The following is a 143,141-nucleotide window of genomic DNA, read 5'->3' as shown; positions in this document are numbered from 1 at the left end:
TTTTCAGTCGGATTCCAAGGCAAATTTTGTCTTTCACCTACGTCTTTCTGACACCAACCCATGTCTCGCCGATGCTCGCGCCCTTGCTGGCCGGGTCATCAGCTTTTTCTGTCGTATGGAGCGAGATACGGGTAACCTGAACTCAACTGGTGCACAATCAATTCAATCATCCCGTAATAGATCCTCAAGGTTTTCGACTTTGCTAAAAAGTTAATATACTCTACTGCCATACCCGTCTTTTGTTTCCAAAGCTCATATGCGTTGAACCCTGATTAGTCTAGGCTCAAAGCAAGATTTGTTTCATTCAATGCTCACCATTGAGATAAGAATTTTTTGAACCAATTTTGTAAGCGATTAACCCCGGGATTTAAGTGATTTGTGAAAATACTGGGATTCTTCTCTACTGATCTTTGGTTACCATAAATAAATTCACCTTGTAGGATAATTTTTTTGAACGTCAAAGGCCATAATTTCGAATCATGCCTGGAGTGTATTGCATTCATTACAAAGTCCAATTACCATATTTCTTTACTAGCATTCACTTTTTTGTATGCTTTTTGCATCTTTAATATCTTCATCTGCTTTAAAATGTTGGATAATGTTATGGCTCTGCTTTTACGATGTTGCTGTAGTGTATTTAAAAATCTATGCACTTGGAAAGGCATCACATTTGAACCATTTTCTTACTTCATTATAGTAGATAACATCTCCATTATCAATTCGCCAAAGTGTTTTTTATTGGGGAATTCATGTTTATTGGCATGCAGTACAACTAAGCTTTTATGGATAACACTCATTCCCTTGGCCTCCACGTGTCTAGTTACCGAAGTAAAATTACTTCAATAATATGTGATTCATTGATATTCCATTCAGTAAAACACTAGCTTCATGCCCTTTGCTTTGCAAACGCGTTGAAATGGAGTATGGTGTGGTACCTCTTGTGGTGCAGGTGGATCAGCGATCATCTCAGTCACTGGACCGATCGAAAGTTCAGCGGCGCTATCCTTCGCCTCCACCTCCTTCCTCCTCCACGAGCACCCTTGCCTGTCCTCCTCCTCCTCCCCCTGCACGCACGACGGCCCCTACCGCTGCGGCTCGCGCGAACCTGCGCAGCCAGACCTCACCTAGTCTACTCTTTGATCGCCAAACAACCACCACCGGCGGTGGGGGCGCCAAGGTTGCCATTGTCTCTATGCGACGCTCGCCACCTCCCGTCTCCGTTCCCACTGCCCACCCCGATCCCCTTCTGGTGCAGCAACCACCGCCCCCACCAATACTTCAGCCCCTGCCCCCTTTCCACATGAGCATTTACTCCAATGATGTCTCCGAACGGCTTAGCAACTGCAAGTTGCCTCGTCATTTCATTGTTAATATTCATTAGTCGCTAAGTTTGCATGAATGCTTTCATTTTTTTTTCATGTCCTCCCAATAGAACTGAACTTGCAAGTTATAACAAGTATTTAATACATAAACAGATTCTTAAGAAAACATTTTATATGCGGTCGTACTGTAACGTTTATGCCGGTGGGAAATGCTTAACCTACGGTTCATTTTCTTAAATCTTTTGCTTGCGACTAATTCAAAACAATAGCCTTTGCAATTGTTCTATGCCTAATAACCACTTAATTGTCATTATTTATTCCCTTTTTATGATGCTGAGCGTGCCCAAACTAATCTAGTAAAGTGTGTCCAACGTGAAATAAACTGATATCCCTCAACTAAATATGTAGCCTACTACTCTTTTGTTAATGCTTGCTCTTGGTTGATACGTTATTTCTAGTTTACGTAACCTTGTATTTCAAGAAATTAGTCTTTGCTTTACAGCTGGCGGAGCTCCAACAGATCCTTGGTGTTGTAGCAGTAGTGATAGGACTGCAGCCGTCGTCAGCGTTCCCCAGTGTTCTTCCTCGTGTTGTTGGCAAGACGATTGTGAGGAGTTTGAACATGAAGAAGAGGAAGAGGACTTCTTGGAGGAGGATTGCAGCAGTGATCTGGGTTTTGACAGCTGCTACTACCCCAGTAGGCCTACTGACTCTCTTCCTTGTCTGCTGCACCCCACTTATCCTCGTCATTTCCACTCTCCTCCACCTTCCTTCCACCTCCTTCCTCGCGGCTCTGCCGTTGACCTCTCCACCGCTGGCGTAACGGAGGAATGTTCCAGCTGCTGTTGGACCGCTGATTCAGACTTTTCCAGTTCCCTCGGTGGCGGTCATGGTGGTCGGCACTCTTCGGAGGATGGGAGAGTTCCCAGCACTGGGGGATTCTGGACTTCGCCATACCCTCGGGTGCCTCCAACACGGCAGCGGAAACAACGACTTTCGTCGACTTCTTCAGCCATGCTCCTCTCTCGTCGACGATTTTCGACAACCGTAGAGAAGAAGTTGCGCTGGAGGCGTGGCGACCGTCACGGACGGCGACGCACGGTGAGCAGCAGTGGTGGCAGCAGCGGTGGCCTTCCTGTTGCAGCTGCGCCCAACGCCGCCGACGTCGTTGTTAGCACAGCACAGTCAGCGAGTGTTATCTGTGGTGGGGGAGGCGATAACTCATCCTCCTTGGCAAAGGCTTCCGACGAACTGGTTGCCTGCCCAATACACGATTGCGGCCTCGTCTGCTCTGGATGCGAAAACCTCTGTGAACATCTGAAGGAGTGCCATCTACCCGACTGTATGTTTACCATTTAGGCGTCCTAAATGCGATCCTGTTGCTGGTGTTTACATTTGTTCTACTGTGAATTTGATGGCCGTTTATACAACACTTGACTTTCGCGTTTGTTATTACATAATGTTCCCCTTTTTATCACTGTCTAACTGTTACTTAATCTCTCATTTCTACCACTGAAACTCCTGTCTTGTTCACTAATTTGGTTGCCAGTAGCTGTGCCTAAATCATTATCTTGACTAACTGGTTGCAATATATTACCTTGCGATTCTCCTATATTTATAAACCATAACTATAACTTACCGATTACAGTTTTTTTCCACATTAATCAAAAAGACATCTGTTTAGTAAAATCTCATTTTTCAAAAGGGTCATTTTTGTGTGTTCACTTTATGATTTACTTTGTCAATGAAAAATTGTAACGACTTCCCTATCCGTGCGGCTAATTATCACCATTTCTTATGACTTTTAGACTTTATCATTTTTGATCACTAATTATTCCTACTTTCACACGAGTTGCTACACTTTACTAATATTTATGAGTTCTGATATTTTTACTTAACAAGGCGGTAGCTTCTGAAACCCCAGGTTCAAGTATTCACCATCTTATTGCTTCTTTCCATAAGACTGAGGAGCTCTACTTGCTAGTTAAACTACTTCCTTTCTTCAGATTTGGATTGCCTTAAAATTTCAGTTGCGATTTTCTAGTTTATTCACACGTCTCTGGGCTCCACTTTGCATGCATATCATTTCGTGTTTTACCTGTCATCATCAGTCGTCCTATCTACCTGTTCATGGCTGTTTCGACCCAGCATTGGCGGTTTATCTGATTTTTGTGGCATGTCTGAGGTTATGCCTATTTTACGTCTTTAACCACAGGGTTGACAATGTTCGAAATTCCTTTTGGAGGTTTTCATTAAGCTCAGGCAAGATGTTTTTTGTTATTAGCGTCGTTCTGCTAGCTGGACATGCGATCTCGTCTCACTTTTTCGAGCCGACGCTTGAACCAGTTGGAGCACTTGTTATGACCAACGGTTGGGCCTCATAGGATTTGCTTTATTTTTGAGAAAAGCAGCAGTTTTAACAGTTTTCTTTTAGAGATGGACAACAGTCTTTCTCATAGAGATATTTCCACTTCCAGTTCATCATCTTTAGCGATCCATCCTTTCCCTTACCTCTTACTCTGTAGATAGATCCTTAGGTTTTCCTCTTCATTTTCCTAATCACTCATTTAACTCCAAACTCAATGCACTCATCACCGAATGTGGAAACAACGTTGTTAAATAACGACTGCCTTTGATTCCCAGCAAACGGAATGAAATTCTCACGATTGCTGTAGAAACCGAAGAAGTTCATCGTATTTGTTTGTTTCAGTATTTTGAGAAGATCCTAGAACTTATCTGTTGTCGGCACTTGTAACGCTGGTTGAGCAGCAGCGATTTATTTCCACTTGTTTAAACGCACAAGAGGGTAGAACCCTCGGATTGGGACAGCAAAACAAGTCAGACGGAGAATGGCGTTTGATACACCATTGGCGTCGTGTGGCTAGCCAGGTGAGCAACAAATCTTACCGGGAAGCCAAGTGACAGCAATTTTGACGAACGAGTTTTGTTCGGTAGCTCAAAAAGCAGGCAACAGAGGCAACCAGCTCTGACGGCCGACAACTCTTGATGGGGAGGCTGTCCGCTCAGAGCCTGTACGCCTTGTGCGCTGCGTGGGAATGACGACGGTGTCGATGTCAATGTGGCAAGAAGAGCTTATATGCATGTAAGGATGACTAATATGAAGGTGGTTTGTGTCTGGGTCATGACTATACCTTAACTGTAAAGCTATGCTTGAGTCATCCATAGTCCAGGCTGACAGGGCTGAGAGCACGTCTGAATCGTGTGTTTGGTCGTGATGTTGCATTCGCAAGACCGATTTGTGTGCATGCCTTTAAACTGTAGATGTAGTGTAATAGACTCCGTGTTTTTCTGTTTCACCTCTGGTCTCACCTTTAAAACGACAAAATTGGATAAATGAGAACATTTCTTATTTGAGAAGTATGGTGAAAGTGTACAGGTTACCAGAGTTCAAGGATCCGGGTTCGTTACCTCCTCAGAGGTCGATGGCGTCTGTTCAGTTACGTGGCTGTTGTGAACTGATCGCTTGTCACCCAAAAGGGTATGTTCAAACAAACGTAGCGCAGAATATGGGCATGACAAGGCAACAACTATTCGAAGAAGGGACTGAAAAATTAAAAGTAGAAAAAGGGGACAAATAACACAGGTACGAATAACTACATTTAGTAATTCACAGTACCCGTTTCTCCCACTTCTCATCGGTTTGTTGAGCTTGGACGAAACTCGTAAAAATGCAAATATGCAGCTTTGGTTTATGCTCACCCTTATGTTAGACGACTACTTTGCAACTCAAATTCTACCTATCCGGGGACGTAGTGCTTGTAATTAATTAACCTCTCTTCTGTACTAATCGAGGTTGACGTCCTCAGGCGACATTATGTTGTGCCTGTGACTTCGCTTCCTCTCTCTGACTGCACTTTTGCCTACCGTCGTGATTAGTTTTATCGCTTTAGCTAATGTTTTATAGGGGCAGTCATGTTACCTCCATTGTAAGAGCTTTTGCCCAGTTGTTAAAATCTAGAGCGTTAAACGAGAAGCGTCTTCACTTTTTTCACCAACACGTCTCATTCAAATCATTACTTACCAATAGAGGATCTTTCAAATTTCCATTTTTGGCCCATGGGTTACAGTCGCGTATCGTAAATACCCCGCTTCAAGTTGAAGTAAAGGGCTGTCCTTTTTATTGACGGTTCACGCACCCCATGTTCTGTCTCTTGTATCAGAAGATTAGCGTATTTTTTTTTTAATCTCAAGTGAACTGAATACTTCTCGTATGATTCCCGAGTGTTTTAATGCAATTCAATTTCTTTGATTTTCTCCCGTCATGACTTTTAAGGCAGAGCTTACATATGAGCGTCGGGAAGCTCTCTTATTCACGTTTACGTTTTTTACTCGACACGTCGCTCGATTTGATTATTACCTCCGCCTAAAATCGGTTTATTGCATGTAATGTCTCCGCATCACACCAAACTCGATATTCCAGAGCATGTTATTGAAATGTCAAATGCCATCTGGTGTATGCGCTCACGCATTTGGTTGGCTGCCAAGGTGGCGTAGCACTTACGACTGATAGGATACCGTTTCCGTGATAGTCCGCTATTGCATTTCTGCATTCCTTATTGTCACTGTCGTCTTTTGGGTGTTATTTAGAAGGATGGCGACAATCATTACCAATGTCTCTCATTCTTTTTCTCCAAGCTAATAATAATTTTACTGCCAATCCCATTAGTGATTCCCTCCCCTCCCCACTACACTATTCGGCTGCCCGAGTTTACTTGGCACATTTAAACGAACCGAGGGATGGCTTGTCCAGATTTTCACATGCTCCACTTTGGCACCAATCTATGTCAATTTCCTAACCTCTCAGATGTCGCGTTCCTATTTAAAATCACAAATTCTCCTTTGCATAATCAGAAAGTGCTTTTCAACACTGGCTATTTTGCAGCCCAGAATAAGCCTGTACGACTGATATTCGCATGCCCGGTGAAGAGCTGTCGGACATTTTGTGCCAACGAAGCCGCGTTCGAGGCGCACTTCGATGCCCACCTGGAGAGCCACATATCCGGCAAGATCGGGGACTTCTTCCGCCGCACCTCGACCGACTACGAGGGGGAGGCAGCTAAATCTAGCCAGCATCAGCGGCGCCGTCATGTGAAGTCGACTTCGTCTCTCGTGGATCTTAATATGGACGTCTTCGACAGCCTCTGTCTTCCTGTATCCCCTACAGACCAACCCATCTCCAACCGCAGTTCTGACGATCCTGACTGTTCTGTGAGCGCTTCTGCCAAATTCGGCAGTCCCTCTACATCTGTGGCTCTTCTTGATGGTATGAATTCCTCTTTTTTCTACGGTTGTTTATAGCAGTCTTGTATTTTAATGTTTCCAGGTTAAAGCCTATTCATTGACTTATGACCTATTGATGCATATATTTTACTCTTTTTTCTAACCTCACTCAAAAAATAGCTCCATATCGCGTTTAAGTGTTATTTTTTTTTGTTTTCTACTTACTTTCCCATTTCTTAATATTTTTGCCCGAAATACCAGACTCGGGAAGATTATTTTTATCTTTACTCATCAGGTCCTTAGGTTACTTCACCTTAGGTATTTTGTTCCGACTTGGGTTACAGATCTATTATGGAAGGCTACTGTGCAGTAATAGGGTATCTATCGAATTGCTGTTATCGTTATTGCTCTCAGTCGCATGAATTTTTTGCTACTTCGACTGCCGTAACTAAGTATGCTAGGCTTTTCCATAGTGTGTAGCAGTATTTGTTGTCCCCTCCTCATATTCTAACCGTTTTTTCCCCTCACATTTAGGGGAGAATTGGAGTCTTTTGCAGGCTTTGGATCTCCTTCCCGATGACGTTCTGCATGGGTTACTACAGGAAAAAACTGCTGGCGCCAGCACCAACGGTGCCTGTACAAGGCCATCCCCTTTCAGCGCCGGTGGGAGCGGCAACACCCCCACTCTCTCTAACGGTTCCTCGGGTGGCATCGGCAGTGTTCAAGATTCCAGCAGGCAGCATCTTCAGCAGCAGACTCCCATGTTTGTCTCCTGCTCTTCAGCCTCCAGCGGCGAGGTCTCCTCCCCCGTGCACTCGGAGCGCTGTCACCAGGGCTTAGGTGAGGGTAGTGTTGTGAAGCGCCAGAGGAACTCGCTCACTTGTCTCGACTTTCCAAGGGAGGGGCAGACTGGTCTCTCGCGTACTCGCTCAACACAGCTGCAATCGAAGAGGGAGACTCCGCCTCCGAATAGCCTACCTTCGGCATCGCAACTCCTCTTTGTAAGTTTACTCACCTTGTACATGCTTTTTAGGACTTCCCCTTTGGCTATTACTCAAATATTTATATCCTTCAATTATTGAGGAAAGGACCCAGCGAAATCCCTACCTGTTTCACCCGCAAGTTACGTGCCTAAATTTCATGAGTTCCCTCATGTGCTCTGTGAGCCAAATGACTTTTTTGGATCTGCCTTTTTGTTTTCGATGTCAGTATTTTGATGTTAACCCAAAAGTGTGCAAGTTTCTACGTCACCCGGTTTCTCCTGGAAGTATGGAGCCTCAACCCATGCTTCCTCGGAATTGGGCCAAGTTTACCCTAGTCGAACATTTATCATCATTTGTATTAATGGTTTAGATTTACTAATCGATCATGCTTAAAGTTGATTGGATTGGCATCTACGCTGCCTGTTGATACTTAAACCTTTTGGCTTTTACTAGAGGAGTGTCGAAGGCAACACATCTGGTAAAGTTCTTAATGCCACTAAGAACCTCTGCTGCTAAACACATTTTCTTTAAAACATCATCTTATGCTTTGTTGGCCTTTTGATCTAAATCATCACTCAATTTAGCGAACTTCCTTCCTCATTTACCCACAACAATGCTTTAGTTTGCTACCCTTTCTCAAATACGTCACACTATGCTTAAGCAGCACATATGTGTCTATTTCAATTTGGAATTATAATTTCATCACATCATAGTTCACAATACAATATTGCTAGATGTGTATCAGGTCTCCTTCAGCATATTAAGAATGCCAGCTACAGTTGGCTGATTAGCTATGTTGTAGTGAATTCTTAATAGTCCATTCCTCTGCTATTTCAGCAAAATAAGTCGGTGGCATTGCATGCTGTTTCAACAGAGGATCTCTTTCATCTCCCAGAGGCCTGGCAGCAGATGTGTCAGAAACCAGATTCTACTCGCATCAATTGGCAAGAAGGGGAAGCGGAAGGAGAAGGTGGAACGTCATTCACCTTTCCAGGAGGAAGTGAGAGGGTTCCCGCCTGTCACCTCTCCGACACTGACATGCCCCCGCTCTCCTCCTGTCTTTTACCCACCCCTACTACTCCCGCCACAGCCCCTGCCTGTCCTCATCTGCGAAGGTACACGAACCGTCTGAAGCGTCGCAGGCGTGCATTTGGTGAACGCTTCTACACATTTGACTCAAGGCTTCTCCCGCCCCAGCAGAATACCCCTTCTAATTCCTTCGAGGGCTCTCAACACAACTAGCATTGTGCATGTGCGTATGCGTCAGAATCTCACCTTCTCATCTGGTGTCTTTTCTTACTCGTAGTAGTCGCGCCCCCTACCCCCCCCCCCACTCATTCTGTATAGCTGATAGGAGGGTACAAGCCAGTTTCTGATCTCTCACTGCGTGCTGTGCTAAATGTTCCACTGTCGTACGATCACCTGTTCGCTCTCTATTGCCCCTCTTTCCCTTTGTTCAATGCATGTGTTGTATCTGCATTTTCATTTTTCATTTTAACGCCTTGTGTTTCTCTGATATAAATCTTCTATTTGTCTGAGGTTATGTTTAAACATCATGCATCTGGTCTGACTTGGTGAAACACGATGTAGTAAGCCCTCAGCCTGTTTCCTATCCACCCTAGGAAAAAAACAGCCTCACCGGAAGGCATCGGAGGTTGTATATTTAACGCATGGTGCTCCAGCGCGGATCCGCATTCACTGGGGCTATTAACCAACTCTCTCGCCTATGTTCGGTGAGGCGTTCTACCAGTGTTGGAAGAATGGCACTGTGTTAACGCAAGTACAGTGTTTTCACCGCTAGTGAGTTTTATGCGTGGTCATTAACATTAAAATTCAACTTTGCTAAGATGTGAAGGCTAAACTTAAACCCAAGAAGGAAGCTCTCTTGTGTTCGTGACCGTTGTTTGTCAAATAAACTAACTCAGTTCATTGCTTGGGTCGAAGAGCCGGCTGACGTGACGTGCTTTGATAATTTTCAGCCTTTGAATTTCGGTACAGCGTTTGTCTTTTGAGGATCGTGAAATATACTTCCTCACGAAACCAGAGTTAGGTATCGTCCAGGTCAGTCACGGGCCGTTCATGACTCGGAGATGGCTTATTTGCACATTAATTTCACTTATCGTCTATTCGCGATGAAAAAAAAATTTTGATGAGGTCGGGCGTTGAGGAAGTGCTGCGTCTAAGTAGGTTTTTAAGTCCCATCCTATTGAGCGTAAATGATTCGGTGTTCTACCTTCGGCTTCAGGTCATTTGAACAGGAAGACTAAGTAGACGGGAACGTCTCCTGTTTGAGCAGAATAGGGAAATTTACAAAATATCAGTTTGGGGGGAATCAGAGTTTATTTCCTCCCTGGGCGTCGAAGACATCTATTTATCCATTGCGTTGGCACGCAAAAGGTATATTTGGGCAAACAACTATTGCATGCGATTCGCATGGTCAATCCCAACGCTCTCTCAGAGCAGTTCTGTGTGCCTTTTCGAGCAATAAATGTTGCTAATAGTTGTGAGTTGCCTTAGCACTCATACTCAAGAACAGGTAATCTTTGCTGCACTACTTATCCATCTGTTTTAATGCCCGATACTCAAATATAAGCAAAACGGTTTTCCGGATGCCACATTTTCTCCCGAGAAATTCAATGGAGTTCAACTATGGCTAGAATTGTATTCCAAATTTTCAAAGTCAATTGACAAATAATACTAGAGGTTATCTTGACCTTATCCTGTATACCTATTATATAATTTGTTTGCTCGTGCACTGCATATCCCCACCTCCCTTTGAGAGATCAGCTTTGATCATACGGGTGTCAACAATTGTAATCTTCTTACGACGAAGTTGAGATTTACACTTCCAACCTAACATCACATATTTCACCGTAAGACCGAAGCCTTTGAAATAAGCACGATTTTCATAATTGGTGTACTTTTGCATTGTTCCTCATTTAAGGATTCATATTCCTCTGAAAACTTCCCAACGCTCATAAGTAGGGACAACCAACCTATTTAAAGCACAGTGGGTGAAAGAATTTAACTATTAGAGTGCATATTTTAGTGTTGCATAACATGTTAGCGTAGCGCTCCAAGTCATCAATGAGGGATTTTGTCATTATTGCGCGGAGGAGCTGAGGCCATAGCACGAACTTTTGCCTGTGCTACCGAGACAGAATTGTAGCGCATGGGGGCCCAAAATCCCGTGAAATTAAATACACATTTGAAATGAGGGCAGTCCACCATTTAAATACACCATAAAGGTATTACTTAGTGGCTGAAAGTCCAAATAATGAAACATTACCGAAATTGACATGAAAATTGCTCCAACTTAAACTGTGTACACTCATTTTACTAACTACTACACATTAATTACTAGGAAACGGACGAAGCCCTTACATTGATGTAGTCTCCCCAGACTTCCCTGAAGACGAAATAATACATAATACTCGGGCAGAATATATATTCAACACAGAGAAGGTGTCTGGATTACTGGCATGGCCCAAAGACCAGCCCACCCAACGTGGCACAAGAAGACTAACTCAAAAGTCGCGCCTCACCAATACTGAGGGACAAACCACCATCGAATTACATAGCCTCCCTCCTCTTTTGAGCGTCGTCCCCGGCTCTCCCACAGGTCAACCTCCCGCGTCAGCCATTACGTAGTCGGTGTTGTAAAGAAACACCCGCGGATCCTACCGTGCCAGTCACCAAATTAGCGTACAACTGAGGTGATACTTGACCTCAGCGTCACTGATGCCTCTTGGCATCGCAACTGGATCTGGAGTTTCATCTGGTTTAGGAACTTGATTCAGGACGGGGAATTGCGCTGGCCATCATACGTGTCCATAGATGGATGTAGGAACAGTGACCTAAAGGTAGATTTGTGTAAGGAAGGACGGGATTTAATAGAGGTCCATAGGGGACGGTAGAGAAAGTCTGTAACGAAACTTCCAGATGGTTCACGGCTAGTGTCGCTTCGGTTGTTGATAGCTTGCCTGCAGAACACGGGACTGGAATAGACGCCGAAGGTAGACATCAACTTCAATCCTTCTATTAGGGGTCATCACCATTCTCCCATCCGTGGTATATGTACTTCTTCCGCTCCACTAAGGTTTATCGCGCAGAAGTGGAAAATCAGGATGCATGTCCTTTAAGATCGGGTTCGCTTTCCGCTGCCGCCAATGTAGTTCCCGGACTTCCATGAAGACGAAAGAATACACAAAACTCGAGCAGAATATATATTCAACACAGAGAAGGTGTTTGGGCTACCGGCACGGCCCGAAAGCCAGCCCACCTACCAGTGTACAAGAAGGCTAATTCAAAGTACAAAAGTGGCGCCCCACCAATACCAAGGGACAAACCACCATCGTATTGCATTGAGGTCTTGATAGTCTGTTTAGCTGAGCACTTTATTCGCGGACCCTTCATTTTCCGCAGACTGCACTTCCGCTTAGCGGCATGGCCCTCAAAGCACGCCAGTAGCATCTCAGGGGCTCCGCATGATAATAGTGTATTTTCTGCCTTGTCATCGTGACTTCCTTCAACTCCAGGGGAGACTGGAGGGGGGAGACTGTGTCTGTGGCTATAATCATCAGAACAAAAACATGGTTGCAGTAAATTTGGCTTTAATGAATGACTGCTGTTTTAAAAGAGTTAAATTAGCTGAGTAAACCCATCAAAATAAGTGCATGGTAAGTAATAAGTACAATTTTTCTAAAGTTAGTCATGTTTTGTGCCCTTTGGATTTCCAAGGCAAATGGCACTTTTATTTTAAATGGGACTAGGTTTCGCGGACACTTAAGCTACGCCTTTGCACATCGCCGCGGATCCTGGTCTCCGGGCTATGTCATTGGCCCCCAGCCGCCTGCACGTCGGCAATTCATATTCTACTCTGGTATTATGGCTTCTGATATCTTCTAGAAAGATTTGTGGGGCCATACTATTTTAAACCAGTTTAGCGCTTTGTTGTCTTCGGACGTCCACACGTTATCAGGTTAAATGTTGGTCTGACTTTCTCACTCTGGTAGATTCTTGTCTTTTTAAGATGCCTGTAATAATATTTATTGCAATTCTGTATAAAAATATTTTTTTTAAAAAACATGATTGTTATCGAGTAGATTTTTGCCCTTTGGTCCTACAATCCGCCATTTATGCAGACAAAGGTTTTGTTTTCCGCAACCAATACCCCCGCGCAAATAGACGTGGTTGCATTGTCCGTTTGTCGTTCTCTCGGGCTCGGTGGTGCTCGCCCTTACATATTGGAAGCTTGGACCTGTCTCTTGCACTTTAAGCTTACCTATTGTCTTTCTCGAGTTCTTCACTGGAATCACTCTTTGAATGATGTCTGGGACCAAACAGCTGCAGGAGGGCTCTGGTGTCGAGGCTAGTGGCGAAGAATCGGCCGGGGAAATGACCTGGGAAAAGCCCGATTTTGATAGTGGAAATCCCAATTTAAAGTCCCAAAATCCTCGATTGTTGCGTAAAAGGCGCACCCATTACAATTCCATTAGCCATGCGGGTGTCAACGGTCTCACATTAGCTTCAGGGAATTCACCATCCTGTGGTGATGGTCTACTCATGAGTACTCGAGTGCCATATGGGAAAAATAGCAGGAAATCTCGCAACGGTTTCAGACAAACGCCGAAAAAGAGTTTGTTTGGGTTACTGGTTTACGAGGTTTTAGCATCGGACAAGGATGTGTGGATCCGCGTCGGTGATGAATTGGACGAACTAGAGCTCGATTGTGGCGATCCGGATTATGAATCGGAGGAAGAGGTTGTAAAATTTTCTAGCTGTATTTTGAGCTTTAGAACCCAGTTGTTATCGAAACTGTTAAAGCAGTTCTCTCTGATGAGGATTTTGAAGAATTCTTTTCCACCCTTGTCCACGAATACTATGACCACTGCAATGTGGAGGAGGTCATTGTAAGTTTTTGGGGGGTTTTTATTGCTTCCCGACCGTGTCTTTGTCCCATGTTATGGATGCTTCATCCGGGTGTTATAGGATGGTTTGAAGGATATCGCAATGACTCCGTTGCAACGCAGACGCCTGCCTGTTTTGGCTATCAATCTTGCTCTGCAACAAAAAATGGGTCATTGTGAACTGACATCCGAACTTCTGTCTGCCATGTGCGGCAAAGTGATAAGCATGTCTGGTATGCAGCAAGGCTTCCAGCTACTCCTGGACGATATGCCTGACATCGTCATTGATGTTCCCAAGGCTCCTGAGGTAAGCATCTTGTTCCTGTGATTAACTTATTTCTTTGTTTTATTGTCTTTATCCATCCCGTAGTACGTCGGTCGTTTCATCGCTCGAGCTGTTGCCGACGATATTCTGCCACCTAAGTTTGTTCAGCAGTTCAAGGAGGTGAACGCTGCGATGCCTCCGGCGGGCATTTCACCTGTGGTTGCCGACACGGCCCATCCTCCGGTCCGCATCGCGTCTCGCCGTGATAGTGCCAGTATCGCCGAGAGCGTCGGTGCAAACACACGAAGCAGCTCCGGGATCAGCTCTGGCTGCGACGGCAGTGCTCACATGACGCCTTCCGGTGATGCGCCCGTAAATTACGCTTTACAGGCAATCAATAAAGCAGAGGCACTGCTCACGCTGAGCCACGCGTACCGTCACTTGGACATCGTTTGGGGCATTCCACCCAACGAGCGAGTCACCACTATGCTGATGAAACAGATTTACTGCATACTTTTAGAGTACCTGCGCACTGGCAATTTTGAGGATGCTTTGTCATCTCTCCAGGAGCTCGACTCACCTCATTTCCATCACGAACTGGTTTATCAGGTATATTCTGGCCGCCTGTTTTTGTCGTGGTATGTGGTGGGTTAATTTAGACCACAAATTTTCATGCGTCAAGGTTCAGTTTTCTAATGTCTTAAACGAATCTAGTTCTTGGTCACCCTGCGAATGTATTTCCTTAGCGATGGGTCGACGGTTCATGCAAAGTGTTTTCTACCTATCTCTCCAAGGCGATTTTCTTGGTTTTGGCGCGCGAGGCCGACGATCATGTATCGGATCGCATGCTCGAACTGCTTGACAAACTGTGCCGCTCGGTAGTAATCAGCTTTGATCAGTTGGTGACTGGTGTAAAGAGGGTTTATGCCGAGTTGCCTGAACTACATCAGGATTTGCCTATTGTGTACGTCCTTCTTGAACGCTTCTTGCGTGCCGCCGTTGTGAAAGGTTTTTTGCCTCAAAAGCTCGCGAATGAGATGCCTGCCAAGTGAGTTGTCTATAATATTTGTTTAGTTGACGACTCTTGACTGCAATGAAACAATGCCCAGTTGTTCCCGCTCAAACCTACTTTGGGTTAATGTCTGCTCAGCTGTTGACCTTTATTAGAGCTTTTGCTTTATTAAGCCTGCTGCAATTGAGTTTGTACAAATGGCGAAATCATTCGTTTTTAGCACCATGTTGGACCGCGATGTTTGCCATGTTTGTCTGCACATTTACTGCCACATCCTACGTCTAGGTCATAGGACAGTATTTCCTCCATAAATTAGTTCCCCCACCTTTATATGCATGTATTCGCCTGTGGTATTTTTCAAGTAAGATATCTTTTAATTTTGTAGATGGCATTCAGATAGAGACGAACTTTTCGTCCACTTGCGGTGTTCACTTAGTGTTTGCTACCAGATATGATGCTTGCCATTTTTCAGTGACCGAATAACTTGACAAGGCTTCCATCGGCTCCACCATCATCCGCCATCCTTGTTGGACGAGTTAGCTCTACGCTCTCTGCTAAATTAAGCATTGCGACCGTCCACCACTTTTTAAGCGTTATCGTAACAGCTCTTGAATAACTGATGCTCTGTACAGTAGACGCGTTCTGACTAATCTGAAATCACATTTGGCGTCTTTGCAGCGTTAAAATGAAGCAGCGAAAGTCAGTAGCACTGCTTGTGTGGTTAAAGGAATCAATGCATTACCTAACGGGCGGATGTTCTGCAAATTGCCTCAGCGTTTCGTGTGCTCTATCCTAATTATTTGTATTCATACAGCTCGCGCCGTTCAATAGGGGGTCTATTTAGTGCTTCTCATTTTTTCATCTGCCCATTTTACCCAACCATTCACTAATCAATTATTCTCTTTTTTAAAGTCCACGAAAGCGATATGTTTCCGAGGGTGATGGTTTTCGCAAAGCCGCCACAACTGAGCGTGTCTAGGTGCGCGGATGCGTGTTTGGGCATTTCTGCTCATTCGTGTCATCAATCTTCTAATCTTGCACAAGTGTGTCAGCGTTTTTTTCCCAGCCCGTTCCCCCTCCCGCAGCCACCACCGCCTCAGCCAAAAATTGCTTTATCCCCCCTTGCCCCTCTGTGTTTGGTTTCTCTCCGCACCTCCTCCATGAGTGAAGTAAGGAACTCGTAGCCTAGTCAGGCGGTGTTCACTTATCATCGACTTCCCATTTTACCCTTTCCTGTTCACTGCATTCTATCACGCCCTCTATATTGAGGTTAAAAATGCTGTACCTCACCGCTTTTCACTACCCGAATGCGCGCCCATTGAACCGTTTTTAATGAAACAGGCGTATAAGTCGTGTCATTACTATCTTTCTGTTCCGTCTGTCGCAGCTTTGCCCTGTGGCTGTCCGGTATGAGTTCCGGATTCTTTCGTCTCATCAAGCTCACTTTGGCCCTTCCATCTGGCGCCGATAGGCGTTCGTGGTTAGACTTTGTGTGGCAAGGTAGTATTGAGTGCCACAGAGGTTGCTAATACCAAGGTCGGTTGGTAACGCTAAAAAGTCCCCTATTTGGTTCTGCGTCTTTGCTTGGCGTTAGGGTTCGTTTATTTCGGTGTAATGCTACCTCATTTTTCAGAAAAAAAACGGTCATTTGAGAGCTGCGGCGAGTTTACAAGTTGGGTCGTGGGCTTTTGTGTGGAACTGGTCTTACTGTCTTGTGGACCGACGGTATTATGCAGTTCAGGAAATGCCTATATTGTCTGTCATGAATAATTGCTTTGACAGCTTGCGTGGTGTTTGAAATTAAAGATATCCTCAGTTGAGGCAAATCGCCTAGGCATTTGTCGCTATTTGGAGGCATCGCCAGATAAAAATCACTAGCTCCGGTTCCTTAGGGGTACGTCATTTTGTTGGGCTCTGGGGTCTTGGAGCATCGAGGTCTCCTATGAACTAAATAGCCAACGTTTTATTGTTTAAGCTTCTATGGTCGCGACGGGCTTGTTGCCAGAAGCAAATGCAGTTAGCTTCACGCGAATTTTCTAATACTTCAGCTGGTTGAATTTTCTGTCAGGTTCTTAAGCATTTCCAGACCAGTGTTTTTACGGGGGCAGTCGTTAGGCAACCGTGAATCGATGACACCTTGCAGAAATTCAGTGCTCAGGAGGCGTGTGTTACCCATGTTTCTCTTCCGTATACCCCTTCGTGAGCGTAAGGAGCACGGCACCCAGGCGAGGTAGCAACATGAGCCACGGGTTGGTCTGGGTGGGTGCGAACACCCTCGCGCAACGCTTCAAGTACACAAAAGCATCTCTCGTGCGTGCCCACGTCAGTGGAAGCCGGTCGATAGCACAATGCGGTGTGTTTACACATTGCAGTGCAAACAACGGCAGCACGCCTTCCATTTGGTGCCACACCCATCACACGAGCACTCGTGCCCGCTCTGCGCTATCCACTCATGCTGGCACCTAACTTTACCTGCGCGTATTCGGATTGAGGGGTTTACCCCGTTGGAGGTACCAACTCAACTATAACTCTCAAAGATGCAGGTATTCTGAATCCGGTGTTAGTCGAGAAGGCATTCACACTTTTATTCAATCCCTTTTTCTGTCTAGATTGGAAACTCCAATGTTCTTTTTACGCAGTGAGTAATTGCTTCAAAGGGAATGGCCATTGTGCCACATATCCTTCTGTTACCCCTCGTATGCGGCGGTCCCTTGCCTGCTTGGAGGTTGGATGACGAACTCTGCGATGGGGTGTTTAAACACGCCTGCAAGTGTGTGAAACGGGTAGGAGGAGCCAACCATACGACGTGGTCTGCCCTCGCAGGTTAATAGGGTGGGTGATCACGTGGTTGCGACGTATGTATACCTCATGGGATCAGCACCTTGGAACACCTAGTTGTGAACAAATTTCAAGTCTACAAGGGGTGAGTGGTGAAATCTGGTACAGATGTATCGGTCATGGTATTGTACAATAATGTGCGAAATTTTCATTGCTAAGGATGTGGTTTGGCATGTACCGTGGCTACTGGGCGAAATTAGGACAGCGCTTCTTCGAGAATTTTAATTTCCATTTTTTTTGATTGTCTGTGAGCATAGATTAATCGAATAACAGTTACATTGAAGATCCGAAATGGGAAAAGTTTGGACGTGCAAAGTCCTATTTGCTATTAACTATAGTCATTTGATGAACTCCAGGTTTGGCAAAAATCACTTCCAATTTTAAACGTGTATTTTATGTATGATTATCCCGTCGACGCATTGACCTTTGAGATATGCAGGTATTAGAAGAAAACCAAACGTCACGTGACCACCATTGATGACATCGCGTGATGGCCGTATGACCTTTGCATGGGAACCATGATGGGGCGACATTGGCGACTGCCAGCTATTCAATCCCATGCGCCGGCCCGGGTCGATTGCGAACCGGACGGTCGCGGCAGAGAATTGGGCTTTGAATGGTAACTTTGTATTAAAGGCAATGCGTAGTGTTTAGCCCATTCCAAGGTATAGAGTTATCAGTCTAGGTAAAGCATAAAACTGTCGATAAATAGTCTGCGTATTCATTCGTTATCGGTAGACAAATTCGACACTCGAGGGTGAATTTTAGACCGGGGGACACCAATCTTAGTTCGCCAGGCTGAAAAATGTGGTTATACGTGGATTTACTTCAATGCCTACTTCTTTTCCTTTTTATCAGGCTCTTTTTGGAGTAGTTAAGAGCGCTTTGGCATTTGCCTTACTAATCAGAAATTTAAATGGTACACAGTAGCAAAAGCTCTTGAGACGGTTTTGGAGCCCTCGGATCTAGAATCAAAACCCAATCCGCATGTTTCCTGTTTGCACCGGTGAAGTGATTTCGTGCCCTCTTATGAACGGGATAACGTCATTTCGACAGCTGCATTGAATCTTATTAAATTTGATCATTTGTTGAAGTCTATTACATGCTACACGTTTTGCACTTTGTATGGCGATTGTATTGATGGGAATACACATTTAGGAATCGCCATGGAAGAATTTTTAGGCATATTTGGGTGGAAAATAGGCTATGAGGAAGTCATTAGGTGACCGCCAAAATAACTTTACAAAAAGTAACTGAAAAATAAGTCAGGAGATTTTGACTATCATTGCAATCGCTTCTGATGCTCACTTCGAAGTACCCGTGTCAAAATTGAAACGAATTGTGAAAGTTGAGACCTTAACATCCTACTACTGCAAGTGTTGCTTCCATATTCTCTTTGTGATCACTTCAATGATTTGATGAAACAGTCGCCGTTGCCTTTTATTGGCTATCGTTAGCTACGATCTACGTCCAGATTTCTAAATTAAATTTATGTATCCCAAATGGCAAAGTATTGTATTCTCCATCAGAAACTGGCAAGGATGATAGTTTTCCATGTGGGTGAAAGCTAAGTTTATTTTTCCATTTATAATGTTACCCACTTACATCAATTGAAAACGCATAAGCGTAAAGTTGTAGGTGAGTTAATTATTCCTTCTTTTGAGTAAAACTAATGCATTAAAAGCTCTCCCTTTTTGAGATACTCTAAGAAAATATCGTTGATGTGTAATTGGGTCTTGCTTATTGTCACTCAATAAAAGTGAAAGGTGCTCTTGAGAGATTCAACGACTTATGTTAGAGAAAAGGTTGGAAAAGTAAATCAATGGGGGCTGATTTGGGGTGCTAGTGCAGTTGAAGTCTGGCTTTATTAATTTATTTCAACCTCAATGCGCTTAATATTATTTAAGTGAATGAGGAAAAAATAGTGAGCTTAGTCGGATGTAGCTGCGGAGAAAGTGAAGGCTTGACCACTCGGGGACCAGTCTTTGCTCCATTTATGGAAGAACCAACTACCTCGTAGAATTGCTTACTTTCGTATAGGCGTGAGTCCAGCTGAGCTGGCGTAAAAAATAATGCGATTCTACAGGAACTGCATCGCTTTATCGAGTACCATATCATTGTGCAATTATCGTTAATGTCCTACTTGTTGACTTTTAATTTACTAGAAAAGGCTATAGAGTTACTTTGCTACTTATCCGATGCAGACTGGACAAATTCTGGAAGAGTTATGAGGAGAGACTGAAAAATCGGTTTCTGTCTATCTATTCCAGATTGGTGACTCAGACGGCCCTTAAATGTGGCGGAGCTCGCAAAAGTTCATTACACTTTGGGTCATTCAGGCATGAGGAGGGGGAGAGCTCGTTTTCTCGCTAAATGCGCGAGGTAACGGTGTAAACGAGACGGAACTGAAGAATGACGTGGCAGTGTCTTTTTTGTCGTTCACTTAAACACGTCGCTCGGTCCCTGGGTGCCACCTCGACTTGGCTTGGCTAGCAGAGACCATTGTACTTTTATTGGCTGATTATTTTGCAGTTCTCTAAACTAATGACTAAACGATGTGGCTTTGTTACCCTACCCTACACGAAAAATTAGTTGAAAAGACTAAAACAATATAAAAGTTGACACGGGTATGTCACACTCAAGGGAATGGGATGCCGATGTCTAGAAAGCAAGGCATTCAGAGATGGAGTTTCTGGGAGGAAGTTCATACTATTATCGGCTCAAACAATGGGATAACGAAGGCACCGAACGTTCGGATGATGAGTGTTCACAACGGGGAGCATGAGGATTACATACTGTGAAACACACCAGAAGGGATAGGCCGATTGGAAGTTAGTTAAAAGCTAGTGACAGTTTGATAGGCACAATACAACAACATTGCTACTCACAATCTGTGAAGACATTAGACATCGTGAATGGGCAATAACTTAGAAGTATCCTAGAGACTATTGATGTAAGAGCAAAAATTTAGTTGCGGAATCAAGAAACTGTTAAACTGCCATAGATCCTGATGTGTCTCTGTCTCTTCTAGATGAAGTATAGGGACGACTTCTAGCAAGCCTGTTAAATGGGTTATTTCCGTCTCGTTTATAGATGGGTGTGCGATAGCGTTTACGCTGCAAACCTTCACACCAACACCCGGACTGAATTTCGTCGCATTATATGCAACACATTGGCTAGCGAGTGGGATGTTGTTCCTAAATTCCCATGTACCAAATTTTGCCAACCTTATTAATTCTAACCCATAAATTGCATACATTGAGGTCGTCAAAATCATACGCAACAGACCCAAATTTGAATTTCTACTAATGCTACATTTTGACTTTAATTTCATAGCTTACAAGTTAAAAGCAAGCTATATGCAAACTACAGTTGTAGTGCATAAACAGTTTTACTTCAGTTAACTCCGCTTTGAGGAACTCTGACAAATAAATGTAGCGCTGATGATGTCGGAGGCGCCTTTGTACAGTGCTCTGCAAAGGCTTGTGAGCCGGGCGGCCACTGAAGAGGGATTTAGACCACGCTTAAAGCCCCGTGTGGGGTCATGTGATCCCAGTGCAACAACTAGTGTCTTCAAGGTCATCCCACCACATTGGTGAGCTCGTAGCTGCGCGTGCGCGCACCCCCCAGGCACATTTTTGGCGAGAGAGCGTAAGGCCTCGGTCGTCTGCTTCCACGGCGCCGTAGTGGGAGCAGGCTGAACTGCTCATGCGCGCCTAAGGTCCTATAAACAGCCCGCCTTGTCCGAAGGTATCCGGAAGCCTGCAACAACTTTTGTTTACAGTGTTAATTAATCGCATCTAACACTTAGCATAGTCATGCTTTATCATTGTATGATCACTATAAAACCCGGCTACTGTCGTGCAGTAAATGCTACTTCCATTTGGAGACTGTTAATTCATTTTTAAGTTTGCCGTGCCCTCCCGTAGCCTATTTTCGTGCCTCTACGTGGGACGATTGGATTCGTTGTCGTGACTATGGCGTCTGAAAGGTATTTTCACGTTTGCATCCTAAAACGGTGTCATTTACTACCAAGAAAATACGTTCAAACAATGGAAGCGGAGTTAAAATTTAAATCCGATCTCTTGATGAGGTAGCAGATTCGACTTCGCATGATGATTTTTGCATCAATTCGATACGCATTCACAGTGAAGAACTTTTCAGAACGAACATCCCGCCACATCGGTTACTACTTCAGCTAGTGTTCTCATCAGATCGACATGTATATCTCAGCCTACAAAAAGTTGGATCTTAGAATGGTGCGATTTGAAACTTTCACAACCTCTCCAGACTGAGGTGCGACAATGGCAGCTACACCTTTCTTCTCATCAACTGGTCCACGGCCACGCAGCGATGTGGGACTTGGTGCTTTGCCTATGCATACCTAAATTGGTGGAGTCTACTTAGCAGTAAGCGTTATAAGCCCCCCAAAACTGGGTTCTGTGAACTCTCCGGAAAAGCAAGCTTAAGGCATGTAAACTAAGCATAGAACGGTGTCGTGCACTGATCTCTCGAAAACTGCCGATAGTTTAAGGATAGCTAACATTGTAAGTAGCCTACGGACGCATGCGGAATCAAGTCCGGTATTTCCGAAGATACGTGTGACAAATTAGCTATGGGGTCTTTTGGCGCAATAAATCACGGTGAGGAAATAACGTGAACGAGGAGGGGGGATGAATTTGCTACTAGTTCAAAAAATAATTAGGATGAAAACCATATTTTCTTCAAAATAACAGGGAGAAAGCTATATCGTCTAGTCTGATCAGCGAATGCGATTGTCAGGAGGGTGGCTCGCCAACAAATCGTACTTCGCTTAGGCTAGATGGGCGGAGACATCAGTGCGGCGACCAAGTCCTTACAAAAATTTGGTCGCAGGCTATACATGACGTGCTAGACTCAGTGATTCGTGATTTTGATGCCGCGTTTTTTTATTAGTGCGTCACTTTTTCCTGTATTAGCCGTGAGGGCATACCGAAAGTAGTTTACAAAATTTGCATTACCATCTGCAGAAATATGGGTCATTTTCTCGATCGTGCTTAAACTTGCTTTTGTGTTTTGGAACACCGGCCTCGAAGGCTGCTTTTGTCTGCATCACTATCAGCCACCACTTGTTAACACAAAGTATGCACCAAATAATGCTCCGGCAATACTTTTCAGAACATGCATACCGAATCGAAGAGTAGAAAAAATTAGTGTTTAGGGCAGTGCCTTTTTAAAAGACAAACAAATGTGTAAATGAATTTGAGCCATGGTGACAGCCAAACGGAGACTGGCGTCAAAGCGGGATATCCCAAACTTGACAATGATTAAGCGAACACATCTTCGCTTGAAGGCTTCCATTTCGTATGGACAGATAAACTAAAAGGCTTTAAAATAACGGAAACGTATTTGTTGAAAGAGCCCATTAGTACGTTCCAATTAGTCTGAATGTAGGCGCACTTCTTTGAAACCTCAATAAAGTGGAGTTGTAATGGCTCGCATTACGTCTAATTCTAAGCACCTACTGTTGAAGCATTTTACTTGCATACCGAGAAATCGTAGCCTTGTGTTAGTTAAAAACTAACTCAAATTAGCAATAGAATAGGCGATTCATTGAGAGCAAGAAATTCCAATATGATTCTAAGCTTCCACTTATTGAACTGTTGGAACTCAAGAGTGGAGGATAATTAGCATTCTAATGTGTTACGCTCCAACTCGTCAGTTTAAGACATTATTTGGAACATTGCCGAAGAGCAAACAATGGACGATTAGCTATTTATAAACGCATGGACTAAACTAATAAAGCATACTTTTGTAGGATGATCAGAATAGGTATAAGGCATAGAAGTTGAAACGCGTATTCGTTCTTCATTGTCAAATATTTCATGGACAAAATTTGTGCAGCTGAGCAGAAATTAGTGGAGGCAGATCGCTCGTCCACATGACTGAGGGGGTTAGGGCTACTGCAAATACCCAAGCCGAACGTGGTCACCCACAACACGAACAAACCGGGACCCTGTACCGTACATTATGGTGAGCTTGCGTACTTTTCAGGTACAGAAAGAGAGCACAGCAGTGAAAATTTTTTTATGGTCGGCTTCAAAACGGCATAGACATACATACATGCATTTTGGGCTAAAGTTCATTACGCTATCAGAGGCTACGGTATAGCTGAACACAACCCTAAACGCTTTGTCATTTGGAGTTCTTTTGTCGAAGAAACAGTACGCATTAAGGATAGCGAAGTTGGTAGTGCACTACCGCTAGGAGAGGAACGACGTTTTGTACTGGTGGAGATATATTTTCTTGAACCATCATTTTTAGCTTTTGCGATTGCTAAAGGAAGTCGAATTAAAATATGCAGCAAAACCCCCACCTCAACCTTGTATTATACACCATTTCCTGCTTGGGACCCATGAACATCGCTGACACAACCATTTAAACACACCCCGGGGTCGTCTCTGCAAGTAATTTCTTCTCACTCTTGCCCCGTTGCAATTATGACCCCCAGTTGTGGTGCTGCATGGAGGTCTCGGTCTATCAGGGAATTTGATGGTCCCCTCACCATATCAATCACAAGTGATTGGTTCATCTCTAAGTTATGTGAATTCTATAATTGTGCAAATTAACATCTGATCAGGAACCAAACCATTAACATCTGCTTCTTAACTCGAAAGTAGGCAAAATGCCGACTTTAGATAAACGCTATTAACGGAAGTCAGACAACGATGTTGACTAAGCCATTAATGAATAAATCGGCCCATTGCAATGGATATAGGCGGTCGTCCCCAATGTTGTCATTATTAGATTTTGCTCAAACCTAATTTGCGTTTTGCAAAGCAAACACTTGCGATTGCTGATAAAAATGCAGATGCTGGTTCGGTGTTCACTCTTGGTGGGCGCGTTGCTCATATTTTCAGATTTTGGAGTTTTACATCATGCAACCTGTGAATTAAAGTGGAATGACCTGCAACCATAAGACTGGATTATGAATCACTGTTCGATGTAAAAGCGCGATTGCACTAGTGAGTTGCAAAAATGTCTTGAAATTTCTAAAGCTAAAAACGAGGCAACTAGTGTAATACGACAGTGGTTTATCCCTCGGTTCTGGTGAGGCGCCACTTTTGTGCTTTGAAGTAGCCCCCTTGTACCTCACTGGGTGGGCTGGCCTTTGGGCCATGCCAATAGCCCAGACACCTTCTCCGTGCTGAATATATGTATTCTGCCCGAGTATTGCGTTTTCTTTCGTCTTCAGGGAGTCTCGGGACGCTACAACTAGACATTAGAGTTTATCTGTTATCATTATTGGTAAGCGTAATGGAAACTAGCTGCCTAAGCTTAAAAATTTGTAAGTGAAATAAATGAGACATCAGACGCATAAAATGAAAAAGTTTACAAAAGAAAACGCCAAATCTAATAAATGCATAGAAGCCATGTATAATCAAACATCTGAAAACGTTTTTACTAAATAAGATAAAATAGTCTAAGCGATTAAAAGTGACACAGTAAGAATTTCTGCATTTCAGAGGAAGTAGTGTAGCGTCCCAGGACTCCCTGAAGACGAAAGAAGACACAATACTCGGGCAGAATATATATATTCAGCACGGAGAAGGTGTCTGGGCTATTGGCATGGCCCAAAAGGCCAGCCCACCCAGCGAGGTACAAGGGGGCTAATTCGAAGTACAAAAGTGGCGCCTCACCAGAACCGAGGGATAAACCACTATCGTATTACAGTAGGCTTTAAAAACCCACTAAAAGAGGATGACAACACTGTAACACTTTCTCGCTGAAAAGGAAGGAATTACAGCAGGTCAACCTACGCCCTCATCGTCAAATTTTTGAACGGATAAAGATGCATGTCAATTAATATTGTAATCTACAACGACTAAAAGGTAAAATAGCCCTTAAGAGGCAAATCCCTCGAGCATTGCTTTTATTCCTACGGATTATTATGTGCTTGCGAAGTGGATAACTTAATTAGATTGCTAAAAATACTTTCATATTTTAACAATGAACTAAATCAGATGAAAATTTTGCCACATTCCAGCTGCGCATTAAAATAGCGAGCTTTACCAATATGCCATCTCAAGTCAGTCCAAAATGATGCAGTCAAGAAATTCATCCTGAGCGGTACTACCTATTTTTTAATACAGTTAAACTTAATACACCGAAATGTTAGGGATTTTTCGTGATTGGTGATAATTAAGTGCATAGTGCTAACAAATGGATGAAATGCACATATCAGTACTTGTTTAAACTTGTTTCCATGATATTTAAGGATCGGATACCATGACGCAAAGCATCCAGCCAATTCGAGTGCATAAAACTTTTCGAACTTAATCACCATGCTTCGTTCCTTTTCATATTATTTTATTTAAGGAAAGTGCCCTTCCAAACAATCATATTTTTTGAATTCCTTCTTGATGTTTGCTCCCAGAGAAGAATAAAAGATACAATATTGGCACTACTTTTAGTGCTTTTGAACTCCTAGGTGGCTACTGCACCTTAGTTTTATTGTTTTTTTCCTAACTAATTTTCTTTTTACTTTTCATGGGGCATGTTATACGTTAAAAAGCTAGGCGGATTTGAAAAAATAGGATTGATTATTGAGATGTTTTGGGTAAACGTTTGAAAAGCAATCAGCGCTTTCTAAATGCACATGAAGAGACCTTTGGGCACATGTGATCTTTCCCCTTGTCAGTAATTTGAAATGGAATACAGTGTGGATCCTGAATTGGTTAAAAACGAAATTGCGAAAAATTTACCAAAGAATTTCTTTGAAAATAAGCCAAAGAAAAACACTGAGTCATCACAAAAAGACAAAGCAAGTAATCAGCTGAAGACAACCAGTGCTTTAGGTCTTAAAGCCATATGTTAGACCCGATGCCACGGATGTGTATATAATGGACCCGGAAACTGAGGTATGTAAAGCTACTCTGTTTATTTAGTAGGTCGGATTCGAAGAACTAAGAAAAAAAGTGGATCTTAGTGCCTTAATGGTAGAAGGGCTGGGAGTTAAAGGGAATATACCAGAGGATGAGTTGATCGATTTCCAGGACGACGTCGCGCCATCTGGTGAATTCATTGCTGAAAACTTCAAACATGTTCATAAATTATCACTTCTAAAGAACCTTAAATTTGACTATGTAGAGCTTGGTAATGGGCTTCGTTGTAATCAAAGGCTTTCAGATAAGTTTATCAAATCTGATAATCCAAAATCTGGTGACGCTGATTCATTTTTCGGGACAGTAGTGCATGATATAGGTAAATCGAAACCCAGGAAATCGCTAATTTTTTTAAAGTGTGTATAAAGACCTTATCAAAATCCACCCAAATCTCGCTCCTAAAAACTCCAAAGCATCATCCAAAGTCGGACGAAGGCAGGACAACATCTAATGTCTTTGATGCTAAGAGACTACACAATGGTGAATTTTCGGAAGGTAGTGAACTCTCATTTTCCCAGTTTACTGTCTTTAAAAGAATGTTATACGCGCTTTAAGGTAAGTCCTAAGAAAATGCCTTCGAATCCGCTGGTGGCCGAGCATCATACCGACTCTCTCCAACTTCATTCGTATGCAGTCCGTTGTAGATGTGAGTTCTATGGTTTTAGAAATGAAAATGGAGAGGATGTACATTCGCATGATAAAAATGCGGAAAATAGTTTACCAAAAACTAAAGTGGAAGATGAAATAATCAGTTTAATGTTAAACGACAATGCGGCGTTAGACAAAGTGATTGGAGACGCAAAGCTTGCAAACGGGGTCAACGACCAACCTTCAATAAAAGGGAGTAGAAGTACGACCTCTTCTTCAAATAAGTTAAATGAGTAAGTGGTTGCACTTCCATGAAAATTATAATTCACAGAAGAGTCTTTTTTTATGAAGGGATAAAAGGGAATGTAAAAGCCCACATTGGATCGGCATCCCCCCGCCATTTCTTCCTTCACTATTTCATGAGGTCAGTTAACAAATTTATTGCATGAACTAAATATGAATTAATAATGAAACTTGCATACCTTTTAACAGAGAGAAAAAATTGATTTAAAACTTCAAAAAAATTGCACACAAATTATTTACTTCTATTTAGGATACCTCTATCACCAAAGCAATACGATTTACACCCATGTTATCCCACTATGCTGCCCTGGGGTCTTTATATCTCATCACAATAGAGCTCAATGCAAGCTTAGTACCTACCGTCATCACGTCAGATGTTGAAGACCTCCAAATAGCAGAATCAAGGGTCTATGGATTCGAAAACCGGAAATGCGTTTCCAAGACTACATGTAGTAAAAACCATCTCTCGCTTTCCTATGCTGCCATACTTGGCTGGCTACTGAGTAATGTCGTTGATATAGCGGATGATTTTGCTGAAAAGATTGGATTTCAGACCATGGCCTCTTTGCAGCACAAATACAGCTCTGAAGTGTCAAAGAGTATTTCCACCACTAAAAAGGTTAGCGTCACCCTTACTACCCTCATTATGCTGAAAGAACAGTACAATCTCTCTGAACTGCAGGAATGGGTGACAAACACCTCCGTCAACCAGGTAAGTTGATACAGTTTGGAGCGTATTTGTGATGTGATTGGTTGAACACTATACATGTAAGCCCTTTTATTGAAAGGTGGTTGAGTGCCACTCGATTTTAGTTTTCTATATACATAGTTCAACATTCAAAAGAGTTACAAATAATTCTTGTTTAATTAAAAGCTGATTGATGGAGTGAGTCACTACCAAGACCTATGGAATCCGAATAACATCCCATATTGTTCAAGTGACCACTCACTGGATTCCTATGTGAATATCCGACTTTTCAATTGGCCTCATAACCACGATTCGAATCAACTCGAATCTGCCTTTAGTGAGGCAGTTGGAATGCCAGGCATTTTCTGGAGCATCCATGATCCTGGCACACGAGATCCAGTAATCCAAGACTCATGGACTCCGACAAGCGATTTGATAAACTCAGCTGCGCAAGACCTCTCCGATGATGTTCCAATGGAGCTTGATGGTGAGATTTATCAAGGCCAACCGGAGAGCACTCTTATTACGTTCGATCTACCGAAAAATGCTATGAGAGAAAAGAGGAATGATTATTTCATTCAGATATTCAGTTTGCTGGCAGGACTCCAAGTACGAGGTTTACACTTGGCCGGATCGCGACTAGGATGGATAGAGGATAATCAGCCAGTGCTCGCCTTTTTAGCCCATGGGCCTAGAGTACGTTCTATCGTAAGGGAGGTGTATCTCAAGCTAACACAGCCAAGCAATAGCAGCGTACAAGCATTTGTACCAGATATGAAACCAACCATAAAGGCAGGTTGCCTACACATCCTTTCCAGTGGAATAAGAGGGCTGGATAGGGGGGAGCTAGTAAGCATCCTTTTTTGGAAATACTTCATTCCATAAATATCATGAAATTTTATGGATGGAATATTATCAAATCTAAGACACTTGAATTTACAAACTATATGTAGAAATTAAAGTAGATTGTTTATTTAGATTTGAAATCAACTACAGTTAATGAAGGATGTGCATAAGGTAGAAACAGTAATATCAGCAATAAAAGATGGAAAAAATTGGAATACTTGAAAAGACAAAACGTAGCATAATTGACAAGAAAGAATGCACAAGTCAGTAATCGCATAAATTATTCCTTTTAGACCAGATGGTTTGGGCCTCGTTTTGACAAACAGATGCCCTATTCACAGTTGCGATCGCTTGAAATGAATCCAAAATCCTGGCTAATATCAAACATTTTCACTGACATAATCCTTCTAGTTTCCACCGAAATTGAAAGTGTTGGATGGATCATCAGCATTGCATTTAACAAACTTGGATACCGTCTTATCGGTCTATCTGCTAATCAAACTCCACATCAGCTACAGAGGGATATCAACGCAAATATGATGGATGTATTGAGTAAACGTTTTGGAGGAGCACATTTGGACAAGCTAGTGAAGTTCATTAGCATACCTTTCACACTCCTCATCTTGCGACGACCAGATGCACTCCGATTTTCGGCAAGCCTACTGGCTGACCTATATAACCAGTATAAATGGTTGAGATTTTCAGATTCACCTTCAAGTAAATAAAATGGTACATTTTTATGCCATGCTTCTTAAGCTGTATTGTCTAGAAATCCTGCATCTATTGAGGAATTGTTCTTTGTTACTGACTATTCCAAGGGCCTAATGGATGCTCTAGACATATCGTACACTCACACGGTTGGTTATGCTAAATTTTTAGGCCTTTCATAATCAGTTTATTGAATTGTTTTACCTGCTGCATAGCAGAACCCGTGATTAATACAATTTTTAGCATTTACTCATTACTACTTCAGCTCCCTGAACTGCAAGTAGAAGGGCAATTTCCCCAAGTTGATCTTCCAGGTGAAATGTCCGGGCCTTCAGATTGTCCTTCATTCACTTTCCTCGTTCTGCTCCCTATCATGACATTGGATCAGCTGTCAAACATTGAGTACTACTGTAATACGATGTGCACCCCAGAAGATGAAAAGGTTAGTCTGGAGGTGCACCAGACACTGCGATTCGCCCGTCTCCTTGAACACCTCCTCGGTACACCGCATGTCCCGGCGGGCCGGCTAAGGGCGCAGTGTATCGCCGCTAAGTGGATCATGACGTACGATCTCAGTGATAGGCATTGGAGCCTATTTAAACGCATGACTGGCGGTCGAGACCTCGCAAGGTTTCTTCCTAAACACACCCCATTTACGTGCCAAGGAACCGCTATTATGCTGGTGCACGGTGCTTTCCTCAAGAGGAGAATTAACAGGGCTAAAAGTGACCTGCATTCTAGTCTCTTACACACGGAGAACACCACCCTTGTTCCCGCGTGAGCGCTAGCATTTGAGTGCAATGGAAGTACAACTGTGTTCGGTTATCTTTTAATAATTTTATTAACTTGGTTTGTTGGCAACGTTCTTTGAACCCAAGGAAGTCAATCTGGATAGTTCTGCTCTTCTTCGAGATGGATTCGATTTGCCCACTGAAAAAACTATTTTGTAAGTCCAAAAACTTGGTTAATTTGAATTTATGGTACAGGGAGACCTGTCGGATACAGACCAGCTTGATTCATGCCTAATTTAACCACAAAAAATTTCTAAATTTGGTAATTTAACTTACCTAGAAAAGAGCCCAGCTTCCAAGTGATCCATGCAAAACTTACGGCAATCATCAAGACGGGACGCTCTTGTGAGGTAGTAGACGTTGAATTTGGCAGCCCTCTTCCCGTATCCCCAAATACGTACTTGAGCAAGCTGGCGGCTTTGAACAATGTACTTTACAATTGTGGTAGGTTTCAACTTTTGGATTTATCCAAATCCATTCAGGAAAAGTCAAACACCCATCCTCTATTTTAGTCTTTAGAATTTCCGAAATGGTCACAAGAAGCTCGGGAAAGATTATTCTGCGACTTCAAAGAGTTAATGCTATACAATGGCTTACATTTCTTCGAGAAGACCACCATCAATCGTTGAAATTTTTGGATGAAGAAGCCTTTGAGCTCTCCCGAGTCTTAAAGAATTTGAATGTCAAAATCACACCTCACTCTTCTATTCCAATAAATGTTAGTTCCTGCTATTACTTGGCTAATCGCAATTTCGGCAGTGTGTTTAAGTAATTTCTTCATCAAGCCATACGTGCTTTCAACAATCTAAATGATTCCTTTATTGAAGAGTTTGTTCCTGCCCCATTCTTACTAGTTATAGCAATTAGTGCTCAAAGAAAATGAATATATTAATACTTCTCCATGCAAACTTAAGTTAGTTGAACAAATCGAAGTATATAAAGTGCATGCTTAATCCTTAAACGATGAGAAAAAAGCATGAAAAGCAGGGGTTCCCAACTCCATGAGAATACATATCCGTATTGCAGATGGGCTGGGTGCTTGCTATGTAAGTCAGGGCTGTTTGATACTCCTGGAGGAAAATCCGCTTATAACCTAGAATTATTAGTACAAATGCTCTGCGAATTTCCCAATCCACATTTGTAATTTTAAATTAATGTTTGGACGACTTATCAAGGGAAATGACATAAAACTGAGGCGAGTCAAAATGGACGCGGGATCGGGGTGTTCCGAGTTTCCAGAAGCAAAGGAAACCATTCAACTCTAATTAACGACATGGAGATGATAGTTCTGCATGACACAGACGCAATTTTCTTGCCGCCACAGGAGACCGAAAGTGATTTGTCACTTGACTTGTCAACTGCTCGTTTTGCACGAATGGGCGAATCAAGAAGAATCCAGGGGCCTGGTCCTCTGGCAATGGTATTGCATTTTGTGGAACATCACAGGTTTGTTCACACATAACCCTAGATGTCTCACCTTTATTTGTTTTAGCTTGGTATGCTATGCCTTATATTTATGGTCTTTTCTTTCCAGATTCCAAATGGTAGCTGCCAGAATGGGCTATCTTGGCCTACCCGAACTGAAAAGCCTTCAATCAGCAGATATCGTAAACTTTGCTGGTGAAAAGTACGTCATGCCACTTGCTCTTCACTAAAATATGCATTTCTTAGTGCCCATGAAGTTTGTGTTCCATTTTAGGTGCCCGATGATGGGCAAAACCTGCTCATTCTAATCCACAATGTCCCAGAACAACCATCTTTGCATGATCATATGCGGTACACTATTCATTGTGCAATTGTCAGTTGGAAATGAACCTGATGTTGGAATGGAAGTAGTAATGAATAAATTTGTCTAGGAAGGGAATTATGGCTTCTAACCACTAGGTTCATAATTTTTGATGGTGGCTCCTGTTGGTACGCAATAATGCATAATAGGTTGCTTTTATTGAGGTGCCAGAGATCCCTTGCATCTTGTGCCCAGTGCGTTTTACGCTAGTTCATGACTTTTTAAGCTCCCCAGTTGATTTAAACGCCTTTCACGTCGTTTCATATTTCAGGATGGATACCAACTGGAATGGCATATTGAGTGCGTTCACGAAGGACATATACATGTCAGCAAAGAGATTTGAGGTAACTAATAATGAAGTGGCACATTTTTGAAGGCATTATTGATAAGAGGACACCATTGTAGGATTTTTGGATATGAGATATAGCTTCTTGGAGGATAACACTGGATTAGCACCCTTTCAAACCGAATCACATTTTTCATGCATTTACCTGTTATAGGCCATGAAGGCAGCCTGGATAATGAAGGACTATCTGCTGCCAGGCTATGTGGGTGCCTTCGTTGAAGGAGACGTTTTGTAAAATTCTTCCACTCGTGATTCACCTCGTTCAGAATTTCCGAAATAAATTCCAGTAAGAATATTCTATACATGTACTTTAATGTATTAATAAAACTTGTTTGGATGCTTTTGGCAAGATTACGGACAACTCAGACATGCACATACAGTTGGTGCCTTAAACGGATGGAAAGCGCTCGATCTTCGGGGAGTAAGGTATGAGCACGGCACAGTGCATAAATTCGGTGCAGTGCGCACTGCAACTAATCCAGTTGCAAATCACTATCCTTTAAAACTGAAATGAGGGTGCTAAAATGCTAAAGCACTGAAAAGAACACCAACCCAAACTATAGGCGGGAAATTTAAAATCGACTAATGAACAGCCGCAAATGAAAAGCAACTGAGCGTCCAACAAGTATGAGAAACAGTAGACACTGTTGCGGGAAGTTAATGTAACACCTGATCTCCCTAGTGAGGCAAATGACAGTGTCGGTGGTAAAGAAGAGGTGAGATCACAATACATACCACTTGCAGCTGTACGACCCATTTAGGTTAATGATAAGTGAAAACAAGTATAGATATGATGTGATGCACGCTATATCCTATCTGCGTCCCACACATATTGATACAATAAAAGTGAGTTGCAGTTCTCAGTAGTTCCCGGTTAATATAAAGAATGTAATGCCTGACACCCATTCCATCCGAAAAGGAACAAGTGACAGAGAGGTGAGACGCAAAGGTGGACAGGGAAGGAAGGGCTCTATTGAAGTGTCGCATCCACGCAAAACTCGATTGCATTGATTGCCTCACTAAGCAAACGGAGAACCTCCTGCAAGCGCGCGATGATGCAAGTTGCTCGAAATTGCCGGGTCCAACCAGCGGTGTAGGTAAACTTGTCGCGGGAATAAAAATTTACGCACAGAACAAGGTCCGCTCCATCCACGAAAATGTGCATTGAATTTTCGGGTGGTTGGGGTGGATAGAAACACATCTATAGGAAAGACGGGAGATGAAAAGTGAGTCCACCACAGAGCACCAGGAAAAAGATGAACTGAAAATACTTACAACATGGTCACGATTTCAGGATATCAGGCCAAAAAAGAGACACGATAGCATCCAAATTCAGGGAACATAAAATTTTAACTCAACTTCATGGAATTCGAAGTTAAGCGCAAAGATCATAGGTAGTGGTAATTTATAAGAAGCCTAACTCACACGAGCGTTAGATTTTTCAAATCCAGGCACTGTCCTATTGGGAGATGGATTGAGTAGAGAGTTGAGGGCGCATTGCAAAAACGTCCACAAAGCGTGAAAAGATGTCTCGTCGCAGACGGAGAGAGCACGGCAGATGTTATTCCAACAGTCCTGAATCTGTTGCAGCTTGAATGGTATTCCATAACCTTCACGGATGTATACTGCAAAGTTTTGACCCGAAGGTCGTGTGATCTTGATAGCTGCATCAAAGATGGTGTCACCTGAGATGCTCAGTACGGCGGTCAAAGCGGTGCACGCGGAGGCCAAAGTATGATTTTCAGTCTCGGCCTGAGTCAAGAGATCCTTGCACCGCTTGAGGCAATGCTCGATGTCCTTACATATCCTGGACACCTAGCAAGGGAATATTTGCTTGTGACAGCTAAACCCCAGACAAGGCGAATGCATACGCTTCAGTGCGAGCATAACACCGGGGCCCATGACCGTGGTTCCACAATTAGTAACGAAAATACAAAATGACCCCCCACGCAGAATATGCGCAGCCATTATTTCAACTCCCACTGGCTATCAGCAGATATAACTTTTAGGACTCTCAAATTGTATCAACTAGTATCCCTATAAGGGTCAATGGTACCCTAAACGGTGACAGACTTCAGTGAAACCAAATCGCGGTTAGAACCACCTGCACAAAACACGGAGTCAGTTAAGTGAGAAAATGGTACAAATTAACTGTAACACGATAAAATTTTATTAGCACAGAGAACTGAACAAGCAATAGGATCAGGGGTGCCAGAGGCATAGAAAAGTGTATAACGATAACTGTACAAACGGATGGAGTGAAACTAAAAGAATATAAAATCGCAACAGGAGCGCACATAATGAGTTGACACTTCATTATTCCTCTGTGTCGACGTATTTTGACAGGTCAAAGGTGAGAACGCGACTGACAAGGCAGTTATTCTCCTGAAAATTATGAAATAAACAACATTAAAAAGTTATAAATAATGAAATGAAAACGTTCGCATTCGATGTTACGAGGAGCACTCTGTGCCTTTAGTGGGGTAACGGAAGCAGCATATTAATTTTGATAAAACATGAGCTTGTACATCAAATAAAGCAGAAGAATGATAGGTTAATATTAAACACTTATGCAATCGAGTAATGTTACACTATTTTGATGCATGTACTATTGGGGCACATTAACATTCCAATGGGAATTAAGAAAAAAATTCCTTAGTAGAACTGGTTAAATATAAAGTTGGCTATATGAACAGGGACAATTAAATGACACGAGTCACGTATACATTGGGATTTACTGCTTAATGAAGGCTAGGTCATATGGATAGAAAAAAATACCGTATCAGGATAGATGCCGACGAGGGAATCTGCTCGGGAATAGAATTCCTCCTTCAATGAGATGACAATGACCTGTGCACGGGTGCGCGAGTACTCACGGATGAAGGAGGCCACCTTCCCAATATTGGTGTTATCCAAAGCGGCATCGATTTCATCGAGAACGAAGAAGGGGGAGGGGTTGTACTGGTGCATCGCGAAGGAGAGGGCTAGGGCAGCGATGGTCTTCTCGCCACCAGACAGGGAGTCCATTTGCTGGAACCGTTTGCCCGGAGCCACACACTGAAACTGCAATTCTTCCAGATAGGGCTCCTCCGCATTTGTAGGCAACAGACTCGCCTGAAAGGAAGACCACCTCAAATTCAGAGTTCCTCTTCTTATATACACGGTAAGTTTCATGTACGAGCATTTTTATAGAGAAGTGGTGAATAAGAGAAAAGCCGCAAGCAAATATGCTACTATTTATCAGTCCATTTCTCAAAGAATTTCTCAACCTCGGAGTGGAAAACAATATAGAAGAGGAAGTAGTTTATACATCACGCACAGTGGTAGGAAAAAGCAATAAAGACTTTATACCATTCTTTAAGAGTAATATGAGGAGCTAACTAAAAACGAGATTTCAAGAAAACAAAAGAGCGTACACCAACTTAATTACAGCTGCAATGTAGGTAAATAGAGCTCATAAAAAGGAAGACTGAGTAAAATAAAGCGTCGAAGCAAGCATAAGGACAAAAAAGGTGCATTTGATATAGTTGCTAAGGCCCTACCTGAGCACCAGGATTGCGCGAGAGGGCTTTGTACAGAGGATCAATGTTATCGGCGATAGAGAGGAAGCATTTCATAAAAGCATTGCATCGAAGACGGCGAATCCTTTCAAACTGGGCACGGGCCTTCTTCGCCTTGCGCCGAGTCTCCTCAAACTCAGCCTCGGTAGAGCGAAGTCGCTGTTCCACATTGCCCAACTTCGCGCCCGCCTTCAAATTCGGTGCCTGAAATCGCGAGAGCTCGCTCTGCATCCGATCAACCTCCGCTTGCATTTCGTCTACCCTAACGGGGTACAACAATTTGGTCCTCAAAACAATTCTCGAAAAATCAACAAACAAATGCAAATACTAACGAGGAAGCAGACTTATCGGTAATTAAGTGAAATGGCACAATCCGAATGACAATTGCTGAATCAACTCTAGTCAGGTATCGGATGACATTCACTGTAAATGGTAAAGCATTCCCCTTTCTGCTTGCATATCGAACAGTAGCAACTAATGAAATTAAAAGTACTTCAAAAATTGAAAAAAATTCCACGGATCCTAGAGAATCAAACGCTAGTTTAGCTAACAAAGCGCAGACTTACTTTCTACTAACTTCTTTGTCGTCAGCTATCATGCGAAGAGGTTTCTCCAGTTGCTTGTAGTCTAGTGGTAGACGAGCTTCCATAACGTAGAGTCGCATCATCTCTTCTGAGTTGAGATCTGCACCCTCACTTTCAGCTGACAACTGGCTTTCCAGCTCCGGCATTGAGCTTGCGCCCGGCTTCAAAGGCAGCTGTAGATCTTCCATCTAAACCACAGATCAGAAAAGCCCCTAGTGACATTGAAAGGCTTTGTAGATACCAGCGCCCTGGGTGTGGCAAACACCGACATACCTTGGCCGATTGAAGCAATGAGTGACGCTCGGAGCGTTTGGCTTCCAACCGCGTCTCAATTTGACTTGTCTCCTTCTGTAGCTTCTGGATTTCTCGTTTTCGCGAAACCAAACGTCGACTGAGCTCCGCCAACTCACCATCCAAACGCTCACATTTGCGTTGATACTCGCTTAATTGAAATTCAAAATTGCCCTTATGGATTTCTTCTGCCTCCATCTCCTCCTTTAGGCGCTTCTCTTGCTTCTTACAACGCTCCATCTCTTGACGCTCGCTCACCACCGCTTCCTCCCAACGACGCACCGCAGCTATAACAGAGCACTATGACCTTAAACATGGAAACAAGGGAAGCCAAAGGCTAGCTGTAGGGTAAAAGATCTGAGGAAACTCCTACTGACGATGGTGTACCAAAAATTATGATGTGAATATCAGCTGAAAGCTCATTTAATTCAAAGATTTAGAATGAATTCACGGAGCAAGACATCTGAAACAAGTTTGATGGCACGAATAAAGTCACTAGTTGAGCATGAAAATGCAGATATGCTATAATGCAATCTCAAAAACGCTACCTTGAGTATCACGAGACTTCTCATATTCTAGCTGATTGTTGATGCGTTGAAGTTGATTGGTAAACTCCATACGTTTTCGGTCGCGTTCGCGGGCAATACGCAGCTCACGATCTTCATATTCACTGGAAAGTAAGCGGTGTGTGATAAAAACAAAACTAAGGTGCTCTTGCAAATAAAATCCCATAAGTAGGAATCTAAATGTCAAACGAGATCTTATCGAATTTGAGTGACGAACAAAATAGCTGAATGGCACCAATTAATAAAGACCTCTCTCACCGGATATTTTCCACACCGATACTGACACAAAAATCATGCAATACGGTGTCTTCAACGTTATCCATTTTTGCCTTTTCAGCGTTAATTGAGATCTGAAGTTCCTGCATTTTTGTCTGACACATACTGAGCCGTTCCTTAAGCAAAGACAACCATAGGTATCACGAAATCGAAGCACAAAACCGATGAATTCGACGAGAACGTACATTGACCTCCTCCAGATTGACTTTCAAATTGTTTACTTCCTCTTCGTTTCCACTAAGGATTTTTTCTTCCTACAAACAAATATCTTTGTAGCGGGTGAGTTTCTCTTACAAAACTCAAATTGCAAATTAACTCCAAAATCAGCAAGACTGATGATGCCCTAATTGGTAGTCGACTAAAATGTGAATATCTGATAAAGGTCAAATATGCCCAATCTTATCTAGAAAAGTGACCCAAAAAATCAAAGTAGCATGGGGTTGTGCATTTTACACCAACACGTTACATGTGACCGAGAATAACTCACAGTGCCTTCCTTATCTTTTTGTGTGTATTTGAGCCTTTTTTCAAGACCATTGATTTGTGACTGCAGAGTGCGGAGCTCGGCCTCTTTACGCTTCCGTTTCAGCTGTTCCTTCAATTCGACCTGCAGTGCGTCGCGACGCGCCATCAAAGAACTGATTTGTTTTTCGTCCCAACGCTTAGCCCTCGCCTTCAAGTCGCTGAGGAGCAAAGCAGAAGGCAAACTTATCAGTTTACTGAATATTCGACGGATTTTGATGTCTAGATAGTTGCTTAAACACTTCTCACCACCGACAGATTCAAACGAAGCCACGTCACATCTTTCAGGTTTCTAAACGAGATCGAAAAAGATCAAACTTGCCTTGCACCACCCGAAATGATGCCCGATCGTTGGAAGAGGGTTCCGTCCAGAGAAACGGTCTACCCAAAAGCGGTGAAAAATTAAGACTGAAGCGAAACAGACCCTGAGGACTTTATCGAAGCAATTTTAGCAGAAGTGATGACAGGAATTTAGATTTTTAAAACATCGGGACTCATTCAGCAAAAAATAGCTTAAGACGGTTTAATCACCTTTTTACGATCACCCATATTGTAGGCGACGTAACGAGCGTGCTCGACAGTGTCACAGACAAGAGCGTTGCCACAAGCGAACTGCAGAGCTTTCTTTGCAATCACAGGATCGCAATTGATAACATCAATCACTAGGTGGACATTCGGCGGCTCATTTATTTCACTAATGAAGTGAGGGTAAAAACGGTATTCATTAAGAGGCAAAGCAAAAATTATTGTCCACGGACCATTAAATAAACTAAAATGACATCCAATACTTGAGCAGATAAAAACTAAAGCAATTCATATTTGTGTATGTGATATAAAAGCGATTTAAGCAAGAAATTCTTACCGCAGTTTTTCATCAACTGGCTTAACATCAAGGAAGTCAAGAGGGAGAAATGTTTCCGGCTCAATGCGTTGATCCTTCATGTACTGAATACAGTCTTTCGCCGTTTTTTCACTGTCACACACGATGCTGTCCATGTGTTTGCCAAGAACTTTGGTGATGGCGATTTGGTAACGCTTGTGCGACGGTTCACACATCTCCAGCAGACGACCTTGCTGAAAGAACATTAAATCAGAGAATCATTAAAAAAAGCAAGTCTATCATTTTCAAGAACCATTTAAAACAATAAATTTGCAGAATTCAGGAAATAGACAACCATCAAATCCAATGGAAGTGTTGCTGACTCACTACGCCAGGAAAAAGTCGCTTGAGGTTCTCGATTAGTTCCTGCTTTTTAACCGCTCGAGAGGATTCGTGGCGTTCTACCTTGGCCTCGCCCAACTGGCAAATCACTGTCTCCAACTCCGCGTTGATTTCATCCATTCGCCTCGTTGCGCTTTCAACTTCCTCTCTAATCGTCTTCTCTGCCTCTGAGAGCTCCGTTATGGAGCGATGGCTAGTTCTGTGAAGTTGTGATGAATAAAGAGTTAAAATGGTTTGAAGTTAGGGAAAATATACATTTAAAATATTATACGTACTCAATGAACTCAACGAGCCTCTGAAGACGTCTTTGATTGTCAATAAGCTCCGTCTGCTTTAAACGAAGAGAATTTTCAATTTCTTCCTTCCGCCTCTCAAGACCATCGAAGAGATCCTTTTGCTCATCATATTCCCGCCTGAGGGCGTCGAGTTGGGCCGAAAGATCTGAGGTATGTTCCGCCGCTTTCTGTTTTAGCCTGTGATACTCGGCCAACTGCATAAAACAGATACAGTGACACGAACATTGAGATGATATAGATGCACACAGCATATAAGCTTACTTGTGAATCCTCCAGTTCAAGAGAACGACCCTGCTCCTTGCTCTTTTTATTCTGTTGATGCTCATAATCTTCTTTAAGAGCTAAGATTCGAGAATACTCGGCTTCCAGCTGATCCATTTCCTGACGATGGCTACTGTGCTGTTGACGAGCATTCTCCAAAGCCTTTCTTTATTTCCAATAACAAAATTGGCGTATTTACTGTAACACTTACTTTGATTCTTTATGCTTGTCGCTAACATGACGCAGCATCTGTGAAACTTTAATATACTCAGGCTTTCTCTTGGAAACCTTTTGGTCCTAAAATTATTGGAAAACATCCGAAGTAAAAAAATTACAAAACACAACAAAAAGGGGTTACGTACACATTTTTTAATTTCTTGTTCTAAGCCTGCCTGATCACGATGAAGTTTGCCCAATTCCCGACGCTTATCACGAATCTCTTCCTCTATTTGTTGTCTCTGTGTATTCTCCTGCTCAATTATTTCTTCTCGCTGTTGTAAATCTTCTCGTATGCGTTTGATATCCACATCGTTATAATATAACCGGAAGAGTTGCAACTCCGTTCGTTTGGACAGCTAAAAGGACTAATTGTTTACCCAGAGAAAAAAAAGCAGCGCTAATGACGAGCATGTTTTACCCATTTATGATGTAGCTTCTTGTACTTCTCTGCCTCATCGATTTCTATACGAGCCTCTTTACGTTCTGCTACAATATTTTTCTTTTTATTAAGGTTGAATGTGGCCTCTTCTTCCAACTTCTGCATTTCAGCCTTCGACCTGTCATATTCCTCTTTATATTCTGCTGATCGACTGATTTCTTCGAACATTTGACAACGCTCACGAGCATTTTTCATGGCAATGCTCTCAACGGCTCCTTGAAAAATCAAGAAGTTTTTGACCTTCATAAAAATCCGTATTTTTTCGAGAGCTTCCGCGTACTCTTCTACTTTTACAGGCTATCTAAATGAGAAAAGTAATAATTGCGGCCCACAGTCCCATTGATGCGGTACTCTGAGGTATTACCGCTGATGTATCGACTAAAGCGTTTGTCAACACCATCGGGCATCTGGTAAACCGCGGTGACACTAGCAGTTTTTGCGACGGGCTTTCCCACGACCGACCCATGTATAAGATCCTACGAACTAGATCCAGGTTCGCTTTGCTTACACTTAGCTTCGTAACCCTTAGGTGCCGTGTCCGTTCACCAAGTACAAAGCTGATAGCGTCCATAAGATTTGATTTACCTTAAATGTGAGCCCATAAATTCTAATTACCGGAACCATTTGGGCCTATGACTGCAGTAAAAGCACTAAATGGACCAATCACTTGTCTGCCTTTATAAGACTTGTAATTTTCAAGTTCGATATATTTAAGATGACCACAATTGTCAATCATAGTGGCCTCCAAAAGTGCGCATGCATGCGGAATTCATTAAAACAAAAGGTTTTAAATCAGGCATTTTAGCTCTAAAACAGACTAACTTATTAATTTTTAATTGTCAATTTCTAGGTATTTTGTTTAACAAAGGTCAGTTATTATGGTGGTATGATCTTCGACGTACTATTACTCTCGCCCAATCGTTTGTGCCCGCCGTGAAGTATAAGCTCAACGGCAGATCAGCGTTTTCGTCCATTATGCGCGTTTGCTTCCGCGGTTTTATACTGTTTGTTATCGGGGTCCTATTTTACTATATTTTCGGACTTATTCAAGGGTTTCGGAGTGGGATTTTCAATGACAAATTCAGCCAGTGTTTGTTGAGCACCAGTTTCGGTATTCCTTTGTGCTGTGGTCTTCTCTCAGGTAGGTTTCTTCTTGTTTTTACGTTACTTCTTAGTTGCTTGTGGTCTCACATCGCCTCGTCTTTACCATAACCTGAAAATTCCAAACGCTTATGAACCAGAATGGTCATCGATCATGCGCTGCGTCATATTTTTTATGGGCATAAGTCATGCATCCGCCAAACTTGATATCATATCTATTTCACAGTTGCTTTTGACAAGCTTCTGTTTTGCTATTGGTATATGGTGGATTTTCGATCGTTCCGTCAGTGGTATTCTTACCGGATTCCTGATGTCGCTGTTGGGTACCGGTATTTGTCTGGTGCTTGGGGACCAAACCATCAGGTAGGCTTTGATTGCTCTGACATTACGCTTGTTAGGTCCATTGATCCACTTCTCACATCTTGGCTACCGTGCATTTTCTTTTCCGGCGGTATTACTACCTCACTTGTCGGTCGGCAACTTGCGAAATTGGACGGGTTTGATTCGTTCAAGCTTAAGGCTGAATGACTCATCTATCAGCGCCGCGGACCGACTTCAACCTGCATTTACATATGTATTTCGACTGCTTGTTGTCTTATTGCGATCGGCCAGTATGTCTCATGATTCTGGCAAAACTTTGCTACCACTTTATGAAGCACTCTGATTTTACGAACATTTGTTTCCTTGCTCCCTCTTCCCTTTTTTTTGGAGTCCATATCCATTCCTTCCGCCTTGTAAACTACTGTATTTTGATTCTATTTTCATGATATAAGAATGTGAATAGGGAGTCATCTCCTGCCTGCTTTGCAACACTTGCACCGCTGGCTGGGCGCCTATCTAGTGTGCATCATGCATTGGCTGCTGCAAATTACCCTGACAGATACAGTGTCCCAATCCGCCTGGCATATCGATTCCAGCGTCTAAAACGTGTGGCCTTTTATGTTATCTAGTTCCTACATGCCTACAATGCTATCTGTCGTATTCAGATTTCAGCGGGAGTTCGCACGTCTCTTTTCTCGTTTAATTTTCCTAAAACATTGCGCTTCTTTCGTGTTATTCATAACGGTTCACTTTGCGCGTAAACCCTTTAGCGTTAGTCAATGCAACTTCAGCGCATCACGCAGTTTTAGCTAATCAGCTGATTGTGGCTACTCCGATCGTGAGTCTCTTAATCGGTGATTCTGGTTACCTTACTGTCGGTCTGCGTGGTATGCGTTGCCAAATTCCTACTTCCTAAGCGTTGATTGTGCAGGATGAGGTGTGCGTTTCAACACTTTGGTGGCGTTCATGCGTTTAACCTCGTGATTGGTGAGGCCGTGCTTCTGTGGTCAGGAAGTCTTACATATTTACTCTAAAGCGAGAATAGCTCAAGATTCATATCTATAATAGACGACGATGAAATTTTCGCCAGACAATAAAAGGTCCACAGCTGAGCTGTCAGTCTAGGTTTCTCAGGATGTAATTTTGGTCAGATTTTTCCATAATAAAGTCGTTGTAAAAGGCACTTCTTGACTAGGTGGATAACTGTGCAGGCCTCAATTTGGGTCTTTAATTGACTATTGCTAATCAACTTTCTCAGCTACATTGTTCGTTAGACAAAAATGACTTCACCTAAAGGGACGTCCAACGCTACCCAGAAACTTAAATTGAATGCCACAAACACAAAAATCGCGCATGAAAAGAATTTCTATAGAATTATGATCACGTTATGTATAGGTGAACCAAACCGATAAGTTAGCTCCTGGCTTCTAATGTAGTGAACTCCCCACTCGAAGGGGGACGCACTTTTCTGGTCGTTACGCTTTTGCATACTGATAGCTGGGAACACTATCTTTTCAGAAGAGCCTATTCATGTCCATGATTCTGCAGTCTCATCGCTCATCGCTACGAGTATTACTTCTGATGCAGAAGTGCAATTAAACTACTGCAAATGCGTTGCACAATGAGGTACTTCAATTACAGCTCTATTCGGAGCGTAAATATAGTCCAACTACGCCACTAGTCCTGCGTGTTTGAGAGAAACCTGTTACACCCAGGTATACTGAAACAGTTTCAATAATAATTTTGGCCCCACAGTCGTTCTCTTCTTTGGTCATTGTTTACGTGAGACGTTTTGGTAAGGTCTAGCAGTCCGCTCGCATTCTCTGAAGCTAAATTTGTGCGAAGAGCATTACCTTTAGCAGTAACAACGTGTCAACATCACTTAACCTCCAGTGGCCTACTACAGGAGCGCCAATCAACGTATCTTGTGATATCTTGCATCATGTTTTTAAAGGAGCAGATCGAGTGTTTGAATATCGACGCGAACAAAGTGTAATTAGGGTTTGAATCGCTAGCTGCTTTAAAGGCCGCTGGTAATGAACTACGAAAATGAAGCAAATGAGCACAAGTATTGTCCTTCATAAAAGCCGTCAGCTTTAAAAAAACAGATGGAGCGCATGCATACTAGTGTAGGATAAGCCAAAGTACGATTGCATGCTTTCTAGTAGATGCAAATGTTAATGTAGTCCTATTGTGCATTCGTCGCGTTCCTTGTCTCTGATCATAGAGAGTAAACGAATTTCAAGCACATTATACAAATAGGGTTCTTTAAATCTTTAGTGTTCCTAGCTCGGATAGGCTGGGGGACTGCAGGCGGGGCCCCAGAAGTACAAAACGGCTAAAGATGGAAGAGCCAACATAAGCAAATGTGCAGTTAATTGCCTCGAAACCCTTCGGCGTTTGCCCATGTCTCTAGGTCCTAATTCAGAGGATTCGCAACGGAAAAGAAGAATCCAAATAAGTATCAGCTACCCATTTAAAAAATGTTCATTATTCAGGCATAAAATACACTTTTAATTAGAAGAAATACTATGCTGTTTGGGAACAGCTTGAATATCTTGGGGTGACTGTAGTTCTGTGGTAACTGTTTAATAATAACTGATAGGTAAGGATTTTCCTGATACACACCAAATGCATTCGCAAATTAATGAGTAGTGCAGAAGTAAACCCAGCTCCGATGGTGTGGCGTATAGCCTAGGCCTAAGAACTCACGATGAACCAGCTCAATTTGTCACAGTCTATTTAGTCAGTGATACTAGTCTTTCCAGATTTTCTCAATAAGCCATAGCTTGAGAGGAAAAGGCACGAAGCATAAACATCCTATCTATCGCCATAGTCAAATAAGGCTGATGAAGCGAAACCAAAATGAGTGCGTATGCACTCGTTGACGACCTTACTCGACATCATCAGCTGATGTTGGTATTTTCACCTAATTTACTGCGTTTTCCTGTGTTTATGCGCAAAGTTGCCATTACGTACACAGTCCTTGTAGGTATTTCGTGGTATAAAAATTTGCATTGAAGAAAAGGTGGACCTTTTGCAGCCATAATTTGGAAATTCCAATTTAAGCTACGGGGGATCCGAAATTAAGCGGCCTTGAAGGGGCTGAGAGCGATTTGTATTGGCACATGGGTGCACGGGTCATGGCTGAGATGGCGAGAGTATGCCGTGACGTTCACCAGTGCCGCGTGCTTGGCACGCGCATACATGCACTCGTGGGTGCATCCGCACCTTGGATGTCAGCTGGGTGCGTGTGTGTGAGCGCGAGTTGGTTTACAAAAATGCGTCACATTGACGTGCACATGTGCACTTCACGGGGGCAAGGTGTGGCCTGTCACTCTTTCCCCAGGACGAACTGTTAATGGCTTGGTTCAAGGTCGCATTCTACCGATAAAAGCGCTCTCGAAAGTCCCACTAAACTCAACCACGCTTTAAACGCACTGCCTCTAACCCACCACGGCGGACGCAGTTAACACAACTATGTTTATATTTTTACCACCGTATTTAATCTTTGGGATTTTACTCTTCTGCAAGGAACAATAAATAGCTATAAAGGAAAAAGCGGAAAAAATGGGGAATTTGTCGACAAACACAATTCGCATCAACATAAGCGAACAACTCATCGTTATAAATGCATGTTCCCAAACAAAGCACCACTAAAACAATTCCCAAAACGTGGATGCTACTGGATTATGGTGATAGAAACTGTCAGTGCAAAGGCAGGTGGGCTAAAAGGCATTCCAATTTATGTAAAAATAACAATAAGTAGACCAGTAGACATTCCCACAGACGACTCTTAAGAAGGTAACGTGCGCCCGCTGTGACATGGTATAAGTTGGCAACGATAATACAACGCAGTCAACCGATGAGATCCTATGAGAAAGTAGGGCTTTTGCAGCCTATCAATGGCTTTATTCGCCTTCCTGCCATCATCATCATCACCATCACTATCATTATCGTCATCATCAAAGGAACATAGATATCACAGCAAAAGACACCACTAAAGGGCTGAGCTTACATCACTCGGCTTTCGTCCCAACAATCTCCAAAAAGCGTTTGAAGACGTGCTCCGATCTCCATGTCGCATTTACAGTTCAAGCGCTCATTCAGCACATTTGAACGTAGTAGTCACGACTAGAACTCGACCCCTCGTTAACATACAGCCGCATATCCACAAAACAAGCCAAAAGCACTTTTTCCTGGGCGCAGGCCCCCCTCCTCTCTGACATAAGTCCGCAATGGAAGTCACCAACCGTGATTACACAAATGCAGGAAACCTATCCAACTCTGGAATTTTGTTGCTGGTTTATACAAATAGTAATAATAAAATATGGTGATGTGTTTTAGTGCAATTATGATTTTACAAAACATGGTACCCATATAACATAAGTAAACACAATGAAAGACATAGCTTTATTAAGAAATTGATTCGTGCCAAGGTATTTATTAACGATTTTAAGATGAAAACGAGCAACGCCAGCTCACTTCGCAGCCACTTTTTTCTGCCAGGCAACCAATAACTTCGACATGTCGCGTGTCTAAGCAAAAAGAGCGAAATCATTATAAGGGTCTGTAAAATCGATTTGCGACTTAATGGAAAAATTGCATAAAGCTAAATAAAACAGGCTTAGTACAGGGATATTTTGGCCATAGACAAACTAAGTGACACTTCGAGTGAGCACTGACAAACTGACAATGAGAACTGATAAACCCATCATCATCGGCAGAAAGCACACCAATCAATGCGAAACAGAATGCGCTTAAGATAATGCGGGTGCCAAAAATATAGCCTGCTTATAAGACCAATTTCGCATATGTACATTTGCACGTGCAAAAGGGGCGCTATCGTCAAATAAGGACTCTTAATTTCAAAATCATATAAAGGGGTGATGTTGTAGCGATATTGCACGCGGCAGCAAGTAGCCTGAATGCCCTTTTACTGGTAACTAGGGCGAAAATAAATTCAGACAACGTTGATCAAGACGGCAGGCAACAGACGTAGCTTGTGCACGAGGGCATTGTAGTGCGTAGTGAGTAAGCATCTTGTGAACGGAGACGTGAAATCTGCGGCCACTTATAGAAGCCCTCAAGCTCAGTACAGTGATGAGGCGCTCAGTCGCGGTCTATTCAAATGACTGGCTGTACGTCCGTCAGTGACAATTCGGGCCGTGGCGGTTCCTAATACACAGCACAGTAGTCGTTGCTGTGATGATTCGCACGTGAAAACCTAACTCTGGATGATCGATGTACAACCTACAGGGAAAGTACACAAGAAGCGATTCTTCCTGTGGAAAGGTGAAAACGGTCATCCACGAATATTCACAAATTTTGAAGTTTGTGGACGTCGAGTGTCGAGACAGGCAATCCGTTCTAGGATTATTGTGCAGCGCTGACACCCTTTCCTATCAAAACTGCTTTCCAAGTATTAGTTAAACGACAAATACGTAAATGAAGCGGAAGACCATGATGGAGAAATAATGCCACTTTCACCCACTGAAGCTTGCTTTTCTTCTATAAATCCCAAAATTTTGCTCGTACATAACGACAAGTACGCAGATTTATAATGAAAAGCTCCAAACTAACCGTATTCGCATAGGTCTCAAGAAGCCGACTGCTTTCATCTATGAAATCAGATGCTTGCACTTCCTGCTCCACATGCTTTTGTTGGATAGTCGCGAATTTCGCCTTCAAACTTGACAGGTCTGAAAGTCAAAATCCAATCTCCTAACACAATTAAAATAACACTAATAACACTAATAACAATAACACTAAAAATAACAAAATAACACTAACGAATAGAAAACTGCGCCAAATTATAAGTGCTCCTACTCAAACAGATAGAATTTCCTGTGAATAACTAACTATAACTCAGTAAGCAGAACCTATTATAATTCTGGTGAACGAAAAAGGCACTGCGGATGTCAAATTCAGTTTTAAAATAATGTCATACCATGAAGCAAGGGACTTCTTAGTGTGATTTCGCCTCAAGTGGAAAAACATACTTTGACACGTCGATGCACTGGCCTGCCCGACAAAGTATTTTGCAGGGATCGATGGGTAAAACAAGCCCTGTACTATAAATTTGTTTTATGCGTCACTAAATTCGGTTTACATGAATTAAGCGATAAAAACCTCGGAGTAAAAGCCATACACAGTACCGACGATGACGAATAACCGGATGAGCCAAAAAAACGGTTTAAGATGTTAGTAGGAGTCAAAAGGCTCTTGTAAACAAACATTTTTACACGATATCAATTCTACATCCCTACGCGCAGATGAAAATGATTCCACTTTTATTTATCAAACAATCAGAGCAGAAAATCTAAGTAAAAAGCATTGTACTGGTTCAATAGAGGATGAAAGGATACATTAAAAGCAAACGATGATGGGCTAATTCAAGTACTAAAGCAAAAAAATCAGATAATAGCTGCCGTTGGTTAACAAGCACTTTGATAGGCGATAATGAGGAATTTGAAAGCATGGGCACAAATACAGAATAAAAATATAAAGAATAAATTGAGCAACGGAACAACAATCCTGATCTATCTTGTAAAGTGTGGGCTGGAAATTAAAAGTAACATCTCTAGGAGCTTAATAGATTCACCATAGATATATGAAAGTGGTGGCTTAATTCAAGAGATCAAATACACTGTCCACACACCTAATTTAATAGTTCATATAGAAACCAAATCATTGTTACTGCAAAGAAAAAGTCGTCCGCATAAAACAATTTTTTGTGGTAAATCAGTGCCACCAAAATAAATTCCAGAAATAAAGGGGGAGCCAGGCAACATTGAATACCAGGAATTAATACGAATCAAGCGCAATAAATGACAGATATAGTTAATTACTTACCCGAATAGGCAGGATGATTGAGTACAGACTTTAGGGATTGGAGAGCCTCCAAGGCCCGGGCAGTTTGCAGCATTTCAGCCTCAACTAGAAAAGGCATGCAACTTAAAAGCATAGTAGACAAGAATAATCAATTGCTAGATGCAGTAATTTTATAACAGGCAAAATGTGTTAAATTTTTTTCGTAAAGTAGGCAAGCATGGAACGACACAATCGTGCTTCCTATTAACGGAGTATGAAGGGTCGATTGGATAAAAGTTAAACACGGACAGTAAGGCGTGATATGAACTTACATTCATTAAATCATCAAAGTGCTTATCTCTCGCACTACAGGCGGAAAAGCAACACGTAAACTGCGTTCCTTATTTACTACAAAGCCACGAAACATTATACCCAGGGATACGTTTTGTGCTGACGCAAAGGATTGACACCCACGAAAACAATTTTGTGAAGGTACTAGCTTCGGGCGGCCAAACAATATAACGATAAACTTACGCGAGAGAATGATCCTGATTTTGGCTGCATTGGCCACTGTTTGATCGTCCAGAAAATTAGGATCCATGTACTTGCGCAATTCGCTGCCTGAAAAGATTAGGTTATTAAAGAATTGCATGTATTTGAACCTACACGAATGGGTAAATGTAGACAACGCGGCCACACAAATAGAAGCATAGGCAAATAGTAAGAATGGGATTTACAGATACAACTAAGGACAAAGCGTTTATGTTTGTGCGAGAGGAAAAATATGAACACCCAGTGTTGTACATAGTTTGCATGCTGCAATAGACTGGAATTCCATCTTAAGCATTCGTAAGCCATAATGGAAAAGAGGAAAAAACAAACACTGAATAATCCAATAATAAACTCTAATCGAATGCGGTAGATTATGCTACTGAAAAGTTATTAAGAGGCTCACTTCTCTCCAAAATCTCCTTAATTTTCGGGTATTTCTCCGCCAGTGATAGTTGCTTTTGGGCATCGGCTATCAAATCCGATACGGTCTATTGCGAAAAGATCAAGTATTAATAATAAAGCTCAAGCAAAAGTAGTCGAAACAAATTGGTATACCAAGATATTCCCCATTACTTTCTTATTTAAGTGAGGCTACAAACGAAAACAAGACAGCACCGCAAATATACTAGCCTATTCAGAGATAGGTCACATAGTAACCGCCGTTATCATATATTGATGAGAAAGCATAAAAATGACTTGATTTAAGGTTACCTGATTGGATGATGTTTGAAGGGGCATAGCTGAGGCTCCAAGGATCAGGCGCTCCAACTCATATATGCGACTCTCAAGAAGATCAAGGTTCATCTAAAACTACATAGCGTCACCATCAGTAATAATGGGCAATGTTGCAAAAGAAGGAACAGTTGTAATTAATGGCTATATTTATATAGCAGTGCTACGTTGCGAATGGTGAAGACTAAGGCTTGTTGCTTGGTTGAGGATTGCGCAGAGATTGTTTCTTTGCCCCGAGATCAACGAAGGAATATTGTGAGAAACCATAGTATTCTTGAACCTTGTAGGGAGAAGATTCTGTTGCAGCAGCTAGCGGTTGAGAAGACCTCAACACGACGTTTGACGTGGGCTTCGCTGGGACATTCGTTTGATGTTGGAGGTTTCGGATGAGATGGATCCTGTGGCCTTTTACTCTGCCAAACCGACACAGTGCCTAAGAAATGCCATATTTAAAAATATGCATACCTGAAAGAGCGGGTTTAGAGCCTGTGTGCACATACGCCAACTGGAGGAGAAAGGGTAGATTTTAACAATCAACTAAGAAGTCAACGGAGTGGATAAAATAAAATAAAGAAATCATAAAACCAAAATTTTATTAGGTACTTTGTACAGATACAAGTCACTAATTTAAAGGATTCAAGTCGATTCATTATAAATACGATGGCAACACAGGTTTTCCCCATACCTCTGGTACCCATGGTTTATTTGGAAGGCGCAATCGATTCAACTTTTGGCATATTGACTAACATATCTCCTAACAGTACGTTTAAAGGATTCTGGGTCACGGATGTATTCTTCGGCGGCATTCGTATTTAGTGCGTCGTTGAAGTCACAAAGATCAGAAAATAATGATTCCAAGCCCCATATCACATCGGATAACTTCCTAGTGGGAGCCCAGCCAGAAGAATCGAGTGAACTTGGTCTTAGAAGACTAAGACAAATCCTTCCCTCCTCATCAATATTTGGATGCCAGATTCTGGTAGTACACTTTACGATTGGAGGGACGTGATTGTAACCTTCAGGGACAGTAAACTCAAAATGAAAGTGACCCTTTGCCCAAAATCCATCTACTGGAGAGATAATTATTTCAAATTCGTGGAGCTTATCGGGGTCGGGATAACGCAGACGGCAGTGTTGTGATAAATTGGATTTTAGGTCTGTGAGCTCCTGTGCTAGGAGTCTATCACGGATGGAAGCATTTCTTATAGAGGGTGAGGAAACTGAATCTGGTTCATTCGAAATTTGGCCCTGCTGCCTTTGACGAATTTTGTCAGCCAAACGAAGCATACTTACTAAAACTACCGGCTTCTATTGGAGGAAGGAAAAACAAAAATAGTAGATGGAAACATAAAAAGCCGCCTTTCTTAATAAGCCATTAATCACCAACATTTCGCTATAGACCGATAAATTTTCCAGCCATAAAATGTTAGTTTAATATTCTTGATAGGTCCTTCATTTTAAGGCTTCAGTTATTGGATTGAGGCATATTTTCATAGAACTAGATGTCACTCTAAGTGTAAGTCAAAGCCTTAAAAATTTATCTTTTATTGTAGCTTTGATGTAACTTTTCATTTCAACTCTTGTAAAATGAATATTCATATGACGTCTTATTTGGGAATAAGCATATGTTCATTAAAAGACAAGCACCTAATTGTAGCGTCCCGGGACTCCCTGAAGACGAAAGAAGACACAATACTCGGGCAGAATATATATACTCAGCACAAAGAAGGTGTCTGGGCTATTGGCATGGCCCAAAAGGCCAGCCCACCTAGCGAGGTACAAGGGGGCTAATTCGAAGTACAAAAAGTGGCGCCTCACCAGAACCGAGGGATAAACCACTATCGTATTACATAATATCTAATCAAGGGTTTCTTTAAAAAATTATTTCGGTAATGTCCGCAACCATTCTTGATTGCTTCCTTCATTTATGAATGTATGTAATTCTCTTACTGTTATGATGGAGTGCGAAATCATAAACTGGATTTGAGTAATTTCACACGCCCTAAGCAAACTAAATACCATTGCGAATGTGGCAGTGTTTATTAGCACCTCTACAATTGCAAGGCAACTAGTGTTTAATGGTGAAGAAAATTTAAGGAAAGTCCAAGAGCACAAGAAGTCATGATGGGGATTCGGGGTTCTTAAGAAAAGAAACATAAAGAGCAAATGACAAGCAGATAACGCGTTGCTGTAATTGCGAAATTCTAGGCATTTCTAAAATAGTAAATGCCAATGTTTTGATGTTATCTTACGAACTTACTAGTCTCAAAACAATCGTCAAAGCATTTATAGGTGGAAAACACAAGGGGCCTTCTTATAGTAGTAAATTTTATTTCAGGCAGAAGGTAGAGCTGTATTTAAGATTTACTATCAATATTGTACAATTTTTGTGGTAACAGCTAAGCTATCTGTCCAGATCCTCTAAAGCAAATCAGCAATTTTCCACCGAAAACTGTAGCCTCCTGCGAAAATTGGCATTTTGATCCCTTTGCAGCCTCATGTGTCATTCGAGAAACGACAACCATGATGACAGTATTTGTCGAGTTAATTAGTACCATTGTATAATTATAAGAATGTGACTCATATAGCTGTTTAAGAGCAATTATCTAGATTAAATTAACTACTCAATTTCGCTGCATTAGGGGAACGGAACTCTTGAGCGATTTGTACAATCAACCCATGTTCCCAGCTTTTTTATGCCATTAGAATTTTACAAACGGCCGATTATACAGCGTCTTTTTAAATCCTAAAATTTAGTGTATATTTAACTAGGATACTTTAATGACTTTCCCTGCTGAAAAGTTTATGTGAGCCTTGGTTTGCGAGGCGCGACTTCCAAAGCACCTTGCTTTTCACATACCTGTACACGTGAACGGATGGCGAAGAGCAAGAATCACAGCACGCATCATCAAAGTACGTTTGTTAGTTTCATACGTAGCTTCGTAAAATAGATAGGAAAAATCACCGTAACGGTATTTACAGGCCTCCCAAACAGCGGTTCCCCTCTCTAAAAGGCGTAAGTTTGTCGTTGACCGCCCATCGTTTTTTTAGGTTGATCCAAAGTTTTTGAGGAATATGCGTTTTGCAAAAAAACACAACAAGAAGACGGTCAAAGTTTCCAAGCAGTGAATAACAAACATTTCCAGAGGCTTTTGTTGATTTTGTTTCTGATGTTTCATTGTTGGATGGTGCACGTTTCGGCTCTGAAATTGTTTTGGGGTTGCTAACCTGGGTCAAAGTTTCTTTTGCTAAGCTTATAGTGTCTAGTTTGAGGTGCTAGTTCAGTGGTTGACGGCGTTTGCGGTCTGTGGAACACGCGGTGGCGTCTTATAGCTATGACGGGTCGCATCGTATGCCCCCGGTCTCCACCGCATCCCCCTCTTTCTCGGCTGCGGCTTAGGGAATGCGAGTCTTGCAGCATCTGCTCTTTCGTCTTAGGCGTGGATGATTGCTCTTAGTGTCAGGGTCTTGGGACCGCTGGTGCTCTGAGTAACGGCAATCGGCGATTATGTTTTGCGGGTTGTCGTCGTGTTCAGTGTTGGTGGGGTGGGTGGTGATGGTTACTAGGGTCTATTGGGGGATGGTCGTCGGCGCGTGCGGCTCCGGTCGCCCACTCGGGGTTGTTCCGGTGCGGGTCCAATGGTGCTGGGGCGAGGTCTCGGTTGGGGGGGGGGGGGGCTCGATACTGTGTCTGTCGCATGATCTCGGGAGGGGCTGCGCAAGCCCTAGCTGGTGTGGTTTGCGTGACCGACTATGGGTCCTCCAAGTAGAGGGCTTTTAACTGAGATCGCGAGCGGTGGTGGGTGTGGTCGGGGCCTGTGGGGTCGGGTTGGCGCCTATACTAGGGGGTACTAGGGCACTTTGTGAGGATTGGTGCGGGTGTTACCTGACATTCCGAATGATGGCTCGGCTCTTTTCGTGTGATAGGCTCAGAAGAGCGTATTAGCTTAGCAAATAGTACCGGGGGGTGTGAATTCTGGGGTAACAGGTTGCAGTCGACACGCTCTGGTATTGGCGGGGAGGCCAGCTGGTATTAATAGAAATGACTAAAATCCAGCTTCCCTCGGTAGTTCCTACGATAGGCCCCGAGGTTTAGGATCCAAACACGGAAAGTCTCGGAATTCAAGTGTTTCCGGCCAATTATGTGCAATACTTAGTTCCGTTAGACCGCGTAAGAGCTCGTGAACGCAAAGAAGCATTCCCAGTAATCTGGAGCTGGTTTCAGGGAGCTGTGGAGATTTTGGAACAGGGTAGGATTTGCGCTTTCAGTAATTTTGTTTGAGATAACAACTTGCCAAGGGAGTTGGTTACCTAACGTCTCCGACAAAAATTTGCTTTGACCTTAAAAGTGTCGACTACAGCGTCAGTATCGTCAACTTGGAGTTGAGTGGAATCGACCTTTCAACTGAACTGTTGTTTTTGTGTGATCTATTTAACTCATCATTGCCAAAATCTGTATAGCGGACGGGCCTCGCTCCGACTTTCGGTAGATAATGTCTCGAACAGGAGGCTGTAAATCATTTGCCATCCGAACACCATATTTTCCCCACCGTGATTGCAGCTTTAGCGGGGGGCTTGCTAGAAGCTAAAACTCCTCTTTAGCGTATCGGAACGGAACTTAAATTTAGAATCTGGCACAACTGATATTCAAAGCTTGGCTCACATTAATGTGAGCCGGAACATTAACATAAAGTACAGGTAAAGTTAGGTCTTATCAGCGCCAACTTGAAACATTTTTAATCGGGAACGAAATTCACGTGTATTTACAAGACGCTGTGTGTAAGGAGTCGGTTCCTTATCTTATTTGCCGACAGAAGCACAAGTCGCTTAGATGAAACGGCTAAAATGATTTGAAGGATCAAACAGTTAAGTAGGCGAATGGACCAGTCATACCTACAGAAGTTGGATATTTTCCAGATTTTACGACACAAGAACAGAAAGTAAAATGTGCTGCAGAATCTGGTACTCACGGGCTAAAGCAGCATAGAAAGCAGTCCAAGTTCTGAGTACATGTGCTAAGTTAGCTCTTCTTAACGAAATAAGATACCGTGCTACTTGCACGGACGCTCTGTTTTGCTCTGATTTTCGTTTTTTTTGACAATTCAACCTCCGGCGCAAGATCTACTTGAGCTAGAGCCTGCTACAAAGTTTTTAACAGTGATTTTAACTGAAACAAACCAAAATATTTTCATTTTTGGATTAAACGGAGGGAACTATTAAGTAATGCAATGACAAACCCTACCCATGATCGCAAGAAAAGCAAAAAGAGATACCATCAGGATGTGAAAAACGATCCTCAAATGCGAGTCCGAAGAATAGCTTTATTCTAACAAATGTTGTATTTCAGATAAAAGACATAAATTGTGCCATTTTGATACAAATACAAACCCACAGAAACATAATTAGGTTGTGTTCTCATGGCAAGACGATATATTTTGCAACAAATAAACGCATTATTCCTACAGATGTTCCTTTTTTCCTGTAAACGATATTCACAAAAAAAGCAGATATCTGGAAGATAGTAATCATAATGACAGGCTTAACTTTGGGGAAGACTAGCCTAGCATTTGCCACCCGTCTCCGTAAGAGGCCCCGAGGACCCCATATTTCCTGACATTGAGTTGCATACTTATAACTGTGGGAAGTGTCATGGAATGAAGTAAAAAATGAACTTCAGGCTCATTGAGGATTTTACAGACATTTAAATACGAAGTTTGGATAAAGGCTGCCTAAAGATGCAAATGAACTTAACTAGTGTTCGTAGACGATTGCTCAATGGGTCCTATTGTTTAAGTGTCACAGGCGCAGTTTGAAAAGATGATTGGGGTGGAAGTCTGTGAATGCATGGAAGTGTTCAAACCGACTGATTTAACTCATTATAACTGCAAGAAGACCGTCTGGTTGGTCAAGTCAAATCGGATTACACTAAGATTTGCGATTAAACAAAGTAATGGAAACAACAAGAAGGAAGTCTCAGTTATTTACACTTTGTGGAAAACAAATCCATTTATGCTTTTTTGTTAGGTTTACTACAAATTCGACACCCTGATTATGGAACTATGCAAATATTGTCTAACATTTTGAGGCAGATTATTGAATAAAAGCGGCAAAAGTAGGTTTCGCGTCACAACTCACCTATTCACCTGTACAATCACCAGTGCAGTCGCATAGAAAAGCAATTTGCGGGCCTACAACTTTAGGGACATGGGTCATCTTCATTTCCTTATTTATGTCCAAAACAATCGTTCTGCATGACGCTGACTAGAAAAAAGCAAATATTGGACTTATTCAGTCTCCTAGTCGCTCTTATTAAAAAATGATATACAAAATGTCATAAGTTGCGCTTCAGAAAGTAAGACGACTACTTTATCCCTAAACCAGCGTCTGTGTATATGAAAACTAATAATTTACCTTTTTAAATAGTGGCCAGTAGACAGTAAAGCCGGTTCTTGAAGCTTTTACTTTTGGAAAATATACGTTTTAACGTCAATTCAATAATTCAGGCCTCAGAGTGAGTGACTAATGTGCGATGGGTAATGTCACGCATTTTATAGCCACACACCAATTTTCTGAATTATACTATCTCAGTGTACTGGTACTGCATAAGCCAAGTACCACATAAGGAAGTTCTCATAGACATAAGATCACAAATTTATAAGTGCACTCAGTGCAATAATGCAATCAGGTTGTCAACATCACAAATGACACGACGAAGGAAATAGGAGTATAATGAAAGACCCTGAGGAACAGGTGTGTCTGAAGTGGATGCGTAGATTAGAGCTTAATTTGGAAGGGTCGGCTAATGGTGGAGATTAGAGGCGAAGGTAAGGGGGACATGAATATGGGCGGGCTCGCAATCGCTGACGTGGCTCGCGCCGCCCCGCGTCCAGCCCTGCCTCGCCAGTGGTGACTTTGATGGAAAGTTTAGATATGTCCTACCAAAACACTGACATTCGTGAATATAAAAGTTGGCAAAAATGATTTAAATAAAACCGCGCGTATTGGCAAGCCCTTTGCTTACATGAACTAATCGAACGAATGAGGGTTCTGGAGAAATACGAATGTCTATTTCCACTGACTCTATCCAATTCTTCGTTTGCATCTGGAACCACGGGTAATTAACACTCCTGATCGCTATTGGTGATTGTTTTAGTAATGCATAATAATTTAATAAATTGGAGACAGCTGGTATTACTCACATTTAAAACTGGTGAAATTAGGCACCACAATTCAATATCGTCAAAAAAACTTGGATAGGTTATTCACGAATGACTAAATGGAATAGAGAGTGGTAGTTAGCATCGAGAAATTTGAAAACTCTGCCTGCAAATGAGTTAATGTAGCAATTTTGAACCGCCACTAACAACATCGGAATTGAACATTCAATTTTAATGGCAAAAAGTGCTCAGACTTGTAAGTATCTGAGGTAAAATGCATGGAGAGCCTTTCAAAATTTCCAAATACAGTTAGCTTTTGCTGACAATAGGGAAGGTTAATAACCTAATTTTACACTAAGGAAGAGAGGAATTGTAGCACTCTGTAACCAAATTATTATCATAAAGTTTATTGCTCCACAAAACTACATTTAGTTAAAACGCAATGCACTACAATTTTAGTGCTGCTTGAATGCACTTTCATAACTCAGCGCTTCTGTTTCGCTCATCTTTTTGACTGGCTAAGCAGCATTTACTCAAAACAGTTGTTTCAGGCTCCAGTCCATTGCTTTTATTTGCATGAATGGCTAACTCGGGTCTGTTAGAATGAAGCGAGTAAACCCTTTACAAGATTGTCATCAATCCCTTATTTTGGCTGGAACTGAGGCGTGCACCTGCATAGCCCTTCGTTACGTCAATAGCTGCATACGATTAGGTTGGGTATTAACTTTATTTGGCTACGTCTCCTGATTAATGAGGAATTTATCGAACTGCAAAAAATTAAAAGTGCTCAAATAAAATGAACGATTTTTCATGTGTCCAAATGTTACGTTTTGCATACCAACACCTTCCACATTCCACCCTCTAGCCTCAACTTTGCTGCCATTTTTTGTGTTTTAAAGCAAGTTTTTCACCAATAAGGTGGAATATTTCTTTTGCAAATCCGTTTTGTAGTAAAGTGGCACCTTTTAAGGGAAATTCAAGTTTAATTTTGCTAAACACTTGAGCAACAGAGTATAAATGGGCTATTATAGATAGCTTTAAGGAGAAAATATTGTGCTTACGATTGTCCAAGCCCTGACATTGAATTTGCAAGCCGTTAGTTGTTGTGGATAATTCGCGTTTGACTTAAACCGTGATGAATAATACACGAAAATTATGCGTTAGTAGACATTGAGAACCGCGCATTGAATGCCGACATTTAAGGCCGAGCAGATGAAAGAAATTGTAAGACTAAGGCTTAAATTGACACGGCAGCGACAGTCGGACCGTAGCATAAATATGGCCATTAGAGCCAAATTCAGCCGCTTATGTTCCATAATTTGACCTTGCTTTCATGAAAGCGATGGGCCGTCGGATATGTTAACCGAACAAAGGGCGTCTCCCTAGTGTGAAACGAACATTGACTGCAATGGAAGAGGGTAAAAATGTGGAAGGGAGTTCACCCAATTTATTGGTTCAGGCCCCCAATTAACAAACCCGATCATTATTGGCAGAGTTTACCGTGCAGCGATTAAAAAGACAGGACTTTCGGGATTCGTGAACACAATCAAACACATGTAAAAATAAGAGTTGACATCAATTGTTAATGCACGCTTATTTTATGTCCAAAAAAAATTAAGAATGCAACAGGAAGCAGCTTGATCTTTCATTCCCAGAATCTCATACGCATTTGACACACTGAGGATTGCCGGTCTTTTTCTCTCACCGGTTCCGGAAATAAGCGTAGTGCTGAAGGGAGACATTATTCAAAGCCGCATTCTACGCTTTTAATTGGTCTTAGATCACATTTGCTTATGTACTTAAGCCCCGTTCATTCTGTTGTTGGTCACTGAATGGGAGTGAATATAAACATAGATTGATTAACAGCCTGAATCATGATGAAATGCGGAAAGAACACGGCTAAAGTGAAAGTTGAAAATGTCATATACGCCAGAAGTATAGGGAAATTGATTACTTCTTGATAAAGATAGGGATATGTCTTAACCCCATGAGGATTTCGTGGCCTCAAATCATTCAGGGAATGGGGAGTGGTGTCATGACGTCCAAGAAAATGATTCACAGCTGATTTAATAAATTTGAAAAGCGAATAAAGCGAACCTTTCCGTTGGAGGAAAAAAATATGCACCCACTTAACAAATGCAGATATAAATGCTTATGGACTGGTAGAACTTTAAAAGAAACGGCACTGCCTAACTTCATTAAATATATCGGTAGTAGATTTCCTAGTGATCCCCATGCTAACTAAACAAATTAATTTAAAATAAAACGTTGGATTTGGAAAACACTTAAGTTAGGGAAGTTTAAAATTGGTAAAGTATCAGGTCTAATTCGGCAACATTCACTAATAAAAATATAATTGCTGGCAACAACTGTTCGCGTAATAAAAGGCGCTTACAAAGAGTTATTTGATAAGAATAGTTGTGTTCGATGTGTACTACTAACGGCAGATAATCTCGCAAAACCTTGAATTGCATGTATGTAATTTTTATCCTTTTAGTCACCTGCTATTTGAACGCATAACACCTTAAAACGTATTTAATCATAAATGTTGCATTGAATTCCACCACCCGGTTTTGACACCAAACATGTCATCCAGTGGGGAAAGTAAAGGCGAGTTGGTTGGGGTGTTCGAGTGTAATTGCTGCAGCATAAATGCTCAAAGACAAGGAACACAATAAACGCCGGAATTTTTCTAGGCTGCTAATTTTTGGCAATTTTTTGCCTCCGCGCAACATGTGGAATACTTTCAAATTTAATGGTGCATATCATTTACTATTTGGGATAATACAGACAGATTCAAAGTGTAAATGCAAAGGTAATTTAAATCACCCTCATACCAGATAAGAGTGTGATTCAATTCGCATTTCGTGTGGCCAATGCGATCGTACGAGAGGTACAAGGCAGTTTGTACACATGACACGTATTGGCATAGCAAATGGTGTAAGCCCGGTCGGCCAAAAGCATTAAAATGACATTGGCAGTTATGAATTGATAAAACGAGACGCAACTCCACAGTTTGGGCCAGTAAGAAGCAATGGGAAAATGGAAGGGAGTAATTAAACACACAAATAAGGTGATTCCCATAGCACCATATCGAAAAGGGGTGTATGAATAATTGAGCTATGCAAAAATAAGTTTTTATTTTACGATTATAAAGAAAACGTAAGGAGGGTTCGAACTTGAAACGCAATCAAGTTGCCAATCAGTCGTCCCAAAATTCAGTAAAGCTCTATCTTTGTAGTCAATCCTCAAATGTGTGTTCCCTTTTAACTCCGCTAAGCGCCTTCACAATTTATGATACTTGAACAGTGAAGCATGGTGGCATCGCGTGCCCGTGTGAAACAGCTCAATGACGCTCCTCACCTTCGTGTGTACTAAAAAAATAGCTAATGAAATATTGAAGCAAAGCAAGGTCATACCTTTGGGAAATGGGAGCAGCTATTTCGCATTTAAACTCCTGAAATGGAACTAAAATGTTGAACCAATTTTATTAGAGATTAGTGCTTCCATAAGATTACCGCCTATTAATTTTGGCCCAGCACAATCCAACATTAGCGCTAAATGATGGCAGTTAGCATTCATAATTCCTCTGCTGCTGACAAGTTTTTTAGTTTTTGAACTAACGATAGTTTATCTTTGTGAAATTGTGCGCGGAAGAAGTCAAGACAATGCCCTCAGTCAAAGTTAGCCCATATTTTATAAGGTGAAAATCATTGCGATTCATGTCACAAAGGTTGACTGGATTATTCATACCACAGAATGCATTCCATGATCTATGTTAGGATTGAGTCTGGGCAAGAGTACTCTAGGCTTTAGGCTCTAGGGTTCATTGGTCATAACAGGACAAGGACGCCTATTAGCAGTCCAAAGCGAGATACAAAGTAGAATGTATGACCACAGTTGGTGCTTAGTCTTCGATTAAGAAAAACAAAGCGTGAATTACAATGGTGTTATTGTGGAAGGTAGAGCATATTTTCCTAGCCTAACGCTGTGCTCGGAATCCAAATGCCAGTTTAATTTTTTGGGGCAAGAAAGTACGGAGTTCATCAAAGCTAACAAAACAGATAAATCGCACACATGTAAAGCATTCTTGAACAAAAATGCAATTTTCACAAATTGGTAAATGTCGCCAATTAATTTGGATGCCACAAGTTGATCCATTAAACTTTGTAAATTATGAAATCAACACGATAAAGTGTTGATAAAACTGTATTTGACATGATATGAGTATGACGTGATCCCCAAAGATTCTGCCTTAAACGTAAGTGAGTGTGATTTTGATTGGATAAAATTACAATTAGCACTCACTACACATTTATGTACGAATGTCTTTACTGTGCATTAATTGGAATTAGTTTAATCTCTGTCGCTAAGGTGACGTTGAACCATTCCCAATTTTTATCCAAAATGGCGGCTTAGAGCGGAATGACAAGCACGTCTTCTTCACACGAAGTTTTTGCGTATACCTTGATGACGATTGGTAAAATCTAGGATTCAGAGTGGCAACTGTATTTGCAGTGATATTTCCAACAATAAAAACGCTCCCGGTGATTCAGAACCTCTTGGTAAACATGAACATTATTGTAATGTGCCATCTAAGGCCTATCCGATGGTACCGCAGCCAGACGCAGGTCAAACAGGTGACTCGCTGGTGGTGGACGCGCTATGGACTGAATAGATGTTATATGGTAAATGGTGACATGTTAAAAACGCTAGGCGATATTGCATGCTTTTAGCTCTGATATGGTGAAATTTGCATTCATAATTGAAAAAGACACTTATTTATGACTGCTTAATACCTTTAACTCTCCTAGTTGTAGCAAGCGCTACCTTGTCTAGATCAGTTAATTGTTAAATCATTTTACTGGGAAAAGCCGGAAACACTCAACCTAATTCTTTAATAAAGTGTAAGTTTATTCGCAAACTCCATTGAAACAATGACTGCGTAATCTAACTGGAGCTTTTATGTTTTATTTGAGATTATAAGGTTAAAACTACCCGTTCTACTAGTTTTGGCAAATTTTTGAAAACTAATATTTTTAAATCGTGGCAATCAAGGGTTAAATATAAATGTGCTACCATCGGAAGCTTGATAATTTCCAAGTTACGAATTTTTTCCATTTTATATATAATATGTGCTTTTGTTCTTGGACAAATTCATTGCTTTTAACAGGCAACATTTCACCAAAGGCGCTCCTGAGGCTCCAAAAGTAGTTGCATTTAAAGATAGTCGCAAACTCATAGAGTGGTGAAAAAATAAGCCATTTGGATACCTCTAGAATTTTGTCCTGGCTACTCAAATCCGGTTCATTTTCAGCGACTGAATGGTTTTGGAGAAATAAGTGTGCCTGAATGATACGACACAAGAAAGTTGGTATAATATGCCTAGAAAAGATTTTTATAATGTGGAAGCCATCGTCCTCAGCATGGCGGCAAAAGGACGGTTCATTTTTACAATAATCGCTGCAGCAATCGCTTGCAGGCGAGGTCACCCTGCTAATGTAGTGAGGCGAATATATAAAAGACTTGTCTTGCAATTAAGTTTTTTTTTTTTACTTCATGACTTCTAAAAATGCCATAGAATACCTTATCGACATTGGTTGGAAAGTCATGAAGTTGAAAAGGGCCTTAACTGCACACCAACTCTTAAGTGAGGCGCAAAGGAAAAGTCAAATCACTTAGTCGTGTCCAAGTGCACTTTCGCAAGCAGTCAATGGGAGTCTTCACTAAATCCCTCAAACTTGGCTTCTACTGTCTACGAAAGGTAAACTAAACGGTAAAAGTTGAGACAGGAGATTTTTTTGCACTGCGGTCGGTATTGCACTCTCCACTTCTTGTTTCGCGCCCTAAAAACATGAGTGCAGAAGGTTGGCTCACTTACTCAAATACGCAATTCTCCATTAAAAAAGTGCAATTCTTGCCCAAGTATGTGAAATGGAGTTCTCTCATGAGTCGCATTTGAGCAGGAACTCATAGTATTTTGCTTCCAACTACAGAGTAAATTGGGTCCAAGACGACCGCGGTGTGCAACCGAAGCACGTAACTGTTAAATAAAAGGCAGTCATTCCACCATGTAATTGCTTATAACAATAAATAATTAAGTGACTTACTTTAAGCGACAGAAAGCAAAAGCATATTATCTAAAATGGAGACATCAAATTTCGAAGTCGTTGGGTCAAGTAAGTGGATGAAAACCATACTGAATTTTGACAGAACAAATTATGATCATGACGAAATGGTTGTCAACGTCCATTTTGGCAAAAGGCGTCGCACATATCTCGCCCCTTGGTATAATGTAGAAAATCGAGGTGTTTCAAACTACTAAAATGCAAAATAAGACGACTGTGAATTTAGTGCGAGGCAGAATATTCTCATTATCCCAAAAAAGTAATTTAAACATCGGAATGAGGTCACTTCAAAAGGGCCTTAGCAACGTAAGTCCCCATTAAGCAAAGTATGTGCGCATTTAACCGAAAGCTATTAAACTTGGTCGTTTGGGATTTTCAACAGCAGGACACATCTTCTATTGATAGAAGTGACGTTGATCTGGATGCAAAACAGATTTTTCCATCCTCAATCCTCTCTTTGCATGATTGCAATGGTCTCCACTAGATCACGAGGTACCATGCAAAGTCATATGCCACTCATTTGTCGGAACCATAATAGTTGATATGTCCATCTACTGTGGCATGTATTATGTAAACACAAATAAATTGTGTCAGAAAAGAATAGTTTTAAATCATCTTAATACCTCACGAATTGTGCCAAAACTCCTATAGTGTATGCGGAAATGCTTAATCTAAAACCTAATACTTGGTTTTACTCTGCGCCCGAAGTTTCTGACTGTTGCTTAAGGACATAGTATTAATGAGTTTTACCCAGAAAGTCATAAGAAAGTGTTCGTTTTCCATTTGACATTCTTACGAGCAAATTATAAGTTTCATCAAGCAGGTTGGCCAAAACTTATTCGAATGTGGTCACTTTGGATCAGTTAAATAGGACGTATAAAAATAAGCTAGGAATGTGTCGGAAAGACAATGCGTATTTGGACTATAGATTTGTGCCGATTGATACTTAAAAAGATCTCTTGCCTCAAAGCTTGGCGAAGGCAAGAAAAACCAATCTAGAAGTTGCAGTCCATTGGGTAGAAACCAACCAATCCCGGAATTTCGATGGACCAGCCAAAAACCGCGTCACTAGTCAGTATGTGCCCGTGGTTATTGGGATAAAACAAACCCACCGCGACAGACACTTGATTTGTGCGAACAAAAATCAAAGTAATTTGGGATTAACTCCGAAATCCTGATGCATATAATGGAATTAACGCCAAATTACGTGGAAGTATAGAAACATAGTCCTGGATATATGCTCAGTCGTAAGTTACCTTGCTTCTAAGCTTTACATTAATTTTATGCATTGCTAGGTTCATAACATAAAAATAGCAAAAAGAGGTTTTATAAATCAATCCGCGTCTATAATGTAATATATTCAAATGCGTATTGGTATAATGCATAGCGAAATTGAATTGGTTTTAAATATTCCCCCTGAAATCCAAACAGGAGTCCGCCCAGGGAAACATTACGCTAAATAGCTGAGCACTTCGAAATGCAAAAAAGTCCAGCATGTTGCACAAACCAAAAAAGCCTTGACATAAAAGTATTTTATAGGGCAATTACTGGAATATTTCGCTGAAAGTGCAACGCGGAATTTCACTGGCAGATTCAGTCGAAACTATTTTAAATGCTTTTAGAACCGAGCATCATTGTACAAAATTTATTGCGAGAAGAATATAGTAAATTTTCATATGTGGATCTGGTACTTTGTCAAAAAAATCGTTTTGCTTTAGACCTCGAAATCGCAATTTCAATTTGATTTGCAGTGGAAACTTTAAATTACACGAGGCAGTTCCAAATCATGGAGAGACTAGTGAATGCAACTTGCCATGGCCTTTGGAGCCTTGATGCCAAAGCACCCCTCTGCATCGTTCGACTATGCGGGATTCAGGAGCGTTTGCCTTACTAGCACAAAACACTACATGAATGATGGCTACTAAATAACGTTCATAATGGGCGTTGACTGATAACTGGTACCTCGTAACGACAATGGTTGTCGCTTAGTCCATTACTTGGTATTCTTTTCATTAGACTAAACAAATCACTCCTGCTCTGGTATATACTATAAATACATTAATGGCAAAAACATTTCATCATGCAATATATGTAAATCTCTGTATCAGTACAGCGTTTCAAAATATTGGAAAATTCTATCCAGAAGCATTTATCTGGTTATTGCCTTTATGCCCATACTACTAAGTTTGATGTATGAAGTAGCGAAGAAACTTGTGAGGATTTAGCATTGGTACTTTGCATTCATAATCAACATGGAAAGTAAGATGCGACATGTTTAAGTATAATCAAACAACTCCTCGGAGATAATATGAGCGTATTTACCTTTATATCAAAGAAGACCGGTGGCATTAATAATGTTTGTCCCTAACGGTAACAGATTTGCTTCGCATGCTCATTCCGCCAGATAATCGTTGATTTGCATGCATGAAATAAAAGTGGCGAAAAATACTTTCGCGTGTAAACCTACGCAGCAGTGAACCTCGTAATGTACGCAGTAAGATCAAGGTGAACTAAATGTCAGGAGCTATTAGTGTTGTATAGCATAAGAATTACATATGATTCTTTGTTTGTGCAGATGAAATTTGAATTCTGAAATGTTTTCCCAAAGGTGAGGTGGTCGCCCAGATTAATGTAGCGTGGGAGAGTTAAGGGCAAATGTGATGTTATGCCCTTAGTTTAAGTAGTAGTGGAAAACAAAAGTGTCTGACTCCAAAACACCCCTGAATGTGTTTGGACTTACTTTATTTGTATAAAAAAGAGAGTGGTCAAGTTAATTTTCGACTTGCGAATTCTTGCGGCTGCAATATCGGTACACTACGAACAGTGGTTAGCAGTTGCCAACACTAGTGGCTTCGTTCGGGTTGGAGATCTAGTGTAATCACAGTACGCAGTACAGCACAATGCTTGCTAAAAATTTATGCGTTAGCATTAGTTAAAAAGGCACACAAAGTGAATATTTTCCGAAAATCACAAAAGGTGCTTTTAAAGACAAGTGCTGGCGGTTCCTTTTAACGTACTCATTATTGCCCAAAGAGCTTCTTTAGAGCCGTCACTGATAAATCCATCATGCCATTTACCTTCTCAAATAGAAAACTATCCTAAATTTTCAAAAGTTCAATAGTTGTGCCCTTAAGTTCTCGTTGGAGGGCGAATTTGAAAAGCGGTAAGTGTTAGAAAACAGCCCAATTCCACATGCGCCAATGAAAATTCTTTTAAGTTTTTACAAAACACGCGACTTTTATAACCGGAATATTTATTCGACAGTCAAAAATCCACTTCCTGAGTTCCTAATTACTGATAAAGATTACTTTGGTCTTTTTCTCAATTTGAAACGTTGTTAGAGAAGATGGTTCGAAATTTACTTGGCGTAAGTGACTTTGTATCCTAACACAAGTAAAAAGGGGGCATAAAAAGAGGCAGCTCTTTACTCAAATTGCAAAAATCATTGGATTCTTCGCATAATTAAGATGCCATTCAAACATAAATCAACATTTTCAGGCCTACTAATAGCGGACCTGATGTCAAAATTTCATGGTAATGCACTAGGCACACTTCCGGTTCCTGAGAAATATTCCATACCCACAGCATAGCACATTACAGAAGGCGTAATTTGAAAAATGTTATGGTTATGAAAGACTTAACAGCTCTAGCACATGCACATACACCAGGAAAGGATTATAATAAGTAAGTTATAAACAATAAAGGCACAAATTCTGCTTAGATTCCGGCTTTTTGAGTCCTTTTAACTAACCTTATGGAACACCATGTACGCCTTTTGCAGGAGATCATACTATGGACTAAGTGTCATGACCTAACTCAATTTTATCACACCATTCATTTGATCTCACAATACACTCCATCCATGTATATTTGTATCTATACAATTATATACATATGTGTCCGAAACTACAAATCCATTTTATGCAAACCGAATAAGCAGTAGAAGTGCCTTTGGCCGAATTTATCACGAAAGGCAAACACCCAAAGTCTAACTTAACCATTTTTCACAAACGCAAGCTTTCGATTTTCGAAAGTCCTAATGCTCTATGCAATATGCACGTATATTATATCAATCTGTTGACGACGCTTATCACATTATTAAAACAGCTTAAAAATTTTTGAAATAAAATATTCCACTGACAGTCAGAGGATCTGAAATTGGGTCACTTTTTAGCCTTTCTGATTAAATTTTAACATGATTAGATGTTTTGCATAAAAAGTAATTTTGGACGAGAGGTAGTAACCGCTATAACCGTCCACTTTTTACAGCGAAAATGCAAAACCACACGTCTGCCGCGTCTGCCTACATTCGTCCTGGAACACCCGGCGATGTAGTCAACCTCTGCATCGGTGGGCGCCTGTTCATCACACGGCGGGCGACACTCTACCGCCTCCCGGACAGTCGTCTCTACATGATCGCGACACAGGGCGAGGAGGCTGCTCGGGCCGCCTCACAGAAACACGAATACCGCTCCCAACTGTCCTCAGACAGCCAGTACACCGGTGAATACACTGTTGGCGGTGCTACATTGCTTCCGAACCCTGTCGCCTCCTCTCTATTTGGCAACAAGGATTTGATATCAGCCGCAGCTGTCTGCAAAAACCAACTCTACAATACATCTCCAACCGAGAGTCACTCCACCCGCACGATGGATAATAACCACTCGTATCCTGGCACCCTTTTACAGGATAAAGCAAGCGTTGCTCCGCAGCCCGTGTACTTCTTTGATCGGGACCCCGAAATCTTCCGATTTGTGCTGGACTATTACCGCACTGGAGAGCTTCATCTGCCGACAAACATTTGCGGTCCATTTGTTAGGAAGGAGCTGATTTTCTGGGGTATCGACGAGTCTCTGATCGATCCCTGTTGCATGCCTGCCTACATGCGGTACGATGAGGAGAAGAGGACCAAGAAAACACTTTTTCGAGATTGTTTTGAGGATATTGATTCTATGCAAAATCTGGTCAAGTTTTCCCGTGGGTGGAAAAAATGGCGATACAGAATGTGGCTCTTTATGGATCACCCTACGTCATCATTTGCTGCTCAGGTAGGTCTTATATGCTATAAAATAAAAATTTATACTAAATGGAAAGGAATGAGCTAGGCACTAAATAAAAAATTGGAAATTTACGAATATTTCAGAGTCGCTCAATCTCTGATCATATTCTATAATGGTTTTTAATCGCCTATTTTAAAATCAAATGCAATACTTAACCAATTAAAACCTCCAATTGAAAAATACTTATAAGATCAAGTTAGCAGCTTCCTGCATAGTTTCGAACTTTGAAGCTTGCTCACAACCCGAAATCCTATTTTGCGATATTTGCTCAAAGCTTTCGATTTCTGCAAACGTCTTTAGAAAGCAAATTTCATCCTCAGTAAACTCTAGCTTCTATAGCTTTATTTTCATAAGATCAATAGGTTTTCAGCCTCTGTCCTCCTGTGTACCTGAAAAGTACAAAGTAGTCTTGACGATGTAAACTGGAATATCTGTTCCATGACATTTTACGTAGAGATCTTCTTTCACGCAGTTGAGCCTTTACATGGCAGCTTTATTTTTCATGCAAAAATATGGAAGTCTGTTATCCAAATTCAGAGATCAATTTTATAAGAGTGGATTTGCGTACCATCTATTGTTTGTGTCGCGTAGACTGGGAAGGCGACAGTGAATCTATGAATTTTTTTCAGTTAGCTATCTCCAAACAAATATCCAGAGTTCTGCATTAAAATTTGTAAATATTCTAAGGGGTCAGGAGGCTATAAAATTTCATAAAACATCCATGTTTTTCCATTTTGAAAGGAAATCAAAATTATGCGTTCAATAAACAGAACGGGAGTTTTTATGCAAATAGCACTCTCCTTCAATCTTTTTATCATCATGGCTTTGGCAGTTGAAATAGAACCAAATTAACAAACAATTTTAATGGCTAGTAAGAGTCTTCCTAATTAACCAGAAATGATTATTTACTGAAAGGTAAAACACGTCTCTGCTGAAAAAGGATGAAGAGCACTTGAAACAGCAATTTTTTGGAAATCAGGAAGCCAACTCTGGGTAGGAAAGTGAGCTAAAATAAAATCCTGCTGTAGTTGCGATTTGTGTTTAAGCTTTCAGTAGTTATTAAAATTGTGAAAATGATTTTTGGCATGCAGCTCTTCGGCACCTTTGCCCGTAATTTCTACTCACGTAGTAGTCTTTGGTTATGGCCTGTGTAATTGGCGATGTGATTGCTATTGGCGGAACTGCCTTGGAGGTAACGGGCATTTTATCTTTCAAAATGCATGCGCTTCGCGATTGCACCGTCTGACATCCACCCTCGCGGCCTTCGATTTTTAAAGTTCTGTTGGTGGCCAATCGTGTGCGTCAAGTGGCCGAGACCCTTGTTTGCGTCACTTAACCTGCAATCTGCAGCAGCGAATGAGATGCTCTTGTGTGCAGCGCCTCCATAGGCGGAAAGCAAGGCACATATTATCATAAAGTAACTATGTAAGCTTAAGAAAACATGGAATGTGTATCAAAACTCTGCTCCACTAAGCCAAAAATAATCCCCTCCAAACCTCGGCTAATTATTCCCCAGTCAAGCCGCTTATTCCACTGCATGACTGGTCGATGTTAGCCTAAAATTTCGGGGAAGGTGGGACGTCTCCTATGCTGACATCGGACATGTTCAACACAAGGTTGCCATAAAAATACTAATTAATTTTATTACTCCTCTGAAGTGTGCCTAGGACTTCGAACAAATGCCAAGCAGCTTGGACTACTTTTTAAGGAATGCAAAAACCGAGCACAGATAAACTGAAAAGCCGTTTATTAACTCACAAACAACAAATCTCTGATAACAGATAAGTTGATCAACACCGCGCTAATTAAAATCATAACATATATAGACGTTAATCTTCATTCCACTTTTTCTAAAATCATGTGCTTAAATTATCATAAACTTGAGTTATTCTGTGTTTTAAGGAATTATTGCGAGATTCCAAGTCAAAATGGATATCCGCAATTACCAAAAGCTTTTGACAATCTTTTCTTAAGAAGAAGTAAGTTAATGGATGTCTCCGACTTCCCCAAAGCTGCACAATTAATTTAAAACAAAGTTATCAAATCTGATCTGATTAAAGGCATAGTATTTAAAGGAAAGATCAGCGAGTGAACTTAGGAGCCAAAAGGAAAAAGGCAGATTTCAACAAATTCGCCAGGGAATTTTGCATACTAAACTTGAGCATTTACTATGCTTCCTGTCATTTTGCAGGCAGCAACAGTTTCCCTCGAATCTTTGCTTAACTAAAACAAGACTAATGTACTATTTGGGTACTAGCCTTGTTCTCAACTTGATGGAAAGCTCATTCTGCCTCACGGATATTTGACAGATGGCCTTTTGAAGTACAGATTTGTGAAGTCTTCCCATTGCAACACCACTTGCTTAAGGCTTTTGGGAACACTCATGACATTTGCATTTGAATGTTCTTTCATTGATTAGTCAACTGACATTTATAGTAGCCAAAATTTCTCCGCATTAATTGTGTTTTCCCTATTTTTTAATACAAAAATATTGGGAGCAAGTAACTAAGATGTTACGATGATTTAAGACAGGCACCTGAACCAACTATTTGTTATGGTTAATAAACTTTTACATTGTGTTTTGTCAATGTTATGTTCATTCTTACCAATCTTATATTAGTTCCCCATAGTTTGACAAGTGAACGATTACTATCAGCTTTAGGACTGCCCAAGCTCTAAAGTTTAAAAGGCTTAATCATTGTTTTCAACTCTTCTGAAGGCGACGTTTGTTTTGTTAAGGCTATGCATTGCCACATGGAGTGTTTAACTCCTTATTTGAGGTATGTGACCTTGGCGTTTAATGCTTGTGGTGGTTTATTTTCGTGCAAACGACGCACTTTCTGAGTGAATGGAATGCAAAGCTCGGTTAAAAAGGTGGCTAGTAGTAGGGCGCATTCAACCAAACTCGTATTATTTTTGACAAGCGTTCTTGAAATGGAAGTGGGCGCACCACATAGCGGTGCGTTTCGCATTATCGTTTGATTGTGCCACACCTCAGTGCACACGCAATCGCTGCTCTGGCATCGGTATGCTCCGGCCATCACCTGTACTCATGCCATCGGGTGCCAGTTTCGGACCAAAGAGCAGACTTTACTTTTGACTATTGTGGGAATGGGAACTGAGGCAGCAGTCGCCTAACTCTATTGTGGGATGAAATTCCATCTTTTAATCCACTTTCACAGCACGTTTGGACGTTTAGCCTATAATTCAGGCAGCTCATCAAGTTGCAAATCTGATTTTCGAACAAAGTGATTAACCACACATCATTTATGCGAACACAAATTATGCATTTGTTCAGAATTTAATCCTTTTGTCCTTGTAATGAAAGCAAAAGATGCTAATGTACGAAACTACACATTTATTTCGTGGAGCCTTAAATGGTAATGGTAGAGCCGTTTGATGTCATTGACAAAATCCTTTATCGACAACCGAAATGAAGGTAATGTAAATGCATGGAAAACTGTAGATAACCCTTAATTCGCCTAGACCTAAGTCAATCCGAATATTTCGCTTTCGGGTAGCCATAATAATTCCTTAAAAGCTTAAGAATTGAGAAAAATCCAGTAATACATTTCTAAATTGAAATTGACTTTCTCATTTTCGGCAGCACTGAGCATTTCGTAATGTAATAGCGGGACAATTTACGTGGTAAAGTCAAATCAGTTCCTCAGTACCGTTTGTCTATGTTTATGAAAGAAGCCATTACCAAAACCCTTAACTTGGAAGTGCTTTGTTCGATTTTAACACTGGTAAATATGAAGGAGTTGAGATTTATGGGAAGCGGGAAGCATATTAGAATGAAAATGGGCGTTTGGTAGAAATTACTAGTTGCCTCGACTTGATGCCGCTCAGCAATGATAGTCCTTTAATAGCCGCTTAGTTAACTACATCCGAAATTCTTATACTTTTGCAAGCCTACCTTTGAGCTAGGCTTCTGATGTAGCCGAGAGAGATTAATTATTAACGTTAACGTGTCTGAAAACGTGTTGGTGGGGCTAGGATGTTCCGCCTTATTATTTTCGACGATAAGAGACTAATAAAACACTAAGTTTGCCTAACATAACAGTGGTGCTACACAAGAACTAGTAAAAATGCAAATGATGGACTCAAATTGGCTATCTTACCTATTCTTTCCTTGGCTCCTAGTTAAATCACGTTTCAGTTGAAATGATTTTACAAACTATTCATTCCCCCCTATTAAACCAAATTTAAATCCCTTTGTCTTTCACGAATAAATTATTTAGCAAGATAGTGAATGTCAAACTTGGAATGCAATTCTCACCCAATTTCTCTCATTACCAAGAATGGCCTGCAGAAAGACAAAATTTTTCATTAACCATTGTTGAGATGCGATGCGCAAATAACCACCACATTTCATATCCATGTGAGATTTGTTTAGCTTGAAACATTTGCTGCAACATCGCTTGACTAATATAATGCATAAATTTTGCAACTATGGTAGGTTAAATGGAAATATCTAACGTTGCTTTGTCACACAAAGCAAAAATAAACTCAGGGGATCCAAAAAGGTAGGTAACGCAATTTTCTGATAAAAACCTAAATAGCCACTTTAGTTTAATGAAACCCGCTTATTTGGCAAGAACTTGTGCGAGTCTTCTACTAAGATGATATAATCGCAGCCATGCGAATATATCAACCCATTATCTTTTAAAGTAATAGATTTGGATTAACCAACAAAATGACTTTCACGGGTCAAGTCATGGTTGAGGTGCATTACTGTTGAGAGAAAGTTGTCAGCGGCAGTAGAGGAACTAGTGTGATTGTGGTGATTTTGTCTGCTTCTCCATTTCTGGGGTAAAGGATGATGCTAAAAATATTAGATGAGATAAATAAATAGCAATTACTTAAAGGACCGAAAATGACACTTTACGAATTGCGGTCAAGCGCCACTCCTTTTACCCTCCTGTGGCCAATATGTTGTAGGTGAGTTAGCAGTTCCCAGTTGATGGTAGTGCGCAATTTATGGCAAGAAAGTGAATGCACATTCAGGTAAAGTTAATATGTGAAACTAATCTAAAGGTCAACTTTATTTACAGAAGGTGGCTATTCTTCACAAAAGACAGTTCTGGATTTAAAAGTGTAAATCCAACTGGCATCGTTCTTTTAATGTTGCCTAATTATCATGGTAACTAGAAGCTCTAAAATCGTAAATCCATACCTCACGGAAACCACCTTCACTATATTACAATGGGGGTTGGTCCGACAAAACGGTAGGTGTTCTTTACTTTTTTACCTAATGTAAGGCGAATCGGCACGTTCAACTTGTCTAAAACAAAGTCTCACGTCATTGGTCGCGAGCATTAACGCGTGTCATAATATGCCAATCAAGAGGTTGTAATTTCCCCGGAGCGAAATTAATAATCCAAAACCCCGGGGCTCAAATAAAAAAACTCAACGACAGAATTTTCACTCAAATACTTTCATTAAAGTAGCGTGTAGTTTTAAATGCAGTGAAATAAAATTTGCTAATAAATATTACTGAAGTAAAATTTGAGCACCTTCAATAATTTTTGAGGATATTGAACAAATCACTTTGCCTAGTTCATTACTTTTGAGGAGCGTTATTAACAAAAACATAAACCTGATAAACACTTTCTGCCTTCCATCCACTTCAATGTCATCGAGTAACTTGAAATCGCGAATAGTCCGGAGTGACTTAGCTAAGTAGCGCTGTATGAAGAAAAAATGCTTTCTAAAGACAAATACTGTGATTTTTTTACACAAATTCCGAAATAATTTCTACTTGCTATATGCAATGGTGTTCAGATTTTCTGGCAATCCGAATACACAAGCTGTTACTGATATTTAATGCACTTTATACTATGCACTTTCTACTAATTACCTCTCCAAAAATTATATAAAATCTTCAGTGTAATTCATTTTTTGTTAGAGCTTTAATTAATGTAGGTAAATTTACGCGATGTGTAGTAAGCTTGTCTTCCTTCGAATAACTCGGAACTGTTTCCGCTGTGCCTAATAAATTACTTATGAACCCCAATAATTTTGGGCCAACTTTAGTGCTTGAATCAGGCTCGTTGTCACGATGGTGCATTGGTAATTTTGCTCTGTGACTTTGATCGCCTATCCTCTACATTCAATAACCCTAAGTGAAAAATTAATTCCGAAATTTACTCAATAGGTTTGCAGTGACTTATCTTAGGGAAACTCTTTTTTCCTAGTAAATTATCCAAGGTACTTTAATCGTCCTTAATGCGCATTTTTTACCAAAGCAAAAGCTGTCGTATGCAAAATTGCTGCAACGTATCTGTACTGTCCATGCAATATCATCCCCCCAAACCGGACTTCTTAGCCTGGGTAGAAAAATACGTGAAGTCGTTTGGTGCTGCGTGCTGGCAACAGCGCACAAAGCATGCACATGTATAGCAGGGACAAATCGTTGCAAATAATGAAGTAGTGCAATGATGTTTTCACGTATTCAAACGCAAATGTTCTGTGTTTCAACTTCAAAAGGAGTATAGGTATTTCACATAGTAACACCTTACGTTTATTAAATGTTCTAATAATTCAACACGAAGAACGATAACTTTGGAGGTGTTTAGCTACGTATTTTAGGTTTAAATGGGCGAATATTGCGGAGAATTCTCGTCGCTGTGTTCATAGTGGCTTATTAGACACTCACTTGGTGATAGCTGATTCTGCTACCATGTAGGCTCGAAGTTCAATCATTTCAGTTTATTTTATTGTGAATATCATCACAATAACTTTTCTTCAAAATAGTAGCATCAAGTAGCTAAGTTTGGGATTAAAGCCAAAGGAAGTCCTTCGAACAACAATGATCCCACATAAAGCATCCTAAATAAGAACTTTAGGTACATCTTTTTGCAATCGTATTTGTTCTCTGAAGTTACATACTGTGCATTAGATAAGTGACTTTTACTAAATGATTTTTGTACGAATGGCATAAAGGTTTACATTTTCAGTACATCAGGAAAGGGAGCGAATTTGAGCGCTTACCTGGAAGTCCTGTACTCGAACAAACGCCATTTTTCTAAGTAAATATCTTAGACCTCACAATCCCAAGCAACTGTTTTAGTAGAAAGTAAGTAATTCAGTTTATTAAAAATTTAACAACATGGTTTGGCGCGCTGACAAAAAAACCCCAAAACAACTCCAAGTCCAAAGTGGATGAAATTTTTTCACTCGTGTGCAACACCTTCACACCGCGCGCTGATTGGCCACCTCAAATTCTGCGCGTACTCTCGCTGAGCATCACGTGACCTGGAGAGCCCTTAGGGGTGGGAGCAACTACCGCACCACAGTGTCACTGGCCCTGCCTGTGTTGCGCGATACTAAAAAATTAGATGAATAATGTACACCAATTCTCCTTATTACTGTCGGAAACCGAACGTAAATTTTTGTGCAATTTAGCAATGGACCGCTACGGAGGCAAAAAGAAGTCCAGTACTTCCTCTACAATAAATTTTGCAGAATAACATTTGGCCTGGTATATACGTGGTAGTGATTATCATTGGGAAAAATGGAAATATTATTAAATACCAATCTACTTAAAGTGGTGTCATCATTTCTCATACCTCTTCCTCGATGGCGTAAATAACTGACTATTTATTGTAGCAAACCGATGTTACGTAAAGGTAGGATCCAGTAAATACTTGTTTGTTTATTGCCCATTTTTAAGAGAACCAGGATGGACACTTTTTCCCCAACAGCAATGATAAATCTGAGTCATTCAGTAAATTACCTTTTAATAATCCAGCATACATATTGAAATAAAAAGCTCAAGTTTCTTATGCCAATTACATAATTAGAGATGTTTGAAAACCAAAGTCGGTGGTTAAGTGTGATTGCACAGTTTTGATAAAAGAATATGAATGACTGCATATATGAGATATTTGGAAGATAGTACATACTTTAGTAGATCAAATTGTTATGCAATAAATAATTTATTTATATGCCAAGGGACTGGAAAAGTAAAAAATCACGTGACACGACTGCTTTTATTCATAGATTTGCGATTATTTACAAAATGACCATGTACTAAAATAAAAACCTGAAGTAAACTATCAAGCAGTAATATAGCATATGTTCTGGCTTTAAAAACAAGCTGAAGTGTTAACCATATTACCCGTTTCCGAAAAATCTGCTAACTGTTTGAACAAACCTTTTACCAGAATTTTGTTAAATAGATATGTGAACACCAAACGGCGTAGCCTTTTCAGAGATTTCAAACTTGAGTTAGCAATGGTGCAGTCCAGAATAGACGAGACGCACAAGTACATAAAACCCCTCTTTTTACCAAATTTAGCATGAAAACCGTCGACACTTGAAGCAAATCGTTTGAAGCAAATCGCCACCCCTAAACCCCCCAAACTGCCTCGCGAAACTTGTAATGACTCCGTAAGAGGATAAGTGGAGTAAAGGCATCTTTAGTTTTTTTGGGAGGTTTTAAATTACTCAACCATTAAGTAGGAAGAAATTTTATTTATGATAAAATCGATTGAAGAGACTGCAGTTGATATATGTTTAGCAACAGCACAATCAGAAAACCATTTTGTTAGCAAATTCTTACGTAAAGGCAAAAGAGTAATGACGTAAGTTAACTGTCACAAGGTTGTCGATTTCACACATTTTTAAATGCACACAGCAAGTAAGAACAGAGCCTACGTAAAACTTCAATAACAAAATAATAATGGGGCGAAATTATTCCCTTTGCCCATTCGTACTTGACAACTTCATTTCGTCTCCTTAAGCAGTAGGACAGCCAAGCACTGAACATCTCCCCTTCGCCACCCGATCGGATTCTCGTCTTTATTATATTTGGGAAATATGCATATTTCTTTATTTTTTTGGATGCCTACATATGGAGAGTTATCCATAATTAAAGGAGAACGTCCTTGATGGTAGACAATTGAAGCCAATAGCATTGATATCCTCCCCTTACAACAAAAAGAGCAATGCGATTATACTTGTTTATTATTAACACTTCATTAAGCAATCATAAGAGTTTAACCCCAACTCCAAAGAGCTAATTTGAAATCTTATTGAAATACATTGCAATTATATGAAGCATTATTGCAGTTGTTGAGTGAATCCCAAATTAAGGAGCATAACTGCTGTACAACACTCCCCATAGTGAATTAAGCGATTTTCGCACATTTGGGGCAATTTCCAAGTGCGTTAAAACCTACCTATCTGAGTTACGCACCGTGCCGACTGAGGTAGTACTAAAACTGTAACACCTTGGTGTTAGCAACGCGGTGGTAACGTCACCCTACCAGATGAAATCTGTAAGGGATTGACGATTTGGAAGCACCTTATTCATTCAATTGGCGTCTCTGAGTATCTATCATAAAATTTTGCTTGCATTTAAAAGATAGTTTCTCGTTTTCGGTCTGCTGTAAGCGTTTTATGAATCAGTGAAGTATTTTGCCTGGTAGTTAATTGGCCACATTATAACCCTGCCTACAAAAGCCAAGATCGTTCCTGCTACTAACTTCAGCATCAGATAAACAGACAATGAATCAAGTAGTCCAGTGGACGGTTTCGGTCACAACAAGAAAAGTCTTAAACAAAGCGAAAAGCCTAAAACAACATTCGCTTCTGTGTTCAATGCAATTAATGGAAAGAGTCCTATGTGGTGCTACCTTTACTAGTAGCTTAGGGATTTGACCGATTGTTTTTTTTTTACTTAAAATTACATAAATATTTAGAGTTGAGCAGTGTTGTCTAATTCAAATCCATAAAGTATGCAACTTAGGACATATTGAAAATGAATACGTGCAGTCATCACTTACTTCAGTCGTATGAACAGGTGCCTTTAACTGCAACATTTGAGTAATGACCCGTATGAAGTAGTGAAAGAGAGTGATGCGAAGCGTTTACCCATACGGTGTGGGGTAGATTCACTGATTATTCAGCTGAATTGAAATTCGCGAGTTTTATGATGTACTTTAAAAGCACACCAAGGGTTACCCCAGATTTCTCTCCAGATGATTATGCCCAGTTTAAAAGTTATCCACTCACAAAATTATTTCCAGCGACCTTCTTTGATTTCCGAAGACTGAATTAGCCAGGCACTCAAAAAATGAATGAAAAATCTCCTTTTTATGAGCAGAATGTATAAGCCCCTTGTCAAATTTTCCTAATTAGTTAAAGCTATGAATAATTAAATAACTCATTTACAAGTGGTCCATATCACCCTGTCATTTTACACAGCAGTAAGCAAGGACGTTCTAGAGCAGTACAATCACAGGGGGCAAAAATACTTTTTTAAAAAAGCCTGCCCTTCTCGCTCTCTTGCAGTCCGTACCTGCAACAATCCTTCCAGTAGATAAGGAATTCGGTGTGCATTCAAGTATCAACTGGTGGAAAACTTGAAGAACATTGGAAAAAGCAATTAACCTAATCCCCTTACTAAAGATTGTTTTAAACAGAGCTACTGAAGTTTCGTAATGAATGTGCCTAATATCATGGATATTAAAAGAAATGAAATGGAAAACGATGCTTGAAATTTCCTACAATCGAGCTACTAGAACTTAAGATAGTTAAATTTAAATGAATTGCATATTAGTTTGTGTATAATTACACGGAAACGAAATCACAAGGATCTCATGCAAGCAAACTGTCCCCTTGCCTTGTATTATAAAATGAATTGCTACTTAAATTAAGCCACATAGTTTTGTTTGTAATTTCTCATCCCGTCTAATGGCATTAGTGCTTACAGTTAGATAATTCATCCATCCATGCAATTTACTTGATATAATGGCCATGTTATACAACTAGCACAATACACATCTGATTTTTATACGTTGATAACTTATTACAACGGTCACAATAATGTATCGTGAAAAAGCAGGCAACTGAACATTTATTCAGGAAAATCTGGTGTGGTCGTCTTGGATACACTTCTGAGCTAAGTAATTTCAGTGATTTTTAGCCAATCGCCATTCTTCCATCAATTGGAATCCTAATTCTAACGCAAATTCTGAATTGCGTAAATTCAAATTTCTAAAATATCTGGATTATGTAAAAAATGACTCCCCTTACACCAACTGAAATGGAAGAATAGCAAGTCCATCCGAACCCCAGGTTACGTATTCTTCAGTAACACAAAAATATTTATGCCATTCTGAACAGACTAAAATTGTTTCAAAGCAACTAAGTAAAACCTTTCATAAGGGAAGGTGGAGTGTCCTTTAGTGTAACTTTTGACCATGTCCTTGAAAGATTACGGCCGGACCTTATCCCCAAACACTTAAACTGGGATCGCATGGCCCAAAAACATACAATATATACTTGTAAAATGATTTTAACAGCACACAATATGGCCTTATATTTGGAAATGTTATCAAATTTGTGATTTCTATTTATCTTTTCTGAAAAGCTTTTGTAGTGGGCTTCAGGTGGGCATTCAGTGAGTCTGTTTAACTTGTTCAAGTCATTTTAACTTCTGCAACGGTTTCTTACATTTAACACTTTATAGTCAAGGTTTTAAGTTCGTCCCTTCTAACGTTTTAGATATGGGCGTCATTCCTGTTGATACTCATGATAGCCTCGATCCTCTGCTTTTGCTTTTCTACATCGTCGATTTTTCGGCGATCTGCCTGGGCTGCAAAGAACTTTCAAGCAAAGTACTCAGGTCTCTTGAACATCTCGAACCTTCTCGACGATCCCCTAGAAATCTGTGACGACTCGTCGCGAATTACGAATTCGAAAGTGCAGAAGGACTGCTTCACTGAACCGGCGTCAGGTCTTGTGATTCTCGACATGGCTTTGAATGTCGTTCTTACAACAGAATTCCTTTTAAAGGTCTTATTGGCGCCAGACAAGCATAAATTTCTCACTTCAATCGTTTCCATAATCGATATGGTCAATCTTTTCACTTACTGGATCTACATCAGTGTTTTTTATTTTACCTACTACCACAAAAAACAAAGTGCTGCTTCATTTGATCCGACCAAAATGATGGACAGACCTCCAAACAACTTGTGGCTTTTGAATATACTCTCGATGACCCAAATCATGCGAATCTTGAGGATTTTTAAAGTTTCGAAGATATCCCGCGGTCTTCGAGTCCTAATGTTGACTGTGAAGAAATCAATCCCCGAACTGATGCTCTTGGCATTTCTTCTGATGAACGGAATGTTCATGTTCTCCTGCATGATTTATATGGCCGAGTACAGTGTAAATGACACTTTTGCGGATATTCCAGAGGCATTTTGGTGGTCCATCATAACTCTCACAACCGTGGGCTACGGTGACACTTATCCGAAAGGCACAGCGGGCTACATTGTCGGCTCAATGGCCGCCATATCGGGATGCATTGTTACCGGTCTGGCTATTCCCATCATCGGAAACAACTTCAATACCTACTATATGTACATGAAGAACCAACTAAAGGAGGATAAGTATTTAAAGGAATTACGAAGAGATATTAATTCTGTTGGTGGAAACAACATTATGAAAGGCTTGGGTGGATTTGCAGAAAAGACGGGCATTCCAATGCTCCATAGAAAATACAGACAATTTCGCGGTGATAAGCAATACCCCGTTAGCAATCGCATAGCTAATACAACCGCAGCAAAACGAGAAGAGGGCCATCGTAAAACAAAACCTATGCTCTCTCCAACAAGAAAGAAGAATTTTCCCTTTAGTGAAACTTCTGACAATTTAAAGATGAGTCTACTTATGAGTTCAGGAAGTAGGTCAGCCGGAGGTGAACCCAGTAATCTTGGAGACAATACACGAACAACCACACTAGAGCGTGTATCCCTCGGCGACTCGGCAGACCATAGACAAAGCATTGGCATGCACTCCGATCCCATTGCTGATCGTCGAACAAGCATGCTTCATCCTTTGGCCACCGATGGATTGTTAAACTTGATTCCTTCCTCTGAGATACATACCTCCGGCAGTTTGATACGACCAGAGTGGGAAGAGCCCAGTGAAATGGAATTGGAAGAAATTCGATGCATACACGCGGCGTTGAGGAACCGAGGTCCAAACAATGCGGACCGGGAGAGTTTCAGTAGTGATATCGACCCGCATCCGAGCGGAATGTCTTTCTCCGGTTTCACCGCAAGTCTCAATGAGCAACACAACGACAGTTCCTTCTATGCTACAGCAGATTTCTGCAAGCTCAGTCCCCTAGCAGATAATACTGGTCTGAAACGCAACTATGTATGATAACAGTGATTTGCGCCTGTAGTGCCTGCCACTCTTATCTGTAGATGATGAGGAAAAACCGGTGGCAATATTACCTCTGTCCCTTCTTTCTCCCTTTATAGCGCCTTTTCAAGCATAGAGAGGATTTCGTGGTGGATCTTATTCATTCCCTACTTTTTTTCTAAGCGGTGTACAATAAAAACAACCGTGTGTCTTCCCACGCAGATACGCACGCATACATGCAAGCTGTGAATGAAGGACAGGTCTTGAAATTATTGCGTAATCCAAAGACTCATACTTGTCTAACGCTTTCTTTGATTTAAAGTTATGCTCTAATTTGACCACGTCACAGTGACGACTTGATTGTCGTAGTAATGCTGTAGGACTACTGAAATTCCATTTACAAGTAACAAAGGTTCCACTTCTAGTTTAGCCAAATTATTAGCCATTAAAAAGAATTGAAGTAATATCATCAGAAAAATAGTTCATACGAATGTTTACTAAGCCCCCATTGTCATCGAAGTGGTGGATGCGCAGTTTACAAAGGCGTATGATGAGAATTTTGCCCACTTGTCGAAACACTGTTCACTATTGCAACACACTTTTCACTTTGTTTCAATCCAACTTTATTTTCAACTATTATGGATGCAGTGAGACCAGAAAAAGGCACTATTTTGCGCACAAAAGACATCGGCGATACACATCAGGATCAACCAGGTCTGTCAGTCATCAAACAGCATGTACTAAATAAGGAATTTTATTATCACAACCAAATGCTCGTTCTGTGCTTCATTCTATTGGCTAAACAAACATTCGCACATGATTCTTTGTTGCTTAGTTCCCACCGTGTCTATGCTGCAATCATCTTGCTACTTTGACCAAATGCCAGCAATTTTGATTTGTAGCTATTGAGAGAGTTATGGATCCTATTTTAGATAAAAATGCACTGAAAACTGCATTAAATGCCTTATCATTTCATACATTGAAATGATTACTTGGAAATTCATAACCCATAATCCCACCTAAAAGCACAAATTAGGGCTTAACCATAAAATTAGCTAACTTTCATTCCTTTGGTGAACGATCCCTTTTTACTTAACCAGTGCTTGGATTGGTTCTACCTATTGATAATGGAATGGTTAAAAATTTGCAATTTTAAGTCATCGCTACCACGTCAATTTGTTTTGATTGTGATAATTAATGAAACATGATTGAAGCCTATATCTTTTTTCAAGGGAGAGCCTTTTGGTTTAGGTATTTTAGCGCACTTGGGTCTCACACACAAATAACTCGATATCGCAAACACTAGCAGCTTAGAGGGATTGAATGCATAAATCATGCATACATCTCCAGATTTGCACTTTACTAAGGATCCTGAAGTTCACCAATCAGCGGGCAGTTTAATGTGAAAACATCGGCTACTTTAATTCATTCTGCACTATTTTTTTTTGAACAAATGTTTAAATTATTAGCATAAAATAAAGTAGGGAAATACCTAAATTAAATGTTGCATGAACCAGCAAAGTTAATTAAATTTTTGCTCCATTCACTTCCTAGAAAAGTTTAATTTGTCAAAGAAGTCGATAAATAAATGAAGACTGATTTAAAAGATTTTTGATAATGTGCAAGAGTTTCCCGTCCAACCTTATTTGAGTATAACCTTTTGCAGAATAGCGTTTGTTTACTCCCTATTCTACAAGCATCTACTTGACAACGCCTGCCATTCAACTTGATTTTGACAACGGTCGAAGGTAGACCTCTGTGGCGCCATTGCAACCCCGATTTTCCATACTTACAAAAAAGCCACTTATTCATCTACTTGGTAAGTTATTTCACTTGCGTAACACTGCTGAGTTGGTGTAAAATGATGAACCTAAATGGGTGTCGCAGCTACGAATGTCGTACCAGTTTTTATCACAAAGAGGGGTCATCTTGCATTCACGTTAATCTATTAAGTTTTAGGTGAACAGAGCACTGGGACAAATAAAAGCCTTTCCAGATGCGGCTTGCCTTTTGCGCTTCTTATCGGAAACATCCCATTTGTTTTTATGGTTCCCCGATTTTCAAAAAAAAGAAAAGACAGAATGCATACAATATTGAGGATCTGTTAAAGGACATAAGTAGATATAATTCATTTTTGGCTTAGAGGGGTACATCATCAGATGCGGCTTTGGGCAGTACAGGTCTTTGACTTTTTACCGCACCTATAAACCTTAAAGGCTGGTAAAATCGCCATCAGGAACTTATCTGGCATTTAAGTAGATGGATATGTTCCAATTGAACATTCGAAAAAGTTTATCTTTTTCACCCAAAAAAGTCTACACAATCAGTTTCACTACCGCCACACTTTCCTTTGAAGTCTACCTACTAATTCAATCTTTAAACGCAAATGATATTACGCGCGGGAGGCACTTTTTAGTACACGAATCTGCCTATCAGAGTAATCACTAAAGAATGCTGCAAGGGGTAAGCTCTAGAAATACGTCTCACATTCCCCTAGATACTTCGTGTTTCAATTGCGAAACACACGTCAATTGAGGATTCCTGCCATCATATTACCGCCGAACGTGCTTAAAGCATATTTGCTACTTGTCTTTTAGCCGAATCCTTTTGCATGAAGCTTAGATGTTCCATTGGTCCTCTTTGGTAATGTTGTTTTGTCGATAAAAGTTAAACTTCGAAGGCATAAGGGTTTTGATTTTTGGTCCATTTCGATTGATGGAGTGAATCGCATTAAATTTTGTATAAATTGTAGGAATTACATACTGGAAAATGTGAAATGTTGCAGCAACTTCTACGGCTTGTTTTTTTTTGCAGAGCAGAAAGGGGAAAATATCCTTGTCAGCCTAACTGATTTATTTGCTTTTAATACCTGCTTAAAATGGACACATGAATTAATTAGTTTAAATAACCACATTTCACTTTCTCAACTGAATGAGAAGCAATATTCCAAAGCATTAATGATGTAGCACTGAATATACTTCCGATGTTACTTTTAAATGCAGTGAATTGCGAATTGTGAACAAAAAACGTGATTTGGAATGTTACATCAAGCAATAGGAAGTGTTTCCAAATATTTTGTATAAGGCGTCAGTATTGGTGAGCGAAACATTTTTCCCCTTTGTCGAATAGCGATGCGGTCTAATCTAGAGCACGTCCATGTGATCAGACCACGATCTGCCTAATTGTAGCATTCCATTTTAGCTTCTGACAAACAACCAAAATTAGCATTTGTTGCATGACGGGTCGTACTGAGTAACTGCAAGTTTTAATCACATTGAGACTGCATGCTTTGCTGGTCACATAATACCCACCGTTCAATTTCTGGCCACGTAATTAGCGACCCACAACAGACGGAGTTCTAAAATTAGTCTGCTTTAAAAGACTGTGTACCGCTATCGCTGATTGAGGTAAAATGTGAACAATTCACTGCCGAAGGACCTGAATTTAAAGCATTACGTATATTTGTGCCCTATTTGGGACTCGAGAAGGAAACCACTTCAAGTTATATTCAGTGTAATTAGTCAAAGCCAAAATGTGTGCTTAAAGTGCTTTAAGGCACTTCAACTTTTTCTGTCAAAAAATGACCCTAGTTACATCAAGCTACAGTTGATAGCAAAACCTGCTATTCCGAACGGTGATAAAATGAAAAATTCTTTCTTAGCGCTAAACACAACAAAGATTTACTATTTAACATGGTGAGTTTTTTAAAAACCATACAAAAGAAACTCAACATGTTTAAAATTCATTATAAAGCATACCTTAGCTCTTCCCGTGCATAAATTTACACAATGGATCATGTAGTAAAAGGAACCTGTCATACATGGACGAGCGATTGTCAAGCGTAAACTAAAGTGGAGCTTGAAATGCTGCCTTGATGCGTCCATTCACCAAGTGCCCATACTTTTTGTTATTTCGTGCACAGTCGAGATCAGTGGGTTAATTCATGTATGTAATGACGACCAGTACTTTTTTTAAATCAAACATATTTCCACATTGTCTATCGAACAATTTCAGCTTTAGTTCAAATACATCAAGCTTTATCTATATGTGTTTAGGATTATTGCGCCTTCGCTTATGTATGACCCACCAATTAGATCTAAAAGAAGTGTTTCCCCACCTCAGTGTTACTAAAAAAATGAGCCTTCAGAAAAGCACTTGCCTAAACTTAATTTTATGGATTAGAGGGAGATAGAGAGAAAAGGAAGGCTCTGCCGCACTCAGTCGTTTTGATCGTGATTGTGGTAAGAATGGGAGAGATTGAAAAAAAAAACGGAAAGGGATTTACGTTAAGGTAAACAGGGAAATAGGCATTGTCTCAAAGATGATTAGGCACCTAAACTACAAAATTAATCTGTCCAAATTTGACAAAAAACAAATTTATACGAATGGGTTGTAAAACTAAGCCTTTTTAATGAACTAAATAAGCTGTAAATGGGAGACTCACTAATAAAGACGGTATTTTCTCTAAACTACGTGAATAAACCTACTTATTCATGCAATTCTACTTTATCTGAGTGCTATGAAACTTTGATTATCTTGTCTTTCATGCATATTTATTTCCCGTGACAAAACTTAGTACTGTTGGATTTTGAGCATTGCCATAGAGACCGGTGTGACTGATTGAAACCGGAAGTAACCTTTGTTGTACCTGTTCACTTTCCTGTAGCTGCAATATGACGATTTTACTCGTAAGCTGGTCTTCAGATCATTGTGTTCCCTTTCGTCCTGTAAATTGAATGATACTTTTAAAGTAATACCAGGTTGTGTCCTCACCTAAACCTTGGCATTTAAAAAAGAATTCGCAGACTACAGACAAAGGCCAAAATTTTCGAATGACGCTGATTGGGGAAAGGGCAGTGTGTGCACGAATGCGAAAAGTCCCTTTGAAAAATGCTGCTCGACTGTAATATCTTATTAATTTCATTGAAGCTTTCATCGCGGCTCAACACAAATACTCGAATAAAAAGTTCTTTTTTCCTTATCTTCTCTTTTGAAGGCAAATGAACGTGCGAAACCTATTATTTCACGAAAAAAATATTGAATATGCAAAATACCGTAATGCTTTAGAACCAGCATTACAACACATTCCATTATTTACTTCTTGGACAAACTTGTATTCCTCCTTGATTCACGAAAGCATAATTAAACTCCATGTACACGCTTCGTATCCACCAAAAAATGCTTTGTTCTCATCGGGAATTACTGGTTAGGGGGTATTTGTCAAATTCATAGTATCTATATTACGAATGTATAAAAAAATGCATAAAATAAAATACAAGCTTACTATTTCCATCAGAAAATTAACCCAGTCCTTTCACACTGTGATTGCAAATTCTTTTTTTTAAGCATTGAGTTAGTGGGGTCCTGCTGGACGAGACCAAAGCAAATTAATGAGAGATAAAGGGCCTCCGCTTGGGTGCATGTGTGAGTGCAGGATTGTCAGCAGTCGCAAATGACACCTACAAATCCACAGCTACTTTTCTCGATGTTGCCCGGGCGCCCCGCAGGAACGCTCAATGATCGCATGTGCGCATGAGTGCTTTGAGGGAGGGCTCGAGGGCAAACCCACCGCTTTCATACCTCCTGCACACTCCCCGTCAGTACGTAGGCAGAACCGCTCAGGGCTGCAAGCCTCCAATCCCCAAGCTCATCTCGATTTTCATTTAATAGTTGCTAAACATCGCCCTCTATTCTTACCTTCATAAATTCCTTCAAATATTTCCTTTTCCAAAACTTTTTTTGATTTCCTTTTTAGATATGTTTTCCGAAGGCATCTTACCTTAACAAGCAATAACAATGGAGTATTTAATCCCTGTTCTACATATTCTATATTGTTTATTTTATATCAGTTGAGGTTTGATGTATTGTTTGGCTTTGAAGGTTTCTTAATTTTTAGTTTGTGTTGTTAACAAGGTGTTGATGCTATCTCATCACTTAGTTGCATACGAGTTTGCAGTGCAAAACCTCAATTCATTCCTTAAATCTAGCTAAAAATAATTTCGTATAAACTAAGTAATTAAAGTCTAATGTCATATTATCATGTACACTTCGAATTTGCATAATTGTGCCATGCAACGATAACAGGAGGCAGAGAATACTGACTTTGGCCGAGCAATAATTCGGGAGAAGATCTTGAGAGGGCTCGAAAGTTATAAATAAAAAACAACTGAATATGTTGGTAAAAACGCCCGATTATTACCTATTAAAATAAGGTGTATGGATCAGTCAATTTACTACATTTAGACAAAGACTTAAAATGGCAGAAACTAAGAGTTGTATTTTAACCATATTTGGATACGCTATTTAGGCACTGATTAATTTCTAAGATAATAAAACTTTATTTTGAGAATCAGTAATAAGAAGCTCGTCTCATTAAAACACATCTACTGTCCGACTGGTCTTAGTCGTATTCACAGGCATGACAACGCCTTCCACCCCACCTTATATCCAGGTTCTTTGGGTTTTCTCCCTTCCTCAGAGCTCTACCTCTGCTAGTCGCTGCGCAGCTATGAGACGCCTCATTGCTTTGCCACTCCTTTTGACACCTAATTTTTGAATTAGAACGGCTTTGTACGTCTTCTTAATGGGCTTACCAACCGATCTAAATGTTTGTGCAAACATTAGGTCAACTTCATTGTGTCACGCAGAAGTCTCCAACCGTGAAAACGATGTCCATTACTGCGTGTTTTCATAGGAGTGCTACTAAAATTTGTAAGTAGAAGTTATTTATTTAACACTAACTTGTCATCTGTTAATGCCTAGTGGTTGAAGTGGAAACAGGACTCTTGAGTCCCACTTTTAAGGTTTAATCAGGCATTTTATAAAGTTCTCATAGCTGCAGCTTGTTGAATTCTCCCCTCAGGTAATTACCAATGATGAATGCCTTGTTGAAGTGATGTAGTTGGTAAAAAACATTACAGTAGTGCCAAAACTGATAGTTAGCTTACCATCTTGTAATTAAACACGTAGGGCATAGTTTGAGAAGTTTGCAAGTTTTAACACTAATTGAAGAAGTCAAAGGTGCAGACATGTACACAAGTGATAGCAAAACGAGAGCATTTATGGTTTTCAAGTGCACTGTGAATTCCCAAAATATTTTACTAAATAGTTCCCTTTAGGTATTTTCATGAAGCCTTGTGGATAAAAGGATTAAAAATTATGAAACTTAATTGTAAAAAATATACTAATGATTGCACGCCTAATGTTTCCTACCATTTAATCATGATTTAATTCATCAAGGCATCCATTGCCTTCATCCGATGCGTTCATGTGATGATGAGTTGGTTCGGCTTTTCAATGCAAATTCATTCGAAGCTGTAGCGACTGTTGACAAACCGGTGTAATTTAAGCACACCCGGAGAATGCTGAAATGGTTTTGCATCCATTTCGTATTTTTGTGCAATACAAGAGATACTTGCACCTTACCCCTCGCAAATTTGTTAAGACAACTTCAAAAGAAAGAGATCGAAAATTTGTTCTTCAAAAAAGGTTTGGAAAAATCACCCTATTTCTATTTAACAAAATTCAAAATAGATTTGATTGACTTAGAACACCATGCTGATGACAGCCGAAACCTAGATATGCTTGTTTCAGATGAGAACTTAAATAAACGAATTCAAATAGCGTATTTTATACTTTAAAATAGGGATGTACCCAACTATCATCTTTTGCTTGTACCTCTTTTAACTCTAAAATCGCCTATCGAAGGCAAACGGGCAAACTCACAAACGCTTACGTAAGTTTCTCTCTTGATACGAAGAAAATGTGATAGTGACCATTCTTGAAATAGGGCAGCAATTTAATTTGATGCAAAAACGGCTCCACCACACACGACGTTTGATGTGGTTCAATTATTCAAAGCGCTGACTGCTACATTTGGCTGCATGAGGAACGCAGTCCAACATAGATATGCCAAATACCTCCTATGAAGGGAAAATAAAGAAGATGCCGCTTCCTTTGTTGGTATCTAAAGCCTACAATTGTGCTGTTTTTGCCTACATTAGGATGTAGTGATAAATGTTTTCGTTGGCACTTCCTCTACTTTGCCGCAATTTTGCAGTATATTAGTACTTTTGAATTTTTACATACTACCTTACCCTAACTCGGAGACTCGACGAGCATTATCGATATAATCTTCCTTATCTGGCATTTCGTATTCGTTATCCATCTATCCATGATTGCGTGAGTTAATCAGAGTCAAGGAAAGCTGCACTACCAGCAACCGTAAACTGAATGAATATGAGTTCAAGTACTCACCACTTGAAATGCCGAAATAGCATAATATTTTTTTGTAAGCACAAAAAGGAAAAATTTATAACTTGCGGCTCACAAGGAGCCTAAGCAACATGCTCATATTAACGATTAAAGGCGGAAATCTCTAGCAGGACAGGAGAGGGCATCCAAAATAAATGTGAGCCCCTTCTAAAAATTTGTAGTCTAGAATGCCATCTTTCAAACATCACTTATAGATTTGCATTGATGAGAAGCCGTGTTGAACTATTTAACCTTTTCTAACTACCATTTAGGTACTTTGTATTAGGATAAAGCAACTGTGGCAGCCATTCTTCGCCTCAACAAAAATTGCATTCCAATAAGGTTTGGCAATATGTGCAATTCACTTTCGATGGTCCGATGATTCCAAGCCTCCCAAACAACCATAATGTGCACGCTGAAACAATATATACTATTGTTGGGCTAATTTGGGCTGCAAAATTACATTGTGATGTGGTTTGTGTGGACGAGTATGATAACAAAATCATATTCGTTTACGTGATGCCAAACTTGCGTTATTAAATAAATAAAGGTTTTAAGGTAAGTTATTGTGAAAATGCCCAACGAAATGGTGAGACTTCATTTTAACACTCTACTTCAAATAATTCTATCGATAGGAGATGGTCGGAATTTGGTCATATTTTCGGTCTCATGAAGTGACATCTCGTCCACTCATTCGGGATTTTTTTGTTTATCATTTCATCAAGCTAAACAACGTGATTTCCCCCACCATAAAAACGGCCTCATGAACGCTACTTGCGATTCGTCGATTTCTTCTTAGTGTCGGTCAGTTTACTCCAAGTTCGATGTAACCCAAGTATGACTAGGCCTAGAGAGGGTAAAAGTGATAACCTGAGCGAGGATACTTATTTTGTCACCGAAGGACAGCCATATTCTTGTAATTTGAGGGCTAACATTGAAGCCCGATGCCCAAATTTCTAGGGGTTTTGCGCATGAAATTGTATTCCAAGTTGTTCCTCCTTCATTGAATACTTGATGTGATTTATATGTGCTTGAAGGTTGTCAACTTTGTAAGTCCTTCAAGAATACATCCCACAGTTGAACCAAATAATGCTCGATTAGAAAAAAAAGTGGTTTGACCAAAAAGTATTTTATTGAACTAGTTATTTAGGTTAGATGCCAGAATATGATAGTTGTCGTTCTGGAGGTATCCGCTGCCACATATAAAAGGGATGAAATTGTGATTTGGCCAGGAAGTGCGAATGATTCATCAATTTATTATACATTACAAAATTTATTCCCCAAGCGAAGAATGATCAAAATGCTCTGACTCTGAAACTTATTCATTAAAAGTCTAAAACAATATTTGTCATTTTTAGCTATCGTTAGCATGATTAAGTCCAAGACTACATGTCCCAACTTCTGCATTTGAAGTCGCTTACTAACTAGGGGTAAAAGCGAGATCGCCGGCTTTTTGAACTGAAACCCCCATAAAAGTAAATTCGCCGATAATTAACATCCAACCACTCAGCGTTGCACATTAAAAGCTTCTCATATTGCACATTAGAATATATAGGATCATATGAAGTATAAGTTAAACATGAGTGAATTCACTGAAAAAGTGCCATTAGGTCAATTCTTGAGGGTAAATGAAAATACACGACAGAAGCGTGGGGAAAATACAAAATGACGATCGAAATGCCCACGTGATTGAGGCCTCTTCATCATTGAGATAGCGTTTGAATTCGATTACACTTCATGGGATTACTTTCAACCTGCATCTCTAAAATGATGCAACATAATAAGCAGGAATGGGATGCAAAAAAAGGAACAAAATAAATCAGTTCTCGGGACAGCATCCGTAAAAAGGACAAATTGCACCTGCATTAATTTTTAAAAGCACCATGCATATTGCACACTTATCTCCATTGTAAAACCAGGTTAATATTTATTTAGCTTAAGTAGAATTCTAACCATCTCTACGCAATAAGTCTTCCGTTATTTCGAGCGTTAAAAACCAATTGCTTATCGTCAACTTAGTAAAGCCACATTTTCTTAAGGATTGGCAGAAGTAAGAGAGGTAACATGGGACAATTCCACACGAGAAGTTCGGCACGCAATCCAACCAGCTAACGGCATCCCGTGAAGATCACGTGATCACGTCCACTAAACAAATTTGCTACTTACATCAAAAGCGGTCCAGCAAACAGCTAAATTGGCCAACGTAAAGGAAACATACATAGGCTCAGCCTGCTCGTTCCCCTTCAGATGCTGAATTTCTTCCCAAACAAGAACCTTAAGACGCTCCTTTGGAAGATCGTCTGCTTCGTGTGTAAACGGATGGGGACATGTCGGCTTTAAAGGTAAAAGTAAACAAGTAATTAACAGTCCATTTAGCCTGGACAGTGTTATCAGTTCCCCCAGCCTTTCAAAACATATGGTTTTGTAAAAAACGTGAGCTTCTCACAGCAAAGATTTGTATTTTACACAATACAAGCATGGTCAAAGGCAGACACCGTGGGCGGGGAAAATTAATCAATTTGCTGAAAAGCTATACTCCATTAGGGGTAGACCGAAACACGAAGCATGCGAAAGAAGCGACCCAATCGGAAGTACGTGCGACCAAAGAATTGAATATACACATATGAAGGCGAAAACGCATACAGTTAGATAAATAGTGTATTCAGGTAAGAAGGCCTCTTACCTTTCATAGCCTTAAATCCGTCTACCAAGTTCACAGAAAATGGTTACACTTGCTTCAGTTATTTTTGTAAGGTTTAAGAACGCATTATAATGAAAGTACAACAATTGTTGGCGTTGGCAACTCTTCATACGACAATGCTGAAATCCTGGGCATAAAAGGCACATGCGCTTAAACAAAGCACAAGTTAAGCAGTTTATTACTAGCACCCTTAGCTACTTCAAAATCCACTCAATAAAATAGCGTCGAATGTATGAAACTTTCGCAGAAAAAGTGCATGTTTTGCGCTGGTGAAACAATCAAAAATAATAACTTAGTTCCAGATCAGTATATTCAGAGAATGGCTAGTTTGTAGGAATTTTTACGTGAGAACAATTCTTACAGACGAGAGAGGGTCTTGATGAAAGCAACTTTAAACTTTGGGTTACGTTTCTAAAAGCTTATTCGTTTTTTCAGACAACGCACCTCGTCAGATGGATCGTAGTATTGTGCCAGGTAAGGATGGGCAAGTGCTTCTTCCACCGTTATTCGACGCGAGGGAGCGAAACAAAGCAAACGATCAAGCAGATCCAACCCTGGAAATAAAAAATCAGTATTCTAATTTATCTTAGCCAATAGATACCGGAAGTGCCACGACAAAATCGGGACGTAATAAAAACTACAGTAATGTCTTGTGCAATTTATAAGTTGAAAAATAATGCCACGCAAGCGCCAACGTGTTTACACATTGATTAGAGGGCTTGCATTCAAAGGCTCGAACATCTTGTAATATTTTTTTTTCATGTGGAAAATTCAAATGTATTTCTCACCATCAAACAGGGCGAAAATTGCTTTCATTCAGGCCATCGCGAATCGTTAAATAGGTGCAGCCTATCAAAACGGTCACCACTGTGAAAGAGATACCCAATTGATAGATATCAACATAAAAAATTACATTTACAGTGACAATCTCCATGCCATTCCAAATTTTACTACGAACTTCTCCCTCAATTTTTGTCGGATCGAACCTCTCTCCCTTAGGTTAGCACCTTTTCTTCTTAATAAAATGACACCGCACCACCGCAATGAAGTCTCGAAAGCATGGAAAGGTATCACAACTGCTGCTGTCCTTCTAAATCCAATTGGAACAGTTGCTATAAATATGAGTAGAATGGCCACAAAAGTAAGGAAGACCAATATTCGAACCCTTTTAAAAAAAGGAGCTGCACACGAATTGCCATAATCTACTTGACACGCCCATTGTTTAACATAAACAAATCAACAAAGAGCATAGTCCATGTCACTTGTTTTGCAGAAGCTAGCATTAATTAATAGCAAAAGCAATTCATACGTTGGAAAGCATAATAGTTGGCGAAATTTTAAGCGGAAATGCAGGAAGGAAAATGACGAACACAGATTTACTCAATGGCTCGGCCAGGGTTAAATCATTATACGTACCCTTTGGGTCTGCAAATGGGAAGAGTTGCTGCCAGGGTATTTTTTTCCGTTTTGGCAACTGCTCTAGGTACGTTCTAGCCTAAAAAAATAACAAATCATAAAGCAAACTTTCAACGATTTGATGAAATGGACATAGAACTACGTTGGTACGGCGACAATTTCAGCAGATTAGCTGCGGGCCTAGACCATCTCATGCAATGCAACCCAAATTGCGCCTACGGATGAAAACACTTCATGACGCAGTTCCCAAAAACCACAAATCCCATAAGGTTTAAAACCTCAAGTGAACTTCAACCACCTTTCTTTGCACTCCAGGCATTTCTGTCTCTCAAACATCGCAGTTAGCTTGTATCCTTCCAGCCTTGATAGCAATTCAACTCAACCACATTCCCACCGTAACCGCACTTAAGTTACAAGTTGGAAATTGAAGAAATTTTTTTACCTTCAAAGTGTAAGGTTTCTTGGTCATTCCTGACTATTACTCGATCAAGAAACTCAGAATAACCTGCCCAAACATTAACGCAACATTCGAACAACATAAATCTTCCCATATTTACTGAATCGAACAGTATTTCAGACTGCTTGCTATCTATGAAGATAGGAAGTTAGGCTCACCCTTAACGCGAGATTTCTCATTTCCGAAATCCCTCACAGGGAAAATAGTAGTTTGAAAACCATATATATTTAGAGACCAATCTTCCCACATTTTTTGCAAAAAAAGCGCAATTAAATTACCTATGATTATAATAATCCCATGAAGTTCCTATATTTAAACCTTGAAAATAGACAGCTTACGGAATGGTTTTGATCAACGGAAATGTCATTTTACGGACTCGAAACCACGCTAAGTCAAACTGGGTGACACAAACATCTGATTCACAAAAGCATGTTAAGTTACATTTGGCTTTTGACTGTCCATCCTTCCACAGTTCTGTACGGTATACTTTCTCAGCGTTTAAATGAACCCCACGGGGTGTGAATTGAGACTCCTAGTTTGTGTTTTTTAGATACCATTATTAGCATTTAAAGCTCCAAATGTGGCTTATTATTAATAGTGATATGAGGAAAGAAGCAACTCATGTTCATATGAAAAGATGAGTTGGAAAACACGGGAAAATACCTAACTTTATCTGTGATTAGGTATGCCAGATTGGCATGGATTTCGAAAGAAAAGAACAGAGATATGCTATAACACAAGCGAAGTTTCATTTCCAAGCACTCAAATACATAGTGGAAACAAGCTAGAGACCGAGCCATAGCCCAGATGTAGGCTAGCACTTAAATTCCGTTTTCCTCCAGTGGAATTTGATTACTTATTATTATTTCAAAAGTACCATCATGTGCATTCCTTAGTTAAAATAGTTCGGCTTTACTCTCTCCTTAAAAACCAATTCATTTTCTACAGAAATAATAAAATTATCAATTTTTCCCCTTTCCTCATGAGCATCACGTGATGAACACTCACACTTGTTTAACTGCTCTGGTAACAAATTTCGCAGACCTTTTAGTGACTCCAGCATTGGATATTAGCGGCGACTCTGAGTTTTACGAGTCAAATACTTTCGGTGTTCATTACCTAGGCGTATTTACGGAGGCGAATTATGCATCCACATGGCGTCATCAAACTATGCTCCCGCGTTTTCTGGTGTCTATTTCACTGTTCTTTAATATCGCAAAAAACCTCAACAGTTATGAAACGAACAAACCATTTGTTTCTCGGATAAAAACTGCATGCAGTTGTAGACTCGTTATGTACATGGAAAGATAGAGCCAAACCAATAGCCCGACTTGAATGTAGTGGTGACAAAATTACGGCCATTAAAGTGCACATAAGCAGAGGCAAGCCATACGGAATTTAGAGAATACCAAATAACCAACGCATGAATGGATTAGAGCATCTGATCTCCTTATAAAAGAGGTGACTTTTCTAGACAAACTGAGTACCTCTCATTCTCATCAAGATTAAATGCAAGATTGAGTTGGTTATCTCAAAGCAGTTGATGACGGTTACCACAATTAGCACCGCCTTCGTTCACAGCTATGCCATCACCTACGGAAACGTCTGCTTGGGAGGATTTTTCGAATTTTATTTTTGATTTCCATGGTTTAGCAGTTTGCTACCATATTCAAGTAAATTGGTTTTCAAACAACGCTAGGACTTTATCAAAGATTACTCTAGAGAGCGTGGGAAAATGGTTTGTCTAGTTTACCGAAGCAATTAAAGAAAACGGAGACTGGGACACTGGTTCCAGGATTGGCGTTCCTTACGTTTCGTGGAAGACATCCAATTTGAAGCATGTGATCTATTTCTATTGCTTTCGTGTCTTAGCAGCCTAATTATGACTTGTTAAAGGTTATTCTAGTAGCCAACCTATGAAACAAGAGTATTTTATTAGTATAAAGGGTATGTTTTTCGCCATAACTTCGTTCCAAAATGCCAGTTTCACAAGCAACTTCAAGGTTATACTGTAACCGTTAAACTCAAGAAAGTGACTTTAAGTTTGACCCACCTTTGTGTTACTTATGGAGTTGATGTCCTCTTGGTGAGGCGAACCAAGAACCTCAAGAATCATCTTCAACTGGTCAATATCTAGAATTGTGGTAAGGTGCATTACACAACCTCATTTCTCCTTTGCTCCTACTGAACTTACTTCAGAAGAAACGAGGACTTCGCTCTCTCGCACAGGGACAACAGTAGTGAATCAAGTTACCATTAAGCTTTAAACATTTCATCTGAGTCTAGACTTTCCTTCGTAATTTTATTTGTATAAACACAAGAACTCTCACACCTAATAACACCTTCGGAGTAAAATATAATCAAAGTTCAGCACTGTTACGAAGCATCTGTTTTATTGCGAAAAAGGAGGAAACTAGAAATCAAATCAAATTATAAATCAATTTGGAGATTATTAGGGACTCTACTCTACTTCCCCGTGATAGCCGCATATAAGGTGATATGAATAAATAAGAAACCCAAGTTTCATATCTATATAGTGCCTTAAAAATGGCAAATATTTGTGCTAGGTGCATGACTTTTAAAATTCACCTAATGCATTACAACTACCTTATAATGGGAATCTCACAAAGGAGCTTGTAGTACACCAAATATTGCATACCTTGACTGGAGGAAAAAATGCACCTATGGTAGTTCAAATGCACAAGATATGCCTAAAGGAATAAAAGGATACAATGTTTCCCCGGAAAAAGAACGCGGTTGCTATACATCTCGGCTAGGATGCAACCGATGGACCAGAGGTCGATGGCTTTGGTGTAGACTTTCGATGTGAGCATAATTTCTGGCGCACGGTACCAGCGAGTGGCCACGTACTCAGTCAGCAATCCAGCCTGATCGCATTGGGGATCGGCAATTCGTGCGAGCCCAAAATCACATATCTTGAATAACAACGTTTAGAAAGAAGTCATTACACGACGCACCTACGCTATAGTCAAAACTAACTACCACAGGAAACTACTGTAGACCTACTCAAGGGTGTATTTTAGGAGGGAATCAGGGACCTTAGCCATCATTATACGTCAGTTAAGGTCGGAATTAGGATATGTTTATATACAAAAGCAAAAAGGGCTCAAAACAATCTGACACGAAGGGGACGGTAAAAGAAAGCTCAAAGGTAAAATCAACTTGTTTTTGTTTTATAAATGAGGCTGCTGATTCCAAACATTTCGTATGCATTGAACCTGTAATTAGTTTGAGCATTCGCATCGCACACCTAAAATTTTATTAATTCAATACCAAATTTGAGTGTAGCTACTCACCAATATATGCTACATAGGTGTGAATTCAAGGCAATAAACCTACCCGCAAATCACACATTCGATTCAAAAGTATATTACTTGGCTTCAAATCTCGGTGCAAAACGTTCGCGGAATGTATGTACTTCAAGCCTAAAGTAAACTCAAAAAAGATCAAGTTACCTCGAAGCATTTGGTAAAGGAAGTAACAGGTGTGCTCGCGACTCAACTGCTGTACTTTTAAAAACTTATAAAGATCAGTTTCCATGTATTTTTCCACAATGTAACTAGAAATCACAAGAAAAGTGCCCTTACACTTCCTTCATGTCCTCAAAATTTGACGTTGTAAAAACATCGTACAGTGGAATAATCTAAGAAATACCAGAAAAACAAATTAAAACATACGTTCTCGTGGTCTAAACGACTAAGGATTCGAATCTCCCGATAGGTACGTTGACAATATGTTTGGTGCTCAAATGGTGTGATTCTCTTAATGGCAACCCTCTCATTGCGCTGATGATCAAATGCAGAACTGCGAAACTGGGGTTGTTCCTACAAGATTGGCTTACATAACCATTCCATAAGCGCCTTCACCAATGTAACTAAGATTTGTAAAACGCGGACCAATGTCGAACACCTGGCCCTTGATCGTATATGGATCAGAAATATCACCACTCATTATTGGTTGAATTAGAATAGCCAAGTTTATCAAGGTTACTTAGTCCAAAGGAATGACAATGTTGACAGCGTAATCAGCTCGAGGTCACCGCATAAGTAAAGGCACAATTGTTTAGTGAAATAAAACAATTTGCCTTAGTAATAGAGTGCGGCACAACTATAATAATTAGGCAGCTGACCGACCTAAATAGCCAATTAACAAATTAGATAAATTGTAGAAAATACAGTACGGCCTGCGTAATAAGAAGGCTCTCTTAAATAAAGGAACACAATATACAAACACAGGCAATAAGCCTTTAAGATTTTTGAAAACTTTTTTAATAGTTAATTATAATTTTAAGCGAGGCAACTCTGTCCATTAAAGTCAAGTTGGTGGGTCTATTTTTCGGCCCTGTGGTCGGGAAATTCGAGTGGAATACAGCTCACATCTAAGTAGTATGGGAAGGATTCACAAATATTTATAGCCCATAAAACGTTAGTGTCTGTTTTGACTTCAAGACTGGTTAATGTAAGCCAATCGCTGTTCAACTAAAGCTGATTTAAAAGTAAGGCGTTTGCTATTTAACATTCAGTTATAGTAAAAAGACTGCTTATGTGCTCCACTGTTGCACCTTCGACGGGTAAACTAGCCTTCGGGGCGTGCCTGAAGCTTCAGGCCCTACTATGTGCCAAATACATGCATAATTGGCCTGGATACTGTGCCTTCTTTTGTCTCTGACAAAGGCTAGATCACTACGCTATGCATAATGCTTACTTTTGTGCGAAGTTTTCACACAACAAAATCTATTTTTATGTCTGTAATTTTGGAGCTAAAGAAACACCAAGTTAGCACAACTTGTCAACCAAAAGGTAGAATGGTAGGTAAAGGCTCTTTGTTCATTAGTCCTTACTAATGTGCCTGAGGAATCGAGATTAATGAGGAGTCAGAGTCTGTTTCCTCTTCAGGTGTCAATGACCTCCACTCTGCCATGAGAATAACAAATGCTTGTCTTTTTTAACTGGATTATTGTATTTAAATAAAACCGCCTCAAATACACTGCTTGCGAAGTGCAAAATGCAGGAGGACTTCGATTTTTTACTATTTATGTCACTTAGGGTTTCCCCTGAAAAACAGATACATAATGTAATATCTTATACTTATAGTGCATAAGCTTGTAACCAAAATTAGGGTAGTAAGACTAAGGCTCGTCAGAATATCTGAAACCTATGTGTTATTCACTTACTTTTCACGGTTTTTATCAACCTTAACTTCTACTTCTGCCAGTACGTTGCTTGAGCTTAGTGTTTCCAATTGCATTTAACTTTAGTTTTAGAATGCCTTTTTCGCTTAAGCGTTTTCTTAGTACATCTTGTAGTTATACATGCCTTTCACTTCTACCCAGCTTGTTTAACTTGTTCAACTTGGGTATTTTTCATCATAGTCTTATGAAATCAAGAAAATGAATGTCTATCTGTTGGTCAGTCGCGCTGCTAGCCTTTGCTGATGATTGCAGACTAAACGGTAAATGATTTGGCTAAATTTTTTGGTAATCATTTGGCGGCCAAAGCGCGCTATACCTCTTTTATGGTGCTAATTTTTGTCATTTAACAATATTGTTGCTTGCATCTGTAACGTGCGTACACGTTCGTCGTCTTTTTGTCGTATTTTTTTGGGGAATACCATAACTTTTTAAAGAAGCCCTCACGGTTGGTGAGTTTCCTCGGATTCTCGAGAAAATATCAGAACTGTCAGTACGTAGCTAGCATTGCGTTTTGACTGTCAACTCATTTTCTGTATTTGGGATTAATCTTGACGAGGTCTTGCGTTTTGCAAATACATTTGCGACTAGCAAGCTTTGTTCTTGGTACATCGATTTACCATCACTTGTCCTATTTTCATAAACCGGAAGCTTTTTGTCATTGGGGTCATTCCCACTAGTGTAAAACGGCTTTAAGGTACTGTACTACGCACTTCAGAAGTTTGTATTTATTTTAAAGTGCTAAAAATAGTGAGAATAGCCCATTTTGCCCCTACTGTCTGTGATGAAAAATCAAATTTTCACCCCATTCAATTACCTCTGTTCTAAATTAGTTTCCCGATAATGATTCTATGCTTTTTGTGCTTTTAGCATTTATAACTGTGTAAATATTCGTTTTTTTTTGAGCATTATTTCCGACTAGAATCACTTTTTGAATTGATCAATTGAACAGTAGTCCTTTCGAACTGATTTATCTATTCAATGGCCAATCAAACCCATATTCCTTCCGAACTCTAATTTCGCCTGTGTCTTGTTTCACCTCGTGGTCATGGTTAATAATTCTGCACTGATGTTTTTTGTTGAAAAGGGCCGTTCCTGCGAACGGTTTCTTATATTTCTTCATTGTTGAAATCTGGCACCCAGGCCTCATTATGCATCTTTTAGCGAAGTCCAATGTCCTCAGATATAGCTAAGAGACAACGTACTGTGCCATCGACCAAGGCTTACGACTTTGTTTGGCGAAGACCGGTCCCCACTGCGCTTCGAGAAGGCTCTTACTTCGACCGCTATGAGGAGGTGCGTTTTTTTGTGCGTCGCTCCATCACTTTCTCCACCTTAAACCCTAGTTCTTCGACTTTGGTCAGCTCATTTACATGAAATGGTGTAAAACTGCTTCTTTCTATTGGTCATTATCGTATGTTAATTTTTACCGCTTTGACTTATGCGTCACCAGACTCGGGTTTTTCCACATGCGCACTGGGCTGTGCCATAGTTCGCACCAGTTCCACTCTACTCTCCCCCGTCTATGTAAACGAGTCGAGTGGTAGGGTGTTTGACTTGCTTTCATTCCACACGATTGCGGTGGGCAGAGTTCTGACCCCGGTGTTCCTTTATGCTAATTGTGTACGGGGTCACGCTCGCTTGACCTCTCATTCCTTTCAACTCTTTGATCTCCATTCTTTTAAGCAATAACGGTTAAGTTCCTCTTTAGACAGTCGTTTTGATGAATCGTTTGTATTGTTTGTGGTCCTGTAAGGTGTCGTGCCATATTATTACAAAGAGATGGGGTGATAGAATTGCTCTTGCCTTATTTTGTGTCTACTATGTTCTCCATTCACAGGTCCTTATGCTAAGCCGAATTTATGCATATGAGTTTTTATTTGAAGGATTATACTCTTCTTCGTCTGGACTTTTGTTTGATAGCCTCACTAAACTTTACCGCCCTGTTTGTGAAGAGGTCAGAAGTTCTAACGTGAACGATTAAGCATATCAATGGGCTACCGACTACCTACATCATCGTGATGACGATTGATCGGCTTTAATGTGATTGCTAAAGTTGAAGTCTTACCTGTGAAGCTTAACTGAAATATGGTGAGTATTTCATCGATTCGGTGCAATTATTCGCCGCCTATTTTGAAGGTGTTATTTTTCAATTTATTTTCTTAAGTATATGACAGTTCTATATTACAAAGATAAATAATCTTGTTATTCGACTGGATTTGATCCATACTTCATCCATCCTTGACTAAATGGTTCTGCTTCCTTAGTTCATCAGGGAATTGAGCATTTGAACACTCCATGTACCTGTACTGGTAGCATCTTTCTGACCTCATTGTGAATACATTGGAAACTATGTTAGACTGGTCAGAGGTGATCTGCTCCAGATTCTTATCGTCACTGTCAAATTACTCCCTAAATTCTGACTTTCGGTTTAACGGTAGTTTTAGGTCTGTAGGACCTGTTTTGCATCGGCACTTTTGCTGTTTACGTTGATGATTGTGTCTGGTTTATCTTGGTATTGATTCATGGGGTGTGGAACAACTTCAGTAGGTGTGTCCAGAAAGGCGGTAATCACCCAAAGCGTGTTTGATTCTTTGGCATCCAAGATTATGCGAACGTTGAGCCTCGTGTTTATCTGGATGACGTTCGCTATGCACACAATTACTCTTTTAGTCCTAAGGCTAACTGACCCGAAATCACTTTAAACTGGGGTCCTCCTATAATGACATTTTGCCCCAACAACACTCTCCTCATGGGTATGTCGACAGTAGTATCCCCAGTTAAACGCCTTAACCTTCGTCTCTCATTAGCTGTGCTTTTATTGTCATTGCGCATACAACACAGTGGTCTTTATACGTGAAGGAATTGAATGAATGACAAATGAATGTCGGGATATGTATTAACATACGTGTAGCTTGACGCCGCTATTGTGCCTAGTGGTGTATATATATATATATATATGTAGAAGCCCGTGGAAGTCGGGACTGGAATGCACAGCAGGCGAATAAGAGAGGGATCAGGTTTTGTTCCATATCAGCTCTTATATGTAGTTTCCCTTCTCCTCCTCTACCAGTCCGCCGCATGCCTTTGCATCGGAGCTTCCGTTGGTGTGTGAGCACACGCTCTCTCGTCAGGGAGCAACCTGACACGCTCATGGCGGTGTCACTCCCACTTTCACAACTGGCTGCTGTGTGCTCTGGCTTCTTCCTCAATTTAGTCCCCTTTTTCCCTTTCTTGCGCTTTGGTTTACACCAAAGCCGTGTCAGGGTGCATGTTTTTTTCCAAACCCGAAAGGGGTCTCTTATTTCTTCAGCATATTCCGTACTTTGGTCTCTTTTTCATAGATGTTTAACTATTGACTCCTCATAAGGTGTTCGGGCCATCAAGATTGCCTTTATCATAGGAATTCGATTGCCACAACGCGGCTTAACTGAGCATTTAATTATCCCGATGAGATGTTACGAGTTTCAAAATCAGAATAAGTGTGCATCTCATTCGTCATATAACCCTTTTTGACATGTATTTGGCTATGATTTCATCCACATACCCAGGAGTTCACTTTCCATTCGTCGTAGTCGTTTATAAAGTGGCGTAATTACTTCCGGTGACCGAACCAAATGAGCTCTTTTCACCATGGATTGCCATTTTCTTCCAGTATAATCTAACGCTTTGCATTCAAGTGTTCTTTGGTAACACTTATGACTGTTCAATAGATCAGCCAGAGTTTGTAGCTCTCGGCTCTAGTTCCAAAGTCTTTTCCGTTCATATACTCCCTATGGTTGTTATCCTTTCACACAAATTTTGAGGTTTGAACACTTCGCGGTTTTATCTTCTACTCGAACTGCCTTTGAGTTTCAATTCTCTCTCAGATTCGCTTTTTCTCTGCCAACAATTAAGCTATTACGGAATAGCCTTTCCTTCAAAAACATTTTGGTCGCGGTCGTTTTCTCGTTTTTTGTTCGTACTGAAGCGCTTTGGGATGCATTTTACTTCATATGCATCATTGTGAAACCTTTATTGGGACAGAGGAGACTAAATCCATTGTTGTCAACTTTTTCTCGCTCAGTTCCTTGTTTCAGTTTAATTACACTTTGATTGGACATCTTAGCGTTTTCTGGATTAAGCGGTTTTTGAGTATGAGGCCTACTGAGCCACGTTTGTCAGCAATCATATTTTCCGTTTTAGTGGTACTTTTATGCTTTGGTGCAGTACCGTTGTAGCCAATAATAGCCATTGCATAAAATAGACGCTTGATTGACATCTTCTGCAGACATCTGTCTCCATAATGATTTTCGAAATTTCATCGTTCTTTAAACCGTCTTTTTTTTCATTCAACATCTCATGCATGCCTTTGGTTTACTTTGTTTGGTCGTTAAAAAAATTGTGCAGACCAACAATGCCTAGCATGTAGTGATAGCTTCAATTGTTGTTATACTGATGCATCTCCTTTCGTTTGCAATCTTTCGGAGTCAATTCATATACCTTATGTCCTTTCCCAGTCAGCTTTTCCATTTTCAACCTCGTTTCCGACTTGCTCTTATTGTCTTCAGTGTATTGTCTGACTTTCAGGAAACCGGAGCATTGGAGCTCGGTTGCTTCTTGCGTGTGGATGAAGATGGTTTCTTCCTGTTCTGGAAAAGTGAAACTAATGTAAGTCGTTTCCTTCTACAGGAAGAGTCTAAAACCATTTGCATTAATTGCTAGGCTAATGACAGCTTCTATGATTGACTGAGGTCGCTTACAGTTTGTATTCGGTGTAGAGCTGAGATTTCATAGTCAAGTCCCCTATGGATGGCTAAATCGTCCCTGCCTTTAGAAGCATTTGGATGACCTTGAGAACCCAAATGTCCCACATTCCCTCTGCATGCGTATGACCAATGCTTCGAGTTTTTCAATTATTATTGGTTCATTGTTACCCTTTCGCAGTGGTTTAAACACGGTTACGACCTCTTTACGTGACATTGACCCCACTTGGCTAGTGTTTGAAATGAAAAAAAATTATTTATATTGGCTATTAAGTAAGGGTAGAACTTTTCTGTCAGACAAGTGTCAAAACCTTCATCGGTGAAAAATTGGTGTCGCTGACATTTCCCGTTTTGGCGAAGGCACGGAGTTCTTCGTTTACATCACATGAAGCCAATTTCTCTGTTAGCAACAAATTATTTGTTGTTTGATTTTGAATGAATTCCGTTTGCATAGTACCCTATTAGTGCTTGTGTTCCAGTTACTAATTTTTATGACGGTATTCTGTGGAATTTCATTTACTCCGGTGTTTTCAGGCCATGCCGATGCCGTTATGGGTATTTGAAAAGACAAAATGTCTTTAAACAGTTCTCAAAGTTTTATTGCAATATCTCATCCATTATTATTTTAAAATCCGTATGGTTAAATGCAGCTTCTACCAACTTTTCAAATTTACGTTCCGGATTTTTTTTTAAATTCATTTTTTTAGGAGGGTCAGGTTCTAGAGCTTTCGCAGGTCAGCGATGTCCGACAAGGCACAAAACCCAAGGTATACCGGCTCTATTAATTTTTTGTTTGAGAATCGGTTTCGCAGACTCCGTTTTGAAATTAATTCGAAATTTGTAACAGCAAAATTCGAGTGTTTTGCAGCTTCCTTTGGGTTGCATTTCCTTTCTCACCCACAAGCACTTGTGGTTTGCATTTTCTGATCATCGCTTTTACATCTGCTTTAGTCTTTTCTTTCTTCACCCACACGCTACATCCTTAATCTCTCTCACTTCAAAAATGTCCTCAGCATTGTAAAGCCCAGTTCGCTTGAATTGTTTGCCGTTTCACTAAGCCTTTGTGCTTTGCATTTGAATTGGCGTCCCCGCAGTCTTGGTGATCTCTAAAATACACTTGCCCCCATGAATAGGCGATGGCTTCTTAGGCTATTACCGCGGACTCCGAGCATACACTTTGTGGATGCCTTTGAAGACGTTTTTGCTGCTCCCAATTGACTAACGAAGTTACCTATCCATAGTGGTTATGCTTGTGTGAAGCGTAAACTTTGTTATGCCATAAATTCCACCAAAATTAAACTTTAACGGAGGTGTTGGAGTTGGTTTGTGCACTTTCAACACCTTGTTGTGCTATTTCGATCACCACTTCACATTTAAGCGGGGGCATCAATGCACAACATATAATGCGTTTAACTTTTTCAGCGGGATCCATTGCAGCGTTTCTTCCGCCTCATGCTTTGGTGTTATTTTGCGCATCGACTATACTGAGTTCTCTGAACGTCCTTGCTCTTCAATTTACTACAGCTTTTACAGATTCTATCCCGAAAGTGTTTTTTTCTTTCACTCCTTGTAATCGTTAAGTCGTGGGTCTTGTTTTCTTTCCCTTATTGCTTTTGAATTCTTATCGACTATCTCTAGTGCCTCATTCATTTACAGAACGCTGAATGATAGATGCACTATTTCTTTATCCGGACAAGATTGGTATGTGTGATGTCCACTTAGCGAAAGCGCTATATCAGATTACATCGTGTGATGGTACTGGGCGCTACTTTGACACATTCGCTCCCTGTGACGTGTGAACTACACGAATAAACTTTTGTACAGAGGCCCGATCACATGCTCGAACTTATGGCGGTGTCCTGGAGCATGCAGTCATCCGTTAATAGAATTTGGTAGGCCTCTGGGAGTGTGCGTATCTTGCACAGTGTGATCTCTCTATCGTATTTTAGTTCCCATGGCCACGTTCCTAACAAAGATAAAGTATGCGTAGACACCTCCTACTAGAAGTTAACTACCCTTTTTGTCTGTTTTGTGTCACCTTCCTAATTCTGTGCTTGGGTACTAAACCATATTTGTCATTTAGTATATAGCACCTATACATCAGGCGGACTATTGTTCTAGAATAGATTTGATCTATATCATACTATTAATCTGCTTACCTTTTCGACCAATTGAACCCCATGAAAAATATTTTGCAGGATGAAAAACTACTGGGAGTTTTAATGGAGCGAATGCCCTCGGGTGGGAAGAACTTGGACGAGCGCATCGTGACAGTTTGCAGTGGACTAGATTTGGTAAACATCTCCTATACCAACTTCGTGGCCGCCTCAGCAGAAGTTGCCTCGGTGAGTCTCGTGTTCTTTGTCGCCAACACGACTTTAATGTTCAAAATAACCCCATAAGTCAGTCTTATTGTCTATAAGATCATTACTGCATAGTTACTGTACCATGAGTTGACCACTGAATACTGTATGCTTTAAGCGAAGAATTTCCGTTCCTAAGTTATTCATCCTGGTATTGGTATTTACATTTAGACATGCTGTACTCACTAGATCCATTTCTGCACGATTCAGAAATAAATCATACCAAAAGGATGAGGAATGTTGCCTGATAATTCTGATTTCCTGTTAATGCCTCATCAGTGAACCAGTCACACATATATCGTATAAACCTATAATCAGCAAGTCGTACATTCGGAAAACACTATAAGTTCCATAGTTCGGCTCTTTTACAAATGAATGTTAATTATCTTTTTATTTATTTCATTAATCTCCCCCAGATGAAAGTCATCTTATCATTTATTGTAGCTATGGATCCAGTCTGTGCGAGGTCTCACGCATAATACTAAAGCTCAAAATGTTTGTCCAATGACACAATTGCGGAAACAGTAAGTTATCCTCGCCATCTGTGTTAAATCCAGTAAATTTCTTCGTGGTTTTACCTCTCAGCGGGAGGCTATAACAACAGCCCCAAGCGTCAAATGCTTAATAATTTATAACTTATGAATTGAAGGAAACAACTTTGACTTTTAATCTCTAATTGGGTGTTAGGTTCAATGGCTCTTTCATGCCTATGCAAATGTCTTAGCATTTGCTGACGCGCTTTGCTGGCGCGTGCTGGGAGCCAAGCATCGGATGCTTTCATAGAATACTAATTTTTACTGCACTGAAAATGCGATTTAATTCTCCCCTTTCCCAAATGAATTCAATTTTACTCCAATCATCCACTCACGTGAGTGTAGTGTAAACTTTATTTCCCAAAATCCATCATTATTGTTCCAAGCTTACGTCTTGTAATGGTATGAAAGCAGTGAGTGCTTTCATGCCAATCAAATTGACAAATCCACTTTAATTCAGTCACAAATCTTCGTAGGTAAGCCACTTTAGCATAACTAGCCTATTTATTTTCAAACTTCTTCCGTTGTTTTGCTATGTTAGGGTTCAGTATTTTTATTTTGGATTGAATATTTTGCGATAATTTCGGCCCTTTACACTTTATTCGGTGTTTCAGAAAGTATTTTGCCTTTACTGTCTACTATCTGCCTCCCGTACTCATACTCTGTGACTGCAAACTTGGTAAATTGCATGTAATGATGCTCATCTAAACTACTTATTTTTGCCTAATTGGGCTTTTTTCGAAAGTCGATTCTGCCCTCGGCGTTTTCCGCACTCATTTCCAGCTTTTTCCATCATGTGCTTTGCACTTTTACGTGTTTTTATTACAATACTGCTGCTAACCTTCTATTATTGTATTTTTGTGCCTGGATTTCCACGTTTGCCCATTTAATGGGGTTGCTATTGGCAAATATTCTACGCGACTAAGTTAATTCTGCCCTGCTCCGTTACTTTAAAGTAGTTTATTCAGTTGGTCTAATTGTGAAGGATCGTTGTTTAAATTTTTCTTCGAAAAAGTAGTACTGACCCACGGTGGATGTTTACTCCGGCAGTTTTCCCTCTTCCAAACGATCAGTTGGCATTGCTTTCCCGTTTGCAGCTGGTTGCGGATAACACTGACGGTGAATCCTCGTGGCAAAATCCCCGTTAGAGTGGTGACCAAGACCTTCGCCTCCGGTCGCAACGAACGCATAATCTTCCAGAGTCTTAAGGATCTCGGTCTCCCTTCGGGAAAGGTAGTTCCCTTGCGCCTTTGCTTCATTTACGATTTTTCAATTAGTAGAACAAGGAATTCGCCAGAATCATTTTCACTCTATGGCAAGTGTGAGTGAGACTCAGGTCACTTGCTCCATGATCATTAATGGTGAAACAGGTGACCTTTGTTTACGGATCACTTGAGCCTAGGACTTTCAAGTTTTAATCATCAAGTTGACCGTTTTACTAAATAATGGATTTTAAAAAATGAAGTACTTTTTTATCCGGCTTGTTTGCAGTCGGTTCTTAATCTGCATTCATGACTGCTTAACTTGTCTAATTTGTAATCTTGTTTTAAGTTAAATGAACTCAATTAGTTGGCTGGCTGCATAGTCCTTACGCCGATAGTCAAAAAGATGTTGCTCAAGATTTTTGTGCGCGCTTGATGATATCGGGCTTCATCATCAAATTGTAAGCGCTTATGTTGGTTTTGCTTAATTTGACTTTAGAAACAATATCTCCTCATTGTAAATCTTGATTGCCATTATAGATTAAGGCTTTTTTTGCCTAGAATGATGAAGTAGAGCCCTCGGACTTCACGTTCGAACGGTTCTACGAATTGTATCATAAAATCTGTCCCCGAACTGACATTGAGGAGCTGTTCAAATCACTGTAAGTTGTAAACACAAAAATCAGTTTTAGTCTTTTGTCGTGTATATTCCTCTTTGTCTAAATTAGCGCACTGTGATACTGTAGATGTTGTTTTGTGTTTTTCATGCTAAATTCTGGATTTTGTAATGCTTCCTCTGGCTTTATGTCTTTTTTACTGTCCTTCGTATACTACATTCCCTTTTTTCACTAAGAATTTCTATCCCCACAAAGCAGTGTTTTGTAGTGTTTAATTCATTTCATTTCGTAACTTATTTATTTGGCTTGTACAGAGCAAAAATGAAAAATTGGGTGCTTTTGCTAGACTCGTATGCGATTCGAGTCCACCCTTCAGCGTACCGCTGTGATTTATTATGTAATTCGAAGGCGTCTTTGGAGGCTGAATAGTTCATTTCAACGACTTGTTTTTCCTCTACTTCAGATCTCATGGCAGGGACACAATTACTGCCGACAAAATGATAGAGTTTTTGAATGAGGTATGGTAAATAGACCCATCCACTGCACTTTTGTCCTGTGTAACTCCACCATTTCAACATTATTCTGTAGCTGTCCTTATTTCAAAATTCGGCTATGCATTTAGGCTAAACCCGGTCATTATTTCTGAACCTTCAAAAGGCGATTCAATTCTGCCTGCTTCTTTCGAACGGCAGAATGCATCAAATAGCTATATACAGTGATTTATACGAGGAAAATACTATATAATTTATGCGTCCTCCCCTTCTGAAAGCATTTTTGTCGCCTGTTAACTTTTCCTACATTTACCAGGTTCAACGTGATCCTCGTTTAAACGAGATTCTTTATCCCTACGCAAATCGCCACACGATCCGATATATTCAGGAGACATATGATTCACGAGACAAAAGTAACAGTTCTGGTATGTCTGATGGAATTTCGGTTTAAATTTATTATGATTAATGGCCATTTCAGCGTGTTCCCTTGAAGGTTTAGTTTTTTTTCATCATCATTATAGTAGCTTTGTGGCTTAGAATAGGTTCAACTTTTGCAAGTAAGCCATATGCTTGATTTTGTTTCTTAAATTCATTTTTAAATGCTTTTAGTTTGCAACATTATGTGGTTTTATTTTATTCTTTATATTATCTTTTGTATTAGCTCGCTTCCTTTTAGCACCTTTTGCTTTCGAATCTACTTGATTGATGTGGTCACAGCTATGCCATCTTTGAATGAAACATTAAAAGTTTACGTTCTTGTGTAATTGTGAAATGATTTATTTTGCACTTTACCATAGATTAACGAAGCAAATGTTATGCATTGTGAATTATTATCTGTTTCATCAGTCTCATAAAGATAATTTTTAAACTATCTGTTGAATTCTAGTCATCAAATCAGATGCTCCAACCGTCTTAGTGGAAAATCCATTATGCGAGATCCTGAAAACCTATTAATACGTCCCATTAAAATTGTCCGAATTAAAACGCGGTTGTTTTTCTCAATTCCTTCGACCCCTTCCAGGATGATTACTTTACCCTCATAACTATGACAAACGATAACTCATTCCCATAGTCATTGTTTTTTTGAATTTGTAGACACTGTGAGTCTGAAAGGCTTCTATCGCTATCTGATGTCGGATGACAATGCCCCAGTTTTTCTCGATCGACTAGATATATATCAGGATATGGACCAACCGTTGTGCCACTACTACATCAATTCCTCGCACAACACCTATCTCATTGGTAGACAATTCGGTGGCAAGTCGTCGGTCGAGATCTATCGACAAGTACTTCTTGCTGGGTGTCGGTATGTCGCAACATTTTCTAACTTTTTATTTTACGCTTCAGGTAATTAGATGGGTGTAAATCGGTCAATTTTTTAATCCTTAGTGGCTCGCCTTGTCGGCAATTACAGTAATTGCGTAATTTTGTTGGCCGATTCTATGCGTTTGCTTTTTTACTTCAAAATTACTGCAGTTCTGCTCCATTCATCATATATGGACGCTTTTTGCATGGCTTTGTGAGCTGAGCTTATTATTGGGCTTATCGGCGTTATATTCATAGACTTGGTTCTAGATCGTCTTTCAAAATTACAGATTTTTTAAACCCAATGTTTTTATCATTTTTTGTCTCAATATTGTTAGTAAACCGTTACTCTCCACATGTCTTAAATATTTGTACACTTAGTATCTTCACATCCTTCCCGGAGATGCTTGATTGTTTTCGGAATGAGCTATTGTTTCCTACATTTGCTTTGGGTCGTCTGAATATCTATGAAATACATGGGGGCCTGTATATGTGTGCACATACACTCATTCTCCCTTCCTTTCGGGACGCTGCATCCTCACTCTTAGAATAGCTCCATATAGTCTTTCGAGTACACACGTCAGATAAGTGAATTTCGACTTCTTTTACTAAATTATTTAATATTCGGTGTACCGGAAGCTTAGTTGTCGTGCACCACCTCGAATGCACTCCCGCGTCATGAATTTTTTTTACCTGTTTGGAATGATTGTTTTCAAAACTAGATATTATTCCCCATTCAGATTCTTATATCGCTTCGTTACGTGTTTACCTAGTATCCCTTTCTCACAGGTGTATCGAACTTGACTGTTGGGACGGCAAGGGGGAGGATCAAGAACCTATCATCACTCATGGAAAAGCTATGTGTTCTGACATTCTTTTTAAGGTAAGCGCTTTAATGTTTTTCACCAAATGTTCCAATTAAAAGTGAAGTGTAGAACAAAATCATTTTATCCACTATCATAAAAATGAACGTTTAGATTATCAACTCGAGGATTGCTAGCTTATTATTCCACTGGGGTAGTTGGATGCTTATGCAAAAGTACTAGCTTAATTTCTCATCCTATCAGAGAACTAGAAACAATGTGCATTAGTACCAAAAGAAATCAAGCCCCCATTCCTTTTTTCATTGTATCGCACTGACTATTTTACTTGTATGCCAATTTTGTGCAATTTCAATGGAGTTACCGTTAACTTTGAACATTTAGGATGTGATATATGCCGTCCGGGACACAGCTTTTGTGACTTCAGAATATCCTCTCATTATGTCTTTCGAAAATCATTGCAGGTACGCTAACAAAATTTCTTTCGCCTACGCGTTTGATTGTGGCCATTTTTTCAAACCCGAGTAAATATTGCGCTCACGATTGTTTGGATGCTAAGGTCACGTGTTTTGTGTGTCTCCTACGCCTCGACAATTATTGTGCAATGTTACATTTCACCTCACCTGCTACATTCCAGTCCCATACTATCCAAGCATTGTTGAGCAACAACACGTACTTTGCCACACACATGTAGATGAAGACTCAGTGTCGCGTTTCTCTGGCTCTGAAACGCTCGCTTTAATAAAACATAATATCGGTGGTTTTCCACGGATAACCAACAGCACGCAAACATCCGGTCAATAGCAACATTGATTTAATAAATATTAATGAAGTGATCGTGAAAAATTGTTTTTTAACCTATTATTGCCATTTTCAATTTTACATAATTACACGTTCCACAATTGGAATGAAACATGCTATTTTGCTTCCTACATTCAGGCACTCGAGTTCAATTTTCTACACTTAAAATTGAGTTTTAATTTATCTAATGACGATCTCTAAATTTTTTGTTGTTTTGTAGCAAACACCAACAATACAAGTTGGCGAAGTACTGCGAAGACATCCTAGGTGACATGCTGCTGACAAAGCCACTTGACAAACATCCCGTACGTTTCCTGCTCTATCACTTCTCCCTCTCTCATATGTATCAACCTAATTATGGTATCCTTCTTGGTCTTTTGCCTGTTCGTTGAGAGGTAGAAATAAGTCGGGTTCCTAGTCTGAAATTGAGTCATCATTACGTTGCATGTGAATCTTGCCTAATGAACGCGTACATTCTTGCGCATTTAACCTATTTAATTGTTTGAGCAATTACTATTGAAATATTGTCCGTGCCTATGTTTTATGTATTGTACTAGTGTAAAGCAATAAATTCTTCTATTTCAACTTTGCTACTTCTAAATTCACGTTAGTAGAACTGTTGATTTTTCATACTTTTTGCCAATGGATCAGTCTATCGTTTTGTCTTCTCTCTGTTTCCGAATGTAAACTTCAGTATCTTTCCAATTCGTAGCTTGAACCTGGTGTTCCCCTCCCATCCCCTGAGAAACTCAAAAGGAAAATTCTCATCAAGAATAAGCGCCTGGACCCTGATGTCGAAAAGCGTAGGTTGTTCACTTTCTCGGCATTGACAACTACCAAGATTGCATCACCATCTCTATATCTGTTTTAGTTGGTCTAATCTTTGAGGCCTATATTGACTTGAATGCTTAGTAGTTTTAGATGAGAAAAGGTGTTTTACCGTGACACACACTTTTCCGCATTTATTCTGCTGTAAATCCCGGATTTATTAGTTAACGCTAAGTTAATTATGCTTATAAATCACTAGTTGCGAAATTCCTATTTAAAATCCTCTCATATATACAGATTAACGCCTTGTAGGTCTACATTTTGCTAGTATTTGTAAACGCCTATGCCGGCCATTTATTCTAATCCTCGTGCAGCGAAGGTGACCATTGTTCCGGTCGTTAATAATTGCGATGATCCATTGACCTTTTAGACCAACTGGAATTGTTCATAAAAGGTCAAGCCGATCCTGTGCAAGAAGAAGATGATGTGGCAGAAGATCCCGATCCCCTTGGCTCCACTGATTGTGACGTCAGCCCCATAAACGGTACGTGTTTATTGTCGCTATCCCACCTTTTTGTACTTTCTGAATGCTTTAATGTATTTGAAGCTTTTTCAATGTCATTATAGTCTAAAGGATACTGGCTGAAAACCACAATAATTTCTCCGGTTCAGAAATTTAGTCATTGTTTCGTTCACTTTCCTATCCAATAAAGTTTAATCTGGTATCACTAATGGCATCTTTCATTGTCATTTTAAACTTTTTTTTAAAATTCTTAAGGTTGACTTTGATTTAACCCTCATTTGGCTAAAAAATGGCTTCCGATGTCTTTGATTTTTGTTCTGGTTTCTGCCTAGGTGATATAGATCCTCATCCGGAAACCAAAATACGGCCCGGCTCGGGCCAAATCAACGCCCTCTCTACTAGCAGTGCTTTTTCTTCCTCTCTGATGGGCAAGCTCTCCGAAACTGAAATGAAGCGATTAATAATGAAAAAGGTAGCTCTTGTTATTCTATTTCTTCCCCTTATTGAAAGTCAAACCTTGCTAAAGGTATGGCTCGCTTAGATCTGTTGCGATTATTTGTCAAGACAAAGCGGGGCTCATAAGGGTTAGCACTTTTACCACTTTTGCATATTTTATATCGCATTTTGGTTTTGCTGATTTTTATGCTAAAAATTGCTTTGATATCCCACCTGGTTGATAAACGTTTAACTGAATTTTCTGTCTCATGTCTAACTTTCTATCTATTCTTCCCTACCTTCGCCGCAATTTTTTGCGTGATGTTCACTTCGGATCAACAGGAAGAGGTTCGTATTTATTCATTGCGCAATCTCTTAATTCGTTTTTCCCGTCTAGTCAATTTTACTTTCAAGATAGTAGTTTCTTTTATTGGCCAAAGTCTCACGGTAAAATCAAATACATGAGACTAGTTATTCCATTTACATTCTTTTGTAAAACTGTTTCTCTTGAAGTACTTTGAGCTGTTCTGGCAATGTGATGCTTGGCCACTATCAATACGCTTGATACTATGCACGCCGTTTTTTGACTTCATTCTAAAGTTCATATATTCCACGAAAAGCATATGGCGAACTTGAACCAACGCCTTGTCGCCTTACGAAAAAAGCGTTTTTTAAACAACTGTATGTTTTTTGATGACAATGCTGTAAACGTTCTGCTTTTGACTAATGTCTGGTGAGATTTTTTTCTGACCTCTTTGAAAGTTTCTCTGGCCTGCGTTGAAATATCTTTCCGTCGCCCGTGGATTTTTTTCCAAGCTAAAGAATGTGTTTAATTTCTAGGACACTTAATCAAAGGCTCCGCTTGTTTTTTCTCCGACAGTTTTCTTTTTGTCGTTGGCATCATAATTCCTCCTGGTCGCTTTAATTCACGCCTCTCATTAGTACAAACACGTTGATAGGGTCCTTAGAATTGATATGAATTTAATCACAATGTTGACTACTTTTTTGCATTTAATATTAGATTAAAATTTCTTAGTCTCGAAACAAACCTGACTTAAGTGACTTATTTGTGAATTCTCCGATACACTTATTGTGTATGCGGAGCAGCCTGAGATTTGTAATCCACATGTTTGCCAATCACTTGTGCGGTTGCTTTCCGTCGATTTGCGTTTTCCCCTCCTCTACTGCAGGGTACTCTAACTGCAGAAGAAGAGCAGGCCATGCTGGCCCAGTACCATTACACAGGTGCGACGAAGACAATTCATCCCCTTCTCTCCTCTATGGTCAATTATGCCCAACCGGTCAAGTTTCAAGGCTTTGACATCGCTGAAGGTCAGTCTCGGTTTAGTGCACCTCATTTCAATCCGAATTAGAAGTGTTCTGGAAATACTTGTTATTTTGACAAATTCATATACGCAATAGGCCTAGTGACTGCATAGATTACATGTAATCATTGGATTAGAAACACAACTTAATCTATAAAGTTTCTATCTCCTCTTTTAGTGTTCACTAGTATTTTCGCTAGCTAGATCAGTTTTAATTTTCGATTATATTTTGTCTCGTTGATAAAAGCTTTAATGTAGATTTCTTTTCCCTTCCACCCTCTGTGTTGTTTGCCTGGTCCTGTGCCAAATTGCATGTTGTGCTTTGCATTAATGCATATCCATGCGTGGATCATTGTGCGGTGCATATGTAGATGAGAACATCCACTATCACATGTCCTCCTTTAGCGAGACGGTGGCTTTGGGTTTGATGAAAAATGAGGCCATCGAATTCGTAAAGTATCCTTTTCTTCTTCGAGGTCTGCGTGAGAATGCCTGTGAAGCATGCTCCCCTCCTCAGCGTCTTGGATTAATGCTTAATGTTCTTTCCTTTTCCCTATCCCTTTGCACATGTTGTTTGAGCAAAACGACTGTCTTTCCAAATGTCGTCTTTCAATGAGAACACTGCTCTTGGTCTCATCAAGCGGAGTTGCACGGAATTCGTTTGGTATCTTTTTTGTGTGTTTTATTTTATCTTGTTTCTACTTTGCATGAAGGACCTTTGTTATGCGGTTCTTTGTTTACGCTACATGCTTGCGTGCATCCTTGAAGTCCTTTTCAATACGCCACTTCGTTGTAATACCCTGCCTGGTACTATTAGTATTAGTATTGTTATTTACTTAGTTTTGGACAGATTTGTTATCTTGCTTTCGTGTACACTTAATGCTTGTAAATAATATGTTTGATATCACTTTTATTAATGGTTAGATGTGCCATTTAACCCTTATGTGGTCTTAGCGTAGCAAATTCACAAATCACCATTTAACATATTTGCTATCCAGCTTCTTTATAGTGTTTTATGTTAATTCCTTAACCGATGAAAATAGTTACAACAAGCGTCAGATGAGTCGCATTTACCCACGTGGGAACCGTGTTGAGTCCAGCAACTACATGCCTCAGGTAATATGGTCGTTGAAAGCTTGCTATAAAGTACTTGACTTATTAACGGAACCAGCTTAGAGGTTTCCTGCTGGGTGTGTTCTCGAGTGGTATTATCACTGGCAGTTATCCCAAAACCTGTAGTTACAATTCAACAAATTGGTGGTTGGTCATTATCATCCTTTTGTGTCAAGTTTTTTCCCGCATTTCTAATTTTTAACTAGCTTTTAGAGTGGACTTATAGCCTTGCTTTTTTTGCACTGTGCTTTCCTCGTGCACTTTGTTGCGAGTTGGCTGCCTCTTCATCTCATTTAAAATTACTGTTTTCATTATCGACACATTCCATGAAGCAAAGTAACTGATAGTTGGCTAATTTTTCGGAATTTCTAGATTTTTTGGAATGCAGGATGTCAAATGGTCGCGCTCAACTTTCAAACGCCCGATCTTGCCATGCAACTGAATCAAGGAAAGTTTGAATACAATGGCAATTGCGGGTAAGTTTAAAACCTATGTTTATCTCATTTTTGCACCAAACGTACGCGTCTCAGCCACCCAACCTCACTTTTGGTTTTATTGGTGCTACTGATATCATAGTTTAGGGCGGATGAAATTCGGCAATACCCCATGTTTTGTCTGTGCTTCGCTGTGTAAAGGCTACTGACATCTTATCGTCTTAAAACATTTCTTGCTCAAATCCAGTAGTTTAGATTGGTCGAAGGTTTGCTGCTTTACCTGAACTACTATGCTCAGGATTTATAAAATGTAGTTCTTTGTAAACATATAAATAATTCGTTTAAAAAATGGGTATAGAATTTCCATTTTGGATGAATTTCCTTGCCCTAAAGCTTACTCATGCCAATAACTGTTGAACCAGTTTCAAAAATAAATACGCACTGCATAAAATGGGAAATGTGTTAGCCAAAGCAGGCCTTTTAATGACGAGTCTAATTTTTCTTTCACTTTTGTTAATGTAGCAGTTAATTTATCATCATCCTTTTTCGTTTTATGGGAGCGTAAGTTTTTTACGGTGGACATTTCCCCTACCTTCATTTAAATGCCTATTTCAAGTTATTTCCTTTAACTATTACGCGTATTCTATTCACTTATTGCAAATGCGTGCTTTGATTATTTGAGGTATCTATTGAAACCAGAGTTCATGAGGCGTCCGGAGCGCCAGTTTGACCCCTTTTCGGAGTCCCCAATGGACGGTGTGATTGCGGCGACTTGCGAGGTGCGAATAATCTCGGGCCAATTCCTCTCCGATCGCAAAGTGGGCACCTACGTTGAGGTGGACATGTACGGTCTGCCCACGGACACTATTCGCAAGGAGTTCCGCACCCGTGTGGTACCCAACAATGGCCTCAACCCCGTCTACGGCGAAGATGCTGTCTTCGTCTTTAGAAAAGTGTGTAACCTATTCATCTCTTCGCTCCCTTCCTTAATCTCTTTTGGCACCTCATCGTGCAATTACCTCATTTGCTTCCATCGCATAGATCTCTACTTGGTTCATGAAGTTTGTGGGCGCAAAATATCGTGATTTTGTGCAATTATTTCGTGCACGCAGTACCTTCATTCGCTTCTTACGGTTGGCTGGGTAATACGCGCCTCCTGACCTTAGTGTGTTATTCCCAGTTTTCATATGGTGTTAATTGTTAAGTCTAGCCCATAATTTGCATTTATTATGGCGCTTGGTCTTCACCACTTTCGGCTGTTACTTGGGAAACTCCTTTTTGCCATTTTAGGGAGGTGTGTAATCGTCCCAAATGAACTTATAAATGATTTTTCCCGAACTATTGCTAAACCTTACCGCAAACTGAGGTATCTAATTTGGTCTGTAGAAGACCATTGAATATTAGGAAATTTAGCTGTGGCAGCCACCAGACGCTTCTGCGGTCACTGTTCCTTCTGTCTGCGCTGCCAGATGTCGGCGCGTTATGATGCCTATCTGTGTGTTCGATTCACCTTTTGACAGTGGCCTAAATTATGGTGGCGGTGTACTCGCGAAGAATCTGGCGACTATGCTGCGATGATTGGTCTATCTATTTTTAGTCAGACATGCATGAAAGCATCCTATGGATTAATAAAAGTAGACGCTCTCTGAAATTACAAATTTAGTGCTTACTTTACTGGTTTTGCAGAGCAACGGTTCTGTAAATTTTCTTTGTTCATTTTCCCTATGGAGGATAGCTTTCTTAGGGTAGCTAAATGCACGTATAGGTTCCATTGCTGACTTGCTTAATTTATTCCAACTTATCACTTCATTATGTTTATTCCTGTGCTTTTGTCTATTTTAAAATACCTATAAGTATGCGTTCGATATAACCAGATAATCGCAAACCCGTTTTTAATTGAGAAGGAATTACAATAGGATTGACAGTTTACTATGGAGTTCATTGCCATTTCCCTGTTTTTTTATCAAAGTTTATGAGGGTGGATTACTCAAACCAGGATGGTGTTTTGAATCAATCAATAATTGGTTAAAGAATTTGGATATCCATAAAAAGACCCCATTTTATTCAATAAGGAAGATTTGAAATCAAACTGATTTACTCTACTATTTCCATTTGTATTACCGGCACTGCTTGAATTGACGAATGATCGAATTAACTCGTTTTGAATACTCCTAACGTAACGGTTGTTACACACTCGGGCATTTCAGGTGGTACTTCCGGACCTGGCGGTACTGCGCTTTGCGGTTTACGAGGACACCGGCAAGTTGATTGGCCAGCGTGTACTACCACTTGATGGCTTGCAGTCGGGCTATCGGCACATCTCTCTTCGAACTGAGGGCAACTTCCCTCTGTCCTTGCCTACTCTTTTTTGCCGTGTCTCCTTGACCACCTACGTTCCCGAAGGCCTTAACGATCTTGTTGATGCCCTCTCTGATCCCCGAGCCTTCTTGAGCAAAGAGGAACAACGCATGAAACAGGTCATTTGTGCTTCCATTATGTCTTTTCATATCCTTTCCTGTTAATGCCAAACTGGTAGGCATTTTCTCATATCCACAGAGGAAAATGTCTATTGCACTAGACTTTTAACACCGTTAACAATTACCCTAAATAGATTATGAGCATTGCATTGGATTACTGAAGTACTTTGGTCATCTGATATCTGTTACTACGTGCCTCGTTTCATTATGAGTTATCAGAATGTCAGTCGTTACCTTTGGGTTCTGCCCTTTAAACCTGCATCTGATTGTTCACTATGCTACTGTTGTTCAGCTTGCGAGTATGGGCATCGATTCCTCTGAGATTGATGAGGTATCCTCATCCTCAACGAAACTGACCTCTATGCTGAAGCAGCGGCCAGTGGGCAGCGGCCCCACTTTGAGCAGCACGACGTCGGGGGTGCCAACAGGTAGTGCGGGTTGTGCTAGCGCAGGCGGCGGTGGTGGTGGAGGTAGTAGCAGTAGTGGTGCGGGAGTTGGATCGGCTTCGGGACTGTGCCTATCTTGCCTCGGTCCCTCTGGCGACCCTCATCGATTGACCCCTGCCTCTGTTACTGGGGTCGCAGCCTCCACCGCCTACGGCTCTGGTACCGCTTGCATCGCTGTTTCCACACCTGGACCCTCCGGAAACAGTACTAAAAAGGAGGATAAGAAAGGTTTGTCACGTCTCGTAACCTTTATTTCGATTTTTCTCACTTCTTACTGCGCTCGTTTTCTTTCACCTACTCTGAAACAGAAGATCCCAAGTTCCCATCAATTTCCTTGGCAATGCTCCGAAGTGACAAGAACTACCGGAGACTAGTGAAGAAGCAAGCTAAAGAATTGGAGAGTCTTCAGCGAAGGCACGAAAAGGAAGCGGCTGCGATGCTTCGAGCGCACTCACTCCTCACCGACAAACTGAATGCCTCCCATGCCAAGGCCATTGCTTCCTCCACCTCGAGTCTACGTAGCACTCCCCAAAAGTACCTCCTTTTTGTTTCTGTTCTGTGGCAATAAGGTTTGTTGTCTTTATGTATTTCTCTGGCTTGGTGATTGTCGTGTTAATGCTTTTCTCTCAGCTACCTGCTGCGAGGCTTAAACCGGAGTCGGTTGGCTTCGCTGCCCACAAAGCTGTAAGTTGATAGCACCTGGCTTCCCGTCTCTCTATGTGTATGCACCACTTATAAATCTCCCTCCCCACCTCAATCTTGCATAATTTCGAAGATCACCGCCATTTACTGGGTGGTCAGTAGTTACCAAGCCAATTGTTTTCGGACATTTCCTATTCCTCTTGGATGATCTTGGCATTCGTAGAGTTGTTTTGTTTTATTTAAATCGAACTTTGCCCTTTTGGTGACTGTGCAGGAGTCAATCTATGTGCTTTTGGTGCTACATTTGAAAAAAAACCGAGAACTGAAATGCTAGCTCTGTTGTTTGCTCATTGATACCTAAGTTTTTTTAGTTGTTTCACATCATATGTATTTGCATCTACATTGGCTATTCATTTATAAAAAATATGTAACTGTGTTTCTTGAATCGCTAGAGTGAACGGAGTGGGAACACCCTTGAAGGAGGCGCACATCGCACAAATGAACGATCTGGTACGTCAACAAACCGACGAGTGGAGCAAACTTAAGTGCACTCAAATGAGCGAAATTCACACCCTCGTCCTCACATTCATAGATTCTCGAAAGGATCTCCTCTTAAAGGTACTAGCCTTTTTTACAATCCACCGAAAGCTTAATTTCTCGAGACATGCTTTCGTTCTCACACATAGTCTCAGTTTCGCGACTGCAAGAAATTCCTCAACGTTACATTTTTATGCCATCGCAGGCAGGACTCCAGTCAGGTGTGCCAAGCATTGTAAAAACGACAATTTATTCATCTTTGTTGACAAAACTCACTAATCCTTTTGAAAGTCTTGTACATTGAGATACACCTTTTGTCTTGCTGACCCTTCCCTTTCTAGATACTGCTTTCCCAAAAGCTTTTGGTAGCACTCATGAGTAAGCATCGTAAATGTTTCGGTTAAATCGTCCTTTTAATTGGCCATTAGCCGTAAGTATAATCCTTCGTTTGATATTATTTTATCTGCCTCATCTGAAAGCGAAGCGCCTTTAGGGATTGCATTGCATAATTAAGTGTTCATACTAAAGAAATCAGATCTCAGTAGATGGTGACGCCGTTCACCATTATTGAGTAAATGTGTTTATTTAAAGTGCTACTGCGTCCCAACCCACTGCATAAAATTGTCCACTCTCATCCCTGTTTAGATTCTCCGCGATACGCACGATGAGCAGAAGCGTTTGCTGAAACAGATCCAGGAACGCGAGAACAAGGACATGAAAGCACAACAGATCAAGATCTCCCTCGACTCCAACCGTAACGTTATGAACGATCCCAAGTTAAAGAACAAGGCGGAGCGTGACCGTCGGATTCGCGAGCTAAAGGACTACAACACCAAGCGCTTTATCGACCAGCGGAAGGCGCAGGCTCAGCGTAACGATCGTCAGGCACAGGATCTCCTTCGCCGCCACGAGGAGGAGGAGCAGGGTGTCATTGCTGGTGTCAATCGAGTTCGTTGTTTTGCTCTTAAGCGTTCCTTCTTCCTTTATTGTTAACGCCAATATTACCAGCTTTAAAATATTTGAAATGGAATTGATTCAGTGTAATATTCCATTGCCTGCAGTTCCTTTCTAGAAATCGGGCTCGAAATCATTCTCTTGCTCATTTTATGCACAATTTATAGGTTCTACTTGCTACATCAGAACCCAATGTCTTCTTTCGAAGGGCAAATTTCCAATCTTATCGATTCTAGCGCACCTAACTTTGCCTCTGTTGGGCTATTGTCAGAAAGTCGGTTTTCCGTGTTTGAACTCTGCGCGGTACTTAAAAGTTTTAGTAGAAAGACAATAACCGATTTTCTAATCTTGTAGGAACGCGACGAACTCATTCGCAATTATCGAGAGGAATTGTTGGCCAGCAAGCGTGCGACAATGATTTAGATGCGTCACGAAATGGTTTTTCACGAAAGCATTCTCTTCTGTGCTTAAACATGCGCATGCAGGCTGAGTCCTCGCCACCACCCTTACTCCCTTTCCAGGGTACTGTCTGTGATCCTCCCCACTCACCCACATTTCCACAATTGAAACACCTGGCTTCTACTCTTCTTCTATCTTCCTCGACCTATCATTGCTTTCTGCTACCTCCCAACTGCGCAGTGACTGATGCCTCCGCTTGAGGTTTTGTAAATCCTGCACCCAGTGGTGATGACCTCTCCCTCTATATCTTTCTTGTAATCAGATCACTGTCTCCTGCACACGTATGTGCGGGTCATTTTTCCACGATCTTCGCCGTACTGCTGTTGTCGTCGTCGTTCATGTTGTTGAAGGAGAAGCGCAAGAAGGGGTTTTTACTCAGGATATGTTCCATCACCTCATGCCTTTGTCATCTTACAATTGGTTTGTAGGTTGGTCAGTTGGCTTGCTTCCGTCCCGGGTGTTATTTTGTGTATTTTCTGGCGCGTTCTCTCTGTCCGTATAATGTACACCAACACCCAGTTTGTCTTTGTGCTATATTTTGCTTCTCCCGTCCGCGTACACACACCTACATCCAGTCACCTGGATAGCAGATTTCCTGTCTTGTTCCACCACCCCACCTGATTAATCCGATATCACTGTTGTTTGTTTAAGTTATAGTTACCTTACTTGCGCCAGTCATATCCTCCATCTCCATTTCTTTTTTACTTGCAACTGTAGCTCTCAGCGGTGGGAGATGGAAGAGGACAGCTTCTTTTATCCTCTGCTTATGTGCTCTCACTGGTGTACATACATAAAAAATGCTCTTTATTCAAAATTCGCTCTTCTCTCCTTGGAATGGGTCTTCACTACTTTTATCATGACATCATTCGCTTTTCAAAGTTGTACTTTGGGGGAGAATGGGCTCTTTGTCACGATTCGTCCATCTTAATCATGCCTTTAAGATTTCATATTATGCGCTCTACAATTAAACACAATTCATTTTATGCTCCAGTTTTTATTAAAAGTTGATTTTACTAACAAACGTGCTTTGATCACTGTATTGTCTAGGCCTGTTGGTACAGCAATTTTGCTGGAAAGAAAGGGAGGAGTTTTGCACAGATATTTTTTACAATGCTAAGGGATTCCAATTCTTGTGGGAATGCGATCATCGTGTCCCGGCCAGCGCCCTCTCTGGCGGACGTGTTGACGCACCCCCTTACATTCCGTGTAGTGGAAAACACGTTAACACGCTCATCGTTCCCCATACGCAGCGTGGATTCACGACTTCTAGTTATCTGTACGCTTTGTGCCCTTTGCTTTTTTGCAAACTGTGCTACTGATTCTGTCTTGATACCTATGAGTGATCGTGCCACTGATGCTGGCACCGAATCAACTGGCTGCCCTTATCAATTTTGAAGCACAATATATACCGCTTTGCTACTCACCAATTAGTGATTGATTTCATTTCGTGTATTGTTGATACAAGGACTGGTATGAGCGAGCTGTACCTGCTTGCTCTTCCGTAGTGAGGATGGCTGAAATCGCTCTGCATCCGAGTACCGCAGTGAATTCATTGTAGTCGAGGAGCTAAATAATGGAGACACTCGTTAGTGAGTCTGTACCGACTCACAAATTGGAATTTACGAAAATCAAATAACAGGTTCTTTGTGAGCCGTGCTTAACGAATTTCGGGAAAAGTCTTCCTTAGTAAATTAAATGTTAGTCGAATGCTTTTCAAGGGTGTGATTGCGTAGTTCATACTTTTTGAAGTAACTGTAACAGTTATCATCGAAGGGCATCTCCATTTGCTTTCCACCCTAATAAAGTTTCCACTGTGTCCTCTTCGACCAACGCAGCTATCAGTTAGCGATCGTCATCTTGCATTTTCGGGTCACTTTGTCCCAATTCGATATTATTCGATGCTGACGGATTCTAGTCGTATCAGCAATATCTTTATGATAATTTTCATGTACTTTCAAAGAGGACAATTGCTACCTTCTTCTCCTTAAATGTTATTGTCGAAGTAAATTTAGATGTGGTGGGAAAATCGATAAAATTCTAGTGGATTTGGTCGGTGTTCTGAGCATTTCTCATTGCTTACGTGATGCACAAGGCGATTTCGTTTTGTTCTACGGTGTTCGTTGTGATGTCAAGCACTCCAAGTTCCTTTTATTCAGTTGCTCTGTGGATTGCCAATACGCTGGGCTATATTGAGAGTAGCAGCTCGAATTGGCACTCTGGATACTTTTCATTAGTAAATCATAAATATATTTTGGTGTTCGTAGAATAGTCGCAGGGATTCTACATTAACAGCACGACACCCCGTGTCCCTCCTACAAAAATTAGTACTTTGTGATCTTTAAGTATTTCCGATTGCCATAACAAGCTATTATCTTCACGAAATTTTTATCCAAGAAACTGCAAAATCTCTCTTGAAGTCTTACTTCAGCAGAAATAAATTAGCTATATGAATGTATTAGTTTCAAACTGTTTGCTTTGAGAAACCATTATATAGTACCCCTTGGCCATATATGTTATTAAGATCTAGTAGGAAATTACACGCTTATGAAACTAGTTTAATTTTAGATATCTTTGTTCATGGAACGTATTGGCATGGCCTCATGGGAGTGACTTGGTTTCGTCCTTTCCCTCCCTTCTCTTTCCTCCTCCCCTGGCCTGGAAGTGTGGCAGGTTAAGTCAACGCGTCAGCCAATAGAAAGGCGTGAACGGCATTTAGCGCGCGCGATCAGCCTATCAGCCAATGTGAAAGAACAGTTTCCGACACACTATGGAAAATGCACTTCGCGTTTCTCATATCATTTACCAGCATCAGATAACCATCCTTGGCAAGAATAAGTTATCTGAATACTTTATGGGCTGGGGATTATGCTCCCGTCCCAATCAAAACACTGCCAATCCCACCCGAAAGGCAGGGGATCTACCAACCGCACATTTACAATGAATCCAGCGGTCATACTCATATACCTTCTCTCCTTCACGTCGTCTGTGGAAGCAAATATTACCTTTGGAAGTTACAAGAACCCCGAATACTGGTGGTGAGTTGCATTTCTTATGATTCCCAAGCAAGTTCAAGTGAAAATCCACTGCAGTTTATTGGAATTTCGAATTACCATAGTTACTGATGGCTTGAGTGATGGATTTTTTCGACTTTCAGTATTACCTTTAAAATGCTCATAGTGTCCCCACAATAGTCCACGTATTTATTTCTAATGTTATTGGTCCAAATCGTTAAAGTAACTGTATAGGAAAGTGAAACTGGTTAAAGAAAGGCAGCAGAAATGCTTTGAAATGTTGCCAAATTTGAAAGTTTCATATACTTATTTAATAATCTTATCTATAATGCTAATTTAAGTACTGCTTTTAAAGGCGCCAACCAATGTAGTGGCTATATTAAGAAAAAGGTGTGGCATGATTTAGACAAGTCAGGTCCGACTTTTCAATAGGCCCAGGACATGTCCATTTACAGTGGCCGCCCTGTCCTTAATCGGCTCTGGCCCTGGGTCCATTTAGCCCAGTAAAATTGGAGCCTTCATCTTCATAATTGTTGATAGACCACAGAGAGCAGATAGAGCTCCCTTTATAACACCTCAAAGTGCTATGGTGGCTTTTAAAACAAATTCAAGGTTTATTTCTCATTTTTATCATTTCTGTCTAAGTACTTAATTACATGCACAAAGACACCGTGTTCCACTTGGGTATAAAATCATCAGTGTTACTAACCTAATGTTACTGAATCTAATGAGAGTAAACAGGTATGTATGTGAAAAAAACAAAACCCCAAATATTATTTTATTTCACTATTTAAGCAAATATTTAAGAGAATCCGAACTCGACGCCTTGCCTCCAGGATCAATATCACCATTGTCGGTGCTACACTAATCATCGTATTTGTCGATGTAATTTGCTCAATTTTCCAAAATGTTTTGGTAAGAGGTGTATGCGACTGAGAGCTTTTTGATTGTTTCATATTAGCCGTGAGTCAACCCCAATTTCCACTGGGTTGACAAGGTTGTTTGTTGAGGTGGAGGAAGCAGGTGTATTTATAAGGGAGTGCTGCGTGAGTACGTTTTCCACACTATGTGCTTGTGATGGCCTCGCATGTGAGTGGACCACGCTCACTTCAGACGGATGTGTCCGTGCTGAGCCTCGTCATTCACATGCTTCCTCCTCGAACTCAGCAGTTTGGGTCAGGTTGACCAGCCAGCTGGCCGGTGTGGTGGATCCTGGCGCTGGCACGAGTCTGATCGATCCACACATTCACGTCCCCATTCACTCCTCCGCATATTCGTAGCCCGGCCTTCGACTGCAGGAGTTCGATCAACAAGGGGAACTTAAGTCCAGTCTGAAATTTAAAAAGCCCCTTTCAATTGAAAGACTTATTTATTTTTCTTTAATAGTAAGTCCGTGTTCACTTTTTTCGAAGAAAAGGCGGGTTCTTAATGAACATGTTTAGATGTATAGTAATGGATTTAATGAAGCTGCATTCTTTTTTGAAAGACTGTTTAGTAAAGGCGATTTTACATAAAAAACGATGATTTTTAACTAATTTTAATTATTGTTTGATTTTTTTCTTTTTAAAGTGATTAATAAGGTTCGCATTAGCAAATAAAGCACCTACTTTGTTTCACAGCCCAATGTTATTTGTACTCCGTACACAGCTATAATCACCTTCGGGGGAACTTCCAACAAATTATGCCAACGAATTAAGTCTCATTTTACAGGCCTTGAAACGGTCATTTTCGAGAGATTCGTCATTTTTTAAGCGAAAGTTACGATTAATGCACCTTTAAGTTCAACCGCATCGACTGCAGTGAATTCCTTTAAATATGCGGAGGTGAACTCCAACTGCAGTTTGAGTTTTCATGACCACATTGGCGCCAATGAGGCCATTTTTAAGTTAAACGTGTCTAACTGCTATCATTTGCGCAACACCAGGCAGTTTTGTCTGCTCAACCGTCACATCACCGACTATAGCCAGCAGTGATGCGGTTACTGGGGCTCAACTGCGGAAAAGCAGCCCTCACGAGCCATTGCTCGCAAGGCTAAGTCTGTAGTAATTGAATTTTGAGTGCGTAGGGTCCTTTTCTGGTGCTCGGTCTACTGGTGCCTGGTTGTAATGGTCCGACAGTGGGGTCACGTGCTGCACGCCCAAGATGCAGTTTGTGCCAAAATTTTTTTCTGAATTGACTAGATTTACTAACTCAAGTCATAGATCCAATTTCCAGAAGAAGAATTTTAGTGGATGGCAGATATTCTTCTTTTTAAATTTACTCATATCCTGGCAAACCGGCTATCATCCACTAAGCTGAGATCGATGACACTCTCCACAATGATAACTGCAGATGCTTTTTGATATTCTTGAAATCATCTCAAATCTTTAATGCTGGTAAGAACTGTATGCGAAGTTATTTTCACATCCAAGACCACTACCTAATTGCCTCGAAATTAACATTACAGTCATTTTGGAGTTGTTCCCGAACACTAACGTTTAGACTACTTTTGAAGTTAACATTTCAATTCGAACGAACTCAATTGACGCAAAAGCCCAGCAACAATTTTGCTTTCCTGATATAAAACCTGTGATTTGATGATTGAGAACGTTTATTGTTGTTAGCGTGGCGCACGATGACTTCTGTTATATCTCCTCTCCTAACCTCATCTCAGTCCCAGAACCTCAATTTCTAACAAGTGAGTAGTCTTGAGTTTCATTGTGTATATCCGTGATGGGAAAACTGCATCCACCACCACAATTGCCCCAGAAACCACGAGTGTCAAGTGAGAAGTTGGTAAGTTGCCTCCGATTGTTCACAGCACGTCACCTAGCTCTCCCATGGTAGCGCGGTTAATTAAGCGCTCTGCAGCCTGATAGAATACCGCAGATATTTACATATTTCGACTTGCCGTGATTTAAGGAATTCGCTTTCCAGATATTCTTCATTACTAAGGAAATGAGTATCCCCTCCCTCTATGCACATCCCGCTCAGCTCCACATCCGGCTAGATCACATTGAATGTTACATAATGTTCAGCACACCTGAGGTTCGATTAAATTACTACTTTTTAGCGCCTTTTGGAATTATACGAGTTTGGACACATTGAGAAAACCCTGTTAGGTAAATCATGTCCTTTGAGTTACTTCAGTAGGAAACTGGCCTGAGTTGCTAGGTCATCTTTTCCTTCACCGACCGCATAATGACTAGTTAACTATGTCGAAGGTTTGGTGTTGAGAAGCACAACAATTCAGAGAATATCGACCACAGATTTGCCTCGATAACAGATACCTGACGGAGGCGAAGGCATCGTCTGTTGCCAGGGCTAGCGTTGAGAATCAAGCTGTGGGGATAGAGGGTGCTGAGTGAGTTACGATACTGATGATGATGGTGCTAGACCGACCCGTCTTTCGGCGTCGACTCACTGGCATTTCGGTTGTTGGGCTGGAAGGGGGGAGGGCGTAGGGGTGATGGTAGTGCGCCGAATTGCAAATGTCCCTGCCGGAGTCTAGCACCTCTCACACACACATACTTTATTTATATATTGCAAAAGAGGGCAGGGAGAGGGCGGAAGGCGGTTGTGAAGATGAATACGCATAAGTGACGCATCATGCAACCTCATTCATTAGCATTTAATCTAATGCGAGACGAGGGGAAGTATAGCAGCAATTAGCACACAAACCTCGCCATAGTTTGCTGCCTTGCTAAAATACCACCTCACTTGATACACTCTTCATTGGGAAATGAGTGATCAAAGCAGTCGTATTAAAACGTTCGAAGCACTCCAGTTCTGCCTATGCAGTTACTTTCAAACTATCAGGAGATAGTGGATTTTGTGATAGACGCCACTGAGTAAAGTTGCATGCGGATTCAATTTCGATACAATGATTTTGCATTCAAAATTGCAATAAGTCCCATGCAGTTAAAATTTCAGTGCATTTCATTTCTGTTTAGACTTACCCTAGTAAATTAAAAAGATTGATACCCACTCCTGATACAATTTTTTAGGCCAAAATGGCTATTTCAATCATTCGTTATTGGTAAATTTTTTTGATTCGATGGCGAAAAGGAACAGGTATTTAATGGAGGTTCTGCAGGGAGTCCTCAGAATCCGCACCATACATTACGCGAATTCATCGTCCCCATGACATTTTTCTAGGCGCCCATGAGAAAGGAACGATATGCGGTTAATAATTTTGACTCGACGTCCCACCAACACCACGGAAGACGGGGAGAGGGGATTGTGGTGGCGGCAGCGTTATGACTCACTGATAACTGTGGTAAAGCCCAACAATCGGCCTAGGGGTTTGGATACTAAGACGGAGTCTTCGGGCTAATCTTCGCTCCTAATTTATTGTACCAAAGGCAAATGGAATTAGATTTGTATCAGTGGATGCACTTTGTGCTGGAAGCTTAGTTAAAATCACACTGCATATTAAATAGAGATGTTTCCTGTACTAACCAATTTTGAGTAAGTCCTTCCAATGTCTGAGAAGTCCGGTAATTAGTTACCAACAGAGCAACTATACTGTAAACGTCGTACTCGTACATAACGTCTGAATGGATTTTCACTTGAAATGCGTCTGGTAAAATGTTATTTGGCTCCAAAACATCGATTTCATTATTGATAGAAATGTTGATTTATAACAATGGTGGGATATTCGCACACTTCAATTTGATCCCAATGGTGAAGGAGGACACAATTCGCATTACACAAATTAAATCAATGGAATATTTTGCGAATAAATGATGAAATAAAGGAAAGTTTGAAGCCATCTGTTTGGTGATTGGTGGAGTGAATGATAGTACGGAATGTTAATCTTTCGTGAAGCGGTAATCGAAAAACCGGGCTCGATGCTACCACCAATTCCCCTCGGTCAGACAAAAACACGGTTTCCGTGGTTTCCAATGATTTATCACTATCCGGCTGTGGAAATTTTGCTGACCACTTCTTCCCACCCCCGAGCCACGTGTGCGTGTACATCTTGGCCGAATTGTTCCTGTCAAGTCCCATTGTGGGGGTGCGTGTACGTACCTCAAACCTAGATGTCGCGCAAAAACATATTCGGGTGACGAAAACCAGAAGAATGAAAGAAGCAGAGTCGGCAACATTGACGATATGTGGCAGGTGTTCTGCATTCTTTATTGCGATGGGCTATTGCTCGACTGTGAAAGATACCGTGGCTATAGTGCATAAGTCGTTCCATTATTAGCTACGTCGATGATTCCGTCTCAAAGAGATTTGGTAAACATTTACTAGTGTAAAATACACCATAATGGGGATATTTCTTTGTTCCATTAACTACACTTATGAGTAACCTGTGAGAATAAAATACCATCGCATTCTGAAGCACCAATTACGGCTCTTGTTTAACGACCCCATGCGGAATTTCAAAAGCCGAAACACAATTTGATGCAAAATCAAACTAGTTTCATTAGAGCCATGCGGTTTATTTCTCTATAAATTTTCGAATTATTTTGTAAGGCCAACTTTGACTTGAAACATTAATGAAATCATGATTCTGACCACTTTAAATATAAGATTAATGGATTTTGTAAAATAAGAAAATACACTATTAAGCGTTTGATTTCATTACCATTAGCGCGTAGAATAAAATCTGCTGCTAATTCTGTGTTTTCTGTACCGGGAAAGAAGGTTGGACCAGTTTCATGCTTAGCCAGGTAACTTTGAAGAATCCCGATTTGGGAACGACAATTAATCCCATTATGATAAGTATTGACGTTAATAATAATAATGAGGGAAGTGGATAAGTAAAAGGAGTGACCTGACCTCACTCAGTCTGTCTAGTTGACGCTTCGTGGACAATTCATTAGTATGTGGACGTCTGTTGTGAACTGTTTTAAAACTAGCCCAAATGAGAGCCAGCTATGGGGTTGAAGGTAATTTACGATAGCCTTGAACCTGATTACTTCGAGTTTTCTTGCCTTGCGGTGAAGCTTCGGAAAATTCCTAGGCCCGTCGAACAATAATGTTTGGAACGGCTCGTCTTCAGGCAAAGTCTACGGAGTCCCTCCTTTTCCGCTAGTGTAGTTTACACCAGATTTAGCTCAGTGAAACTGTCAAAATACTTGCGCGTCCCTGAGCTATGTAGTGACGGTGAGTCGGCGCAGTCAGAAGGGTGTGAACGCACCGTTCCTCACGCAATCGCCCACACGGCCCCGGGTAGTCTACCCAGTGTTGGGTCGGTGATCTCCACAGCCTTCAAAGAATTTTGGATATATGCACGCATACACACACAAACGCAAATAGGCAATTGCTTTTATCTTTCGTGGGTAACAACAGGGGCACATCTGTCGTTGAGGTCCTCTGCACGATTACTTTTTGTGCAGTTTTCGCTTTATCCAATTGGGCTTTGATGTCATGGCACCGTATGCTTTCTAATTTCTAATTTATCTACTTCGTGCTAGAATCAGCCCCTAGGAATATGCGGAAAATAAATGCATTGTGGCTTTTTTGAGAATGAGCCTCCACTTGCCTTCTTACTAACTAAAATTTGACTAAAAATGCTGTCTATCCTATGCCAGTCAGTTGCAGACATTACAATGTTGATTTAAGCCCTTCCTAAGCTGCTTCTTTTTATGTTGAAATAATAACAATTTGGAATATATTTTATGCAAAAGTGGTGCAAATAATCAAGCCAGATGAGAATGTGAAGTGTTGTTTTGGTACACAACGTTGATTTTTGCTATTGATTACATAGAAGAGAGGGCGGATTCAGACCGATTGTCTGTGCAAACAGGGGTTCAACAGTGAACCCCTACAATTACAAGAAACACATGTAAATAAGATTTGACCGCAGAAGCACAAACAGTCGTGGTTTGACTTAAAACGTGGTTCAGAATAATAATAACTAGTACCACAACCGTGCCGTTAGCGTTAGAACCGTGTTTTGCATCGGCATTCGCGGTCATTCGCGTGTGTTGACGGGAGTCAGTGCTTCTTCAACTCAAGTTCACGCAGTGCACCTTCAATCACTCACTCAGACGTGACAAAATCGCAATTTTAACATCTCAACTTGTACATATTTACTCTTCTATGCTACTTTCAGTTTCCACTTTATAACAGAGCGTTTATAGCGAAATACTGATCCACTTAGCAGCTGTCAAGAGAAAATATGGTCATGCATCTAAAATCACAGATTTTTTGGAGTTATTCATTGAACTGATGATTCAGTAAAAGATTTCTTGTTGTTTTTTAGGCAGCAGTTGCATGGCTTATTTAGCCTACACCACTTTTCATCTATTTCCATTAACTAGATGGGAAATGTCATAAATGACATTAAATAATACTACATTCCTCACGATGCTACCCGTCATCAGTAATGGAATGGAAGTATTTCAAGTTGACAGTTTTGGACACGTGAATTCAAAGTATCAGTTCGACACTAATGCAAAACTGCTTATCTTTTCTAAACCAATTTTGCCATATTTTTGATATTTTTCATCGGTTTATTTTTATGCAGGAAAATGCAATATTGTCCTGAAGCGAGGAGCTTTATGTCGTGCTCCATTTGTCCCCCTCTTCCATAAAGCAAATATCTTGCAGTGTTTCACCGACAGTTGCATTTGGTATTTTAACATGCAATGATATTTCGTAATACTAAGCAGATTTCTGTCTGTCCTTCAAATTGTGCTTTTATTCCAAGAACCTTTTTATTAATAAAGGACAGAATTAGCCTGTTGAGTGATTCACACATTTATCAGGGGTTCAAAGTTACTATAAAAATTTTAAAATTGTTCCTAGTAGGCGTACTTTAAGTGAAGCTTCAACCACACATCATGCACATGGATCTCAAGAATTTCAAACATTAGTTCGGAATTAGCTTGTTAAATCCGCAAACAGGGCAATAAAGACTATGTATGCTGTTTTCCTGCCAAGGAACCTTGGACTTCTCCCCTGGCACCGGTTGCACGAGGTGCCTGCATCCTTTTACCAGCACAAGCCTCTCTGCATGCAGAGCTATGGTCTCTCGCGGTCTCAGCTCATAATATGTCACCAGAACTTCGACCACATGCCTATTATCAGCATTGGAGCTCGAATAGGCATTCTGCAGTGCGAGGAGCAGTTCAAATTCCGCCACTGGAATTGCTCCTCAGGGAAGGAGGCCTTCTCCCTCGGTGTAACCACTCGCCATGGTGAGCAATTTGGCATATTTTGTAAAACCCCAGCTAAGTATGAAGTTGATGATTCTCCCGCATATATTTTAGTTTTTCCTTGATCTGGATTCTTACGGGCAATAGACTACCCTTAAAATAGTGGTCATTACATGAGCACACTTTCTATATCCATTCGTGATTGTTATTATTAAACTCATGATGTCAATGCAAAATAATTTTAATGCGACGAAATTGCCCAATTCTTCAATGGTCACTCCAAGCCGGTATAAACGTCGTTAGTTATATGCATGTGCTCGCCGTCAAAATGTATTTTCTCTTGCGAAGTGCGAAATTCTCTGCTATTCGAGGTTTCATTAGCTTGTAAAAAAGAAGCAGAGGAATACACCGATTTTCTCATAACCGAATTATTACTTGGGTACATCCAATGTCAAGTATCTGACCCGGAAAATTGCAAAAAGCGCATTCACGCACTATCAGCGTCTAACCCTTCACCTTAATTTATCATCATTGGCTTCCACTGGCCAAAATCTTCTTCGGCTAGGTCATGCTATTATGGTACACAAAAGCAATTTATACAGTTATCACCTCTCGCGTATTCTTTTGCTATACTTTAAGTATATACGTTATGTTGAGTCACGATATCTTTGGGGCAATACGATTTTTAAAGTGACCAATGTTTCGCTAAATGTGCTTCTGACAGCATCTGTCTACCCACTTTCTACTGACTGGAAACAACTACATTATCCTTAACTTCATGACTTTAAACACACCCTTATTACTCCATTTTACAGTGATAGAGCTCAAAACATGTCAATTTTATTAAAATTCGTGCAAAGAAAAAGTGGTTATATATGACTCAGCTGAATTACACCTCACTCGGCAACTTGGTTGTATTACAAAGTAAAACATTTTTAGAATATAAAATTTTGCGTGAATTTTCGAAGTAGGAAAAATTGGAAGAACGGAGTTGATCTTTTCATGTCGATCTTTGTATTGAACTATGTGAAAATGAAGCATCCGTTAAGATCCCCTTTACCTTTTGTTGCCGATTATTGAGCTAGAAAACAGTTGTTTTTCTTGCAAAAACAGCATCTTTCCAGCCCATGACAATTAACATGTTTCACAGACTGTAGCAGGAATGCCTATGACTAACATGCATGTTGAATTTATCGCTGAACTGTGACAAGTGGGTCTGTCTGATCATCTCGAAACACACGAGTGTTTTCCACCACACTTTTGTGACTGTTGTCACATCTGAGGTGGTGCTTCTATATTTTGTAAAAATTGTGGATTCGCTAATAAATGTCCCCATTTTGACATAGGGTGCTACTTCTTCTTATCTACTTTTGAGCGTCAATGTTTGTATATTATCAATTGTTATTTGTATTTACCTTTCGACAAATCACTGTTTAGTTTCAGCTAACTCAAACTTTTGCGAGGACCTAATTTTTTAATTTTCTATAACTTAATATGATTGTCAACGGAACAATTTTCATTTTGAATCAGCCTTGGAAATCTTTAGGTAGAATTTTTTAGAAAATACACGTCCGATTCGGCAGAACTCGCTGCCTAGTAGTTCACGCGGCTGACTTCGAATGAGTGACCACTATGCCCAGTTTTGAGCACTGCCTTAGCTTTTAAGTTTATTGTTTGCACCGAACATTTTGCGCGTCTGAATGCAACCCAGCTCATACTCTAGAGCAACACCACTTCACCCCATTTCAAAGTAAAGCAATCCTTCTTGCGTGTTTCAAATTTGACTACTTTTCCAGTGAGGTGGAAAAACCGGCTGCAAGGTCGACACACTGCACTCGGTCATCTCCCGTATTGACTGACGATCATGTTTGATTGCCCAGTTTTTATGCCTCGAACTCAGGATCTGACAACTTACTATGGCTCGTTTTGTCGACTGTAAAGTAAATAGCATTATCTAGCTGCTATTAAGAACGGAAAGTTAGTTGTTTGATTCTTTGTCTGCTGTGAACAAATCTTGCTTATTTCATTTTAGAGTTTGGAAATCCGATATCCTCCAGCAGTAGTTTTTAGTTCAGTGCTTCAGCCGTAAACACTACTTGAATATTCAAACATTCTCTTTTACGAGGTTTCAAAACATTTGTTTGTATATATAAACTTATAAGCTTAATTAGTATTGAGTAATAAAAAGATTCAATCTGTAGGACGTTTTAGTGTTCGTGTTGTTGATTAACACCTTGTTTTTGAGAAATAAGCCTTTTAACAATGCAATCCAGATAACTCGATAGTGTCCCCGTGATCGTTGCGTAACTGGTTTGCTGCGACGAGGAGAAATACATCCGCTGTGCACTCGTTACCAGACTTGCTAATTTTTTGCATTCTTCGTTTCGTAATGATACCTAAAGGCAGTGTGGGCACCTTCCCCTCTCTGTGTAACTCTCACACCTTCCAGTTATTCAAGCGTGCCAATAACTCCTTCTCTTCATCTTCTCTCCCTCTTCCGCCTCCACCCCGTGCAATCTACGTTTTCCACGTGTTTCATTGCCGGTTTTGCAAGTGGTGGTGGAGTGGAAGACACGCAGATGGAGTGTACATGAGCGTGCGTTTGTAGTGCCTCCGACGCGCGTGACAACTGTTTACCCTACTCGCCGAGCTTCGGCACCAACTGTTTGCAGTTATATACTCCACATGCCTACGCGCCTGCACGCGAAGTGCCTCTCACCTGAAAGGATATGCTGCTGCCGGTGCTAGCAATGGTGGCAGTCGTGGTGGAAGTGGGAATTGGGGGGGGGGGGGGGGGCAGGCGGGCGAGTGACACAGTAGCACTAACGTATGTGCGCATCATGTTGTCATGTGCACATCGTGTTCCGAACACAGTTTTCACGCCGCATGGTTTGCCTCGCCAGGACAAGCAATCAGACATTCAACGGCGGTGGCAGTTCAGTTCATAAGCCAAAACTATATTGGCACCTGGGCAATACTTTTAGTTTCGTCAGGGTGGAGGAGCCTAATCACGAGGGTGGGGGGAGAAAGGGGGTGAGGCGGTGCAAAATTTCATGGCTGGTAATCCCGTGCACGAGTGCTTTTTAAATTAAAAATTGTCATTACAGCCGAACAGCTAATTCCGTCATGTAAAAAGCTGCCATTTCGGCTTGACGACGAAACATTTTCCAAAAATTCGATGGTCTGTTTTCTAGATTTCCACCAAAATATGTAAATTAGTAAGTAAGGACCCAAAATTTCACGTCATTTTGGATACCATTTAAAACAAATTAGGCAATTCTCTGCATTGGAACTTAAAAATATTGGCTTAGGCACTAAATATTAATTTTTTGCGCACAATTAATTTTCTGCACTTGGTTAGTAGTTGGCTCAGCGGGCCATGCTAGGTAAGGTATCAAAAGAAATGGATTACCTAGATATTGTGTTTTTTCATCCTGTTTGTTTATGACATAATGCTGAGTAGAATCATATGTTTAAACTTGCTGAAATGTTACTCGAGTTACATTTAAATGCAGTGTGGAATCGGTGGGGAAAGTAGATGTCGCTTCAAGTTGTAACATTATTAAAGATAGTGTGTGGGAAGCTACGATTTGGCACTGCTGGGAGAAAGTAAAGTTATTCTCTACCGTGCTTTGATTGGAATTTCTCAACTATGCTTAAGCGGTGGCAGAACAACCTTCATGCTCTAGTTCTACAGTGTATTTAGTCTTCACACCAGACCGCTATGAACTTTTCAAGGATATACAACTAATTCTAATATTATTAATTTCAACAAAAAGTCTTCCTGACTGCATTTAAGCAGGAGGAAATAGTAGGCTGTGGGTGTTGGTCGATTTGAAAACCAAAGTTCATAACTTGCTGTTCAAATGTGGTGCGTTTCGAAAAAAACTTGTCAATAGTAAATTTTGAGAATAATTAGGTATTTCATTTGATAAGTAGGTTCAAAGGTAAAGCAGGGCGGGAGAAAATGTGAATGTAAAGATGTGACGGTGACTGAGAAAGTAGCACATTAGAAGGCATGAGTGGCAGACCACATCACCAGCTCGCAGATTGGATGGCAGGAGAGTATAAAGGGAGGTGCAGTTGAAACGGAGGTTATGCTATTTCGGTAGGTACCCGAGAGGCGAGCTTTGCGCACGCCATCGCCTCGGCAGGTGTAGTACACGCGCTGGCGCGTAGCTGCAAGGAAGCCCGTCTTTCGAGCTGTGGCTGCAGTAAGGCGGAGCGGCCTCAGCAGTTGCACCGCGACTGGATTTGGGGCGGTTGTGGCGACAACATTGACTACGCCTACCGCTTTTCCAAGGCTTTCGTGGACATTCGTGAGAAGGAGAAAAGCTTTCCTCGCAATTCTCTTGGTCTAGCACGCAAGCTCATGAACCTCCACAACAATCGTGTCGGAAGACTCGTAAGTCGCTCTGCTCACGAAATCATCCATTTCCTCCCCTTGTTCTAATTATGAATCTCGGCCGGTTAATTAATGTACGCTTAGGCGAAAACTGCACTGCCGAATTAAGAGACAGAAGAGTCATTTGCGATTTGTGGAAAATAATAAACCTTCGAACTTATTTCTTTATTATTTTGGTATTCGCGTGATTGTAATTTTATGCAAATTTAGTTATTCTCAAATTTTGTTTGAATAATTTTGATAGCTTTAATACATGTATTAATTCGACGTTTCTGTGTAAAACGTAAATAAGCCATACTCTAAACTATCTACAAATCAGCAAAAGTGCTGTCACATTAAAGGAAAAATGTTTTAAATATGGCGCGTTATACTTACATCAATTGTCCTTTTGACCTTTGCATCAATTTTTCTTGTACTTAACGCAGGCCGTTTACAAATTGGCAACGGTTGCATGTAAGTGCCACGGAATGTCCGGATCGTGTAGTTTACGAACATGCTGGACCCAGTTGTCACCTTTCCCCAGAGTCGGTCAGCGTTTACAAGAAAGATACGAAAGCGCAATAAAGGTGAGTTCAGTTGACACCATAATCGTAGCTTTCACAATCCCCATTTCCGCATATATTCTCTGGTCATGCTACTCACAATTTGTAGGTAGACATGTTACTTTGTCTTGACAGGTAAAATTTAATAGACGTGGTACTCAACTTCGACGAGCAAATCGCCATCTTCGTCAAATCACATCGGATCATTTAATTTACCTGGAGGAGTCGCCCAACTTCTGTGCAGTAAATCCCCTAACAGGCAGAACTCTAACCTCTGGACGGGAATGTCGGCTTCAGGGCCACGCAAACGAGCGGTGCACGGTGCTCTGCTGCGGCAGGGGTCACCGGACCTACACGCGCGAGGTGCAAGAGCGATGCTACTGCCAGTTCCACTGGTGCTGCTCTGTGGAGTGCCAGACTTGCAGTCGAAGGGAGGAGGTGCACATTTGCAATTAATATTAATCGGTAGAGACCATCCATTTCCAACAAACCTCAACTCTATCTTTCTCCCATACCCATTCTAGAATGACACCTGTATCCACATCTTCCTTTCTTACTCATTCATAATACTGTATTGACTGAAGGGGGCATCCAGATTTGCCTCTTACTATGGCATTCTCTAGATACTGCCCATGGTTTTTCACTAAAGCCTGTGTACACATGCCATTTTGACAAGTAAAGATCGTCATTTAACTGCATACTCTTTCTACCGTTGCTTTTCCATTTGTTCAGTTTTTAGTTTTACTTTTATGCAAATAAAGGACAAGTCGATGTTTCAGCTCTTGCTGTACACCTTTTAAATCCCAAGAGGTCAGTTTAACAAACATTATTTACTTTAAATTATCAAAGTAGCAATGCACGATGAGATACTCTCCTGCATACCGGCTTACAGCTCATTTCACCTTTAGCTTCGCACTCCCCAAAGCTCTGACACCATGCTAAATCTGTCCTTATAGCGCCATAACTCAACTTTTGCATCCCAGTTAACTACATGGGCATCATCTCAAATGTAAATGATGACAAGCAAGAGATGCATTATTTGGCTCTCAAAATACTTATTTTTTGCCGGTAGATAAAGGCGACAATCCGCTTGAGCAAAAAATAAAGTCATATTTTCAAGGCAACTCTTGCCTCTTTCATCAACTCTGCCTGTTGTTAAATGGATTACCCTTATCACCCATATTTTAATACCTGTACCTTTTCCTGATACTTGGATGGAGCATGATATTTAAGGAGCCTATTAATCCGAGCTTGCCCTTTTCTGCCCACCATAATATGATGTGGTGAATTTTCACCTCTTGGCTATTCGTGAAAACACAAATGCTCACTAAATAGAGCTATTTTTTTATCCACACATTGGGACGCAATTACGTGCTTCTAAGTCTCATATTTATGAGTTCACTTCTGTAGCCTTGTGGTGAACCGGTGTAGAGTCTCTCATTTTACCACCTTTTGAAAGAGGAAGTGGGCTTCATCATCAATGGATGTTTTCATGTGCGAGTGCTTTCTAAAACGCATTCCAGCTCGCGTGTCAATCGCCTCTTTCTTCTCGCATACTGCAGCCAAAAAGAGCCACCTGTATTTAGCGCAAAACAAGTTCTGACAGTTAACATAAACAATTCCGATTTGTTTTAAGCATGTTGCATCTACTAATCCCCCCTCTACCTGCTTGCCCCCCAAATCCACGGCATCTGTATATGATGGAAGGGTAGATTTAACTTATGCCAAATCTAAAAAACACCGGCCGCTTACTCTTGTGAACCCGCTAACCAAAAATGTGCACGTTTTGTGTGCTCACAGACATGATGTGGTACTTCGGGAATGAGAGTGAAATACCATGCATTGCATAGTGAAAATCACCTTGTATCACTTCCTATATCACACAGAGGCTTTTCTGCTGCATGGCTGTTTCATAATTAATTTAAGTTAAAGGATTCAGTCAATCTTAGAATTTCCTCCGTATTAGACTGTCTATTTTGTCACCCTCCCTACAAGATATTTGCCTAACCTTAAAATTTACGAATTTCCAAAAAAAGTTCCTTTATGGTTGGCATTAAATAGGTATTTTTGTTGACTATCACGTTCTCTAAATTTTCATTTCATGAGTGGTTCATTAGTGTTTGAAATAGCGTTTTTCCATCATAAATTTAATACTTTGCCTGCTACGATCGCATTGTATTCATCCCAAATTACGTTTTGACTGTACTTGTTTGAGATTGCTATTTTTCTAAGACAACTGCAGGAATTGTTAGATTAACGCATAATAGTTGGAAAGTGTTGTCCTTTAACAGTGCGAACCCTTTCATTACCATTACCTTCCTTAAATAAAAGCATTCTGTTATATGAAGTACTCCTAACACCTTATTTTTTAGAGAGCAGTTTGACACCACATTTTATCCTCGAATCGTTGTTTTTAGTTAAAAAATCATCAAAAGTGTCTCGGATTAAAGCCATTTCATTAGAATTCTCTTTTTAAAACCAAGATGTTATAGATATAAGGATTACATATAGGATAACACTGTCATAGTTGCTCTACTACCTCGCGGCTTTTTCAAATCCAATGGAGATTTTTTGTATTTTATCGTGTGTTTACTTTCTCTAAAGATGCCGGTCTCAGCCCATGGTGTGGCATCCTCTGTAGTTAATCCAACTAGGGGCGAATTTTCATCGATAACAAGCACCATTAATGCCACTTGGGACCTACATTTATTGTAAATCGCCCCTTTCATCAAGAGCATAAAGCAGAAACAAGCTCCAGCGTGAAAATTTCACAATGCTTTTAGTTTTCACTTTCAGTTGTGGTGTTAATAGGAAACTGTCGCGAGTGCATGAGCAGTAAGATAAGCTCTATTTGAAAAAAAAATTTTAGACACAGACGTACTATGATTTTCTCTCCCCCTCACTCTCCCTTCACGAATTTTGGTATGGTTTACGCTAGGTTTGCCTGATCATGTATGCATTCAGCCGTATATTATGCCCCTCCACCCTCTCCCTCTCACTCTCCCCTCATTCGTTTCCCTTGCAAAAAATTACTCTTCCTGTGCTGCATGGTTGAATGGGGGTCTCAGTGTTCACGCTCCCCTAACCCTACACGGTAATCATTTCCAGCCTCCTCTCTACTTTCTCAACGGACATGTGTACAAGTGCGGCGAGCATAAAGGAGGGGATGTGCGGCACAGGTGCAGAATGTGTAGTCGTGGCGTTGCAGTTTTCGTTGTGTCGTTAAATCGCCCCAAGTACGCACGCATCACACACCGCACCCGCAGGCAGGGGGCACGATGGACATCATAAAACCACCACATCGAAGGGTAATTTTTTGATCCATAACGAGAGACCTTTATGGTGGAGGGGAGAGAGGAGTGAAGGACATCCTATCTTCACGCTTATTTACATACCTTTCACTACAGCCTCATCGCGCACGCTTTTTAACATTTATCTCTTAAAGTAAGTCAAAAGTGTCTTAACATTTAAATTGTTGAATTGTGCGATTTCAATACTTTAGTTTTGATCTCTCGGATTCGCTTCTGATAAAATCCCAAATCTTCTCCAGTGTAATGCTTCAAGAAGGTTGTTTTGTCCTTTCGACTCTCGAGGCTAGTAGGTGTTTGTCTCAGTCATAAGTTATTTGTTTCACATCCACATATACTTACCGTTCACTTGATTTCTCCAACTCACGTAAACTTCCTAACTATTCTGTTAATTATCTCACCAACCGTTGCTGAGCTTTTATTCAGCTGATACAGAAAGAGTCATGCCACGTGTAGACAGGGAGAATAATGAGAGGTAAATAAAAGTTTCATTAAAATGGAGGGTTCCATGCCTTAGTGTAGTGGTTATGCACTTCATTCCATATTTGAAAAATCATTAAGTATTCTACAAAGTTATCTCTGTATAAGTTCCAATTGAACACATTAGAAATTGGAAATTGGACATACAAAGTGGCATTCATCTTCAAGGTTTCAAAATCTTGTCAAGCAAATGCACAAATCTATTGACGAGGTTTTACACTAAGAATATAAAAGCCACGGGTTTCATCCGTCCAAATAAGTCCTCCTCTCCTTTTGCAAACATGTAATGGTAATCGGATTCCACTGATGATAATAAGCCTTTATAGTTCATTTAATAGCGCCCAAACTACACTTCTATTAGTCACATTTTACAGATATCCCTCTGCTAAATATGACTACTAGTCACTGTTGCAGTGGTATCAACATTTGTCCTACTCCAAACTAATTACCATTAGAGA

General features: G+C 40.5%; 16 protein-coding genes across 16 annotated transcripts in view; 10 read left to right on the top strand and 6 right to left on the bottom strand. All coding sequences in view use genetic code 11, as the record gives it.

Moving 5' to 3' along the window:
* EGR_00118 (hypothetical protein) overlaps positions 1–9,283 on the top strand; it is a gene marked incomplete at both ends in the record, with an annotated part of 15,944 nt that extends 6,661 nt beyond the window's left edge. The window contains 7 exons of the mRNA XM_024489367.1: positions 8–189; positions 874–1,355; positions 1,825–2,664; positions 6,226–6,606; positions 7,098–7,564; positions 8,384–8,661; positions 9,169–9,283. Coding sequence (XP_024356045.1) covers positions 8–189; positions 874–1,355; positions 1,825–2,664; positions 6,226–6,606; positions 7,098–7,564; positions 8,384–8,661; positions 9,169–9,283 — 2,745 coding nt within the window. The remainder of the gene's footprint in view (positions 1–7; positions 190–873; positions 1,356–1,824; positions 2,665–6,225; positions 6,607–7,097; positions 7,565–8,383; positions 8,662–9,168) is intronic.
* A 3,591-nt stretch (positions 9,284–12,874) lies between these two features.
* Positions 12,875–15,711, top strand: EGR_00117 (Programmed cell death protein; the record flags this gene model as incomplete). Its single annotated transcript, XM_024489366.1, has 6 exons — positions 12,875–13,309; positions 13,345–13,458; positions 13,538–13,762; positions 13,826–14,329; positions 14,515–14,768; positions 15,645–15,711. The coding sequence occupies 6 exons, from the start codon at positions 12,875–12,877 to the stop codon at positions 15,709–15,711; spliced, it is 1,599 nt and encodes a 532-aa protein (XP_024356044.1).
* A 10,741-nt stretch (positions 15,712–26,452) lies between these two features.
* EGR_00116 (hypothetical protein) lies at positions 26,453–32,785 on the top strand (the record flags this gene model as incomplete). The annotated part of the gene is made up of 15 exons (XM_024489365.1): positions 26,453–26,470; positions 26,501–26,813; positions 26,852–26,989; positions 27,055–27,140; positions 27,636–28,097; positions 28,260–28,769; positions 29,213–29,601; positions 29,689–29,776; positions 29,893–30,404; positions 30,699–30,862; positions 30,931–31,136; positions 31,743–31,864; positions 31,953–32,045; positions 32,476–32,548; positions 32,705–32,785. 15 exons carry the CDS (start codon positions 26,453–26,455, stop codon positions 32,783–32,785), a joined length of 3,255 nt encoding a protein of 1,084 aa, XP_024356043.1.
* A 735-nt stretch (positions 32,786–33,520) lies between these two features.
* EGR_00115 (hypothetical protein) lies at positions 33,521–34,452 on the bottom strand (the record flags this gene model as incomplete). Its single annotated transcript, XM_024489364.1, has 3 exons — positions 33,521–33,751; positions 33,976–34,357; positions 34,400–34,452. The coding sequence occupies 3 exons, from the start codon at positions 34,450–34,452 to the stop codon at positions 33,521–33,523; spliced, it is 666 nt and encodes a 221-aa protein (XP_024356042.1).
* A 414-nt stretch (positions 34,453–34,866) lies between these two features.
* EGR_00114 (Structural maintenance of chromosomes protein 1A) lies at positions 34,867–41,357 on the bottom strand (the record flags this gene model as incomplete). The annotated part of the gene is made up of 19 exons (XM_024489363.1): positions 34,867–34,935; positions 35,329–35,664; positions 36,093–36,372; positions 36,677–36,882; positions 36,968–37,272; positions 37,534–37,655; positions 37,810–37,943; positions 38,013–38,081; positions 38,315–38,500; positions 38,881–39,043; positions 39,212–39,423; positions 39,557–39,770; positions 39,847–40,061; positions 40,129–40,294; positions 40,340–40,425; positions 40,491–40,703; positions 40,766–41,083; positions 41,119–41,262; positions 41,295–41,357. The coding sequence occupies 19 exons, from the start codon at positions 41,355–41,357 to the stop codon at positions 34,867–34,869; spliced, it is 3,501 nt and encodes a 1,166-aa protein (XP_024356041.1).
* Positions 41,358–41,761: 404 nt separating this feature from the next.
* Positions 41,762–42,837, top strand: EGR_00113 (Insulin-induced gene 2 protein; the record flags this gene model as incomplete). Its single annotated transcript, XM_024489362.1, has 5 exons — positions 41,762–41,927; positions 41,962–42,250; positions 42,286–42,359; positions 42,428–42,621; positions 42,661–42,837. 5 exons carry the CDS (start codon positions 41,762–41,764, stop codon positions 42,835–42,837), a joined length of 900 nt encoding a protein of 299 aa, XP_024356040.1.
* A 3,852-nt stretch (positions 42,838–46,689) lies between these two features.
* EGR_00112 (Dynactin subunit) lies at positions 46,690–50,377 on the bottom strand (the record flags this gene model as incomplete). Its single annotated transcript, XM_024489361.1, has 6 exons — positions 46,690–46,746; positions 47,792–47,910; positions 49,064–49,147; positions 49,556–49,642; positions 49,977–50,061; positions 50,285–50,377. 6 exons carry the CDS (start codon positions 50,375–50,377, stop codon positions 46,690–46,692), a joined length of 525 nt encoding a protein of 174 aa, XP_024356039.1.
* A 167-nt stretch (positions 50,378–50,544) lies between these two features.
* EGR_00111 (NEDD8-conjugating enzyme UBE2F) lies at positions 50,545–51,592 on the bottom strand (the record flags this gene model as incomplete). Its single annotated transcript, XM_024489360.1, has 3 exons — positions 50,545–50,738; positions 50,771–50,810; positions 51,065–51,592. 3 exons carry the CDS (start codon positions 51,590–51,592, stop codon positions 50,545–50,547), a joined length of 762 nt encoding a protein of 253 aa, XP_024356038.1.
* A 1,589-nt stretch (positions 51,593–53,181) lies between these two features.
* Positions 53,182–53,434, top strand: EGR_00110 (60S ribosomal protein L29; the record flags this gene model as incomplete). Its single annotated transcript, XM_024489359.1, has 3 exons — positions 53,182–53,218; positions 53,257–53,321; positions 53,357–53,434. The coding sequence occupies 3 exons, from the start codon at positions 53,182–53,184 to the stop codon at positions 53,432–53,434; spliced, it is 180 nt and encodes a 59-aa protein (XP_024356037.1).
* Positions 53,435–58,329: 4,895 nt separating this feature from the next.
* EGR_00109 (hypothetical protein) lies at positions 58,330–64,975 on the bottom strand (the record flags this gene model as incomplete). The annotated part of the gene is made up of 8 exons (XM_024489358.1): positions 58,330–58,497; positions 59,657–59,703; positions 60,826–60,930; positions 60,981–61,081; positions 61,520–61,627; positions 62,542–62,810; positions 63,573–63,602; positions 64,847–64,975. The coding sequence occupies 8 exons, from the start codon at positions 64,973–64,975 to the stop codon at positions 58,330–58,332; spliced, it is 957 nt and encodes a 318-aa protein (XP_024356036.1).
* Positions 64,976–65,202: 227 nt separating this feature from the next.
* On the top strand, positions 65,203–69,416 carry EGR_00108 (hypothetical protein; the record flags this gene model as incomplete). The annotated part of the gene is made up of 6 exons (XM_024489357.1): positions 65,203–65,277; positions 65,607–65,746; positions 65,790–65,849; positions 67,089–67,124; positions 67,176–67,274; positions 69,284–69,416. The coding sequence occupies 6 exons, from the start codon at positions 65,203–65,205 to the stop codon at positions 69,414–69,416; spliced, it is 543 nt and encodes a 180-aa protein (XP_024356035.1).
* Positions 69,417–80,194: 10,778 nt separating this feature from the next.
* Positions 80,195–81,835, top strand: EGR_00107 (Potassium voltage-gated channel subfamily A member; the record flags this gene model as incomplete). Its single annotated transcript, XM_024489356.1, has 1 exon — positions 80,195–81,835. One exon carries the CDS (start codon positions 80,195–80,197, stop codon positions 81,833–81,835), a length of 1,641 nt encoding a protein of 546 aa, XP_024356034.1.
* Positions 81,836–91,819: 9,984 nt separating this feature from the next.
* On the bottom strand, positions 91,820–98,616 carry EGR_00106 (Mitogen-activated protein kinase; the record flags this gene model as incomplete). The annotated part of the gene is made up of 10 exons (XM_024489355.1): positions 91,820–91,832; positions 92,289–92,404; positions 93,216–93,325; positions 94,188–94,266; positions 96,698–96,777; positions 97,376–97,580; positions 98,005–98,224; positions 98,253–98,308; positions 98,343–98,469; positions 98,507–98,616. The coding sequence occupies 10 exons, from the start codon at positions 98,614–98,616 to the stop codon at positions 91,820–91,822; spliced, it is 1,116 nt and encodes a 371-aa protein (XP_024356033.1).
* A 2,410-nt stretch (positions 98,617–101,026) lies between these two features.
* Positions 101,027–122,808, top strand: EGR_00105 (1-phosphatidylinositol-4,5-bisphosphate phosphodiesterase beta-4; the record flags this gene model as incomplete). The annotated part of the gene is made up of 27 exons (XM_024489354.1): positions 101,027–101,149; positions 104,423–104,503; positions 105,306–105,365; positions 106,797–106,943; positions 107,406–107,485; positions 108,592–108,727; positions 109,258–109,358; positions 109,777–109,831; positions 110,121–110,229; positions 110,900–111,110; positions 111,899–111,992; positions 112,315–112,394; positions 112,952–113,036; positions 113,444–113,534; positions 113,930–114,043; positions 114,355–114,548; positions 115,648–115,789; positions 116,154–116,320; positions 117,268–117,371; positions 118,012–118,282; positions 119,537–119,806; positions 120,099–120,480; positions 120,561–120,786; positions 121,347–121,512; positions 121,581–121,652; positions 122,077–122,379; positions 122,740–122,808. 27 exons carry the CDS (start codon positions 101,027–101,029, stop codon positions 122,806–122,808), a joined length of 3,933 nt encoding a protein of 1,310 aa, XP_024356032.1.
* A 50-nt stretch (positions 122,809–122,858) lies between these two features.
* On the top strand, positions 122,859–127,135 carry EGR_00104 (hypothetical protein; the record flags this gene model as incomplete). Its single annotated transcript, XM_024489353.1, has 4 exons — positions 122,859–123,023; positions 123,107–123,268; positions 123,963–124,120; positions 126,817–127,135. The coding sequence occupies 4 exons, from the start codon at positions 122,859–122,861 to the stop codon at positions 127,133–127,135; spliced, it is 804 nt and encodes a 267-aa protein (XP_024356031.1).
* A 6,575-nt stretch (positions 127,136–133,710) lies between these two features.
* On the top strand, positions 133,711–139,351 carry EGR_00103 (hypothetical protein; the record flags this gene model as incomplete). The annotated part of the gene is made up of 4 exons (XM_024489352.1): positions 133,711–133,990; positions 138,061–138,353; positions 138,779–138,919; positions 139,031–139,351. The coding sequence occupies 4 exons, from the start codon at positions 133,711–133,713 to the stop codon at positions 139,349–139,351; spliced, it is 1,035 nt and encodes a 344-aa protein (XP_024356030.1).
* Between the last annotated feature and the right edge of the window lie 3,790 nt (positions 139,352–143,141).

Source organism: Echinococcus granulosus (assembly GCF_000524195.1).
Source record: "Echinococcus granulosus chromosome Unknown EG_S00001, whole genome shotgun sequence".
Taxonomy (NCBI): domain Eukaryota; kingdom Metazoa; phylum Platyhelminthes; class Cestoda; order Cyclophyllidea; family Taeniidae; genus Echinococcus; species Echinococcus granulosus.
This window is presented reverse-complemented; position numbering and strand designations above follow the sequence as displayed.